At 46.2% G+C, this 144,179-nt stretch overlaps 1 protein-coding gene across 1 annotated transcript; it reads left to right on the top strand.

The window, feature by feature from the left end:
- The first annotated feature begins 100,086 nt into the window (after positions 1–100,086).
- LOC123170191 (protein FD) lies at positions 100,087–103,185 on the top strand. Its single transcript, XM_044588022.1, has 3 exons — positions 100,087–100,678; positions 102,193–102,270; positions 102,518–103,185. Exons 1-3 carry the CDS (start codon positions 100,337–100,339, stop codon positions 102,590–102,592), a joined length of 495 nt encoding a protein of 164 aa, XP_044443957.1. The 5' UTR covers positions 100,087–100,336; the 3' UTR covers positions 102,593–103,185.
- The last annotated feature ends 40,994 nt before the right edge of the window (positions 103,186–144,179 follow it).

Below are 144,179 nucleotides of genomic sequence, written 5' to 3'. Positions count from 1 at the left end.
ACCGTTGATGATGGTACCAATCATAACGCATGATTATGGAAACCAATTGTGTGCATGTATCACACACGATGGGACAACTGAAATGTGTGCTGACATGCCTCATCATCGCACTAGATTGGATTACCAGAATTGTGCGCTAAAAATCACACATGAGTTGTTGCTACGAATCATGTGTAATGATTCCTGTCATCGCATACGCTTTATTCAGGGAAACTGTGTGTAAGGTATCAGATACTATTCAGCTAAGCCAATCATGCACCATGTGTTAGGGATCGCACATAATATTTTCTTTTGCACACGGCTCAATATTTATATCGTGTGTGATGCAATTCATCCCACACAGTTCGACGCTTGGGTGTGTGATAGATGGGGCTTAATAGCACCAATCTGCGCTAGTGTTCACACATTGTCCTTGCATAGCTTTTTAAATCTAATTTAATGTCAGTTTGCAAGTCAAATTAAGCTCCAGCCATTTCCAAGAGGCCGGTGAACTCTGACAGCGACTAAGTCCGGCCAAGTACATGCATGCATGAATGGAACTTTCACATCGTTTCCTAGTGGACAAGTTGCTCTAAGAGCAGCTAGTTGACTAGTTTTTCCAGCGAGTAAAGCAACTAAGATTTTGAACTATACAACTAAGCTATAGCCATCAGCACCTAACAACACATGAACTTTCTTCCTTTCCTTTAAAAAACCTTTCTAGAAAGATAAAAATAACCAAAATTACATCTTGATCGAATCTAAAGCTGTGCTCAGATTCACCACCCCTGATTATTTCCTGCAGGGATCGTATCCAACTGTGACCTGTCCTCAGTTTACAACTGATGATGATGTGGGCTACGACTACCCTTTAGTTAACTAGCTAATTGTGTGGCAACCTGATTAAGGTCGGCACATACAAACATATCTTCCCGGTCAAGAAAAACGCAGTGCCATGCATGTCGACAGACTCAGAGCAGAAAGTTTCTTAACCCAGGTGACGACATTTTCGCATCCAATTGCTCTGAAAAATAATGACGTGGATCGATCTTGCATCTAGCCAGAGAGGATACACGCAGTGTTCTCACTTTGGTTAATTTCTTTTGCTTATGATATTTAGCAGTGGCACCAATTGCCATGCATGGGTGACTTTATGCAAACTACTAGCTAGAACAGGATAAAGAACAAGCTAAATGTTAATTAGGTTTATCTCAAGAGAAAAGCAGCAATTGCCATGCATCTTCTAGCAAGGAAATTCTTGTCAAATTGGTGACCCAGGCAATCCCTACTTAAGTTATGAGTGTTTCTAAGCTGCCATATTATGTTTGTGAGATCGAACCAGGATGATACAATATCGTTGGTGGGGTGTTGAGAAAGGAAGAAGGAAAATGCCTTGGGTTGCTTGGGATAAAATAGTGCTGCCAAAAAAAAAGAAGTGGTCTGGGTTTTAGGGACATGAGTGCTTTCTACCAAACCTTGTTGGCCAAATAAACTTGGCAACTGTTGGATCAACCTAGAAGTCTATCTTTACGTCTGTTTTAAAAGCAAGGTACTACCCAAATGGCAGTCTCATGGACATGGTATTTACCGGCAATGCCTTGGCGGTTTGGCGAGGTGTGGAACACGGTCTCAAGTTAGTGAAGAAGGGATTAATCTCGCATGTTGGTAATGGTACATCAATACAGACTTGGTGTGACCCATGGATTCCTAGGGGACCGTCGTTCCATCCCATTACACCAAATGTCAGTGCAGGCTGAACAAAGTGGTATTTTTTTTGGATAATGACGGAGTGCGGAAAAAATTGCTACAACAATATTTCCTTTCTACTGGTGTGCTGGCTATTCGGAAAATTCTCACCTAACCAAGGAAACAAAAGGACTTCCTCTGTGGGCAGCCAGACCCGAGAGGACAATTTAGTGTTCGGAGTGCGTACAAGCTAGCAATGGAAGCGCACGAGGCAGTGTTTTAGCCGGGAGTTTGATGCTCCAGTCCGGATGGGAACATGACACTTTGGAACCTGGTCTGGCACGTGGACGTCCTTAATAGGATGCGGGTCAATGGTTGGAAGGTGGCCTCCGGAGCCTTAGCTACCATGCAAAATAAATGTCACCACCACCTATCTCGGTGAGCAACTTGCCCGGTATGTGGAAAGGCTGATGAGGATAGTTTCCATGCCCTTGTGACATGTGATAAGGCAGCAATACTTTGGAATGCAATGAACGAGGTTTGGCTGATACCCCCGAAGGAACTTATGAACTCGGGAGGCGAATGGTTCTTGCATCTATTGCACTTGCATTCAAGTAAAGTACGTGATATGATCGTTATGCTAATTTGGAGATTTGGAATCTCCGTAGTGACTTAGTACACGGGGAAGAGATTCCTCCTATGCTAGTATTGATGAACTTCTTATGCATCTATTTGAGTTCTGTCCAAAACATGACACATCATTGTGTTGATGAAATTATCAAAGGCAAATTTCCATTTGATGAAATGCCAGAGGTGGAGGTCGTGACATCACCGGTGAGTCGACTGGCCTTTTCAGTGGATGCTTCCTTCTCCCCCGAGAATGGATCTGCAGGTGCGGGCATGATCCTCAGGAACATCAATGGAGAGGTGATTTTTGCCTCATGTCAACGGTTGTTCTTTTGCAGTGATGCACTTGAGGCGGATATTCATGCAATAATGGGATGGATATCACTAGCTCTCCAATGGTCTACCCTCCATACACTGGTGCAATCGGACTCAAAGGGCGCATTACCCACTATGTCTAACGTTTCACTCGTCAAGTGGTCATGTCATTTGGTTAACTAAATCAATAGTTTGCCGGCCAGTGTTGTGGATACCACTGACGGGGCTGTGTGTAACCCCTCACTGATATGTGACTATGGACGACCTACCGTTACTGCAGCAGTGATCCTATGGCCTGATTGCAAGGACATTGCTTTTTTCTGTCATGGCATGGCATGGCATCAATTTACTCAATTTGTTGTCTATCAGTCCGAGGTTAACGGCAAGATTGCACATATATCTCATACCCTCATGTCCATCCGTCGCTCTGCGTCTCATGTGCATTGGGGACAGGTAAATTTGTGTGGCATATAACCAAGGGCCGTGGTGTGTGGAATTAACTCCACATATATTTCACAAAAATAAAAAAACTCTACATGCATATGCTCCCCCCGTCCGGAATTACTGTCGCAAAAATTGATGTATCTAGATTTATTGCCCAACGTCTTATATTTAGCAATGGCGGTAGTAGATTCAAGCGGATGCATGCAGCCGCGCGGCCGTTGCCCTGCAACTTTCATGATCTATCGACCGGTCACATGTTTCCCGCAAGACTCCACTGCTGCATGTGTCTGGCGCGCTCGCGTACGTGCAAAGCTGCGTGCCGCCGGTCCACCTGTCCACCGGTCGCCATCACAGAGATCATCGGATCTCCGAGCGCGACGTCTCGCGCGCTGCATCCGTCCATCCATCCATCCATTGTCCGGATCGTACACCACTATCATGCTCTCATATGGCTAAGACAGATGACATGCACTAGTGTTCACACATTGTCCTTGCATAGTTTTGTTTATTGTAATTTAGGCTCAGTTTGCAAGTTAAATTAAGCTCCAGCCATTTCCAAGAGGCTGGTGAACTCTGACAGCGACCAAGTCCGGCCAAGTACATGCATGCATGAATGGAACTTTCACCGATCGTTTCCTAGTGGACAAGTTGCACTAAGAGCAGCTAGTTAACTAGTTTTTCCAGCGGGTAAAGCAACTAAAGATTTTAAACTATACTACTAAGCTATAGCCATCAGCACCTAACAATACATGAACTTTCTTCCTTTCCTTTAAAAATCCTTTCTAGAAAGATAAAAAATTATCAAAACTACATCTTGATCGAATCTAAAGCTGTGCTCACATTCACCACCCCTGATTATTTCCTGCAGGGATCGTAGCCAACTGATTATTTCCTGCAGGGATCGTAGCCAACTGTGAACTGTCTTCAGTTTACAACTGATGATGATGATGTAACTTGTTTTGTCATTTTCCATGGTGTGAGCTACGACTACCCAATAATTAACTAACTAATTGTGTGGCAACCTGATTAACGTCGGCAAATACAAACATATCTTGCCGGTTCAGAAAAACGCAGTGCCATGCATGTCGACAGACTCAGAGCAGAAAGTTTTTTAATCCAGGTGACGACATTTTCGCATCCAATTGCTCTGAAAAATAATGACCTTGATCGATCTTGCCTCTAGCTATAGAGGATGCACGTAGTGTTCTCACTTTGGTTAATTTCTTTTGCTTATGATATTTGGCAGTGGCACCGATTGCCATGCATGGGTGACTTCATCCAAGCTACTAGCAAAAACAAGCTAAATGTAATTAGGTGACAACAATACTTTGAATTGCAATGAACCAGGTTTGGCCGATACCTCCAAAGGAACTTATGAATTCGTGAGGCGAATGGTTCTTGCATCTATTGCACTTGCATTCAAAGAACTTGGAGATTTGGAGATTTGGAATCTCCGTAATGACTTGGTACATGGGGAAGAGATTATCCTATGGTAGCATCGAAGAACTTCTTATGCAGCTATTTGAGTTCTGTACAAAACATAACACATCATTGTGTCGATGAAATTATCAGAGGTGCATTTCCATCTGAGGAAATGACAGAGGTGGAGGTCGTGACAACACGGGTGCGTCGGCTGGCCCTTTCAGTGGACGGTTCCTTCTCCCCCGAGAATGCATATGCAGGTGCGGGCATGATCCTCAGGAACATCAATGATGAGGTGATTTTTGCCTCATGTCAACTGTTGTTCTTTTGCAGTGATGCACTTGAGGGGGAGATTCATGCAATAATGGGATGGATATCACTAGCTCTCCAATGGTCTACCCTCCATATACTGGTGCAATCGGACTCAAAGCGCGCATTATCCACTATGTCGAACATTTCACTCGTCAAGTGGCCGTGTCATTTTGTTAATGAAATCAATAGTGTTGCCGTCCGATATTGTTGATACCACTGACGGGTTGTGTGTAGCCCGTCACTGATATGTGACCGTGGACGTCCTACCGCAATAGCAGTGATCCTATGGCCTGATTGCAAGGATATTGCTTTTTTCTGTCATGACATGGCATCAATTTACTCAATGCACATAAATCTCATACTCTCATGTCCATCCGTCGCTCTGCATCTCATGTGCATTTGGGGCAGGTGAATTTAAGTGGCATGCATATAACCAAGGACCATGGTGTGTGGAATTAACTCTACATATATTTCGCAAAAATAAAAAATTCTACATGCATGGCAATTGGTAGTATAAAAAATTGTACACATCATTGGCAATTCTAGTATGTCACAGTAGATCTAGCTAGCTACTACTACCTCCATTCCTAGATATAAGACGTTGGGTAGTAGATTCCAGCAGATGCATGCAGCCGTGCTGCCGTTACCCGGCATCTTTCATGATCTATCGATCGGTCACATGTTAGGCGCAAGACTCCACTGCTGCATGTGTCCGCGCGCGCTCGCGTACGTGCAAAGCTGTATGCCGCCGGTCCACTCCTGTCCGCCAGTCGCCGTCACAGAGATCATCGGATCTCCGAGCGCGCGCGCTGCATCCGTCCATCCATCCATCCATTGTCCTGATCGTACACCACTGTCATGCTCTCATATGGCTAAGACAGATGACATGGTACCCACTCATCGAGGGGGAGTAACATGTCGGGGCTTTTCTTCTTGTCATGGCATGGTATCAAATCTATCTTGAATTCTATCAATGTGAGGTTACTGACAAGATGGGGGGAGACATCAGACATGCATGTATGGCCGTCCGTTGCATGCCCTGCATCTAATTCCACATGTTATTCCCTCACGTACGCTAGCTATCCAAATTAATCTCGCCCGATGGTTCGCCGTCTTGAAAGCCAAAGCAAAATATGACATGGACGCCGCTCTCGCCCTCGATCGACGATCCGATCCGTTTGTGAGCCCCACACGTTTCGAACATGCCACTGACTCTGTCTGTCCGCACATATCGACGCGCGTATCTATCAGCAGATGGATTCTCGGTCGGTCGCCGTCGCCGGGTGCGCCGGCGGCATCGTTCGTACACCGGCAATAATTGGAGCATGGGTGGCCCGTAATGCATCAAGCAGATGGTACACCGACATGCCGCCCGTAATAGGCATTATGGCAGATTTGGGAAGATTAATTACTCTTCTGATTTATTTTGATCCCTCGGTAAGTTGATCTCTCCCAACGAATACACAAATCAAATCTCCAAACATCCAGCCGCTCACGCAGGGGCGGAGACATGCACGTGGAACAATAGCCTTTGCATTTTCTTCTTACAAAGTATACAAATTTTATGCGAACCAACATGTGGTTGGATGGTTAGAGGGACTGTGGTATACCCAGCCCACCAGGGTTTAAATCCTGGTGCTCGCACTTATTCCTGGATTTATTTCAGGATTTCCGGAGATGCGCATTCAGTGAGAGGAGACGTTCGGTGATGTCATAAATTTCAAGATGATATGCCGGCTCGGTCTTTCGGAGGTGCTCATAGGGGTAGGGTGTGCGTGTGTGCGTTCATAGCTGTGACTGTATGCGCGTGCATATGAGCGCTTGTGTCTGTACTGTGTTAAAAAAAGTATACAAATTTAATAGTGCCGAAATTCGTAGGAGCATCAAGGTGCGGGGGCATGCACGTGTCTAGTCGTGTTCGGCCACCGATTGCTTTAAAATCCGTAAACTTGTTAGTCTTAGACAGATTGGGGTCCATCCATGCATGATTTTGGCAGTTTTTGCCAGAGCTGCATGCGTCATCCACCCCACCTTCCATGTTTTTTCCATTTCATTTTTTAATTTCAATCTACTACATCTTTTAAAATGAAAGTCCAAATTAAGTTTACTTTGCATATTTGTTTTCGTTGTGGCAAGAACTTTTGAACAAGACCAATCTTGTGTATATTTTGACAACTTAAAAAAAAAGATCCTTGTTTCAATATTCAAACTTGATAGTCGTAACATTAAATCTTCCCAACTTTCATCAAGTTCAAATGCTTTTAAGGTTTTAGGGTTTTGGTCTTAGGGCTTAGTGTTTATGGTTTAAGTTTTAGTTTTGAAACTTGCCAAATTTATCATAGTTACTATCAACTTTTAGTAGTTCAAACTTGCCCGGTCGCCTGTTTTGCCTCACGATTCGTAAATTCGTTGGATTCCGCACGAGGGCACACCAAGTTTTGTGTTTCTGTTTCTGAAACTTGCAATTTTGTCATTCACTCGTACCAAGTTTCAATGGTTGAAACTTAACGAAATTTTCAAAACTCACCAAAATGCATTCAAAATGGATCTTATTGAAAGCCCTCGCCACAAGTGCCAGAGCTAAATCCGGTAGATCTCGGATAGGGGGTCCTGATCTGGTAGTCTTGGCTACATGTAACAGGCGATGTTTACCCAGGTCCGGGCCCTGTCGAGGAGGTAAAACCCTATGTCTTGGTTTGATTGTAGTATTATCGATGGAGTACAAAGTACAGGTGATGTACCGAGAGATCATATGTCAATGAGTTCATCCCACTATGGACCTGACAACACGGTTTATATAGATAACAGAGCCTAGGGTTACATATAAGTTGGTTGCATCGAGGGACAAATGTGCCGGAGACTACCGCTAAACCTTGAAGTATGCGCCAAGTCTTCGGGTCATTCCTTCTTGGTGTTCTTGGGTTAAACGAATGCGGCCCACCAGTTGATGATCTTTGTTGAAGGGATGAGCCCAGGGAAGGCTCAAGGAGACGAGTCTGTTGGGAAACGTAGTAGAAAACAAAAAATTTGCCTACGATCACCTAGGAACAATATGAAGATGCATAACGGGTTGTGATCAACGATCGTTACCGACTCCGGGAGTGCAGCGAAGTAGACGAGTCGGTGTAGATCGTACTTGAAATCCCTCGAACGTTGATGACGATTTCGCGAACCACCTGAGGATGACATGTACCTAGGGTAGGGTCCTAGGCCTGACCTACACGAGCTACCCAAGGACAGTACATATGAGGATCCAAGATTTACATAGTTAGAAAGGAGGTGTCGACTGGAATGACCGCAGCATGCAAGTCACTCGACACAAGATCCACTCGGTTACTCCACCACCACTCGACCGTCCTGGTTCACTCGGAGTACCTCATTTCACTCGAAGAACAGAAGACCTAGAGCCACACCAGGATGGCAATGGTCAGGCGATCAGTTCGTCACTGTAATGATCATTAAATGTGGGTGTTATCAGTAACGCTCGCACCTTTACTGTCTCATTGAACCCTTGCGTTACGGAGGCCTGTGAGGGGTCAACAGACTCCATATAAGCCGCCCCTCCACTCCTGAACAAGGGTTCGCACCCCCTATAACTCAACACTCCAGATAACAAAGCTCCGCAGCACCGAGACGAAGGGTCTTTACCTCTTCCGAGAGGGGCCCGAACTCGTAATCCGAGTGTAGATCTTTGCCGTAGCTAGGCTCTGCCCTCTCATACGTACCCCTAATCTCTACTGTCAGATCTTCTCCCACGACAGAGGGTGCCCACCGTGGGGCAGGCGTTTAAGCGACTTCCCGCGAGGTTGCGTTCTTCGAACTCCTTCATCATGGTTTCCGGCACCGGACTGTTCTTGGGTCGCGAGATCCGTCTCGGCACTCTCATTTTTGTCGTCGACGATTCGGCATGGCTCCAAGAAGCCCCTCTGGATGTCGAGGCGCTCCCTATTCGCGGGGTGGCACACTTCCGTGCCAGTTCCTGCGGCGTCCTCCTTAGGCAGCCATCGACTCAGTATCAGTCCGTTCCCGCAGCGTTTTCCCTCCCCGCAGCTCGCCGTCGCAAGCGACCCGGTCGCTCTCGGCTCCGGCGGTGGGTGAAACACGCGGTGGCTCGTCTGTCATCCACCCTGCAGATTGTAGCAATCGAGACCGACGAGTCTCTCTATGGCTTGTTCGATCTGTCGTCTGGTCACTCGGATACGCTTTCTGAGTGCGAAAGCAACGACCCGGCGGCGGAAGTCCTTGCGATTGGCTCCCAGCATAGCCCACCAGGATTCCCCCACGGCGGGGGCGAAAGTGGTGGTCCGTCGCACGCCAACAACGAATACTACCCACATGCCCTCACCGCATAGCTAAGAGAAGAACTGCAGCGCAGGAACGAGCAGGTCCTTCAGACCCCCATCGCTGGGGAGACTGCCGAGGCCCGGGCTTTGGAAGCCGCACGTGTGGCCACTCTGGCCAAACCCGCGCGTTTGGGATCTCCAGAAGTCACTCAAAGATTGCACTCGCACACAACCTCCAAATCCTAATCGATGGCAGTGGCAACTATTCCTGAGTGGATCGCAAAATGGGTATCAGGTATTCCGCACTCCGATTCAGAATGTTGCAACTGCTGCGAGGATTGCAGATTCCATCCAGCCGTCCCGATCCGAAGCAGGAGAAGGTCTTCGGCAGATCCGAGCATTGCTCAGAGCGGCTAGGGAACAGAATTCAGCCGTCTCCCAGTCGCGCAAGCAGGTCTGTAAGGGCAGATACAATTAAGTCGGCACACAACCCAAGGTCGCCCCCGCGACACGTCAATCACGGTTATCGCCAGGATCAGTACCTGGATCAAGGCCGCGGTCCGTTTGTTCCTCGACATCACCATGATGACCGCTGTCGAGTGCCGACGCCCCCTCCGAGGGACGGGTCGTACGCGCCCCGGCGGTATGACGACAGACGCCCATTTGGTGACGAGCGGAGAGATCCAATCGACCCACGAGAGCCTTGATTCGACGCAAGGTCAGTCCTTGTGCAAGGCCTAGTTGACAGAGGCAGAGCTCACCAAGAGGGTCTGGATAGGGATCGTACGAGTGGGACCGTGATACGTCTCCAACGAATCTATAATTTATGAAGTATTCATGCTATTATATTATCCATCTTAGATGTTTTATATGCATTTATATGCTATTTCATATGATTTTTGGGACTAACCTATTAACCTAGAGCCCAGTGCCAGTTCCTGTTTTTTCCTTGTTTTGAGTTTTACAGAAAAGGAATATCAAACGGAGTCCAATTGACGTGCCAATTTTTGACGATTTTTTATGGACCAAAAGAAGACCCCGGCGTAAAAGAGTTGGGCCAGGAGAGTCCCGGGGTGCCCACGAGGGTGGGGGGCGTGCCCACCCCCCCAGGCGCATGGGCCTGCCTCATGGACGCCTCGGGCACCTCCTTGACGTGAGACCGAAACCAAAAATTCCTATAAATACAGAAACCTCAGAAAATTAACCTAGATTGGAAGTTCCGCCGCCCCAAGCCTCTGTAGCCACGAGAAATCAATCTAGGCCCTCTCTGGCACCCTGCTGGAGGGGGCCATCATCACCGGTGGCCACGGAGGAGTATCCCGGAGAGGCCATCATCGCCATGAAGGCCAAGGACCAGAGGGAGAACCTTTCCCCATCTAGGGGGGAGGCCATGGAGGAGGAAGCACAAGGGGTAGAACCTCTCCTCCTCTCTCTTGGTGGCGCCGGATTGCCATCGAGAGGGGAATCATCGCCGCGGTGATCGTCTTCATCAACATCACCACCATCATCACCATCCTCATCTCTTTTACGCGGTCCACTCTCCCGCACCCCGCTGTAATCCCTACTTGAACATGGTGCTTTATGCCACATATTATGATCCAGTGATGTGTTGCCATCCTATGATGTTTTAAGTAGATATCCTTTGTCTTTGGGTTGATTGATGATCTAGATTGGTACGAGTTGTATGTTTTATTTTGGTGCTGTCCTATGGTGCCCTCCGTGTCGCGCAAGCGTGAGGGATTCCCGCTGTAGGGTGTTACAATACGTTCATGATTCTCTTATAATGGGTTGGTGAGTGACTGAAACACAAACCCGAGTAAGGGGGTTGTTGCGTATGGGAATAAAGAGGACTTGATGCTTTAATGCTATGGTTGGGTTTTACCTTCATGATCTTTAGTAGTTGCGGATGCTTGCTAGAGTTCCAATCATAAGTGCATATGATCCAAGTAGAGAAAGTATGTTAGCTTATGCCTCTCCCTCATATGAAATTGCAATGACGACTACCGGTCTTGTTAATAATTGCCTAGGACAATTCCGCACACCGATCCATCATTATTCCATACTCGCTATTTATAATACTTAGTAATATATTCTAACTTTATGATAACAACACCTACTTTTATATTTTAGCTCTCCGATATCATGCGAAGTTATCCTCTTCATACCCACAACGTAGTTTTATTTCTCGTTGCTAGTTGGAAGCAAACGTTCGGTGTACGTAGAGCCGTATCAGTGGCAGATAGGGCTTGAGAGAATATTGATCTTACCTTTAGCTCCTTGTGGGTTCGACAATCCATACTTATCACTTCCACCTTTGGAAATTGCTACGATGATTCCCTGCGCTTGGGGATTATCAAGCTCTTTCTGGCGCCGTTGCCGGGGAGCAATAGCGCGGGGTTGATATTCTCGTGTATGCTTGTTTGCTTTCTTCAATAAGTAGATTTTGTTTTTCCTTTTTGTTTCTGTTTATTTGTGGGTGAAATAAAAAATAAAATTAAAGAATGAAAATACAAAAAATAATCACTTGTCTCTCATGCCTAAAAAGTTTTTCAAAAAAGAGAAGTGATTGGAAAGTTATGCATTGACGAAGTGAGGGTCGACCTTGAGCACTTGTATTCATGCTCACGGAAACAATGTGGAATTTTTCATGGAAGTTTCTCTGTAAATAATTATCCCCTTGTATATATCCATTGTATTATAAAAATAATGTGCCAAGCTTTGGTTTTAGGATGATTAGATTGCTTGTTTACTATGTGCAGAACAAAACCAGAAACTTTGTCTGTAGCGCGTGATTTTACATTTTTTACTGGAAAGTCAAATGGGTCTGAAACTTTTTGCACATTACTTCTGTACAAATTGTTCAAATTCTCAAATTTAGTTCATAATTTTTGGAGTTACATAAATATACTAAACTTCCAGATTACTACAGACTGTCCTGTTTTTGACAGATTCTGTTTTTCGCGTGTTGTTTGCTTATTTTGATGAATCTATGGCTATTATCCGGGGGTATGAACCATAGAGAAGTTGGAATACAGTAGGTTTAACACGAATTTAAATAAAGAATGAGTTCATTACAGTACCTTAAAGTGGTAGTTTGCTTTAGTACACTAACAGATCTCACAAAGTTTTTGTTAAAGTTTTGTGTGGATGAAGTGTTCGAAGATCGAGGAGCTATCAATATGAGAAGAATAAAGAGAGGAAAGAGTTCAAGCTTGGGGATGCCCAAGGCACCCCAAGTAAATATTTCAGAGGATACTCAAGCATCTAAGCTTGGGGATGCCCCGGTTGGCATCCCATCTTTCTTCTTCAACAAATATCGGTATACCTCAGTTTTTATTTTGTTCACATGATTTGTGTCCTTTGTGTTTTTATTTTTCCTTTAAGAACCATGCTAGTATGAGATGTCCCTTCATCAATTTATAGAATACTTCATGTGCTTCACTTATATCTTTTAAGTATGATCTTATAAAATTGCTCTTTGTGCTTCACTTAAATCTTTTGAGTATGGTTTTATAGAATGCTTCATGTGCTTCACTTATACATTTTGAGCTTGGATATTGGTTAGTATATATTAATCGTAGAATGCTCCATGAACTTCACTTATATCTTTTGGAGTATGAATAATACTATCATCTAAAGTGGGTTCGGAAGAGTGTCAACTTTAGGAATTTCCCACTATTCCGAATGAGAAGAATTTTGCTTATGTGGAGAGTAGAAAAATTTCTATGCTTGTAGATCATGAAAAGAATGCCTTATGTAATGGTTATATTGTTGAATTCATTCATGATGCTACTGAAAATTATTATGAGGGAGGAATATATGCTAATAGGAGTTGCAATAATATCAAGTTTCCTCTCTATGTGCTTAAAGTTTTGAAGTTATACTTGTTTTGCCTTCCTATGCTAGTTGATTCTTGTTCCTATAAATTATGTGCTCAAAAAATCCCTAGGCATAGGAAGTGGGTTAGATTTAAATATGCTAGTCATATTCTTCATGATGCTCTCTTTATGTTTCAATTCCTATCTTTTATGTGAGCATCATTGAAATCATCATGCCTAGCTAAAAGGCATTAAAGAAAAGCGCTTGTTGGGAGACAACCAAATAATTACCCTTACTGTTTTTGTGTGTCTACATGATTAAGCTACTGTAGTAATCATGTTTTATAGTTTTTTTTTCAATAAAGTGCCAAGTAAGACCTTTGGGAAGACTTGGGTGAAAGTTAATGTGATCTTGCTGTAAAAAACAGAAACTTTGCGCTCACGAGATTAGCTTTCATTTTTTATAGAAGAGTGATTTTGAGTTGATTCTTTTTGCAGAAGATTAATAGACAAATTACTCACGTCCACCAATTTATTTAATAATTTTTGGAGTAGCAGAAGTATGGTTGCTGTTCAGATCATTACAGACTGTTCTGTTTCTGACAGATTCTGTTTTCATCGCATAGTTTGCTTGTTTTCTAGTTTCTATGGCTTATATTTCTGAATATAAATTGTAGAAATGATATGGTACAGTAGGCATTGTGTGAGAAAAACTATGAACCTTGTCTTTGACAGTACCAAAGTGAATGGCTTGCTCTTTATCATACTAACCTATTTCATGAAGTTCCGTTAAGTTTTGTGTGATTGAAGTTTTCAAGCTTTTGAGTGAGATATCGATATGAGGAGAATAAGGAGTGGAAAGGCCCTAAGATTGGGGATGCCCAAGGCACCCCAAGGTAATATTCAAGGAAGACTCAAGCGCCTAAGCTTGGGGATGCCCCGGAAGGCATCCCCTCTTTCGTCTTCAAAACTATCGGTATACCTTACTCGGAGCTATATTTTTATTCGTCACATGATATGTGTTTTGCTTGGAGCGTATTTTCAATTTTACTTGCTGTTTGAATAAAATCATTGGATCTGAATTGTCAAATGAAAAAGAATCCTCCCATGGCTAGTTAATTGTTTGACTACACAGTGTCCTTCACTATTTTATTTTGGAGTAGTTTGTCATTTACTCACGTGCTTCACGTATATCCTATGAGTAAATGGTTGAATAATTGAAATATCATAAACCTGAATTTATATATGTTTCATATGCTTATACCATGGGGAGTAATGACTTCACATAGAATAAGTATAGGTAGTAAACTTATTGAAAGTAAGCAAACGTAGAATTGGTCACTTGAACAATTCATGAAAGAATATTGAAGGAAGAGAGATTTCACATATAAATATACTATCTTGGACATCTTTTGTAATTGTGAGCACTCATTAAAATATGACATGCTAAAAGGTTGATGTCGAACAAGGAATACAACGTAATGGGTTATGTTTTCTTGTATCCGAAATAAAGTATATTGTCTTGGATCATCCAACATGTTGAGCTTGCTTTTCCCCCTCATGCTAGCCAAATTATTTGCACCAAGTAGAGATACTACTTGTGCTTCCAAACATTCCTTAAACCAGTTTTGCCATGAGAGTCCACCATACCTACCTATGGATTGAGTAAGATCCTTCAAGTAAGTTGTCATCGGTGCATGCAATAAAAATTGCCCTCTAAATATGTATGATCTATTAATGTGGAGAAAATAAGCTTTATACGATCTTGTGATGTGGAAGAAAAAAAGCGACGGACTGCATAATAAAGGTCCATATCACAAGTGGCAATATAAAGTGACGTTCTTTTGCATTAAGATTTTGTGCATCCAACCATAAAAGCGCATGACAACCTCTGCTTCCCTCTGTGAAGGGCCTATCTTTTACTTTTATCTTCTACCTTATGCAAGAGTCATGGTGATCTTCACCTTTCCTTTTTTACATTTTATCCTTTCGCAAGCACATTGTGTTGGAAAGATCCTGATATATATATATATATATATATCCAATTGGATGTAAGTTTTCATGAACTATTATTGTTGACATTACCCTTGAGGTAGAAGGTTGGGAGGCGAATCTATAAGCCCCTATCTTTCTCTGTGTCCGATTAAAACTTTGAACCCATAAATATCACGTGAGTGTTAGCAATTGCGAAAGATTAAATGATAGTTGAGTATGTGAAGTTTGCTAAATCAAAGATCTGACATAGACCCTTCCTGAAAATACGATGAATTGCAATTGTTTGATGACTAAGAGCACTGTTTGTTAGTTTTCAAGAAAGTCTATGATCTATACTTTAACATGTGAATAGCTTGTTACTTGATCATGAAAAGTTTTATGAGATGAGCTACTGTTATGACATATAATGATGCTAGAAAAGGTGATTGAAATTATCATTGATCAAACTTGTGCACCTGCTAGCATTCACACTTCATAAATTATTTCTTTTATCATTTACCTACTCGAGGACGAGCAGGAATTAAGCTTGGGGATGCTGATACGTCTCCAACGTATCTATAATTTATGAAGTATTCATGCTATTATATTATCCATCTTAGATGTTTTATATGCATTTATATGCTATTTTATATGATTTTTGGGACTAACCTATTAACCGAGAGCCCAGTGCCAGTTCATGTTTTTTCCTTGTTTTTGAGTTTTACAGAAAAGGAATATCAAATGGAGTCCAATTGACGTGCCAATTTTTGACGATTTTTTATGGACCAAAAGAAGACCCCGGAGTAAAAGAGTTGGGCCAGGAGAGTCCCGGGGCACCCATGAGGGTCGGGGGCGCGCCCAGCCCCCCAGGCGCGTGTGCCTGCCTCGTGGACGCCTCGGGCACCTCCTTGACCTGAGACCGACGCCAAAAATTCCTATAAATACAGAAACCTCGGAAAATTAACCTAGATCGGAAGTTCCGCCACCGCAAGCCTCTGTAGCCACGAGAAATCAATCTAGGCCCTCTCTGGCACCCTGCCGGAGGGGGCCATCATCACCGGTGGCCACGGAGGAGTATCCCGGAGAGGCCATCATCGCCATGAAGGCCAAGGACCAGAGGGAGAACCTTTCCCCATCTAGGGGGAGGCCATGGAGGAGGAAGCACAAGGGGGAGAACCTCTCCTCCTCTCTCTTGGTGGCGCCGGAGTGCCATCGAGAGGGGAATCATCGCCGCGGTGATCGTCTTCATCAACATCACCATCATCATTACCATCCTCATCTCTTTTACGCGGTCCACTCTCCCGCACCCCGCTATAATCCCTACTTGAACATGGTGCTTTATGCCACATATTATGATCCAATGATGTGTTGCCATCCTATGATGTTTTAAGTAGATATCCTTTGTCTTTTGGTTGATTGATGATCTTGATTGGTATGAGTTGTATGTTTTATTTTGGTGTTGTCCCATGGTGCCCTCCGTGTCGCGCAAGCATGAGGGATTCCCGCTGTAGGGTGTTGCAATACATTCATGATTCGCTTATAATGGGTTGGTGAGTGACTGAAACACAAACCCGAGTAAGGGGGTTGTTGCGTATGGGAATAAAGAGGACTTGATGCTTTAATGCTATGGTTGGGTTTTACCTTAATGATCTTTTGTAGTTGCGGGTGCTTGCTAGAGTTCCAATCATAAGTGCATATGATCCAAGTAGAGAAAGTATGTTAGCTTATGCCTCTCCCTCATATGAAATTGCAATGACGACTACCGGTCTTGTTAATAATTGCCTAGGACAATTCCGCACACCGATCCATCATTATTCCACACTCGCTATTTATAATACTTAGTAATATATTCTAACTTTATGATAACATCACCTACTTTTATATTTTAGCTCTCCGATATCATGCAAAGTTATCCTCTTCATACCCACAACATAGTTTTATTTCTCGTTGCTAGTTGGAAGCAAATGTTCGGTGTACGTAGAGCCGTATCAGTGGCAGATAGGGCTTGAGAGAATATTGATCTTACCTTTAGCTCCTTGTGGGTTCGACACTCCATACTTATCACTTCCAACTTTGGAAATTGCTACGATGATTCCCTGCACTTGGGGATTATCAGAGCGGTGTGTTTGTCTCGGGGCCCGAATGTTTCAGCAGGGCCATACGAGCTGCTGAGATACTGACCAATTTCAGATTGGCCACTAGCGTGAACAAGTTCACTAGCGAGTCAAAGCCTGATACGTGGTTACAGGATTATCGAGTGGCTGTGCATATTGGTGGACGAAATGATTATGTCGCCATGAAACACCTATCGTTGATGCTTGAAGGATCAGCCCGGGCGTGGTTGAACCAGTTGGCTCCTGCCAGCATATACTGCTGGGAAGACTTGGCCCGAGTGTTCATTAAAACATTCGAAGGCACTTGCAAGCATCCTGTCGGGCTGACTGAATTGCAACATTGTGTCCAGAAGCCGAATGAAACTTTGAGAGATTACATCCAGCATTGGACCACACTTCACCATGTGGTGGAGAATGTTACAGAGCATCAAGTAGTTTGTGCCTTCAAAGAAGGCGTCAGGTACAGAGAACTCATCCTGAAATTTGGGCGATCTGGGACCCTGACCATGAACCGAATGATGGAGATTGCCACTCGGTACGTGAATGGCGAAGAAGAAGACCGCCTCCGCAGCGGCAAAGGAAAGGCTAATGAGCACGACACCAACAACACCAATCCCAGTCGGAAACAGAAGCGCAAAGCTAAGGCCGCTGGTCAAGCAGAGGCGGCAGCGGTTGTCGCCCAAGGAAAGTTCAAAGGGAAAGCCAAAGAGCAATGGGTTCCTAAGAAGAAGAGAGACCAGTCGGGCCAGGACGTCCTGGATCTACCGTGTGCCATTCACATGAAGAAAGACGAAGAGGGTAACCTGATTTTACCCAAGCATACCACTCGATAGTGCAGACTCTTGATTCAGCAGTTTCATGAAGGCCAGCCGAGTGAAAAGGGCTCTGACAAAGATGACGATGAAGAAAAGTCCGAGGATTTTCACTGATGTTGAGAGTAAGAGTCGGCTGAAAGTCATAAACCAAGAAGTGAATATGGCCGTTCCGGCGACCACAACATATCTCAAGTGGTCGAAGACCCCCATCACCTTTGATCAGTCGGATCACCCAGCTCACGTTGCCACCCTTGGGAGACAAGCGCTGGTCGTAGATCCAGTTGTGGGAGGCACTCAGTTGCGGAACGTCCTCATGGACGGTGGGAGTGGCTTGAACATCCTCTATGCTGAGACCCTCAATGGGATGGGCATCATGATGTCTCGACTCAGCGAGAGCAACATGCAGTTTCATGGAGTCATTCCGGGGAAGAAGGCAAAGTCACTCGGTCATATAGCTTTGGATGTCGTTTTCGGTGACTCGGAGAATTTTCAGAAGGAGAAGCTGATGTTTGAAGTGGTAGACTTTCACAGTGCTTATCATGATATCCTTGGCCGACCGGCTTATGCGCGTTTCATGGCCCGTCCATGCTACGTGTACCTCAAGCTGAAGATGCTTGGACCCAAGGGCGCAATCAAAGTTACGGGGAATAGGCAAAGAGCCGAGGAGTGTCTTCAGCAAGGGTCCAAGATCGCTGACGAACAGATGGCGATGGTGGAGTTGGAAGAGTACAAGAAAAATGTCGATCCGACTGATTTGCTCCATTCCAGGAAGCTAGCTTCTGAATCTGCTTTCCAATCGGCGGGGCAAACGAAGCAAGTTCACGTTCACCCAAAAGATCCCACAACTGCTCCAACCAATATCTCAACAACACTCGACAGAAAATAGGAAGCCGCACTCATCCAGTTCCTCCATGAGAACTAAAACATCTTTGCATGGAAACCTTCCGACATGCCGGGTGTACCCAGGGGACTGGCTGAGCACCGATTGAGAGTTGATTTGAAGGCCAAGCCTGTGAAGGAACATTTGCGTCGATCTATGTCAGAGAAGAGAAAAGCGATTGACGAGGAAGTGGCTCAGCTCCTGGCAACCGAGTTCATACGTGAGATTTACCACTCCGAGTGGCTCGCCAACGTTGTCATGGTCCCCAAGAAGGTTAAATCACTCCGTATGTGTATTAATTTCAAGCATATCAATCGGGCCTGCCCGAAAGATCAGTTTCCACTCCCTGCATCGACCAAATAGTTGACTCGACTGCGGGATGCGAGCGTCTGCCTTTCCTTGATGCGTACTCTGGGTACCATCAAATCCGATTGTATGGGCCCGATGAAATAAAAACCGCCTTCATCACCCCTTTTGGGTGTTTCTGCTATGACACCATGCCATTCGGTCTTAAAAATGCTGGCGCTACTTTCATGCGCATGATCCAGAAGTGCCTGCTCACTCAGATCAGTCAGAACGTCGAGGCCTACATGGATGACATCATGGTCAAGTCGCGCAAGGGTTCCGGCCTGCTGACTGACCTAGCTGAAACCTTCGCCAACTTACGAAGGTACGACATCAAGCTGAATCCATCCAAGTGCACTTTTGGAGTGCCTGTAGGCAAGTTACTCGGTTTTCTCGTTTCCGAACGAGGAATAGATGCCAATCCCGAGAAAATCAGTGCAATCCTCCGAATGAAGCGCCATGTGAGTGTGCATGATGTTCAGAAGCTCACAGGCTGTCTTGCAGCACTGAGCCGGTTCATTTCTCGTGTCAGAGAAAAGGCATTGCCTTTATACCAACTGATGAAGAAATCAGATACGTTCGAGTGGACCCCCGAAGCAGAAGCATCATTTGTTGAAGTCAAAACCCTGCTCTCCACCCAGCCGATGCTTGCTGCTCCGAACATCAAAGAGCCTTTACTCTTGTACATTGCGGCCACTGGCCAAGTTGTCAGCACAGTCCTCACAGTGGAACGAGAAGAAGAAGGCAAGGCCTACAAAGTTCAACAACCAGTCTATTATATCTCCGAAGTCCCGAATCTGTCCAAGCAGAGGAACCCTCATTACCAGAAGCTTGTCTACGACATTTACTTGATAGCAAGGAAAGTTGCGCATTATGTCCAAGATCACTCGGTCTCAGTGGTCAGTGACGCCCTATTATCTGAAATTATGAACAATCAGGATGCAACAGGCCGAGTGGCCAAGTGGGCAATCGAACTACTCCCTTTGGATATTTAGTTTGAAGCAAAGAAAGCAATCAAGTCTCAGGCACTTGCAGATTTCTTGGCCGAATGGATAGAACAGCAATAGCCGACTCAGATTCACCCGGAGCACTAGACTATGTTTCTGATGGCTCCAAGATGTTGAATGGTTCTGGCACCGCAGTGGTTCTGGTGTCCCCAAAAGGTGATCGCCGCAGTTATGTCCTTCAGATTCACTTCGATTCCTCCAAAAATGAGGCCGAATACGAAGCAGTCCTCTACGGGTTGCGTATGGCCATCTCACTCAGCGTCCGCCGCCTGATGGTCTACGGCGACCCAGATTTGGTGGTTAATCAGCTGATGAAGGAGTGGGACGTCAGAAACCCTGCTATGACAGGATACTACAACACACTGAGGAAGCTAGAAAAGAAATTCGAAGGTTTGGAACTCCATCACATTCCCCGACTCAAGTATCAAGCAGCTGATGATTTGGAAAAAATTGGTTCCACTCGGAAGCCTATCCCCAGCAACGTGTTTCTCGAACATCTCCATTCCCCATTAGTGCAGGAAGATCCTGATATGTCGCCAACGTATCTATAATTTTTGATTGTTCCATGCTGTTATATTATCATTCTTGGATGTTTTACAATCATTTTATATCATTTTTTGGTACTAACCTATTGACATAGTGCCTAGTGCCAGTTGCTGTTGTCTACATGTTTTTTATATCGCAGGAAATCAATATCAAACGGAGTCCAAACGCAGCAAAAAATTTTGTGGATTTTTTATGGACCAGAAGACATCCAGTGGGCCGGGGAAACACCTGAGGGGTGCCCCGAGGGGGCCACAACCCACCAGGGCATGCCTGGGCCCCCAGGCGCGCCCAGGTGGGTTGTGCCCAACTCAATGGCCTCCCGCACCGCCTATTTGCTCTATAAATACCCCAATATTCCAGAAACCCTAGTGGAGTCAACGGAAATCAATTCCAGCCGCCGCAAATTCCAGAAACACCAGATCCAATCTAGACACCATCACAGAGGGGTTCATCATGCCCATTCGTGCATCTCCGACGATGCGTGAGTAGTTCTTTGTAGACCTATGGGTCCGTAGTTAGTAGCTAGAAGGCTTCCTCTCTCTCTTTTGATTCTCAATACAATGTCTCTTAGAGATCCATACGATGTAACTCTTTTTGTGGTGTGTTTGTTGGGATGCGATGAACTTTGAGTTTATGATCAGATATATCTTTTTATCCATGAAAGTTAATTGAGTCTTCTTTGAATCTCTTATATGCATGATTGCTTATAGCCTCGTATTTCTTCTCGGATATTTGGGTCTTGTTTGGCCAACTTGATCTATTTATCTTGCAATGGGAAGATGTGCTTTGTGATGGGTTCGATCTTACGGTGCTTGATCCCAGTGACAGAAGGGGAACCGACACGTATGTATCGTTGCCATTAAGGATAACAAGATGGGGTCTATTTCTACATAAATATATCTTGTCTACATCATGTCATCATTCTTATTGCATGACTCTGTTTTTCCTTGAACTTAATACACTAGATGCATGCTGGATAGCGGTCGATGTGTGGAGTAATAGTAGTAGATGCAGGCAAGAGTCGGTCTACTAATCTTGGACATGATGCCTATATAATGATCATTGCCTGGATATCGTCATGATTATTTGAAGTTCTATCAATTGCCCAACAGTAATTTTTTCACCCACCGTTTGCTATTTTTCTCGAGAGAAGCCACTAGTGAAACCTACGGCCCCCGGATCTCTTCTTTATTATATTTGCCTTTGCGATCTATTTTTATTTGCTTTTATTTTCAAATCTATTAAACCAAAAATACAAAAATACTTTGCTGCACTTTATTTTATTTGGCGATCCATCTATCAATTTATTACAACTCTCTCATGTCCTTTTGCCAATTTCTGGCGCTGTTGCCCGAAAGGGATTGACAACCCCTTTAATACGTCGGGTTGTGAGTATTTGTTATTTTTGTGCAGGTGTTGTTCACGTAGTGTTGCGTGGTTATCCTACTGGTTCGATAACCTTGGTCTCATCACTGAGGGAAATACCTACCGTTGCTGTGCTGCATCATCCCTTCCTCTTTGGGGAAATACCGACATAGTTCTAGCAGACATCAGATCCTTTCACCGAGGAGCCTCCTCAGGCGATAAGTCCATCTGATCCAACTAAAATCGAGGTCCCTACAGTCATTGACTTGGTTATGGAAATTCAGGTAATCACGCTCGACTAGAGAGTTCCATATATTGCATATTTGTTCAAGCAACAACTCCCAGAGGATGAAGTCGAGGCACGCCAGATCGTCAAAGATCCAAAGCTTTCACCGTGATGAACGGACAATTATACAGGGAGAGTGTCACTGATCCTTGAAGAGATTCACTTGGGAACCCGTGGTCATCATGCGTCCTCATGGACGATTGTAGCCAAGGCATACCGAGCTGGTTTTTACTTTTCGCGCACCAACGAAGCCGCTAAAGAGATCGTCCAGCGTTGCGAAGGATGCCAGTTTTATGCGAACTTGTCTCACAAACCCGCGTCCGCTTTAAAGACCATTCCAATCATCTGGCCATTCGCCGTTTTTGGGTTGGATAAGGTTGGACTGCTCAGGACAGGCGCAAGTGGTTTCACTCATCTGCTCGTAGCGGTCGACAAATTTACTAAGTGGATTGAGGCCAAGCCTATCAAAAAGCTAGATTCACGCATGCCCATCAAGTTCATGAGAGAGTTAATATTCAGATATGGAGTCCCACATAGCATCATCACAGGCAATGGGTCAAACTTCAATTCAGAGGAATTCAGAAGGTTCTGTGCCACCCAAGGGACTCAAGTGGACTACGCATCTGTTACGCATCCGCAATCGAATGGTCAGGCTGAGAAGGCGAATGGCCTTATCCTTCAAGGGTTGAAGCCATGACTCATGCGTGATCTCGAGCATGCGGCAGGAGCCTGGGTGACAGAGCTACCATCTGTCCTTTGGGGTTTAAGGATGACTCCTAATAGGTCCACCGATCGCACCCCTTTCTTCATGGTGTATGGAGTTGAAGCCGTACTGCCGACTGATCTCCTCCACAACTCGCCTCGAGTGGAACTCTATTTAGAAATTCAGGCAGAAGAAGCATGACAAGACGCCGTAGATCTTTTGGAGGAAAAGCGAGAGATGGCCCTGATATGGTCGACTGTCTATCAGCAAGACCTTTGCCGTTTCCATGCCAAGACCGTCAGAGGTCGGGCGTTCCAAGAGGGAGATCTCGTCCTTCGAGTGGATCAGCAGCGACCGCACAAGCTCGCCCCTGCCTGGGAAGATCCCTTCACCATCACCAAAGTGCTGCACAACGGGGCCTACAACCTCTACAAACTCGCGAAGAAGATCGACGAACCGCGCGCCTGGAATGCGGATCTTCTTCGTCGATTCTGTACTTGATGATTGAATTTTCAGGATGTAATAAGAGTACTTTTAGATTGTTTATCAAAGACATGACTCCTGCAGTCTTAAGATGATTTCACTCACACAAGTGCATTTTCCAAACCGCCAGCGGGTAGCTTAGCTGCGAACCAGTTTTTCGCCTAAGTTAAAAACTTCTCTGAGTGAGAGCATCCCTCTCACTCAGGGGCTTAGCCGCGAACCAATTTTTTGCCTAAGTTAAAAACTTCTCCGAGTGAGGGCATCCCTCTCATTCGGGGGCTTAGCCGCGAGCCAGTCCTCGCCTAAGTTAAAAAACTTCTCCGAGTGAGAGCATCCCTCTCACTCGGGGGCTTAGCCGCGAGCCAGTCCTCGCCTAAGTTAAAAAACTTCTCCGAGTGTGAGCATCCCTCTCACTCGGGGGCTTAGCCGCGAGCCAGTCCTCGCCTAAGTTAAAAAACTTCTCCAAGTGAGAGCATTCCTCTCACTCGGGGGCTTAGCCACGAACCAGTCTTTACCAAAGTTAAAAAACTCCTCCGAGTGAGAGCATCCCTCTCACTCGGGGGCTTAGCCGCGAGCCAATCCTCGCCTAAGTTAAAAAACTTCTCCTAGTGAGAGCATCCCTCTCACTCAGGGGCTTAGCCACGAGCCAGTCCTCGCCTAAGTTAAAAAACCTCTCCGAGTGAGAGCATCCCTCTCAATCGGGGGCTTAGCCGCGAACCGGTCTTCGCCTAAGTTAAAAAACTTCTCCGAGTGAGAGCATCCCTCTCACTCGGGGGCTTAGCCGCGAGCCAGTCCTCGCCTAAGTTAAAAAAACTTCTCTGAGTGAGAGCATCCCTCTCACTCGGGGGCTTAGCCGCGAGCCAGTCCTCGCCTAAGTTAAAAACTTCTCTGAGTGGGAGCATCCCTCTCACCCGGGGGCTTAGCCGCGAGCCAGCCCTAGCCTAAGTTTAAGAAACCCGTTCACCCGGAATATGCAATAAACTGAAAAGCAACGTGCAGACAAATTCGTAACCTCAAGCTCTCAAACGCAGATAAAAGTACTTGGGCAGAAGGCCCGAACGAGTTTAACGATTACAAAATCACTCGGCATTCCGATGCAAATAAGTTCAAATCATAAAGTTTTTTCTTTTTTTGAATATTTACTGTGAGGCAAAGCCCCACAACCCTTTATTATATAAAGAACCACTGTACAAGAAAACAAACTATAGAAAGAAGGAAAACAAACGGGGAAAGAGTCTACCTATTTGCTAACTAACTGTACTTGCTTTACAACAAAGAAGCAATCCAAGCCAAAAGCTTTGGCTTGTTACAGTCCTTCACCCTGTGAGCAAGCAAAGAAATATCATGGATGAAATTACACTTCAAGCACTGAAAGTAGCTCTCTCAGCTCTGAAAATTCTGCCATTTCGCCTAATCCAAATATTCCAGGCTGCTGTTAGTATAACTTCAACGAAGAAAGGGTGTGTGAAGTTAGACCTGGCGTGCAGGAGACATTGCAGGATATCTGAACCTCCAGACCAATCAATACCCAAATAGTTCCAGATTCTACAGCTGAAGGTGCAGTTAAAAAATAGATGTATCCTATTCTCATACGCCAACTCACTGCAGATGAGGCAAAGATTGTCATCCTGATTCGAGCGCCAGTGTCTCCTAACCAGCATATCCTTGGTGTTAAGTCTGTCAAAGAACAAAAGCCAGCCAAACACCTTGATCTTCATGGTGCATTTACTCTGCCAAAGCCATTTACAGGGTTGTATTGTAGGCAAGTGGGAGTGCATGATCCTGTAAAAACTTTTTGCAGTATACCCTCCTGATTGACCAGGCCATATCCAAACATCAGGTATGGTGGGGTCTCTGTCTAACTGCATGATCCAATTTTCCAATATGTGCAACTCAGCAGCAGCTTCCTGAGAAAGAGGCAGATAAAACATGGAAAAGAGATCCTGGGATTGGAGAAATTCCCTCACAGAGATCCTGTCATTATTGACAAAAGAAAACAACCTTGGCAATCTCCAACAGAGGGGTCTAGCAGAGCCCCCAATGTGCCAGGAATTAGTCCAGAAAAGAGCAGAATCACCCATGTTGATGTGAACTGAAGCAATAGCAGTGTAAGCCTCATGCAGCTTCAGAATATCTCTCCACCAGAAAGATCCAGCAGTAGCTGTTGCCTGTGGGACCCCATGATCATAGTAACTATTCCATATCAGGGTCACCCAAGGAACATCAACCTTGTTATAGAATTTGTGTAGATGCTTGAGAAGCAGTCCTTTGTTCTGGATGTTCAGATTAATAATGCCCAAACCACCCTTATCTCTTGGCCTGCAAACGAGCTCCCAAGCAGCCAGGGACTGTTTTGGAACATCACTATTACCCCTCCAAAGGCATTGCCTGAAGATCCTGTCCAGTTGCTTAATGATCCCGGCTGGGATATTGAGGCTACACAGAAAGTATATTGGCAGAGAGGTCAGGACAGAGGTGAGAAGTTGTAATCGAGAACCTTGATTCAGCATAGAAGAGCTTGCAGTTAATCTCCTTTCGAGACTGTCAACTAAGGGCATGAGGTCAATGATCCTTGGCCTCGTAGTTCCCAAAGGCAATCCAAGATAAGTAAATGGAAGCTGGCCAATTTTACAACCGAGAATAGCAGCCAGTCTGTCAGCCTCCTCGGTAGTCATATTGAGTGGGATCATTGAGGATTTAGCAAAGTTAACCTTTAAACCAGTGGATTGTTGAAATGTAAGCAGCATATTCTTGAGGGCAACAAGCTCATCATCCTTAGCCGCAAGAAATAGGATCGTGTCATCTGCATATTGAATGATGGGAAAATCCCTGTCATGTGTCTGAAGAGGCAAAGAGAGTGTGCCAGACGCTAGCATTTGATTGACCACAGATTGCAACAGGTCGGCTGCGATGACGAACAACAGAGGAGAGAGTGGATCACCCTGCCTGACACCACACTTACACAAGAATTGCTTTCCAGGAATGCCATTTAACAGCACAGACGAAGAACCTGTAGACAACAGCTGTTTAACCCAAAGAACCCATTTGGCATCAAATCCTTTATGCTGCAACATCTGAAGAATAACCTCATGCTCAACTGTGTCAAAGGCCTTAGCAAAGTCCAACTTAAGGATTACAATTGGACGCTTGGATTGCTTACATTGATGAATATACTCAAAGCTCCAGGCCAGACAATCCTGAATCGACCGACCCTTGAGGAACCCATACTGATTTTTGTGGATGCACTTAAGGATCACCCGCTGCAATCTGTTGGCCAGTAATTTTGTGAGGAATTTAAGACATGTGTTGGTTAGGGAAATTGGCCGGAAATCATCCGGCCCTTCTGGTGACATGATTTTGGGTATGAGCGTAATGAGGGAGGAGTTGATATTTTCCAACGAAAGCTTCCCCTCATAAAAAGCCCGAATCATCCTCAAGAAATCCCCCTCAATTATAGGCCAACAGCGCTTGACGAACATCCCATTAAAGCCATCTGGGCCAGGTGTCCGATCCACCGGCAAATCCTTCAAAACTTTGTGAATTTCTTCATCAGAAAAAGGCAAGGATAACTCCTCCAGCCCCGGGATGGGTTGGATTAAATGATTCAAATCAAAGCCCATAGAGATCCCTTGGGCCCGGCCCATCCTAGATTTGAAAGAGGCCCAAAGGATTCCCGCCATCTGAGCATGATCAGTCACTGGATTAAGCATGGAGCTGGTTTTGAGACTGGAGATGGAGTTTCTCCTCATACGCTCGGAGGCCATGGCATGAATTTTTTTTGAATTCTCCTCACCAACCTTGATGTACCTAATAGTGCACCGCTGCTTCCAATATATATAGTGAAGTTTTAACAGATGTTCATAGTGAAACTTCACGAGTTTCCGGAAGTTGAATTCCGGCCGTGTTAAAGGTCGCACTTCCTCCAGCTGATCAAAGTGCAGAATTACCTTTGAACAATCAACAGTAAGCTTTTTGATGTACGATAATTTTTTGCTCCAAATTTTCAAATCGTACCGCAGTCGCTTAAATTTCCTTGTGATAACCGCGGAAGCAGAAAGATCAGAGAAAACAGGTGCATTCCAGGACTTGGAGACACAATCCATGAACCCCGGCATATCCAACCAGAAATTTTCAAACCGAAAAATCTTGGCCGCAGGAATGGTAGTGTCAATGGACACCACACAAGGCACGTGGTCGGAGGAAGTTCTGGCTAGTGGTGTAACCACGGTGTTTGGGTAGTGTGAAATCCAATCAGCAGTAGTGAAGAACCAATCGAGTTGCTCAAGCAGGGGGTTCTGCTGCATATTAGACCAGGTAAAGCTCCGGCCCTTCAAGGGCAGCTCCAAAAGACCCAGGTGACCAATTATTTCGTTGAATAGAAAGATATCATTGGTATCACCACCCGGAAGGTTTCGGTTCTCCAAAGATCTGATGAAATTGAAGTCCCCCAACAAGAGCCAATTTTCATCCGGGGGGATTTGTAGGTGATAAAGCCAACTAACAAAATCATCCCTAGGCTGGCCCTCACATGGCCCATAGACAGAGGTTAGGGTCCATTTTTCAGAATTCTGCAACGACTGGAAAGAGACGATAACACCAAACCTCTGAATATCCACAAGCTGACCATGAAAGATCGAGGAGTTCCAAACAACGAGGATCCCGCCAGAGGCTCCAACAGAAGGGGAGAACGCAAATTGATCAAACCGCCTAGGGAAAAAGGATCTAATCGTACGGATATCAAAGCTCTCACATTTAGTTTCTTGCAGACAAATAACAGAACATCTGCTCTCCTCAATCTTGGCACGTAGATCACGCTGTCGAGCCTCAGAATTGAGCCCTCGCACATTCCAACAGAGCACATTCCAGTTGCGAAAATAGCAATTATCCATAAAAAAACAACGCAGGGGTATAGTTGCAGGTCCAGCTGCTTAATAGCATGGACATAAACGGAACACAAGTGGCAATAACAGTAACCAAGTGTTGCAGACAGTCACTGAAAACAAAAAATGAGCACAAAAGCAAAAGCGCCCAACTCGCCAGGAATCTTCGTGGGCCGTCAAGCATCATGTGAACCATCACCTTCTTCAGCAGGATTGGGAGAAGCCATAAGCTTCTCCACTGATAACTCAGCTGGATCGATGCCCAAAGCCACTCCAATGGCCTGCAGCGTCTGAATAGGTGTCGGAGGTGGGAGAGGGAGCATGCTGGGCTCATCGTCAAGTCTAAGCTTCTTGGCCTTCGGGCGACGCTGGGGGGCAGACCTCGGAGGAATGGCAGAGACGGGCTTCATGCCTGTCCTCTTGGCAGCACTGCGCGTCATGCGTCTAGTGGAGAAGTCGAAAACTGGCTCCACAAGCGTGATAGAGCGCCTTGAGCGTGCAGACTGACGTGGTCGCTTGCCCAGCGGAGAAGGTGTAACCGAAGAAAACTGAAAGTCCTCTTGAGAGACCTGGTAAGTGGAGCACGAGTGATCTTCAGGTGCCAACTCCTCAATGACCACCGAGGAGCTGGGTCCAGGAACGGAGACATCAGGCGGAGCAGAAAAAAGCTGATACTTCGCTTGCAGATCGGCAGACCCAAATTTGATTTGTAGCAACAGCGCAGAAGAACTAGGGAGGCAAGCTGGTATATCCTTGATGAAGAATTCAGGTAACAAAGTCTTGAAAGATCTCTCCCAGATCATGGCCGGCGGCAGAACTGGCCCATAAAAAACCCGGACCAGGCCAAGATGAATCGGCTCCAGCTGCACAATTGGTGGGGCTTGTAGAGGCTGCTGGACCTCAGCCATATCCTCATCGTCAGAAGAATCCGCAGATGGGTTCAGAATCATAGAATCCTGGTCTTGGACAGGTTGGACCTCTTGATGCTGCTGCTGATGGTCAGGCTGAATCTGCTCCTCCCATGGGCCCCATCCTGCTCCTTGCGGCACATTGTCAGCCCAGCCCGCCCCCTCATTCTGCCCTTGAGGAGGGCCCGGAGGAACAGCGTTCCATCCCAAAGCAGGGTATGGAGGCATTGCCCAAAATGGCTGCGGCACTTGAACTCCAGGCAACGGGTGGGGATTCCCATTTAGAGGCATTGGGTCCTCATCCGCTGGGATCATGGCACCAGCGAATTCCCCTGACAGGATATAGCAACCAGCAGACCAAGAAACCATGACGTCGCCCCAATTGGCAAATTCCCGAAAGGTGACCGAACGAGGAACTAGCGCATTGTCGGGGAACGAGGCACGGACCAAAGCTCGAACCTTGCGCCGGTCAGTACTATTCCAGTAGTGGAACTGCCCAAAAGAGCCAACCATATCAGCAATGCACTGCGTATTCCTGTAGTCTAAAGGGATGCCGATGAACATCAACCACCCCGTCCGCTGACCATGAATAGCACGAAAACCTTCACCCTGATTATGCGGAATAAAACGGACAAAAAACTCGTTGCCATCATCATCAATCCCTAAGGGAAACGGTGGATGCAGAGTAAAAGAGCCCCGGACAACTGGATCTTCCATCTCGAACAGACCAACTCCTTGATACCAAGTCTGAGCAGAAAGAACTGGAACATGCATCACTTGAACTAGAAAATCAAACCTGACGACGGACCCAACTAGCTCTGGAGGCGGGATCGGCTCCACAATGGCCACCATGTACTGCTCATGCGCTCGGGGCGGCGGGACGGCCGGCGTGTAGAAGGTGCGAGGTAGACGATCTGCTCCGCCATCTTCAATGTCGAAGCCCGCAGGGATAAAGCGATGCGGGTCAATCTCAAACACCGCCATTGAAGGCTGCAGAGCAGGAGCCGGACCAGAGCTGGGGGAAGCGTGGGCGTGCTCGTGAGGGCGGTCCGGCGGCGATGGTGGCGGCGGAGAAGCAGATGGGGTTTTCTCCGGAGGCGTTTGGTCTCGGGAAACTGGAGAGGCAGGGGGAGAATCCTCTGTTCGGTCCCGCTTCCCAAAACCCGGCGATGGGACTTTAGGCACCCAGACGGATAAGTCAGGCGGCTTGCCGGTGCAATTTTTTTAACGTGTCCCGAACGAAAACAATTACGACACCGGACCGGATTCGTGCATGTCTCTGATGTGTGGCGCATAGCCAAGCAATTCTGACAGTCCCAATAGCTCGCAGCCATATCTTCAATCATAACATCAAAACTTTGCAGGTCTCGGATAATATCCTCAGGGGACGAAGCCCTAGAGGCCATAGGTGATGGGCTGCCACTCTCGTCATCTGACAGGCATATGGGCTGCACCCTGGAGCCCAACTGAGGAACATGGCCTGGTAGAGGCGGTTGAGCGGGTACAGTGGAATCCAAACCTTCCAATGTGAAAACTAAACGGCCACCCGAGGTTCCAGGGTTTAAACGGGCAGGAGATAAACCCTCCGGGGAAGGCGGGATTGTTCCAAACTGAATCGCTAGCCTTGCCGGCGGTGGGGTGGTCGCCGGAGAAAGATCATCCGCATCCTCATGAGACGAGACACGGTAGCCCGCTGCTCGGACCGTGGCCACCTCATCGGTAGACGGGCCATAGCTATAGCCCTTACGCGCTGGGTACTGCATGAACGTTGCAAACGTAGCATGTTTCTTAGGAAGAGATCTGGCCGCGCGAAGCACGGAGAGAAGATTTGGCCGGAGGAAATTTCATGGCCTCTAAACCAATGCGAGCTCTCCTCTTAGAGGGGCTGACTAAAACCCATTCCTCTTGGCATTCAGATTGCCAAAGACGAAATTCCTTCTGCCAATCCGGGCCACCATGACCCCAGAGGTGGAAAAAACACTTGAACTGATCGCAGACAAAACTCCGCTGGTGCAGAATGAAAAAACCCACCTCCTTGCAAGAAACGTTGAAAGAGTAGACGCCATGGTGAAGAAAAGATACCTTGAGGTGGGAGCAATAACCTCCGATGGCCGCCTCAAGAGCGAACCCCACAGTGTCCTCATCAAGCCGGAAGGTGTGTCGTGCAAAAGAGACGACCATAATGAAATGGCCCGTGTCTTCTATTGGGTGCACCGATCTGTTGAAGGTGCGTTGGATCTCGGACGCCAACTTCATCCCCGGGGAGAAATCCAATCCCAAGGAGAGCGCAGCGTGAACCGCCATGAAGAAGAAGACAACCAGAGGCGAGAGGAAGAGACGCCGGGAAAGATGAGCCGATCAGATGCAAAAACCCACGGAGGGATGTGGGGATCGCCGACGATGTGGGGTGGCTAGGGTTAGGGTGGCGGTGGAGAGGTGGGAGTCGCGCACCGGGAGGACTCGCTGGTTCGATGAAGGTGTCCAAGTCGATGCTGTCAGCTATCCGAGTGTCTGCCTCAATGAAAGTCTCCATGAAGTCTTCAAACCAGAGCTTTTTCATATTTCCCACCTGAAGAGCCTTCCGCTTGTCTTCCTTGGTATCCTTACAGTGGACACGGACAAGTGAGAGTGCCATGTCGGCTCCGCAGCGAGTAGCGGATTTCTTCCATGCTTGCACTCGACCAGGGATTTCATTGAGCCGAGTCATCAATGACTCAAGATCATTCTGGAACGTATCCTCCGGCCACAACTCTTTGTCTATTTTCTCTAGCGCAACCTTTAGCCGAGTGTGTACCCCAAGACGATGTCGAGGCGAGCTTCAAGTCACAGCATGTTCATTGCAGCAACATCCTTGACGAGTGATTTAGTGGGGTCCAGACCTGTCTCGATTTGGTCAGTTTCCTGCTCGAAATTCTGATAGAACTCTGCACAGAGAGGAAGAAATGAGTTAGCCATGACATTGTTTTTGAAGCTCTTAGGAATTCACTCGGGCGACGAATAATACCTTCAAGCATGATGTACATTTTCTTCGCAAGGCTTCCCAGATATTCTTCTAGCTCATCCCCCTTTTGGGTGAGCTGGTCCACCTTGTTGGTCAGGGCAGTCTTCTCCAACTCAAAAGCACTCGCCTGGTCTTCAATCTTCTTAGTCTACTCAGCCTTTTCCGTCTTAAGTTTGGCAGCTTCCTTCTTCGCTTCCTCGGGGGCAGTCTTCAGAGTGGCATTCTCCTCTTCTAGCTTGCCGACTGAGGCTAGCTTTGCCTCAGCGGCTTCAGTCTTCTCCTTAGCCACCTTCTGTGTGGCACCCCGGCTTAGAGAAACGGGAACGCCCCGTATTCCGGCCCAGAGATCGAGAAGTCTTCTAGAATACGGCACTGCTTAGCATAGAACAAATCAGCTCTTTATTGCAATCTATTGGGGTACAAGGGGATTACATCGGCACGGCGACGCTACGCCTGCCATGGTTGCTCTATGCAAGCAGCAGAACAACACGACGCAGCGGAATGACTACTGGTAGCACAAAAGTGACGACGGTGGTGAACTGCACTCCGCAGGGACTCTGGCTGGAACGCTTATCCTATCGCGCAAACAAAGGATCAACGACAAACAAGCAATCATATCCGGCATGACCTGCAAACTGGCATGACACGCCAGGTCAGTACATTGAATGTACTTGCAAGCTCACAAACAATAGCATGGCAATTACAGATTATCAAGGATTAACATGATACTATCAGATCAATCATAGCATGAACAAGATGATACAGCTAGAACAATACGAGCATGGCATAAACATATGAACATGATGATACTAGCATGCAACATGATGAAACTATCATGCACCAACTTACTCTGTTCGGGTTACCTCGTAACCATCACCTGTATCACTTACCATCACGGACATCACACGATCATCTCAGGATCCAATCAAGCTTGGTATTAACAATACCGTAGTAATCATACATGACCACAAGGAGCTTGACCTTTACCCTTGACTCTCGCATAACACCACAAATATCCAACAAGTGGGTATTCCTGACACCACAGTGATCCTCTCACGATCACATAAGTATCAACCAATGTAAGTGCATCTAGTGCCTTTTGGTGTATTGAAGGCTTATAGGTTAAGGGACTAATGTGTTTATGAGTGTACACAGGTCTATAAGTCTATGAGGAGTTTGATATTTACATAGAAAGTCGACCCCTAAAAATGAAGTTCTTCGACTGAAGACTTTGGAATTCTGAAGACTTTCTGAAGACTTTGAAAGTGAAGAAATTGGTGTGACCTTGAAGACTTGGTATTCATTCGAGGAACATGAAGCGTGAAGACTTTTGTTTTCGTAGTTTCATTTTCTCTTTCTTGAGTCATAGGTGATACGTCTCCAACGTATCTATAATTTTTGATTGCTTCATGCTATATTATATTCTGTTTTGGACATTATTGGGCTTTATTATACACTTTTATATTACTTTAGGGACTAACCTACTAACCGAAGGCCCAACCCAGAATTGCTGTTTTTGCCTACTTCAGAGTTTCGCAGAAAAAGAATATCAAACGGAGTCCAAACGGAATGAAACCTTCGGGAACGTGATTTTCGGAACGAATGTGATCCAGAGGACTTGGACCCTACGTAAAGCTATCAACGAGGAAGGCACGAGGTAGGGGGCGCCCCTACCCCCCAGGCGCGCCCTCCACCCTTGTGGGCCCCTCATTGCTCCACCGACGTACTTCTTCCTCCTATATATACCTACGTACCCCCAAACTACCAGATACGGAGCCAAAAACCTAATTCCACCGCCGCAACTTTCTGTACCTGCGAGATCCCATCTTGGGGCCTTTTCCGGAGCTCCGCCGGAGGGGGCATTGATCACGGAGGTCCTCTACATCATCTCCAAGGCCTCTCCAATGAAGTGTGAGTAGTTTACCTCAGACCTTCGGGTCCATAGTTATTAGCTAGATGGCTTCTTCTCACTTTTCGGATCTCAATACAATGTTCTCCCCCTCTCTTGTGGAGATCTATTCGATGTAATCTTCTTTTGCGGTGTGTTTGTCGAGATCCGATGAATTGTGGGTTTATGATCAAGATTATCTATGAACAATATTTGAATCAATCTGAATTCTTTATGTATGATTGGTTATCTTTGCAAGTCTCTTCGAATTATCAGTTTGGTTTGGCCTACTAGATTGATCTTTCTTGCAATGGGAGAAGTGCTTAGCTTTGGGTTCAATCTTGCAGTGTCCTTTCCCAGTGACAGTAGGGGCAGCAAGGCACGTATTGTATTGTTGCCATCGAGGATAAAAAGATGGGGTTTATATCATATTGCATGAGTTTATCCCTCTACATCATGTCATCTTTCTTAATGCGTTACTCTGTTCTTCATGAACTTAATACTCTAGATGCATGCTGGATAGCGGTCGATGTGTGGAGTAATAGTAGTAGATGCAGAATCGTTCGGTCTACTTGTCTCGGACGTGATGCCTATATACATGATCATACCTAGATATTCTCATAACTATGCTCACTTCTATCAATTGCTCGACAGTAATTTGTTTACCCATCGCAAATACTTATGCTATCTTGAGAGAAGCCACTAGTGAAACCTATGGCCCCCAGGTCTATTTCCCATCATATTAATCTTCCAATACTTTGCTATTTCTGTTGCCGTTTATTTTGCTTTATTACTTTGCATCTTTATCCCAAAAATACCAAAAATATTATCTTATCATCTCTATCAGATCTCACTCTCGTAAGTTACCGTGAAGGTATTGACAACCCCTTTATCGCGTTGGTTGCGAGGTTCTTGTTTGTTTGTGTAGGTGCGAGGGACTCGTGCGTGGCCTCCTACTGGATTGATACCTTGGTTCTCAAAAACTGAGGGAAATACTTACGCTGCTTTACTGCATCACCCTTTCCTCTTCAAGGGAAAACCAACGCAGTGCTCAAGAGGTAGCAAGAAGGATTTCTGGTGCCGTTGCCGGGGAGTCTACGCAAAAGTCAAGCCATACCAAGTACCCATCACAAACTCATCTCCCTCGCATTACATTATTTGCCATTTGCCTCTCGTTTTCCTCTCCCCCACTTCACCCTTGCCGTTTTATTCGCCCTCTCTTTTCCGTTTGCCTCTTTTCGCTCTTTGCTTGTTTGCTTGCGTGTTGGATTGATCACTTGTCACGATGGCTCAAGATAATACCAAATTGTGTGACTTTAGCAATACCAACAATAATGATTTTCTTAGCACTCCGATTGCTCCTCTTAATGATGCTGAATCTTGTGAGATTAATGCTGCTTTGTTAAATCTTGTTATGAAAGATCAATTCGCCGGCCTTCCTAGTGAAGATGCCGCTACCCATCTAAATAGCTTTGTTGATTTTTGTGATATGCAAAAGAAGAGGGATGTTGATAATGATATTGTTAAACTGAAGCTATTTCCTTTTTCGCTTAGAGATTGTGCTAAAGTGTGGTTTTCATCTTTGCCTAAAAATAGTATCGATTCATGGAATAAGTGCAAAGATGCTTTTATCTCTAAGTATTTTCCTCCTGCTAAAATCATCTCTCTTAGAAACGATATTATGAATTTTAAGCAACTTGATCATGAACACGTTGCACAAGATTGGGAGAGGATGAAATTAATGATACGTAATTGCCCCACTCATGGTTTGAATTTGTGGATGATCATACAAATTTTCTATTCCGGATTGAATTTTGCTTCTAGAAATCTTTTAGATTCCGCCGCGGGAGGCACTTTTATGGAAATCACTTTAGGAGAAGCTACTAAACTCCTAGATAATATTATGGTTAATTATTCTCAATGGCACACCGAAAGATCTACTAATAAAAAAGTGCATGCGATAGAAGAAATTAATGTTTTGAGTGGAAAGATGGATGAACTTATGAAATTATTTGCTGCTAAAAGTGTTTCTTCGGATCCTAATGATATGACTTTGTCTACTTTGATTGAGAATAACAATAAATCTATGGATGTGAATTTTGTTGGTAGGAATAATTTTGGTAGCAATGCTTATAGAAGAAATTTTAATCCTAGGTCGTTTCCTAGTAATTCTTCTAATAATTATGGTAATTCCTACAACAATTCTTATGGAATTTTTAATAAGATGCCCTCTGAATTTGAGAATAGTGTTAAAGAGTTTATGAATTCACAAAAGAATTTCAATGCTTTGCTTGAAGAAAAATTGCTTAAAGTTGATGAATTGGCTAGGAACGTTGATAGAATTTCTCTTGATGTTGATTCTTTGAAACTTAGATCTATTCCACCTAAGCATGATATCAATGAGTCTCTCAAAGCCATGAGAATTTCCATTGATGAGTGCAAAGAAAGAACCGCTAGGATGCGTGCTAAGAAAGATTGCTTTATGAAAGCGTGTTCTTCTAATTTCTATGAAAATAAAGATGAAGATCTAAAATTTATTGATGTGTCCCCTATTAAATCTTTGTTTTGCAATATGAATCTTGATAATGATGGGACTGAAGATGATTTACCTTTACCTAGAAGACGTTCCAAAAAATCGGAGTTTTTAGATCTTGATGCAAAAATTGGTAGAAGTGGGATTGAAGAAGTTAAAACTTTAGATATCAATGAACCCACTATTTTGGATTTCAAGAAATTTAATTATGATAATTACTCTTTAATAGATTGTATTTCCTTGTTGCAATCCGTGCTAAATTCTCTGCATGCTTTTAGTCAAAATAAGGCTTTTACTAAACATATCGTTGATGCTTTGATGCAATCTTATGAAGAAAAACTTGAGTTGGAAGTTTCTATCCCTAGAAAACTTTATGATGAATGGGAACCTACTATTAAAATTAAAATTAAAGATCATGAGTGTTATGCTTTGTGTGATTTGGGAGCTAGTGTTTCCACGATTCCAAAAACCTTGTGCGGTTTGTTAGGCTTCCATGAACTTGATGATTGCTCTTTAAATTTGCACCTTGCGGACTCCACTATTAAAAAACCTATGGGAAGAATTAATGATGTTCTTATTGTTGCAAATAGGAACTATGTGCCCGTAGATTTTATCGTTCTTGATATAGATTGCAATCCTTCATGTCCTATTATTCTTGGTAGACCTTTTCTTAGAACGATTGGTGCAATTATTGATATGAAAGAAGGAAATATTAGATTCCAATTTCCGTTAAGGAAAGGCATGGAACACTTTCCTAGAAAGAAAATAAAATTACCATATGAATCTATCATGAGAGCCACTTATGGTTTGCCCACCAAAGATGGCAATACCTAGACCTATCCTTGCTATTATGCCTAGCTAGGGGCGTTAAACGATAGCGCTTGTTGGGAGGCAACCCAATTTTATTTTAGTAGTTTTTGCTTTTTGCTTCTGTTTAGGAATAAATAATTTGTCTAGCCTCTGGTTAGATTCGTTTTTGTGTTTTAATTAGTGTTTCTGCCAAGTAAGACCGTTAGGATAACCTACGGTAATAGTTATTTTGATTCTGCTGCAGAAACAGAAACTTTGCATGCATGAGATTAGTTTTCATAAATCACAGGAACGTAATTTTTAGTTGATTATTTTTGCTGTAGATCAATAAACAAATTATCTATAACTTCCTAATTTGGTTGAATTTTTCACGTTACAGAAGTTTGCGTTAGTTACAGATTACTACAGACTGTTCTGTTTTTGACAGATTCTGTTTTTCGTGTGTTGTTTGCTTATTTTGATGATTCTATGGCTAGTAAAATAGTTTATGAACCATAGGGAAGTTGGAATACAGTAAGTTTAACACCAATATAAACAAAGAATGAGTTCATTACAGTATGTTGAAGTGGTGTTTTGTTTTCTTTCGCTAACGGAGCTTATGAGATTTTCTGTTGAGTTTTGTGTTGTGAAGTTTTCAAGTTTTGGGTGAAAGATTTGATGGGTTATGGAACAAGGAGTGGCAAGAGACAAAGCTTGGGGATTCCCATGGCACCCCAAGATAATATAAGGACACCTAAAAGCCAAATCTTGGGGATGCCCAGGAAGGCATCCCCTCTTTCGTCTACTTCCATCGGTAACTTTACTTGGAGCTATATTTTTATTCACCACATGATATGTGTCTTGCTTGGAGCGTCTTGTATTATTTTAGTCTTTGATTTTAAGTTTACCATAATCATCCTTGCTGTACACACCTGTTGAGAGAGCCACACATAATTCGGAATTTATTAGAATACTCTATGTGCTTCACTTATATCTTTTGAGTTATATAGTTTTTGCTCTAGTACTTCACTTAAATCTTTTAGAGCACGGTGGTGGATTTGTTTTATAGAAACTATTGTTCTCTCATGCTTCACTTATATCATTTTGAAAGCCTCATAAAACAGCATGGTAATTTTTCCTAATCACGAAATTAAAATTCTCTTATGAGTGCGTTGAATACTAAGAAAAGTTGGACGCTTGATGATTGTTTTGAGACATGGATGTATTAATATTAGAGTCATGCTAGTTGAGTAGTTGTGAAATTGAGAAATACTTGTGTTGAAGTTTGCAAATCCCGTAGCATGCACGTATGGTAAACGTTGTGTAACAAATTTGAAACATGAGATGTTCTTTGAGTGTCTTCCCTTGTGTGGAGGCCGGGGGCGCGCGATGCTTAACTCGTACCAACCTCCCCCCAGGAGCATGCGCGTAGTGCTTGGTTTTGATGACTTTTAGATTTTTGCAATAAGTATGTGAGTTCTTTATGACTAATGTTGAGTCCATGGATTATACGCACTCTCATCCTCCCACCATTGCTAGCCTCTCTAGTACCGCGCAACTTTCGCCGGTGCATTACACCCACGATATACCTTCCTCAAAACGGCCACCATACATACCTATTATGGCATTTCCATAGCCATTCCGAGATATATTGCCATGCAACTTTCCACCGTTCCGTTTATCATGACACATTCATCATTGTCATAGTGTCTTGCATGATCAAGTAGTTGACATAGTATTTGTGGCAAAGCCACCGTTCATAATCCTTTCATACATGTCGCTCATGAATCATTGCCCATCCCGGTACACCGCCGGAGGCATGCATATAGAGTCATACTTTGTTCTAGTATTGAGTTGTAACAATTGAGTTGTAAATAAATAGAAGTGTGATGATCATCATTTTTTAGAGCATTGTCCCAAGTGAGGAAAAAAAAGAGAAAGGCCAAAAAAAGAAGAAGGCCCAAAAAAATGAGAGAAAAAGAGAGAAGGGACAATGTTACTATCCTTTTACCACACTTGTGCTTCAAAGTAGCACCATGTTCTTCATGATAGAGAGTCTCTTATTTTATCACTTTCATATACTAGTGGGAATTTTTCATTATAGAACTTGGCTTGTATATTCCTACAATGGGCTTCCTCAAATGCCCTAGGTCTTCATGAGCAAGCAAGTTGGATGCACACCCACTTAGTTGCATTTTGTTGAGATTTCATACATTTATAGCTCTAGTGCATCTGTTGCATGGCAATCCCTACTCCTCACATTGATATCTATTAATGGGCATCTCCATAGCCCGTTGATACGCCTAGTTGATGTGATACTATCTTCTCCCTTTTTTCCTTCTCCACAACCAACATATTCTATTCCACATATAGTGCTATGTCCATGGCTCACGCTCATGTATTGCGTGAAAGTTGAAAGAGTTTGAAAATTCTAAAGTATGAAACAATTGCTTGGCTGAAACCGGGGTTGTGCATGATTTGAGTATTTTGTGTGATGAAGATGGAGCATAACCAAACCATATGATTTTGTAGGGATGAATTTCTTTGGCCATGTTATTTTGAAAAGACATAATTGCTTAGTTAGTATGCTTGAAGTATTATTATTTTCATGTCAATATTAAACTTTTATCTTGAATCTATCGGATCTGAATATTCATACCACAATTAAGAGGGTTACATAAAAAACCATGCCAAGTAGCATTCCGCATCAAAAATTCTGTTTTTATCATTTACCTACTCGAGGACGAGCAGGAATTAAGCTTGGGGATAATTGATACGTCTGCAACGTATCTATAATTTTTGATTGCTTCATGCTATATTATATTCTGTTTTGGACATTATTGGGCTTTATTATACACTTTTATATTACTTTTGGGACTAACCTACTAACCGAAGGCCCAACCCAGAATTGCTGTTTTTGCCTATTTCAGAGTTTCGCAGAAAAAGAATATCAAACGGAGTCCAAACGGAATGAAACCTTCGGAAACGTGATTTTCGGAACGAACGTGATCCAGAGGACTTGGACCCTACGTAAAGCAATCAACGAGGAAGGCACGAGGTAGGGGGGCGCGCCTACCCCCCCAGGGGCGCCCTCCACCCTCGTGGGCCCCTCGTTGCTCCACCGACGTACTTCTTCCTCCTATATATACCTACGTACCCCCAAACTACCAGATACGGAGCCAAAAACCTAATTCCACCGCCGCAACTTTCTGTACCTACGAGATCCCATCTTGGGGCCTTTTCCGGAGCTCCCACGGAGGGGGCATTGATCACGGAGGGCCTCTACATCATCTCCAAGGCCTCTCCGATGAAGTGTGAGTAGTTTACCTCAGACCTTCGGGTCCATAGTTATTAGCTAGATGGCTTCTTCTCTCTTTTTGGATCTCAATACAATGTTCTCCCCCTCTCTTGTGGAGATCTATTCGATGTAATCTTGTTTTGCGGTGTGTTTGTCGAGATGCGATGAATTGTGGGTTTATGATCAAGATTATCTATGAACAATATTTGAATCAAATCTGAATTCTTTTATGTATGATTGGTTATCTTTGCAAGTCTCTTCAAATTATCAGTTTGGTTTGGCCTACTAGATTGATCTTTCTTGCAATGGGAGAAGTGCTTAGCTTTGGGTTCAATCTTGCGGTGTCCTTTCCTAGTGACAGTAGGGGCAGCAAGGCACGTAGTGTATTGTTTCCATTGAGGATAAAAAGATGGGGTTTATATCATATTGCATGAGTTTATCCCTCTACATCATGTCATCTTTCTTAATGCGTTACTCTGTTCTTCATGAACTTAATACTCTAGATGCATGCTGGATAGCGGTCGATGTGTGGAGTAATAGTAGTAGATGCAGAATCGTTTCGGTCTACTTGTCTCGGACGTGATGCATATATACATGATCATACCTAGATATTCTCATAACTATGCTCAGTTCTATCAATTGCTCGACAGTAATTTGTTTACCCATCGCAAATACTTATGCTATATTGAGAGAAGCCACTAGTGAAACCTATGGCCCCCGGGTCTATTTTCCATCATATTAATCTTCCAATACTTTGCTATTTCTGTTGCCGTTTATTTTGCTTTATTTACTTTGCATCTTTATCCCAAAAATACAAAAAATATTATCTTATCATCTCGATCAGATCTCACTCTCGTAAGTGACCGTGAAGGGATTGACAACCCCTTTATCACGTTGGTTGCGAGGTTCTTGTTTGTTTGTGTAGGTGCGAGGGACTCGTGCGTGGCCTCCTACTTGATTGATACCTTGGTTCTAAAAAACTGAGGGAAATACTTACGCTGCTTTACTGCATCACCCTTTCCTCTTCAAGGGAAAACCAACGCAGTGCTCAAGAGGTAGCAATAGGAAACACCGTACTGTTAAAGGGGGTCGAGGAAATACTAAGGAAAAATTTCCATGTGATGCTGAACTCAAAATCCTACACCTACCAATCCCTTCGAGTGAAGCCATTGGAAATCTCATACAGTTCAGTCATATTCTTCAGTGACAGAGAAGAAGTTCTTCTGGTCTCTGAAGAATTTGTTCTGACTGAGGAGTTAGGAATTCGCCAGTGCGGATTGCCTACACAGTGAGGAACATGATAGCCCTGAGGAATTTGAGCCTCAAATTTCCGACCGTTGCTGTGCTACGCGCCAGCTGCCCCAAAATATCTACCCACCTAACGGTCATATCATTGAAGGGCATTTATGTCTTATCATGTCGGGCTGCTCCCTAGGCTATAAATAGCCGCCCCCTACAACCACTAGCTGGTTGGCTGCTCCGAGAGAAACTGACACTTGTCATTTGAGAGCATCCCATCCTCCGAGGACTTTGAGCGAAAATCATCGAGTGAGGAAAACCCAAACCCAAACACCTACAAACCCAAAGTGATTGAGCATCACTGAAGAGATTGATCCTGCGTGGATCCGACGCTTGTTACCTTTGAAGACTGTGCTTCTTCCAGACGGTTAGGCGTCATGGTCTAGAGCATCCAAGAGGAATTGTGGATCGCCGAGTGACCGAGTTTGTGAAGGTTCGGAAGTCACCTGAAGACTTACCACGAGTGATTGGGCGAGGTCTGTGTGACCTTAGCTCAAGGAGAATACGGTGAGGACTGTGTGTCCGGGACTATGTGTCCTCAGGTTTAAATACCTAGCCGCTCCAACCAGATGTACAACTGAGACAACAGTTGGAACTGGTCTACCAAATCATTGTCTTCACCAAGCTTACTGGTTCTATTTCCTCAACTCTTTCATTTCCTCATATAGTTGTTGGTGCTTGTTCATATCTGTTTGAAGACTTTGACTGAAGACTTTCTCAATTTCCTCAGTTCAATTTCTTCAGTCTGTTTGTCTTCATCCTGTGTTATCCTGTGTTTACGCTTTCTGTACTCTGTGCTTGTCTTCATTTCATCATGATGACCATGCTTGTGTTCTGCTATGTTTACTTTTGAGTACTTATTCCGCTGCAAGTAGTTCTTCGCTAAGGAATTTCCTCACCCGCAAATTCCTTAGTGAAGAATTCATAAAAATCGCCTATTCACCCCCTCTAGTCGATATAGCGCACTTTCAATTGGTATCAGAGCAAGGTACTCCCTTGTTCTGTGTGATTTTGGTTTAACCGCCTGGAGTTTTAGTTATGTCGACCACAGGAATGAAGACTGTGTCATGCCCCATCTTTGACGGTCACGAGTATCCCAAGTGGAAGGCCATGATGAAGAAGCGCCTCATGGCGATGAACAGCGAGCTGTGGACCGTCATTGAAATTGGTCTGACCGATCTGTGCAAGATGGCGGAAGCTGATGACATTCGCAAGTACACTCTTCTCAACCTCACGGTGAAGGACGTCATCTGCTCTTGTCTGTCTCAAAATCAGTTCAGGAATATCATGCATCTCGATCATGCGAAGCTTATCTGGGACCGTCTCTCTGAGGTCTATGAAGGTCATCGAACCCGTCATGATCCTTGGTTTGAGGACTTCAAGGAATCTCTCAAAGCGATGACATTCGAACCAGAATCATCATCTTCTGCACCATGCCTTGTGGCAAAAGATGCAAAGGTAACTGAATGCTATCTATCTGAATCCAGTGATGATGAATCTGGTGATGAATTTGGACCCAGCTATGTCAAACTTGCTTCCCTTGCCACTAAACAACAAAGAGCTTTGGAAAAAGTTCAGTACATGCTAAACAAGAGTGATGATATGTTGGGTGAAGAAATGGATCAGTCGAAAGCTTTGGCTGAGAGTCTTCAGAGACTTCAGTCTAAGTTTGACACCCTTCAAGGTCATCATAACACTCTCTTGTCTGATCATGAGAAACTTTCTTACGAATTTCTTCAGAGAAAGCAAGATCTTGAAAAGCTAAGAGTGAGTTATGAAGATCTTCAGAAGGAGCGCGATTCATTACTTGCTCAACAAATCAGCGCTTCTCAGGAAGAATTTGTTCCTCCATGTTTGAAATGCATTGAACGTGAATCTGCTAATTCTTCACCTGAATGTTCAAATGCTTCTAATGCTACAAATTCTTCAACTGTCTCTGCTATCACTAATTCCTCATCTGAGGACATTGCTAGTATCACTGATGATGCAGGGCTGAAGGAATTGTACATGACAGGCATGTACAAAAGCCTCAAAGGGCATCAGACTCTTTGTGATGTGCTTAAAAAGCAGATCCTCAACAGGAACCCTAGGAAAGAGGGTATTGCCTTTGAGAGGAAACTCAATGCTGATGGTACATATTGGAAGCCTGAGCAGTACCCCAAAACCTCATGGGTTGCTGCAAAGGGACCTCCAGTTGATCCATCCAATTTATCTGGCTTTACATGTGAATCTCCTCATTCTTCTGATGAGTCATTTGACTCCAACTATAAACTGTTCAAAAATCAGAATGGTGAAGTATTTGCTAGATATGTTGGCACTAACTGCAGGAACGGTTCCCCTATGAAGAAAATCTGGGTTCCCAAAAGGTGCCTTGAAAGTCTTCAGGTGAATGTCCTCATGACACCACCTGTGAAGAATAGGAACCCCAGATCAAATTCTTCATATGGACCAAATTCTTCATATGGATCCAAGTCCTCATACGGACCAAATTCCTCACGTGGATCAAATTCCTCAAAAGGATCAAAGTCCTCATATGAATATCATCGTGCTAACAACTCTGTTTCGCAGGGAAGAGCTAAGGGCTATGAATATGAGCATTATTCTTCTAACCATTATGTTCATAAGTCCTCGAAGAATTTCTCTGCTTATTCATATGCTTATCCTAACTCCTCTTATGTGAAACGAAATGGACTGGCTTCTATGCCACCTTTCTCATATGGAGCTCGCAGAGTGATGAACTCTTTGCCACCCCTTCAGATGTGGGTGGTGAAGAAAAAGAACTAATCTCTTCTGCAGGGTCAGGTCTCCAGACGTGCTCAAACGTCTGAAGAATTTGCTGGAGACCTGAAAAGTGCCTGAAAGGACGCAGGCTAATCATGAAGAAATGAACTTTCATTTCTCACGTCCTCATACTGCTTTATCTGTTCTATTGCTTGATGAAATTGATCTGATGAATTGATGTCATATTCTTCACTGATGAAGTATATGAGTTCGTAAGCTGCACTAATTCATCTGCAGGATGATCAACCCAAAGCCACTGAGTGGGTCCTCGATAGTGGATGTACAAATCACATGACTGGTGACAAGAATCTATTGATGGATGCTCCCTTATCTCCATCGCATCTGAAGCATATCATCTTCGCTGACAAAGGCAAAAGTCAGGTATTGGGTCTAGGTAAGGTTGCGATCTCAAAGGATCGACACATGGACAAAGTCATGCTTGTCGAGTCCTTAGGATACAACCTCATGTCTGTCTCAATGCTTTGTGATCTTGATATGGTTGTTGTCTTTGGCAAGTATCGTTGTGTTGTGGTCATGGAAGCTGACAATTCCAAAGTCTTCGAAGGCTTTAGGAGAGGAGACTTGTATATTGTTGATTTCTCTACAGGACCACAACCAGCCGTGTGCCTACTTGCAAAAGCTTCAGAAGGCTGGCTATGGCATCGACGACTTGGTCATGCAGGCATGAGGAATTTGCACACGCTTGCGAAGAAGAAGCATGTCATTGGCATTGAGAATGTCAAATTCCTCAAGGATCACTTATGCGGAGCCTGTGAAGCTGGAAAGATGACCAAGGCTAAGCATCCAGCGAAGACTATCATGACTACTACTCGACCATTTGAATTGCTTCACATGGATCCCTTCGGTCATAACCATTATTCTGCAGTTTCAAATGATGCATCTCAATATGGCTTTGTTATTGTTGATGATTACTCTCGTTACACATGGGTACACATTGTTACTTACAAACATGAAGTGCAGGAAGTCTTCAAACGATTTTCCTCGAGGGCTTCAACCAACTTTGGTGTGAAGATCAAGCACATCAGAAGTGACAATGGAACTGAGTTCAAGAATTCTGGTCTTGATGACTATCTTGATGAACTTGGTATTACTCATGAGTTATCTGCTCCTTATACTCCTCAGCAGAATGGCGTCGTGGAGCGCAAGAACAGGACTCTTGCTGAGATGGCTCGCACTATGCTTGATGAATACAAAACGCCTCGTCGTTTCTGGATTGATGCAATTGATACTGCGTGCCACATCATCAACAGAGTATATCTTCACAAATTCTTCAAGAAGACTGCCTATGAACTCCTCACTGACAAGAAACCCAATGTGAGTTATTTCAAAGTCTTCGGTGCTAAATGTTGGATTAGAGATCCTCATCACAACTCAAAATTTGCACCGAAAGCACATGAAGGTTTTATGCTTGGTTACGGAAAGGACTCGCACACCTACAGAGTCTTCAACAACGTTCTTCACAAGGTTGTTGAAACTGTAGATGTGCGGTTCGATGAAACTAATGGCTCGCAAAGAGAGCACCTACCTTCTGTGATAGATGAACCAGCACCTGAGGAAACAATCAAGTTCAAGGCTACTGAGGATGTCATTCCGACCAAAGAATCTGCTGAAGAATTCATTCCAGAACGTGAAGAACGTCGAGCTGATGCACCTGAAGAAAATGCTGAAGAAAATGGTGCTGAAGAAAATGCTGATCAAATTCCTCGACGACAACCAGCTCATCCTCGCGTTGCAAAAGAAGTGCAAGTTGAAAAGATCATCGATGACATCAACATTCCAGGTCCTCTCACACGCTCAAGAGCTTCTCATTTGTCTAACTTTTTGGGCACTTTGCTTTTGCCTCTATCACAGAGCCCACTAAGGTAGATGAAGCATTTATGGAGCCTGAGTGGATTCAAGCTATGCAAGAAGAATTACATCAATTCGAGCTCAACAACGTCTGGGAACTGGTCAAACGTCCAGATCCTCGCAAGCACAATATCATTGGCACAAAGTGGATCTACTACAACAAGCAAGATGAAAATGGCCTTGTGGTGAGGAATAAGGCACGGCTTGTAGCTCAAGGCTACACACAGGTTGAAGGAATTGATTTCGATGAAACTTTTGGACCTGTTGCTAGACTTGAGGCTATTCGCATATTACTTGCTTATGCTAACCATCATGAAGAAAGTGCATTCCTCAATGGTAAGGTTGAGGAAGAAGTATATGTTGCTCAACCCCCAGGTTTTGAAGATCCAAAGAATCCTGACAAAGTCTTCAGACTCAATAAGGCCCTCTATGGCCTCAAGCAGGCCCCTCGGGCATGGTATGATACTTTGAAGGAATTTCTCATGAAGAAAGGCTTCAAACCCGGTTCACTCGACCCTACTCTTTTCACTAAATCTTATGATGGTGAACTGTTTGTGGGCCAAATATATGTTGATGATATTATCTTTGGCTGTACTGACCAACGTTATGGTGATGAATTTGCCTATATGATGAGTGAAGAATATCAAATGTCTATGATGGGAGAGTTGAAATTCTTCTCAGGTCTTCAAATTCGTCAACAACGCAATGGCATATTCATATCTCAGGAGAAATACCTCAAGGATGTACTGAGGAAATTCGGCATGCAAGATTGCAAAGGCGTCAAAATTCCTATGCCCACAAATGGCCATCTGTGCACCGATGAAAATGGTATTGACTTCGATCATAAGGTATACCTCTCCATGATTTGTTTTTTATTGTACTTATGTGCATCTAGGCCAGATATAATGCTTAGTGTTTGCATGTGTGCCCGATTTCAAGCTAAACCGAAAGAATCACACCATAAGGCTGTGAAGCATATTCTTCGATATCTAGCTCACACACCAACACTTGGATTATGGTACCCCAAGGGCTCGGCTTTTGATCTCATTGGATATTCTGACTCTGACTATGCTGGTGATCGTGTGGACCGCAAGTCAACATCTGGTACATGTCAGTTCCTCGGACGATCTTTGGTCTGGTGGTCCTCGAAGAAACAGAGCTGCGTTTCACTATCTACTGCTGAAGGTGAGTACATTGCTGCTGGTTCTTGCTGTGCTCAATTGTTGTGGATGAAGCAAACTCTCAAGGACTACGGCGTCAACGTGAAGAATGTGCCTCCCTACTGTGACAATGAGAGTGCCATCAATATTTCTCACAACCCAGTTCAGCACTCGAAGACAAAGCACATTAAGATTCGTCATCACTTTCTTCGTGATCATGTGTTGAAGGGCGACATTTCTATTGAGCATGTGAAGACTGAATAATAGCTATCCGATATCTTCACTAAGCCCTTGGATGAGAAGAGATTTAGCAAGTTGCGGTGTGAGCTAAATATCTTAGAATCTTCGAATGTTCTTTGAAAAGGACACTCATCCTAACACTTATGTAAAATTGATGACTTAGATGTGCAACACATGAAGAAACGTTTTTCTTCATGCAATGAAGAATAACACTCTAAGTGTGAAGAAATTAACGAAGAATTTGATTCTCAGAACCCTACGACAATTGTACGCGGTGTCTGAAATCATCATTCTTATACGGTGGGTCACGCCACCACCAAAGTTGAAAATCTTCAATTTTGAAATTCCTCAGTTGTTCGATTTTCTTCAACTTTGCATTGTCTTCACTGGTTCCGTCGTTTTTATTCATTGGCTATATATATATATATATATATATATATATATATATATATATATATATATATATATATATGAGTTTATGTCCTCTACAGCATTCACTTATTGCTATTTCTTCAAGTTGCTTTTTCTGCTAAGTGAATGCGATCGGACCCTTCCCCCTCTATGCTATACTCAACTCAATCTATTCACAAATTCTTCATGTGCGTTCTATTTGAAACTCGTTCAAAATCTTCACTGTGTCCTTGTCAGCTGAAGAAATTGCGAACAGAACTTTTAACTTATCTTATCCAAATTTTTCGGTTTTGCCGCTCAGTCTGTTCCGAATCCCACGAAAATACTTATCTATTCACCCACGATCTCACACGATCTCCACCTCTCAGTACATGGGTGACAGATGTTGCGTGAATGAGAAGGGTCAGGGGCACGTTCGTCCAATTTCATCGGGCGAACAGTTTTTCACCGTGGCTATAAATACCCCCTCGCCTTCCTCACTTCTCTTTTACTCCGCTCGATCTCACTCCCGCTTGAGCTTCTCAAACCCTAGCGCCACCGCTACTTCATCGTCGCCGGTGAGGAAGAGCTTCACTGCCTCGACCTCGTCGCCGTCGTACTCGCGCCGGCTGCGGATTTCTTCACTCCGCCGCCGCCGTAGCTGTCTTCCTCTGCCGAGTTAGGGCGTGGAAGATCTGCACTGATGAACTTCACATCTCCACTTCCCAGTTCATCGTGTTCTTCGCCAGGGTAATTAAAAGTTACTTTTACTGCCCTCATTGATTCAGATGTTTTCTACAAAATCTTCAAAGGTGTTTATTCTTCAAATCCTCACACACTAAAACACCTCACATGTCATCTATTCTTGATTCATCTCTCTAAGCAACAATTTTTCTTCAACATTCCTCAATTGTGTGGATTTTTGATCTATACAACTCTGGAACCTAAGACAAAGAACGCTTAGTGAAATTCTTCAAGACTCATCTGGTCAAATTCCTCAAACTTGTTCTTTTTGAAAAACCTTCTGAGAACGCATATGACCTCTCCAAATTCCTCGCAACTATACTCTGTTCATAGGTACTCATGTCCGCTGCTGAATCACTAGCTTCTCATCAACTTAACTCATTTGCAGCGTTCCTTGAAGAAAAGTTGCATACATCGTCAGAGAATTCCATTGTTCAAATTCCTCAGCTGAAGAAAATGGCTGATGGAAAGAAGCCATAGAAAGGAGGAAAGAGGCCTGAAATCAACACTGCTTTTGAGATCCCCGATGACATATACAAAGACTATTGCACTCCTGATGAGGCCAAGTTTGGTAAGGAGGACAAAAATCAGCGCAAGGTGCGCATACAGAGGATAGAAAGGAGATGGGCAAGAGAGTGGAGGGAGTACAGATATGTTACTCCCAAATACATGAAGAAATTCGCGCTAAATCCTCCATGCCCAAGACCTCCGTTGGCACCTGGCCAAGAAGCAGATCCCACTAGCCTCAAACACGGCGAGGATTACCCTGACGAACGGGCCAAGCGCCAGGCCAAGTTGGCTAGACAAGCCAGAGAAGCAGTGAGGAAATTCAACGAAGACTCTGCTGCTGCTGCCACTGCTGAGGCCTTTGCTAGCAAGCCAAAGACAGCCATGGCAAAGAAGCCTATGCATAAGCCAAGTGCTTCACCTTCAATGCCCTCAAGGCCAAGTTCCTCAGCAATGCCCTCACGGCCAGATTCCTCAAAGCCGTCACGGCAAACTCCTCAAACTTCTCCTGCTCCTCCGCCAAAGTCTTCGGCTGCTCCGTCCAAATCCTCAGCACCTGTGCATCTCACCATGTGCCAAAGGACGGCAGGCATATCTATTGCCTTAGGAGCCTCTGCAAGTTCCTTAGCTGCTCCAAGTTCCTCAGCTGGCCCCTCTCTGCTGAAGAAAAAGTCTACTGCTGGACGAGGTCCTCGACCAAGTCCTCACAAGAAACAGGTCGCTTTCCAAGTGCCCTCTGATGATGATGAGGCTGATGATGATGAACTAGCTGAAATCATCAGAGACAGACAAATCAAGGCCGCTAGAGCCAAAGGAAGCAATGTGCCACTGCTTTTGGATCCGAAGCTGATCCTAGACTTCATCGATCTCTGGCACAAGGATCCCAACACACCTTTGCCTGAGATGAACCTCACACCTGGTCAAAGTCATGTTCTGACTGCCTTCATTGAAGAAGAGAAATGGAAATTTGAGAAGGCAAGGCAGCTGAAGAAAGCTCAGTACAGGAAGGAGCACTTCCTGAAGAAAAACGTTGTCTCTATGACAACTGATGAACTTGTGAAGATCCAGGCTGAAATCAAAGGCCTCAGTGATGACTTCAACGCTTACTATGCTGATTGGCAAGGAGCCAAAGTCAGTTTGTAAAACTGACTGAGAAATTCACTTCAAAGGTTGCAGATCCATCGCAACCAGAAATTCCTCAAGCCGAAGCATCTGCTCAACCAACAGAAGAGCACGCTAGCACCGCTGATGAAAATCAGGCTGCTGAAGAAAATGTGAGTTCCAGGGCTGATGACTGCATTCCAGCCGCTGAAGAAATTGCCAGGGCATCCACTAGTGGTGCGCCTGAAGAAAATGAAGAAGTCAGGGCAACTGCATCAGTTGTGCTTGAAGAAACTCAACCAAATTCCTCTGCTCCTCCTGCACCTACCCCAACCCCGATCCTTCCATCTGCATCAGATGTGAAGAAGACCAAGGCTGCAGAGCGTGCAGCGGTGAAGAAAAGGAAAGCATCAGCTTCATCAGATTCTTCAGCTCTGAAGAAGATGAAGAAATTGACCAGCTCATTTCAAAACCCAATTGATGCTGTTCCTATCTCAACCATGCCATCAAAGGACCTTGTTCCTTTCGATGAAGAATATGTGATCCCCAGCGGATCTGATGAAGACATTCCCTTTGCTGCTTCCTCAAAGTAGATGGATGAAGAAATTGAAGTGGACGCAACCCCTTCAACTCCAATTGTCTCCTCGCCCATGCCTCAGTTCACTGCTGAAGAGGCCGGCGTTGAGGAATTGGATGAACAAAATTCTGACGTGGACATTGGGAGTACTACTCCATTGATGAATGATGATTTTTGGGAAAGTCAGCATCCCAACTCTCCTCTGTTCATGCCGTTGCAACAAATACCTCAGTCCCCAGCACATACTGTTCAATTGGGCTCTGAAGAAACTCACCCCACTCCGTCTGTACATGAAGAAATTCCAGCCACTAGTGCTGAAGAAACTGCTGTTGCTGAAGCATTGAAAACGCAGACTGCCACTGAAGAGGAACCAAAAATTCCTCAGCCTGAAGAACCTGAGATTGTGATTCCTGAGGTTGTGATGCAACTGACTGACACTCCTCAACCCAAGCCAAAGGATCCATTCTCAAGGAAGCAAAAATTCAAGACTGATGATTTCTTCGGCGAGCACGTATTCTTCACTGATTACAACCCCTATGAATCTGCTCGCATTAGGAAGAGGCATTTCTGGACTGCCAGCCAGGCAAATTTCTATTCCTCAGTGCTGTTCAACAAAGACAAAGTCTTCGATCATGAGCACATTCCTCATGTGGATATGGAATCTCGGCCATGCTTCACACCAATCCTCAGTGTTCTTCACGATGCTGGACTGTTAAATTTCTGCACTGACATCTGTGATTGGAATGAAGAACCCATTCTTCAATTCTATGCAACGCTGCACATCACCGGAGACTCTGAAGATGTGAATTCATGGGTGCTGGACTGGATGACTGAAAATACTCACTACAAGGCACCAACTACTGAATTGCTTCGTGCTTTACCTCTCAGTCCTCCCCTTGAAGCTGCTCGTTGCACGTACCAAGAGCCTGAGCTTACAGACCACTATATGCAAGTCCTGATGAAGCCATTGAAGCCAGGTCAGGCCCCAAGAACCAAATTCCTCATGAAGGAATTACTATATGTGCCTCGGACTGTCTATCGCATTCTGACGAAGACTATGAGTCCAATCAAAGGCCATGACTCGGATGAAGAAGAAGTCGTTGGCATCATGAAGAATCTGCTTTTCAACATCATACATGGCGTTCCCGTCAATTTCCATGATTTCTTCATGAGGACTCTGGCAAATGTCGCTATGTCACCATTTGAGTTGAAGCCTTATGCTCCGTGGATTATGAGACTCATCAGAACAAGGTCTTCACTCAACTACAAAGCTGATTTTCAGAATCACCTCAGCTACTTGCCCCCGATTGAAGTCCTCAAACGGACATATTCCTCAACTGATGACAAGGGCAAGGCTGCTGCTGTTATTGATGAAGGCATTCGTCCATTGGATGGTCAATTCCGCAAGGCTGCATCCTACTCCACCAATGATGACTCTGCCACCCATGACTCTGCCGCCAACGCACCCAAGCAAAATCCTCAAGGCACAGCTCCCAGGGTGATGACTGATCGTGAGCTTCTCCTCAGTCTTCACTAGAAGGTTGATCGCAATCACAAATGGGTCAAGCGTCAGTTTGGTTCAATTCTTCACAACATGACTGCTACCCACAATGCAGTGAAGAAAAACCATTACTACCTCCATGGAACCTTCAACCATACCTGGGCTGTTCTGTCCCACATTTGTAGCGAAGAAGATCTGAAGAAAATGGGTCTCAAGGAAGATTTTGACTGGTCTGCTCCTCCACCGAAGAAATACAAGAAGGTCAAGGGTCCTTCCTTGGTGGCCAGCTCTTATTCTTCATCACGCGACACCAACGAGCATGAAGACTTGGACGACACTGCGGCAGGCCCGACATCAACAAACGACCCCAACATCGCTGGCGCTCCTTCATCAACTTGATATTCTTCAGGGGCGTTAGTCCTCAGTTTCGATCCTTTTGGTCATTAGATGATAAAGGGGGAGAAATTTGAGTTAGTCTTCAAACGGGTCTATCTTATATGGGCATTTTTTTGCTAAGTTACAACTCTCGTTCTTCTGATGACTTTGCTGGATCGAGTTGTAAACTTAAACTCTATGGTAACCTGATACTTTTGCTGTGGTTTTTCTGCATGCTTATTCCTCATTAATGTTAATGCACGCATGCTGAATTACATCAGTCACCATATTTCATCATGCATTTCAAATTCTTCATATATTACGTCAAATGCGTGTATGAATTACAAGATATAGGGGGAGATCTCCATGATTTTACTCTTCAAGTGTGCATTGCTTCAAAAGTAATTCCTCACTATGCACATCTTCAGGGGGAGTTCTTCTATATCTTGCAATCAAATTCCTCAATATCAGTATTTACACTTCATATGCTTATCCCCGTTGAAAACTTAACCTATATTGTCATCAATCACCAAAAAGGGGGAAATTGTAAGTGCATCTAGTGCCCCTTAGTGATTTTGGTGTATTGAAGGCTTATAGGTTAAGGGACTAATGTGTTTATGAGTTTACACAGGTCTATAAGTCTATTAGGAATTTGATATTTACAGAGAAAGTCGACCCCTAAAAATGAAGTTCTTCGACTGAAGACTTTCTGAAGACTTTGAAAGTGAAGAAATTGGTGTGACCTTGAAGACTTGGTATTCATTCGAGGAACATGAAGCGTGAAGACATTGTTTTCGTAGTTTCATTTTCTCTTTCTTGAGTCATAGGAAATACCGTACTGTTAAAGGGGGTCGAAGAAATACTAAGGAAAAATTTCCATGTGATGCTCAACTCAAAATCCTACACCTACCAATCCCTTCGAGTGAAGCCATTGGAAATCTCATACAGTTCAGTCATATTATTCAGTGACAGAGACGAAGTTCTTCTGGTCTCTGAGGAATTTGTTCTGACTGAGGAGTTAGGAATTCGCTAGTGCGGATTGCCTACACAGTGAGGAACATGATAGCCCTGAGGAATTTGAGCCTCAAATTTCAGACTGTTGCTGTGCTACGCGCCAGCTGTCCCAAAATATCTACCCACCTAACGGTCATATCATTGAAGGGCATTTATGTCTTATCATGTCGGGCTGCTCCCTAGGCTATAAATAGCCACCCCCTACAACCACTAGCTGGTTGGCTACTCCGAGAGAAACTGACACTTGTCATTTGAGAGCATCCCATCCTTCGAGGACTTTGAGTGAAAATCATCCTGTGTTATCCTGTGTTTATGCTTTCTGTACTCTGTGCTTGTCTTCATTTCATCATGATGACCATGCTTGCGTTCTGCTATGTTTACTTTTGAGTACTTATTCCGCTGCAAGTAGTTCTTCGCTAAGGAATTTCCTCACCCGCAAATTCCTCAGTGAAGAATTTCCTCACACGGACTTTCAACCAACTTCTTTCATCATCGAGCCAGGGTTGTTATTAAGCAAATTATTATTATTACTGTTGACCCATAGTGTGACCGACTACGAACTAGGCCCATATCCGCGAGCGCGGCTATCAATAGATTGAACACACACACTCTTTAGAGGTTAGCACACTGTACCCACACCACGGAACCCATGGCTCGCACTCCCATACGTGCGGACACGACGTTCCGACAAAACCGATCTACTACCATCAGGGGCGGGCCCACCTCAATTCAAGGGTATTCAGTTGAATATCCATTGTTTTTGGCAAAAAAACTAGGTATATATTGTATACATACTGTATGTGTATAAGGAAAAACGAAACTGCTATACCAGAAACATGGCTAGTCTATCATTTAAGCCCAAAAACAAAGGCTCAACACGACGTGCCCCAATAGACCACCACGACTTGGCCCAAATGGCTGTAGCAGCACACGCACAAGCGCACACCTCTATCATCGCAAATTTCTCAAAAGAAAAACTGCTAGGCGTCGGCGCGCCGGCCGAAATTTTTGGCCGGTCAGCGCCCTAGCGTTGGATACTGACACATGTGACCGTCAGATCTAGAGAGAAAAAAAGTAAAATCCCCTCCTCGCTCGTGTACAACTCTGAGCACAACTCCATGAACCGCCCGCTCCTCGCCCTAGCCGCTCGCCGGAGCTGCTCGTCGGCACGCTCACCGGAGCCGTTCTTCGGGATTGCATAACGGCAGCCAATGGGTCCTCAGCGCGTGGTCACCGACAGATTGCAGCTCTAATCCCCTTCCTCGGCTGCTTCCAGCTTGCGATTCGCCATGGTTGCAGCATCCCCCAGATCGACGTCAACGGCTCTGGCTCGCCGCGGCCGTCGGCTTGCATCTGGTGTCCTACAAAAAAACTAAAAACAAAACAAAATCCTTGAAGCAAAAAGTTACTATGTTCCAGCAAGAAAAGGCTTCCGTTCCAGCATAACAAATTCAGTAGCAAAAAGTAGCTCCAATCGTCAGTTGTAGCAAAAACAATACCAGCTTCCAGCAAAAGAATAGATCAGTTCCCGCAAAAACAAATTCGGAGGTGAAGAGCTCCACGGTCGATTGTAGCAAAAAATAAGATAGTTCCAGCAAAATAATATGCCGGTTCCAGCAAAAAGAACACCTCGCAACCAACCGAGGGCTGACAATGTCACCAAAAATCATGCCTCGCCGCCGGTGGTCATGAAACAAAAACATCTCAGCGATCCAGCAAAAGAACTTACGGTTGTAGCAAAAAAAAGACGGTGGAAGCAAAAAACGACTGGTTCACCTCGCAGCTCCACCGGACCTGGTTGTAGCTCCGCCGGACAATGCTTCCAGCTTTTCTCGGCCATGGTTGTAGTCCCTCGCCAGCATGTAGGAGCCTTGCAGCTCCGCTAGACCGTGGTTCCAGCTTTCTCCGACCATGGTTGCAGCTCCGCGGAACTACGTTTGCAGCACCGCGCCGAGCCAATCCACGCCGGCGGCCACATAGCTAGCAGTTGCCGGCCGGTCTCTAGTGTAGAAGGTTATGCAACTCACGATATATTGATCGGGTGCAATATGCACGTATATATAAGTACAAAGGATAGCCACATCCTCAACTATACATGGAAGGAGGAGGGCTTGTTGTACAAGAAATACACATATGTATCTACATCTCAACACCCCCCCCCCCCGTAGTCGAAGCGGCACCATGGTCGACGCAAAGACTGGATCAGAACTCCTCGAAAGACGCGGTAGACAAGCCCTTTGTCATGATGTCAGCAAATTGTTGGGACGTAGGGACATGTAGCACACGTACATGACCAAGAGCTACCTGTTCCCGAACAAAATGGATATCAATCTCAATGTTCTTGGTGGGTCGATGATGAACCGGGTTGGCGGAGAGGTAGACCGCAGAAACATTGTCACAGTAGACAATCGTGGCCATGTCAACCGGAGACAAGAGCTCATGCAGAAGCTGACGAAGCGAGGAACACTCGGCGACGACGTTGGCAACGGCGCGGTACTCCGCTTCAGCACTGGAGCGGGAGACAACGGGCTGCCGCTTGGACGACCCAAGGTAGACACAATAACCAGAGGTCGAGCGGCGCGTGTCAGGGCAGCCGACCCAATCGGCGTCAGAATAAGCCGTCAGATCCAGAGAGGATGAAGCCTGAAGTGACAATCCAAGATCCAAGGTGCCACAGATATAGCGCAGAATGCACTTGACCGCGGTCCAGTGAGCATCACGAGGAGCATGCATATGGAGGCACACCTGCTGCACAGCGTACTGGAGCTCCGGACGAGTAAGAGTGAGGTACTGAAGAGCACCAACAATCGACCTGTAGAACGGAGCATCTGAAGCAGGAGAACCATCTGTGGCAGAAAGCTTGGCCTTCGTATCGACAGGTGTGGCAGCCGGTTTGCAGTTAAGCATCCCGGCACGGTCCAGAAGCTCATGAGCATACTTTCGCTGATGAAGAAAGAAGCCATCTGCTCGACGAATAACCTCGATCCCGAGGAAATAGTGCAGAGGACCTAAGTACTTAATGGCAAACTCAGCACGAAGACGATCAGTGAGCTGTCGAAGAAGGGCAGTCGAGCATGCTGTCAAGATGATGTCATCAACATAGAGCAGCAGGAAAGCAGTAGCATCACCCTGGTGGTAGACAAACAATGAAGCATCGGAGCTAGTGGAGCGGATGCCAAGCTGAGTAAGAAACGCTGCGATGCGCTGGTACCACGCGCGAGGAGCTTGCTTGAGCCCGTACAAGGACCGAGAGAGCAAGCACACATGATCCGGAGAAGACTCATCGACGAACCCAGTCGGCTGCTGACAGAACACCTGTTCCTCAAGATGACCATGAAGAAAGGCATTGGAAACATCCATCTGGTGCACAGGCCAGGAGCGAGAAACCGCCAGCTGAAGAACAATCCGAATCGTGCCGAGTTTGACAACGGGGGCGAAAGTGTCGGTGAAGTCAACACCTGCTCGTTGACGAAAACCCCGAACGACTCAACGAGCGTTGTGTCGGTCAAGAGTACCATCCGGATGAAACTTGTGCTTGAACACCCACTTCCCGGTAATGATGTTGGCCCGAGGAGGACGGGGAACAAGCTGCCAAGTGTGATTGCATTGCAATGCGTCAAATTCCTCCTTCATCGCGGCGAACCACATGGGTCGCGAAGCGCGGAACGGGCGGAGGTCGGCAGGGGTAATGGTGACGAGGAAGACGTCGAAGCCACACAGGTGTACTCATCCGGAGGGTAGCGAGTGCTCGGCCGATGGACACCCAGGCGTGATCGAGTAACCGGGCCAACGGGTGGTGGCACCACAGCAACCACCAGGGCTGGCGCCAAGCCCGGCTGCAAAGAAGCCAGTGACACACCCGTCTGTGAAGAGGCCGGCGTCACTCCTGACGAAGAAGTCGGGATAGAGGCAGGCGATCCCAGCAAGACCGGGGCGGAACCCGGTGAAGAAAGAACCGGGGAGGCTGGCTCGGAGGCCGGTGCCAAGCTCGGTGTCGAAGCACCCAAAGAAGCCGGCTCGATGGCTGGCTCGGAGGCCGGCTCGAAGGCCGGTGAGGCCGGCGCAGTGGCCGGCATGGAGGAACTGGAGCGCCGCGTGTCTGGGGGCGCCACACGTCCAGGGGCGCCGCTCGTCTAGGGGGCGCCCTACGTCGTGGGTCGAAGCCGGGGCGGACAGGGTCGGCCAAAGAGGGGCCGGGCGCCGATGAAGAAGCCTCCTGCTATTCCTGTTTAAATGGAAAACACAGCTCGTCGAAATAAACATGTCGAGATGTGATGACACGGTGGGAAACCGGATCATAACATCTATAGCCCTTAGTGTTAGCCGGGTAACCAAGGAAGACACACGGAAGGGAACGAGGGGCAAGTTTATGAGGAGAAGTGGCGGCGGTACTAGGATAACACAGACAACCAAAGATATGAAGACCGTCGTATGAGGGAGGAGACCCAAAGAGGAGGTGGTGAGGTGTAAAGTTCCACCGGGTGTGACATGGACGAAGATTGATGAGGAGGGTGGCGGTAGCAAGAGCGTCGGGCCAGAAGCGAGGGGGCATGTATGCATGGAAGAGGAGGGTACGGACGCAATCGTTAAGAGTGCGGAGAATGCGTTCAGCCCGACCATTCTGCTATGAAGTGTATGGACATGTAAGACGAAAAATAGTGCCATGTGTGGAGAGAAGATTGCGGATGGTGGTGTTGTCGAATTCTTTCCCGTTGCGGATGATGGTGATGTAACACCAAATTGCGTAGACACGTAAGAGTAGAAGACCGTAAGGGTGGCAGCAACTTCGGACTTGTTACGCAATGGGAAGGTCCACACAAAGTGAGAATAGTCATCCAAAATAACAAGATAATACGAAAAAACCAGTGTTACTAGCAACATGAGAGGTCCAGACATCACTATGGATTAACTCAAAAGGTAACGATGCAACTGTGGATGAAGCACTAAAGGGAAGGAGAACATGTTTGCCCAGACGGCATGCGTGACAAGAGTGCGCATCCATTTTATTACATGTAAAAGAAAAATCCCTAATAATTTGACGAAGAGCGGTGGAGCTAGGATGACCAAGACGGGCGTGCTAAAGATCAACGCCGGCGGAGAGAGCAACTGGTCCAGCATGTGAGGATGATGGAGGCTGGATGGAGTATGTATCGCCGGGACTGTCACAGCGGTGAAGAACCATCCGGGTGAGGGCGTCCTTAACAGAAAAACCAACTTCGTCAAATTCCACAGTTACAGAGTTATCTCGAGAAAGTTTACGAACACAGACTAAATTCTGAATAAGTTCAGGAGACACAAGAACATTATTGAGATAAAGTGGTCTAGAGTTCGAGGGAAAACTGGTAGAACCAATATGAGTGATAGGGAGAGTTGGGGAACGTAGTAATTTCAAAAAAATTCCTACGCACACGCAAGTTCATGGTGATGCATAGCAACGAGAGGGGAGAGTGTTGTCCACGTACCCTCGTAGACCGAAAGCGGAAGCGTTAGCACAACGTGGTTGATGTAGTCGTACGTCTTCACGATCCGACCGATCAAGTACCGAACGCACGGCACCTCCGAGTTCAGCACACGTTCAGCCCGATGACGTCCCTCGAACTCTAATCAAGCCGAGTGTCGAGGGAGAGTTTCGTCAGCACGACGGCGTGGTGACGATGATGATGTTCTACCGACGCATAGCTTCGCCTAAGCACCGCTACAGTATTATCGAGGTGGACTATGGTGGAGGGGGGCACCGCACACGGCTAAAAGATCAAACGATCAATTGTTGTGTCTCTAGGGTGCCCCCCTGCCCCCCGTATATAAAGGAGCAAGGGGGGAGGTGCGTCCGGACAGGAGGAGGCGTGCCAGTAGGAGTCCTACTCCCACCGGGAGTAGGACTCCCTCCCTTGTTGGATTAGGAGAAGGGGGGAAGGAGGAAGAGGGGAAGAAGGAAAGGGGGGCGCCGCCCCCCTCCTTGTCCAATTCAGACTAGAGGGGGAGGGGACGCGCGGCCTGCCCTGGCCGCCCCTCCCCTTCTCCACTAAGGCCCACTATGGCCCATTAAACCCCCGGGGGGTTCCGGTAACCCCTCCGGTACTCCGGTAAAATCCCGATTTCACCCGGAACACTTCCGATATCCAAATATAGGCTTCCAATATATCAATCTTCATGTCTCGACCATTTTGAGACTCCTCGGCTTGTCTGTGATCACATCTGGGACTCCGAGCAACCTTCGGTACATCAAAACTCATAAACTCATAATATAACCGTCATCGAAACTTTAAGCGTGCGGACCCTACGGGTTCGAGAACTATGTAGACATGACCGAGACACGTCTCCGGTCAATAACCAATAGCGGAACCTAGATGCTCATATTGGCTCCCACATATTCTACGAAGATCTTTATCGGTCAAACCGCATAACAACATAAGTTGTTCCCTTTGTCATCGGTATCTTACGTGCCCGAGATTTGATCGTCGGTATCTCAATTACTAGTTCAATCTCGTTACTGGCAAGTCTCTTTACTCGTTCCGTAATACATCATCCCACAACTAACTCATTAGTTGCAATGCTTGCAAGGCTTAAGTGATGTGCATTACCGAGTGGGCCCAGAGATACCTCTCCGACAATCGGAGTTACAAATCCTAATCTCGAAATATGCCAACCCAACAAGTACCTTCGGAGACACCTGTAGAGCACCTTTATAATCACCCAGTTACGTTGTGACGTTTGGTAGCACACAAAGTGTTCCTCCGGTAAACGGGAGTTGCATAATCTCATAGTCATAGGAACATGTATAAGTCATGAAGAAAGCAATAGCAACATACTAAACGATCGAGTGCTAAGCTAACGGAATGGGTCAAGTCAATCACATCATTCTCCTAATGATGTGATATCGTTAATCAAATGACAACTCATGTCAATGGCTATGAAACATAACCATCTTTGATCAACGAGCTAGTCATGTAGAGGCATACTAGTGACACTCTGTTGGTCTATGTATTCACACAAGTATTATGTTTCCGGTTAATACAATTCTAGCATGAATAATAAACATTTATCATGATATAAGGAAATAAATTATAACTTTATTATTGCCTATAGGGCATATTTCCTTCAGTCTCCCACTTGCACTAGAGTCAATAATCTAGATTACACAGTAATGATTCTAACACCGATGGAGTCTTGGTGCTGATCATGTTTTGCCCGTGGAAGAGGCTTAGTCAACGGGTCTGCAACATTCAGATCCGTATGTATCTTGCAAATTTCTATGTCTCCCACCTGGACTAGATCCCGGATGGAATGGAAGTGTCTCTTGATGTGCTTGGTTCTCTTGTGAAATCTGGATTCCTTCGCCAAGGCAATTTCACCAGTATTATCACAAAAGATTTTCATTGGACCCGATGCACTAGGTATGACACCTAGATCGGATATGAACTCCTTCATCCAGACTCCTTCATTTGCTGCTTCCGAAGCAGCTATGTACTCCGCATCACACGTAGATCCCGCCACGACGCTTTGTTTAGAACTACACCAACTGACAGCTCCACCGTTCAATGTAAACACGTATCCGTTTTGCGATTTAGAATTGTCCGGATCAGTGTCAAAGCTTGCATCAACGTAACCATTTACGATGAGCGCTTTGTCACCTACATAAACGAGAAACATATCCTTAGTCCTTTTCAGGTATTTCAGGATGTTCTTGACCGCTGTCCACTGATCCACTCCTGGATTACTTTGGTACCTCCCTGTCAAACTTATAGCAAGGCACACATCAGGTCTGGTACACATCATTGCATACATGATAGAGCCTATGGCTGAAGCATAGGGAACATCTTTCATCTTCTCTCTATCGTCTGCAGTGGTCGGGCATTGAGTCTTACTCAGCTTCACACCTTGTAACACAGGCAAGAACCCTTTCTTTGCTTGATCCATTTTGAACTTCTTCAAAACTTTGTCAAGGTATGTGCTTTGTGAAAGTCCAATTAAGCGTCTTGATCTATCTCTATAGATCTTAATGCCCAATATATAAGCAGCTTCACCGAGGTCTTTCATTGAAAAACTCTTATTCAAGTATCCCTTTATGCTATCCAGAAATTCTATATCATTTCCAATCAACAATATGTCATCCACATATAATATCAGAAATGCTACAGAGCTCCCACTCACTTTCTTGTAAATACAGGCTTCTCCAAAAGTCTGCATAAAACCAAATGCTTTGATCACACTATCAAAGCGTTTATTCCAACTCCGAGAGGCTTGCACCAGTCCATAAATGGATCGCTAGAGCTTGCACACTTTGTTAGCTCCCTTTGGATCGACAAAACCTTCTGGTTGCATCATATACAACTCTTCTTCCAGAAATGCATTCAGGAATGCAATTTTTACATCCATTTGCCAAATTTCATAATCATAAAATGCGGCAATTGCTAACATGATTCGGACAGACTTAAGCATCGCTATGGCTGAGAAGGTCTCATCGTAGTCAATCCCTTGAACTTGTCGAAAACCTTTTGCAACAAGTCGAGCTTTATAGACAGTAACATTACCGTCAGCGTCAGTCTTCTTCTTGGAGATCCATTTATTCTCTATGGCTTGCCGATCAACAGGCAAGTCAACCAAAGTCCATACTTTGTTCTCATACATGGATCCCATCTCAGATTTCATGGCCTCAAGCCATTTTGCGGAATCTGGGCTCACCATCGCTTCTTCATAGTTCGTAGGTTCGTCATGGTCTAGTAACATAACCTCCAGAATAGGATTACTGTACCACTCTGGTGCGGATCTTACTCTGGTTGACCTACGAGGTTCAGTAACAACTTGATCTGAAGTTTCATGATCATCATCATTAACTTCCTCACTAATTGGTATAGACGTCACAGGAACCGGTTTCTGTGATGAACTACTTTCCAATAAGGGAGCAGGTACAGTTACCTCATCAAGTTCTACTTTCCTCCCACTGACTTCTTTCGAGAGAAACTCCTTCTCTAGAAAGGATCCATTCTTAGCAACGAATGTCTTGCCTTCGGATCTGTGATAGAAGGTGTACCCAACAGTCTCCTTTGGGTATCCTATGAAGACACATTTCTCCGATTTGGGTTCGAGCTTATCAGGTTGAAGCTTTTTCACATAAGCATCGCAGCCCCAAACTTTAAGAAACAACAACTCTGGTTTCTTGCCAAACCACAGTTCATAAGGCGTCGTCTCAACGGATTTTGATGGTGTCCTATTTAACGTGAATGCGGTCGTCTCTAAAGCATATCCCCAAAACGATAGCGGTAAATCAGTAAGAGACATCATAGATCGCACCATATCTAGTAAAGTACGATTATGACGTTCGGACACACCATTACGCTGTGGTGTTCCGGGTGGCGTGAGTTGCGAAACTATTCCGCATTGTTTCAAATGTAGACAAACTCGTAACTCAAATATTCTCCTCCACGATTAGATCGTAGAAACTTTATTTTCTTGTTACGATGATTTTCAACTTCACTCTGAAATTCTTTGAACTTTTCAAATGTTTCAGACTTATGTTTCATTAAGTAGATATACCCATATCTGCTTAAATCATCTGTGAAGGTGAGAAAATAACGATACCCGCCGCGAGCCTCAACATTAATTGGACCACATACATCAGTATGTATGATCTCCAACAAACCAGTTGCTCGCTCCATAGTTCCGGAGAACGGCATTTTAGTCATCTTGCCCATGAGGCCTGGTTCGCAAGTACCAAGTGATTCATAATCAAGTGATTCCAAAAGTCCATCAGTATGGAGTTTCTTCATGCGCTTTACACCAATATGACCCAAACGGCAGTGCCACAAATAAGTTGCACTATCATTATCAACTCTGCATCTTTTGGCTTCAACATTATGAATATGTGTATCACTACTATTGAGATTCATCAAAAATAGACCACTCTTCAAGGGTGCATGACCATAAAAGATATTACTCATATAAATAGAACAACCATTATTCTCCGATTTAAATGAATAACCGTCTCATATCAAACAAGATCCAGATATAATGTTCATGCTCAACGCTGGCACCAAATAACAATTATTTAGGTCTAATACTAATCCCGAAGGTAGATGTAGAGGTAGCGTGCCGACGGCGATCACATCAACTTTGGAACCATTTCCCACGCGCATCGTCACCTCGTCCTTAGCCAGTGTCCGCTTAATCTGTAGTCCCTGTTTCGAGTTGCAAATATTAGCAACAGAACCAGTATCAAATACCCAGGTGCTACTGCGAGCTCTGGTAAGGTACACATCAATAACATGTATATCACATATACCTTTGTTCACCTTGCCATCCTTCTTATCCGCCAAATACTTGGGGCAGTTCCGCTTCCAGTGACTAGTCTGCTTGCAGTAGAAGCACTCAGTCTCAGGCTTATGTCCAGACTTGGGTTTCTTCTCTTGAGCAGCAACTTGTTTGCTGTTCTTCTTGAAGTTTCCCTTCTTCTTCCCTTTGCCCTTTTTCTTGAAACTGGTGGTGTTATTAACCATCAACACTTGATGCTCCTTCTTGATTTCTACCTCCGCAGCCTTTAGCATTGCGAAGAGCTCGGGAATCGTCTTATCCATCCCTTGCATGTTATAGTTCATCATGAAGCTCTTGTAGCCTGGTGGCAGTGATTGAAGAATTCTGTGAATGACGCTATCATCCGGAAGATTAACTCCCAGTTGGATCAAGTGATTGTTATACACAGACATTCTGAGTATATGCTCACTGACAGAACTATTCTCCTCCATCTTGCAGCTGTAGAACTTATTGGAGACTTCATATCTCTCAATCCGTGCATTTGCTTGCAATATTAACTTCAACTCTTGGAACATCTCATATGCTCCATGACGTTCAAAACGTCGTTGAAGTCCCGGTTCTTAGCCGTAAAGCATGGCACACTGAACTATCAAGTAGTCATTAGCTTTGCTCTGCCAGACGTTCATAACATCTGGTGTTGCTCCTGCAGCAGGTTTGGCACCTAGCGGTGCTTCCAGGACATAATTCTTCTGTGCAGCAATGAGGATAATCCTCAAGTTACGGACCCAGTCCGCGTAATTGCTACCACCATCTTTCAACTTTGCTTTCTCAAGGAACGCATTAAAATTCAACGGAACAACAGCATGGGCCATCTATCTACAATCAACATAGACAAGCAAGATACTATCAGGTACTAAGTTCATGATAAATTTAAGTTCAATTAATCATATTACTTAAGAACTCCCACTTAGATAGACATCCCTCTAATCCTCTGAGTGATCACGTGATCCATATCAACTAAACCATAACCGATCATCACGTGAAATGGAGTAGCTTTCAATGGTGAACATCATTATGTTGATCATATCTACTATATGATTCACGCTCGACCTTTTGGTCTCAGTGTTCCGAGACCATATCTGCATATGCTAGGCTCGTCAAGTTTAACCTGAGTATTCTGCGTGTGCAAAACTGGCTTGCACCCGTTGTAGATGGACGTAGAGCTTGTCACACCCGATCATCACGTGGTGTCTGGGCACGACGAACTTTGGCAACGGTGCATACTTAGGGAGAACACTTTTATCTTGAAATTTAGTGAGAGATCATCTTATAATGCTACCGTCAATCAAATCAAGATAAGATGCATAAAAGATAAACATCACATGCAATCAATATAAGTGATATGATATGGCCATCATCATCTTGTGCTTGTGATCTCCATCTCCGAAGCACCTCCATGATCACCATCGTCACCGGCGCGACACCTTGATCTCGATCGTAGCATCGTTGTCGTCTCGCCAATCTTATGCTTCTACGACTATCGCTACCGCTTAGTGATAAAGTAAAGCATTACATGGCGATTGCATTGCATACAATAAAGCGACAACCATATGGCTCCTGCCAGTTGCCGATAACTCGGTTACAAACCATGATCATCTCATACAATAAAATTTAGCATCATGTCTTGACCATATCACATCACAACATGCCCTGCAAAAACAAGTTAGACGTCCTCTACTTTATTGTATGCAATGGCGATTGCATTGCATACAATAAAGCGACAACCATATGGCTCCTGCCAGTTGCCGATAACTCGGTTACAAACCATGATCATCTCATACAATAAAATTTAGCATCATGTCTTGACCATATCACATCACAACATGCCCTGCAAAAACAAGTTAGACGTCCTCTACTTTGTTGTTGCAAGTTTTACGTGGTTGCTACGGGCTTAGCAAGAAACGTTCTTACCTACGCATCAAAACCACAATGATAGTTTGTCAAGTTGGTGCTGTTTTAACCTTCGCAAGGACCGGGCGTAGCCACACTCGGTTCTACTAAAGTTGAAGAAACTGACACCCGCCAGCCACCTATGTGCAAAGCACGTCGGTAGAACCAGTCTCGCGTAAGCGTACGCGTAATGTCGGTCCGGGCTGCATCATCCAACAATACCGCCGAACCAAAGTATGACATGCTGGTAAGCAGCACTACAAAAAAAAGACACATCCATGACATTTTGGGCCGAACGATTTTTTTTCTGTCATACATATGACACTTCTATGACGATAATTGTGACAAAACCCGGTATCATCATAGATGTGGTGGGCTCCTACTTCTATGACAAAAAATCATGACAGAAAATGGGCTTTTCGTCCTGGGCGGGCCGGAGACGCAACTGCATGACATTCTTTGGGCCGTCCATGACGGAAAAAACCGTGGTAGAAGCGAGGGGGAGGAAAATTTCGGGGAGTTCCCGGTTACGGTGGAGGTCGGGGGCCGAGCGATGCGCGTTTCTCTCGTACACGTACGCGCGTGTGTGCGAGGCGTTGGCTCTAACTGAACCCGAGCGAGGCGTTGGGCTCTAACTGAACCCGAGCGATTGCACTGCAGGCTATGCGTTACTGAACCCGAGCGATCGATCGATGGCTGTTAACTGAACCCAATCGAGCGATTCCTTCGCTACTACTGCTAACTGAAGCCGATCGATTGGATGAACAGTGAGCGTTGCGGGGGGGTGGGGGATGGATGAACAGTGAGCGGTGGCGTTGCCTCTGGATGAACAGGACCCCGTGGTGTGGAGGGCTGGATGAACAGTAGACGGTGGAGGGGTGCCCGTGGAGGGGTGGTTGAACAGGACCCCGTGGTGTGGAGGGCTAGATGAACAGTAGACGGTGGAGGGGCGCCCGTGGAGGGGTGGTTGAACAGTAGCCGGTGGAGTAGCGCGCGGTGGAGGCTGGATGAACAGGAGCCCGTGGAGGCTGGAGGAGGTCGACGGTAGCCCGTGGAGGCTGGAGGAGGTCGACGGTGGAGATGAACAGTATCCCGTGGAGTCCCGTTTTGCGGTATGCCACACCCCTCCCGATGAACAAGACCCCCGTTTCGACCGTAGGAGGTCCATTTCGTCCGTTTTGTGGTACGCCACACCCCTCCCGATCAACAGGACCCCCGTTTCGACCGTAGGAGGTCCGTTTCGTCCGTTTTGCGGTACGCCACACCCCTCCCGATCAACAGGACCCCCGTTTCGACCGTAGGAGGTCCGTTTCCTCCGTTTTGCGGTACGCCACACCCCTCCCGATCAACAGGACCCCGTTCCGAACGTAGGAGGTCCGTTTCCTCCGTTTTGCGGTACGCCAGGCCTCGTTTCCATCGCCTGTTCCGTCCAAGCCCTCCCGATGAACACGAGCACGCATTCCGTTCCGACCCAGCCGGTTGGCTCCCACGCGTTCCGTTGCCTCCCGATGAACACGACGCATTCCGTTGCCTCCCCATGAACACGACGCATTTCGTTGCCTCCCCATGAACATAACGCATTCTGTTGCCTCCCCATGAACACGACGACGACGCTGTTTCTCCGTTTCGACCCAGCCATGTATACGAGCCCTGGCCGTACGTATGCGCGAGTAGGCGTTCGAGACCCCGCCCATATGTACACATACGTGGCCGTATTTTCTTTCTTGCACCCTGGCCGCTGTACGTACGTGTACATGCTACGTGCGCGCCTCTACTACGACACGTGCGCGCCTCTACATCCACCAGTATATATGTACGTACACGTTCGCGACCAGAATGACAACGCTACGTACGCTTCGACCAGGTGGGTCCCGACTGTCAGGCACTTCCTTGCGTGCGAAGATGTAGCTGGTGGGTCCCAGCAGTCAGGGGGGAAACGTTTTTTTCGTGAAATACGGTGGCCCGTCCGGTGGGTCCCCGCTGTCAGGTGGAGGAATAATTATTTTGCACGTAATAAGGAGGCACTTCCTTGCTGCGGCCGTGGACCCAGCTGTCAGCCTCTCCACGTACAGTCCACGTCCGATGGAAGCCGTTCCTTGACCATGTTGACCACGCCGCGCCGAGAGCACCAGGGCGGTGGACGACGGCGAGGCCTAGGAAGGGGACGACGCGGAGCCGGGGAAGACGCGGCAGTGGATGCCCACGCGTAGAGGAGTACGAGGGTTCACTGGTTCGCTGCGGTGTGAGGCTGCCGTCGCCGCAGAATAACAGGGGGTGTGGGTGAGTAGAGGGATGGCCTGGCCAGCGGTGGGAGTAGTAGGGGGCGGTGAGGCCTCCGCCGCATCGCAGCCGGCCACGGGAGGCAGGAGCACGAGGCACGACCGGCGCTGGTTTGGGCGGCTGGAGCAAGAAGACCAGAGGTTGAAGAAGCACTACGGCCGTTGGATGGACATCGTACGGTCACTGGAGCTAGAATCGTGCATATTGACTAAGTTGACAAAGCCCTCCGTCCCCGTCAACTTAGTAGGCCCACAAGTCAGCCTGCCACTATACTGGGTCCCAGCTAACAGGGGGAGTATTCATTTTTTTGTGCGTAATAAGGAGGCACTTCCTTGCGTGCGAAGATATAGCTGGTGGGTCCGAGCTGTCAGCGGCGGTAACGTTTTTTTCGCGAAATACAGAGGCCCTTTCGGTGGGTCCCTGATGTCAGGTGGAGGAATCATTATTTTGCGCGTAATAAGGAGGCATTTCCTTGCGTGCGGCCGTGGACCCAGCTGTCGGCCTCTCCACGTACAGTCCACTTCAGATGCATGTCGGTCGTTGACCACGTTGACCAGGCCGCGCCGAGAGCACCAGGGCGGTGGACGACGGCGAGGCCTAGGAAGGGAACGACACGGAGGCAGGGAAGACTCGGCAGTTGTTTCCCACGCGGAGGGGAGTACGACTGTACGAGGGTTTACTGGTTCGTCTGCCGTCGCCGGAGAATAACAGCAGGTGTGGGTGAGTAGAGGGATGGCTAGGCCAGCGATGGGAGTACGGTGGGGCGGTGAGGCCTGCGCGGCAGCAGAGCCGGCCGCGGGGAGGAGGGAGCAGGCAGTCCCGCCGGCGCTTGTTTGAGCGGCTGGAGCAGGAAGAGCAGAGATTGAAGAAGCACGACGGCCGTTGGATGGCCATCCAACAGTCACTGCTTGTGCGTCAACCTTTTTTTAGGAAAGCCTCAAATCTGTGGAAAACAGCATACAACCCATCTGCCATTATTTCTAATAATTTACAGCCCATTTGCTAATTATTAAGGTTTTTTTGGAGCCCATATTCTTTTTGTTAGCATTACAGCCCATATTGTGGCCACGGTTAAAAAATTATACGAAATTTTGCATATTTCGGTGCGGTCCGAACTGTTTTTAATCCCGAAATTTCGACTCACATTCAAACTGATTTTAAAAATAAATGTATATCAATATAAAATCCAACAAATTCTCCACGCATAAAAATTAATGTAATTTAAAATCTCGAAATGAAAAAAAAGATATTTGAAACTAATTGCCGGTTTGATGTGTTTTAAAAATGTACAACCCATTTCTCATTACTGATGGGCCATTTTCTCGGCCAGCCGAATGAAAGCTCTCCTCGTCTTGAAAGATTTGCAGCCCAACAGGCCTGACAAAGCGACTTACTTGGCAAATCACAAAAAAACTGGGCTGTGGCCGTGGACCCAGCTGTCAGCCTCTCCACGTACAGTACTCTTCCGATGGAATGTCGTTGACCACGTTGACCACGCCGCGCCGAGAGCACCAAGGCGGTGGACGACGGCGAGGCCTAGGAAGGGGACGACGCGGAGCCGGGGAAGACGCGGCAGTGGATGCCCACGCGGAGAGGAGTACGAGGGTTCACTGGTTCGGCTGCGGTGTGAGGCTGCCGTCGCCGCAGGGCCTGGCTAGCGGTGGGAGTAGTAGGGGGCGATGAGGCCTCAACGGCAGCACAGCCGGCCACTGGAGGCAGGAGCAGGCGGTCTCCCCGGCGCTGGTTTGGGCGGCTGGTGCAAGAAGAGCAGCGATTGAAGAAGCAGCAGGACCGTTCGATTCAAATCCAACGGTTACTGCTGCTAGAATCGTTTGTTGACTAAGTTGACAAGCCCTGCGTACGCGTCAACTTAGTAGGCCCACAGGTCAGCCTCCCAACCGGTGCGCCCCAGATGTCAGTGGGAGGAATCATTTTTTTCGCGTAATAAGGAGGCAGTTGATTGCGTGCGGCCAGGCCAGCGGAGGGAGTAGGGTGGGCCGGGGAAGCCTGCGCGGCATCACAGCGGGCCACAAGAGGAGGGAGCAGGCAGTCCCGCCGGCGCTAGTTTAGGCGGCTGGAGCAGGAAGATCAGAGATTGAAGAAGCACGTCGGCCGTTGGATGGACATCCAACAGTCACTGCTGCTAGAATCGTGTGTTCACTGACAAAGCCTTGCGTAAACAAGTCAGCCTCGAAATCTGTGGCGTGTACAGCCCATTTGCTATTATTTTTATAATTTTTACTCATTTTCTAATTCATATGGAATTTATTGCAGCCCGTTTTCCATTTTTAGAATTGCTGGCCATTTTCTGGTCAGTACCAGGGTCAAAAAATTAACTAAATATGTGGGAAATTTTGAAAATTCGCAAATTTTTGCTGGGGAACGAAATATTCTTAATCCAAAAATTAATAGCCATACTAAAACAAATTTAAAAATAAATTAGTACTATGTCATGTTAAATCCAATGAAATACGTATAAGATATCAGTGAAGAACAAAAACAAAAAAAGAAACTTATATCCCATTTGCTATAATTTTTTGGAATTTTCAACCCCTTTTGATATTACTTTTAACAGACATTGACCATACTCTTAAGCCAGGCCGGAATGCATCCCTCCTCGTCTTGAAAGATTTGCAGCCCAGTAATTCGGAGAAAACAAATAGGCCTAGCTTGGGTATTCTTCAAAAAGAAATACTGGGCTACCTATTTTCCCAAAGAACTGGTGCATGAGCATTTAGCTTTATTTATTTATTTACTTATTTATGTTTAGGGGACCATGAGCATGTACCTGGGCCGGATTCATGTGAGAGCCTCCCTTCCAGTTAATTATGGGCTTCTCTATTGGGCCTTCATCAGTGGGCTGCATGTTATCAACAAGTGGAAAATGTGTTCCGTACGAAAAATAGTATGCGCTACGTACGGTACGGGGCACTAAAGGATCGAACCGTGCAACGACTTCCAAAACATTGTGTTTGTCGTTCTAACAACACATTTATTCAACCAACAGACGAAATATACTACTGATTGTACATTGAAAACAGCAGCAGCAGCAACCAGGGCTGGGGGTGCAACAGAAGCAGTAAGCAGGCCAGAAGAGTGAAGACGCAGCTCTCTCTTCCAAACCAAACATCAGCCATCATTACAAAAGGGCTACCAAAAAAGAACAAGTGTATGCATCAAACTAAATAAAGATCCTACTACACCAAGTGTACGCATCTAACTAACTGGCTCAGTTAGACGTTACTATTTATTAAGCTGTGGAGATTGGCTGACGGCTTGAACCAGATGGGTGCCTGACGGGGGAAACTCCAGCCAGCAGGTCGAAGTCTGATACTTGCGACCCTCTCTCCTACTTTGGGCTGCAGAGCGTGGCGGCACATATCAGGGTATGGTGCATGCAGAGACGCATGGTACGCTGTGTACACACAGTTTTGCCTGATGAACGAAACCGCGCTGCCATCATGATCCTTGCCGTCGGTTATCTCCTGGTTAATCGGATAATTCAGTCCGACAAACAGAGAGCGTGTACCAAGGCTACTTACCAGCCTCCAGTCAAAAATTCCTGAAGGCCCAGAGAAGCTGGGATCCTGCTCAAAGACCTTGCAGTGACTGTGATTGTATTCCGCGAAACAACACGTCCGGTACGTGCGAACGATCATCAATCTTTCGCCGTCGTCTGATCGAGCCAGGAACCACCTGCAACTGCCATGCCGCTTTTCTTTGAAAGGTTCTGGGATTAGGAAGGGTAGGGACACCAGGCGGCCTACAACATCATATCAAGTTGGAGTCAAATAAAAAAGGGCTCTTGATTTAGTCAATCTTAAGAACAGCATGTTATGAGCATGAATATTTTTTCAGCAAATGTTGACAGTAATATAAGCAAGCCATCATGATATCATAGGAAAGTAACATACTGCTGTAACAGCCGTTTGTAGCGATGACTGGAGTAGGCCAGCAATACGTCCAGCCATAGAAGGAGTCGACAGCGTAAATGAAGCCCTTGTGTTCAATGGCATCAGAGAACCATGGAGGATGTATGATCCTGCGATGGACGTGCAGATTTATCCACTTACCGCAGTGACCTGTCAGATAGGCGAGACCGCGGTTGAAGAACGCAATTAGCCTGAAGTCTTTATAATTCGCAGATCTTGTGGGCACTTGGCAGATTACAACCTTGAGCAAATCAAACTTGGTATCATGTTGGCTACTGTAAGATTCCGAGTATTCTGGGCCGCGGTGCCAAAGCAGTGCAGTGTTAATCGAAGGAAGGGGGATCAATCGCCGGGTGTAGACCTCCACGAGCATCCAGCTGCCGCGACCGTCGACGAGCACCATCCAAGACGTGTTCATGCCGACCCAGTACATACCGTTAATGTAGTTGAGGCTGACGGGGATCGGATCGCAGTCAAGGGGGTTGATGCTCGCCACCCTACGATCGTTATGCTGCGTGACACGCCGTTTCTGAAGATCAGGCGGCATCAGCAAGCAAGGAGCTGGCTTAAAAAGCTCCGGCCTGAAGGGCTTTGAGTAAACGGTACAGCCCCGACGAGCACGCGGCGAGCGGCATGGTACTGAGATTGTCCACACGCGAAACAATGAGCTTGATTACCTCTGTGGGGAGCGAATTCCAGCCACTCTTTCGGCGGACGCTGCTCGGTTCTGCCATTGTTAGTGCTTGGGTTTCGGACGAGGGGGGAGGCGCCTTAGCGGGGATGGAAGATTGGACGAGATTATGTGCGGACAAAGATGGAGAAGCGAATATGTGCTGCGGGAAGTGGACAGGTGATGATGACTACAGCACGCCGCTTGACTTACGAGACACATACCAGCAGCGTAGGGTCATGTCGATGCCAGACAACTTGCTTGAGTGATCACAGTACTGGTACTCCCTACAGTGCTATGCCCTAACTTGCTTGAGTAGAGTAGTAGAGTAGGACTCTGCTCTACTACTAGCACCGGAGGAGTAGTATATTCTAATCTAAAATAGTTACAAACTTCAATGCCCGAGCGTGGAACGACTACGAACCGTGCTCAAAGACCGTGTCTACGTGGTGTTTGGACATGGGCGACAACCTCAACGCCAACGGTGCTGCTCCCGTTGCACCGTATGTGTTTCTGTCCTTCCTGTTCGAAATCGTGGTAGAATTCATGTTTCTACTCTGTATCCTACTACTATGCTAGTCCACATGATTAGTTTCATCTCTGTTATAGCCGTCATGATTTATTTTGTGCTTATTCGGATTAAATCTCGTAGTAACTTGCTCATATATTCAACTGGCGCAACGTCCCCTACAGCCACTCCCGTTTCATGGACGGCCTGCAGTTAAGTAACAGCTACGTGGGCATATTTGTTGGAGTAAATTACGGGGTTGCGAAGGGGTGGAAATATTGCTGGTCACAACGGATTGGACGAGCGTGGGGGGAGGAGAGTCATGCATGCAGATTTTTTCACACGGGGTGGAGTGGTGGGACCGCCGGAGGGAGAAGGAGAGTTTGGCAGGCATATTGTTTCCACACATGGAGAGGAAAAGATTTGGAGACGAACGGGCTTCCTGCAGGTATGGGGAACGGTGCATAATAAGTCATCTTGCATGTCGGGCTAGGTATAGTCTCAAGTCATTAAAAACATACACGCCCCACACATGTTCATATTTCAAGGTGCACTAAATTATTGCATGCGATGATTAAGGCTGTCCATAATGGTGGTATCTTAGCTGGTATCATGCACACCGGAATAGCAAACATGCTGATGTGGCAAATAATTAAAGAAGAGAGGGGGGTTAGAGTAACTAGTGTTCATGCATGCATTGGTAAACACATTTTTTTGTGAAGAACGACACACTAGTTGAGTACTTTTGCAGACTTCAAAAACTATTCCACCGCCTCTACTATCTTGCTAAGAGTAGGTGAAATTTTTGAATTGAGCCCTTTAAACTAGAAGGGAGGTAGTGGTACTCTAAGGCTGGTCATAGTGGGGAGTAACTCAGACTAGTAACATGCATATGTTACTAGTCTATGTTACTACCTCTATAGTGCATAGTATCATAGGTGGTCTCATTTATTGCCATGGATGACACATAGTAGCATCACATTTATTATGTTACGGTATCTACCTATGTTACTATAACCATCTCTCTCTTCTTTAATTGCCTACCACATTAGCATGTTTGCGAGTCCCAAGTGCATGATACTACTTATGTTACCCCCACTATGGCCAGCCTAATAGCTAACCTTGTTGTGAACTAGTCTGCATTGTGCATTTAAGTTTTGTCTGAAGTCAATGTACCTCTACTTTCACCAGACTTATAGAAAAATGTGTCAACATTCACAATGTCAAATCAATATTTTTACACTCATTATAAAACGTAGTTCTTATACTCATTATAATCAGTATTGTAGATATTGATATTTTTAGTATAAATTTGGTCGTGGGATTTCATTGATGCCTGTCAAAGCATGGAGGAAGCGGAGCTTAGGGCTTGCATTGCCGGTCTCTACATAGGTATTTCTCTTCATAATCCTGTAATTTTAGAGACTGATTGCGCTTTTGTGGTAGCGTCTCTTGCATCGGGGGACTATGACAGGTCTGCTATGCGTGACCTGAAGATGAAAGCGTTGAGCATCTCGAAGTTGATCAACAATCTTCAATTGTCAAAGATTAGCCGTTCGGCCAATAAGGTGGCACACTTAATCGCTAAGTATAGCTTTGACAATAGATTAGATGGTATTCTTGTAAATAACGTACCGCCCTGTGTGGTGAATATTGTATCGAATGAGTGTACTGGTGTGGCTGGTTAATTAATATAAGGTGGTGTTCAAAAAAAGTATAAATTTGGTCAAACACTTTGCAAACGGTTGACGGGAGTAAAAAGGACCAGAGGGAGTATCATGCATGCGGAGTAGGCAAAAAAATTGCTTGTCTAAAAAAAGGCAAAAAAATTGCTCATTTATAGCCGGTCGAAGTCTCAAAGGGCGCGACCGCGCGAGGGAGGCGAAGGTCGTGGGAGGCGCGACGTTTGACGGAATTAAGTGAAGTTACATCCACGCGCCGGCATGGCGTGCGAACAGGCAGAAGCTATACCGTCAGGCCTACGATATGGGTCTAGTAGACATGACATCTAGTGGGTCCCGCATAGTTCTCGAGAACTCTTTGGGGGCTTGCAGCCGTTTATCCACCGGGCAAGCCAGCAACCCCACGCCGTTCGCACGCCCTACTCGTCCCCGTCTTCTACCTTACAACAGTTCGCTCCCAGTCGTCCCGTCCTTTCACATTAGTTCGCTCCCAGTTTTTTTTGCGGGGTACAACAGTTCAACTTCTCCTAACCCTCCTCCAAAATCCATGGCCTCCCAAATCTCCATGGTCGCCGCTGAGTACCAGGTTAGAGCCATCACCGGCGATCAGTTCATCGTCATCTACACACGTGGATCCGAGACGGTGAAAGCATGGCTTGCTCGCTTCCTACGCATGTTCAACAGTTCAACGGATGAGTGGGTCGCTGGGCTAGATGTTGAGTACACCACAGTCCTGGGACGAGAGAAGGATCTAAAGGACGAAGAGAGGAAGAAGCCCGCCGTGATCCAGGTTTGCGTACATAACGTTTGCTTGGTCTACCACATATGCCATGCCGACGTTGAGTGCCAGGATTTTAAGAACTTCCTCAAGGACAAAAGAGTGAAATTCGTTACTGTAGGCTTTAAGAACGACAGGGATGTCCTGCGTCGGATAGGTCTCGTTGTAGGCCAGCCCTTCGATCTCCAGAAGGCAAGCCTGGTGTCCTCCTCTCAACCTTCAATGCTGACCCTGGCAGCAGCCATGATTGATCCTTCGTACGCTAAACTGAAGAAACCTCATCACGAGTTTCATCATGCATGGGAGTCGAAGACATTAGATGAAGATCACATCCTGTACGCAGCAATGGATGCCTACCTTTGTTTAAATATCTACAAGGGTTGGATGAAGAAGCAGAGCCCAGTGTCCGGTTCAAGCAAAGAAGCGTCGGCGAAGAGGAAGAGGAAGAGGGACGAGGACGAAGTCGAGGACGTGGACTCGGACTCCGAGTAGGTGGCAGTGCCGTCGCTCATGCTGGTTCTACTGCAGTGTCAAGCGGACTAGTTGCTTAGTTTATTTTCAAGGGTGTGTTGTGCTGAGGCCCCAGCAGAACTATGTTTATGTTCTTTCTCGTTATTTGAACTCTTTAGTACGTATAGTAGTACTAGTACTATGTCTTACTACTGTTCTTCTTGCAGTTGGTACTACTGCTCGTATCTTCGTGTTCCTACTGTACTTAATACGTTCGTACTAGTAGTATAATTTGGGTCAGTCGATTTGTGAAAGAAGTTCAATGGAGCGAAGGAAGAAGACGGCAGAAGAGGTGGAAGAAGCCCTTCTAGCCATCCATGTTGCATCAAACGGCTCACATGAGTCGACTGACCCAAATTGCTCCTTCAGATTGCAGGATCCACGTGGAATTCAAGGTCTCAAAGGTAGATTCCGCGTCCGCACCCGGTTTGCGGGCTCGACGCGCGCGCGACCGGCTTCCGCCGCGACAGCCACCATGCGCGCCTCCTCCGCGCGGGCGGAGACGACAATGACACGCTAGTTCCTCCTCGCCGGCTTGCTAGAGCACGCGCTCATCCTCCTCTTCATACGCTGCGTGCATAGACGCGGCTCCACCAGCTGCTCGCGTGCTTGGCAGGGCGGCGGCATCGCGAGGAGGGACTGCAGACGACATGAGCGGGCGAGCCTTCGGCTTCATGGCACAGAAATTGTTGGCCGGAGCAGGCGGGCGCCGGCATGCGCAACGGCGGCGGCGGCATATAGATGAGTGCGCGTGTGGGAGCTTACTTTAGTTTTATATATAAGGCTGGTCAAACTTAAAAGAAAACCGTACTAGTACACGTAAACATTAGACTTAGGCAGCGCTTTTATTAGTTAGTACCACAGCCACGATACGGAATCCTGTGCAAGCGCGTGAACCGCGGCCGCGCGGTTGATCGAACGGTGCGTCACCGTGTCGCGCTCGAAGGACATCCAGCGAACCTTTTTGTGTGTGTGAAAACAATCCTCGAATATTACTCAACTTTTTTTTTCCTGTGAAAGTTCTTGACGCTGCAATATTTCCATATATTTGAATTTAGCTCCAGTTCGTGTTTATTTGGATTTGGACGTTTTAGGTGCGCCCTAGTTTTTTTAATAATGATTTTGTGTGTGTGACTGAGAGAGAACGTGTGTATGTGTCCATATGTGTGTTGTGGCGGAAGGGTAATGTGGAGACGATGTGCGTGTGATACAGACATAGAGAGGTGTGAATGTGCAAATGATCATGCATGAGTGAGACATAGACAGATGCCGATACGTTGTGTATACATGAGAGAACGGTCTTCTAGTTTACTTGTGTGTGTGTGAGAGAGAGAGAGAGGGGAGAGAGACAGAGAGAGGAGCATCCGTAACACAACAACCATCTCTCTCGATTCGTCCGTCCCTCGCACGGTCGCATGCAACACATGCATCAACGCGCACATTTTGACACCCTCGCCCGGCCCCTGCCCACCTCAAGGCCCGCACAATCTCTTCGTGAATACCCATTTCTCTCCTTAGGTTTGTTTTCTCTCAATATTTGACACACACACACACAGAGACACACGCAGCACAACACACACACACACACTCCCCCGAGCACACAATTCATCCCCATCCAAGGTTATACGGCGACCACTCTCGCTTGTGCTTCTTTGCACCCCAACATGCACAACACCTCAATCTTCAAAGAGGGCATCGAACAGATCGAATACGGCGACCACAACAAGTCAAGACCATGCGTAAATTAATTATATTTTAGTCATTTTTTGTGTTCTAAAATGCCTGCCGGCTCGCGGAAGGACGTGTTGCCAGCACACGCGCGGATTCAATGAAGGCAGGCGGGGCAGTCTTAAGCTGGTTGCACGCGGCGAGGAGGCGTGCTCAGCCGGGCCTGCAGCGAGTGCGGCCCTCTTGGCCGACACGCCGGTTCAATGCCTGCACTATGAGAGGCCGCGTCCGTGTCAGAGCAATCACTCCCTCTAGTCGTTTTTTGTTTGGGTATAACAAAATCTCGTTCTCCATTCACATTTTACAAGTAAAATTCGTGGACAAACTTTGACCCAAAGTACGATGGGGACTAGTAAACCAGAATGGAGGTAGTAATTTTTTTAATCAAAGAAGGGTTTCCCCTTCCGATTTTCATTACTGAAAACTAGCATCTAAATCTAAACCATAGTATTTGCCCTAGAACTACCAGGTTCAACATCTCGCAACATAAACCCATACAACCTCCATTGCAAAAAAAACCATACAACCATATGCCAAGGAGGTACGTAGTACTATGAATTCCATTTTCGCTCCATACCAATCGTTCTAAAAACTACTTACTACTTATAACGCGCCATTGAAAATCGGAACTCTTAACCCCGCTAAGAAACGATATTTTAAACGTGGCTACTCGATCTGTGGCAACTGCGAGCCACCGCGCTCCAAGTCGTTCACTTGTGGTCCCGACCATCAACTCCTACGGATCAAATTATCACGCGAGCTGACTATTCCTACAAAGGTGCACCACCACGTACCCGGTACCCGCGAATGCAGCAATCGTGCACCTAGGGTTTTAGGGTTTATTTGTTAACGTCGCCTTTACGTAACACTCATGTGTGCGAGACAACGAGAGGCCGACTGCGTGAGTGCGCCTCTTCTCTTCGTATATGTACTCCACCGTTTGTCTGGTGTCCAAAAAATTATAATAACTACTAGCAATGTGCCAATGCGTTGCCACACGATCAAAGTAGATTAATACATATTCACCGATTTGATAGAAAAAAAGTCTAGTTTTGAAATACGTATATCACTAAAAATATGTTATGTTTCACTCAAAATATATTCCTTTGGCGGTTTTGATGAGATAAGGGAGGAATGTTGTTGGTTTCAAGATTCGAGAAGTGGTATATGTCTAATTTCTACTCTTACTAGCAAGATGTCTGTGCGTTGCACGGAACATCAAGATCGTGTGGGAGAAAAGGATGAACGAGGGAAGGCCTTATCTGCAAATGTGGTGAAGAGTGCGGGTAAATTGCCATATTTTCCTTCCTATCCGTCAGATATAAATCGGACGACCTACTTTGCAGGATGGCAGGCCCACCATCATCACCAACTCTATTTTTTATCCCTACTCTTATAAAAAGCATTGTCGGTGATGATCGTGTGCCTGCCATCCTGCAATATAGGCCGTCCGATCTATATCTGACGGATATGATGGAAACTATGGCAATTTTGCAAAAAGATACCCACACCCCTCTCCACATTTGCAAATAAGGCCTTCCCTCGTTCATCCTTTTCCCCCACAAGATAAACCACTCATACAAATGCATCTTGATGTTCCGTGCGACGCATGGGCATCTTGCTAGTTGTTGCAAAAAGCCCATGTGTGTGTGAGAGAGAGGGAGAGTGGAGGAGGACGAAGTGCATGTGTGACAAAGACACAAGGAGTGTGTGTGTGATAGGTATCAGCTTAAAATGAGGCGATAGTGTGTGTGTGTGCACGATCGAGAGGGCGTGTCTCAAGAAGGGAAGAAAAATATACATAGATACAAGGACGGGAGACAGACATGTATGCGATGGTGGAAGCATGAGTGTGCGGGTGTATAAACCTATCTAGAGGCTAGCTAGTCGATAAATGTTTGTGAGAGAAATACGAGTCGGGGTGCGAAAGCGAGAGTTTTGTGTGTGAGAGAGAGAGACGGTAGTCGGGAAGGAGAGTGGAAGCAGGAGTTGTGTGTGTGTGTCTGTGAGAGAGAGAGAGAGGAGGCGGTAGTCGGGGTTGTCTGATCGGTAAACAAATGAATAATGTCAGTCTGGGATGGAGACGAAAAGGAGACCGCAACAAATGTTGTGTCTACAGGAGAGAGAGAGTAATTTTAGTGGTATGAGTCATATGTAAAGACATATAGGGTGTGTGAGAGAATCCCATAGAGAGAAAGACAAAGTGAAAGATGAGTGGAGACTGTGTGTGGCGGTGAAAAAGAAAGCTTAGGTACCGAGTGATACCAGAGAACAGTAGAGACGTGAGAGATAATGAAAACTGTGTAATCTATAATGATAGGGAGAGTGTGACACTTCTCAAGGGAGACGTCGAGAGACCATGTTTGCGAGGATAGGAGAAACCAGAAGTGAGCGTGCGGGTGAGCTGGAGAAAATTGAGTGACAGCTACCTGAAGGAGCATGCATGCGAGAGAGATGGGCGTGAAAGGAGTGAACAAAAAAGGGATTCAAATATTTGAATTCGAGATGATGATACATGAAATCCATACTCGAACCAAAATTGATCTATCAAAAATGCATACTCATATGAATTCTTGCACATCTATGTTATTTAATATGTAGATATTACTGAGCCATACATTTTAGTAGAACATAATTTGGTTAAATTTTTTTGAATTCAACCTTAAGATTTCGAGATCGTTGTATTTGTAAATCATATTATACATATAAAGGAGCAGAATTCTTTGTTGTGCTTTTGAAAGTATATATAAAAAATGATGTATATAGAATGTAATTCCAATTGAAAATGGATCCCGCCCGAAAAAAATAGAATACAAACGGGATTCGAATTGAGTTGGCACGGTAAACGTGCACTCTGCAAAATTTGAACAAAGTGGGGAAAGTCGTAGTAACCGCCCGAAACCAAAATCTGCGAGATGGAAATCACTACTGCCTATCCCTGCCACGCAAAGCCTATCTGCTGGATATCTATAGGTTTCGATAGGGGTAGGTTTGTAATTTCACCCAAACATGACGTAACCGCCTCTCACCCGGATTCATACACGGTGGGCGCCAAAAAACAGTGTGTCCTCGGCCGAAATCGACTCCCTCCCCGATTCATATTCATACACGGTGGGCGCCAAAAACAAACTCTCGTCGGCAAATATTCGGTGTATGCGAGATTACCGTCCTATCCCCAACCGACTAATGTTGCTGTGATGTAGTAGAAATTTGAAACGGGGGCTAAGTTTGTAAATTTCCTCGCATTTGAGACAAGCGCGCCCTGAATACATGGTTCCCCCTTCCTCTCTACCTTCCTTTTCCCCATTCGTACTCCGTGGGCGCCAAAACACCCTCTCCACCCCACCCTCCTCCGTCCGCCGCTGTCCGCCACCCCATCCACCGCCGTCCTCCTCCACCATGCCAGAGCTGATACCCCGACGCCGCCGTCCATTACAAGAGATCGACCTCTCTCATCCACGGCTTCGGACCGGGATCCTTGCATCCCGTCCTCTCGCTTCATCCCCGCCGTCGTCCACCTTGCCGGCGCCGCTCCTACGACCGTCTCGTCCACCGCGCCCCACCGCCACCGTCTACCCTCCTAGATCTTCTTCCACGCCGCCGACAGCCATCGCTACCGCAGCACCGTCAAATTCTCAGCAGATGCGCACACGGCGCCGCACCATAGGCGGTACTCTTTCGTATCTGCTCAACTTATTTATCTGAGCAAGAAAATAGATCGCCACTGCTTTACTCTGATTTCTTGTCTTGGTTGCGAAGTTGCCTTTGTCCGGTTTGCACCTTCAGATCCGCCATGGCACGCTCAACACTATACTCCCAATGCTTATGGTTTTCCACTTTTATATTCCACACTAGTTAAATCACAGTAAAATGAGTGAATACAAGTGTGGAATATAAAAGTAATTGGGTCAGTCGATTTTTCAGAGCTCGCCGGAGTTCGCCGGTGCGATCGAAGGGGCTCGGGTGGTTGTGGGGCCTCGCCGAACGAAGAAAACTCGACGCGGGTGGTGGTTGGGGCGGGGGTGGGGGGCGGGGGTGGGGGGCGGGGGTGCTGGAGGAACACAGGCGGTGGGGGCCGGTGGTCCGGCCGGCGGCCCATGCGGTGTTCTGTATGGGAAGAATCAGAGACGAGGAAGAAGAAGGGTTAGGAAACGTAGGATCTTCATCCAACCGCCTGAAATGGTCGAGAGACAGCTGGGAGTTGCATTCTTAATGCGCTCTGGTTCATCATGTGTGGGCACTGCGCAACCAACATTTTATTATCCAAAATCTGCTTGCTCTTCTTTACCATGTTCCTCTTCCGTTCTTCTTTAATATGTACTCTCTCCGTTCCTAAATACAAGTCTTTGTATAGATTCCACCATGGACTACATATGGAGCAAAATGAGTGAATCTACACTCTAAAATGTATCTGGATACATCTGTATGTGATCCATAGTGGAAATCTCTACCAAGACTTATATTTTGGAACGGAGGGAGTATGATAGTAGTACAGTATGTTCCTTGTACTGAAGATGAGCAGGGACATTTGCAGTGTAGAGGTCTATACGGTCGGTTGTGATGGACACTTTGAGCCTCTTTGATTCGTAGGATCTTGTAAACATAGGAATAGGATTTGTAGTGGCCTGCCCACTTGAATCCTATAAGAATAGCAAGGAAATGCGGGGAGCTGTGTCGCCTTTGAGAGTTACACTGATATTAACAGTACCGCACCTTCACTTGAAGAGAGCTGGTATCCGAAGCCTTTCTAGCCGTACCGGCAATACTAGCACATATATTTCAGCAGGTTCCACTTTGCTGATTTTACTCTGATGCTTAAGGTTTTCCCGTTATATCTACAGTATGATCTGTGTAGCTGCTTTGTGTCGCACTAGCAGCAGTCCACTCTTGAAGCTAAACACTGCAATGACTTACAAAATTGGCACCAAGGCATTGAGTGCCATTCTGGATGCAATGAAACTCATACGCTCCCCACCTGTTGATAATGGGCTAGGGATAACTTATTTTAGCGTTGATATTTTGAAAGACATGGTTGCTTGTTGATATGCTTGAGTATTTAAGTCTCATGTCAAAACTAGACTATTGCTTTGAACCATATAAAAGTCCAAAAGTCTATGCTATAAAGAAAAGAATATGTGATGAATATGTTAGGCAGCATTCCACATCAAAAATTCTGTTTTTATCATTTACCTACTCGAGGACGAGCAGGAATTAAGCTTGGGGATGCTGATACGTCTCCAACATATCTATAATTTTCGATTGTTCCATGCTGTTATATTATCATTCTTGGTACTAACCTATTGACATAGTGCCCAGTGCCAGTTGCTATTTTCTGCATGTTTTTTACATCGCAGGAAATCAATATCAACGGAGTCCAAATGCAGCGAAACTTTTTATGGATTTTTTATGGACCAGAAGACATCCAATGGGCCAGAGAACCACCTGGGGGTGCCGAGGGGGCACAACCCACAAGGGCGCGCCCAGGTGGGTTGTGCCCACCTCAGCAGCCTCCCGCACCGCCTCTTTGCTCTATAAATACCCCAATATTCCAAAAACCCTAGGGGAGTCAACGAAAATCAATTCCAGCCACCGCAAGTTCCAGAAACCACAGATCCAATCTAGACACCATCACGGAGGGATTCATCATGCCCATTGGTGCCTCTCCGATGATGCATGAGTAGTTCTTTGTAGACCTACGAATCCCGTAGTAAGTAGCTAGATGGCTTGCTCTCTCTCTCTTTTGATTCTCAATACAATGGTCTCTTGGAGATCCATATGATGTAACTCTTTTTGCGGTGTGTTTGTTGGGATCCGATGGACTTTGAGTTTATGATCAGATCTATCTTTTTATCCATGAAAGTTATTTGAGTCTTCTTTGATCTCTTATATGCATGATTGCTTATAGCCTTGTATTTCTTCTCCAATATTTGGGTTTTGTTTGGCCAACTTGATCTATTTATCTTGCAATGGGTAGAGGTGCTTTGTGATGGGTTCGATCTTACGGTGCTTGATCCCAGTGATAGAAGGGGAACCGACACGTATGTATCGTTGCTATTAAGGACAACAAGATGGGGTCTATTTCTACATAAGTAGATCTTATCTACATCATGTCATCATTCTTATTGCATTACTCCATTTTTGCATGAACTTAATACACTACATGCATGCTGGATAGCGGTCGACGTGTGGAGTAATAGTAGTAGATGCAGGCAAGAGTCGGTCTACTAATCTTGGACGTGGCCTATATAATGATCATTGCCTAGATATCGTCATGATTATTTGAAGTTCTATCAATTCCCCAACAGTAATTCGTTTACCCACCGTTTGCTATTTTTCTCGAGAGAAACCACTAGTGAAATCTACGGCCCCCGGGTCTCTTCTTTATTATATTTTCCTTTGCAATCTATTTCTATTTGCTTTAATTTTCTGATCTATTAAACCAAAAATACAAAAATACCTTGCTGCAATTTATTTTATTTGGCGATCCATCTATCAATTTATTACAACTTTCTCACGTCCATTTGCCAATTTCTGGCGCCGTTGCCCGAAAGGGATTGACAACCCCTTTAATACGCCGGGTTGCGAGTATTTTTTATTTGTGTGCATGTACCGTTCACGTAGTGTTGCATGGTTCTCCTACTGGTTCGATAACCTTGGTCTCATCACTGAGGGAAATACCTACCGTTGCTGTGCTGCATCATCCCTTCCTCTTTGGGGAAATACCGACATAGTTCTAGCAGTCATCATGCTCCCCTCTTATGGCCCATATGGCCCATATCTTCCCCCCGGGGGTTTCGGTAACCCCCCTGGTACTCCGATAATTACCTGATACACTCCGAAACACTTCCGGTGTCCGAATACCATAGTCCTATATATCAATATTTACCGCTCGACCATTTAGAGACTCTTAATCATGTCTTTGATCTCATCCGGGACTCCGAACAACATTCAGTTACCAAATCACATAACTTATATAATAGTAAATCGTCATCGAACGTTAAGCGTGCGGACCCTACGGGTTCGAGAACTATGTAGACATGACCGAGACACCTTTTCGGTCAATAACCAATAGCGGAACCTGGATGCTCACATTGGCTCCTACATATTCTACAAAGATCTTTATCGGTTGAACTGTTATGACAACATACGTTATTCCCATTGTCCATCAGTATGTTACTTGCCCGAGATTCAATCGTCGGTATCTTCATACCTAGTTCAATCTCGTTACCGGTAAGTCTCTTTACTCGTTCTGTAATACATCATCCTGCAACTAACTCATTAGTCACTTTGCTTGCAAGGCTTCTTATTATGTGTATTACCGAGAGGGCCCAGAGATACCTGTCCGATACTCGGAGTGACAAATCCTAATCTTGATCTATGCCAACTCAACAAACACCTTCGGATATACCTGTACAGCATCTTTATAATCACCCAGTGAAGTTGTGACGTTTGATAGCACACAAGGCATTCCTCCTATATCCGGGAGTTGCATAACCTCATAGTCAAAGGAATATGTATTTGACATGAAGAAAGCAATAGCAATAAAACTGAACGATCATAATGCTAAGCTAATGAATGGGTCTTGTCCATCACATCATTCTCCTAATGATGTGACCCCGTTATCAAATGACAAGTCATGTCCATGGTTAGGAAACCTTAACCATCTTTGATCAACGAGCTAGTCAAGTAGAGGCTCACTAGGGACAAAGTATTTGTCTATGTATTCACACATGTATTTAGGTTTTCGATCAATACAATTATAGCATGAATAATAAACATTTATGATGAATAAGCAAATATAAAATAACAACTTTATTATTGCCTCTAGGGCATAGTTCCTTTAGTCTCCCACTTGCACTAGAGTCAATAATCTAGATTACATTGTAAAGATTCTAACACCCATGCAGTCTTGGTGCTGATCATGTTTTGCTCGTGGAAGAGGCTTAGTCAACGGGTCTGCTACATTCAGATCCGTATGTATTTTGCAAATCTCTATGTCTCCCTCCTTGAATTGATCACGGATGGAGTTGAATCGTCTCTTGATGTGTTTGGTTCTTTTGTGAAATCTGGATTCCTTCGCCAAGGCAATTGCTCCAGTATTGTCACAAAAGATTTTCATTGGAACCGATGCACTAGGTATTACACCTAGATCAGATATGAATTCCTTCATCCAGACTCCTTCATTTGCTGCTTACGAAGCAGCTATATACTTCGCTTCACACGTAGATCCCGCCACGACGCTCTGCTTGGAACTGCACCAACTGACAGCTCCACCATTCATAATAAATACATATCCGGTTTGTGACTTAGAGTCATCCGGATCAGTGTCAAAGCTAGCATCGACCTAACCATTTACGACGAGCTCTTTGTCACCTCCATAAACGAGAAACATATCCTTGGTCCTTTTCAGGTACTTCAGGATGTTCTTGACCGCTGTCCAGTGATCCACTCTTGGATTACTTTGGTACCTCCGTGCTAGACTTATGGCAAGGCACACATCAGGTCTGGTACACAACATATCATACATGATAGAACCTATGGCTGAGGCATAGGGAATGACTTTCATTTTCTCTCTATCTTCTGCAGTGGTCGGGCATTGAGTCTGACTCAATTTCACCTTATAACACAGGCAAGAACCCTTTCTTTGACTGATCCATTTTGAACTTCTTCAAAACTTTATCCAGGTATGTGCTTTGTGAAAGACCTATTAAGCCGCTTGGTCTATCTCTATATATCTTGATGCCCAATATATAAGCAGCTTCACCGAGGTCTTTCATTGAAAAACTCTTATTCAAGTATCCTTTTATCCTATCCAGAAATTCTACATCATTTCCAATCAACAATATGTCATCCACATATAATATTAGAAATGCTATAGAGCTCCCACTCACTTTCTTATAAATACGGGCTTCTCCGAAAGTTTGTATAAAACCATATGCTTTGATCACCTCATCAAAGCGTATATTCCAACTCCAAGATGCTTGCACCAGTCCATAGATGGATCGCTGGAGCTTGCACACTTTGTTAGCACCTTTAGGATCGACAAAACCTTCTGGTTGCATCATATACAACTCTTCTTTAAGAAATCCATTAAGGAATGCAATTTTGACGTCCATTTGCCAGATTTTATAATCATAAAATGCGGCAATTGTAACATGATTCGGACAGACTTAAGCATCGCTACGGGTGAGAAAGTCTCATCGTAGTCAACTCCTTGAACTTGTCGAAAACCTTTCGCTACAAGTCGAGCTTTGTAGACAGTAACATTACCATTAGCATCAGTCTTGTTCTTGACGATCCATTTATTCTCTATGGATCGCCGATCATCGGGCAAGTCCACCAAAGTCCACACTTTGTTCTCATACATGTATCCTATCTCAGATTTCATGGCCTCAAGCCATTTATCGGAATCTGGGCTCATCATAGCTTGCTCCTAGTTTGTAGGTTCGCCATTGTCTAGTAACATGACTTCCAGAACAGGATTACCGTACCACTCTAGCGCGGATCATGCTCTGGTTAACCTACGAGGTTCGGTAGTAACTTGATCTGAAGTTTCATGGTCATCACCATTAGATTCCTCTCTAGTTGGTGTAGGCATCACGGGAACGGATTTCTCTAATGAGCTACTTTCCAAATTGAGAGAAGGTACAATTACGTCATGAAGTTCCACTTTCCTCCCACTCACTTCTTTCGAGAGAAACTCCTTCTCTAGAAACGTTCCATTCTTGGCAACAAAGATCTTGCCTTCGGATCTGTGGTAGAAGGTGTACCGAATTTTTTCCTTAGGGTATCCTATGAAGACGCACTTCTCCGATTTGGGTTCGAGCTTATCAGGCTGAAGCCTTTTGACATAAGTGTCGCAACCCCGAACTTTAAGAAACGACAGCTTAGGTTTCTTGCCAAACCATAGTTCATACGACATCGTCTCAACGGATTTAGACGGTGCCCTATTTAACGTGAATGCAGCTATCTCTAATGCATAACCCTGAGACGATAGTGGTAAATCGGTAAGAGATATCATAGATCGCACCATATCTAATAAAGTGCGGTTATGATGTTCGGACACGCCATTACACGGTGGTGTTCCAGGTGGCGTGAGTTGTGAAACTATTCCACATTATTTTAAATGAAGGCCAAACTCGTAACTCAAATATTCGCCTCCGCGATCAGATTGTAGAAACTTTATTTTCTTGTTATGATGATTCTCCACTTCACTCTGAAATTCTTTGAACTTTTCAAATGTTCCACACTTGTGTTTCATTAAGTAGATATACCCATATCTGTTCAAATCATCTGTGAAGGTCAGAAAATAACGATACCCGCTGTGAGCCTCAACACTCATCGGACCGCATACATCGGCATGTATTATTTCCAATAAGTCATTGGCTCACTCCATTGTTCCGAAGAACAGAGTTTTAGTCATCTTGCCCATGAGGCATGGTTCGCAAGTATCAAATGATTCAGAATCAAGTGATTCCAAAAGTCCATCTGCATGGAGTTTCTTCATGCGCTTTACACCAATATGACCTAAACGGCAGTGCCACAAATATGTTGCTCTATCATTATCAACTTTTCATCTTTTGGCATCATTATTATGAATATGTGTATCACCACAATCGAGATTCAACAAAAATAGACCACTCTTCAAGGGTGCATGACCATAAAAGATATTACTCATACAAATAGAACAACCATTATTCTCTTATTTAAATGAATAACCGTCTCGCACTAAACAAGATCCAGATATAATGTGCATGCTCAACGCTGGCACCAAATAACAATTATCCAAGTCTAAAACTAATCCCGAAGGTAGATGTAGAGGTAGCGTGCTGACTGCGATCACATCGACCTTTGAACCATTCGCGACGCGCATCGTCACCTCGTCCTTAGCCAATCTTCGTTTAATCTGTAGCTCCTGTTTCGAGTTACAAATATGAGCAACCGAACCAGTATCAAATACCCAGGTGCTACAACGAGCATTAGTAAGGTACACATCAATAACATGTATATCAAATATACCTTTGTTCACTTTGCCATCCTTCTTATCTGCCACATACTTGGGGCAGTCCCGCTTCAAGTGACCAGTCCCTTTGCAGTAGACGCACTCAGTTTCAGGCTTGGGTCCAGCTTTGGGCTTCTTCTCCAGAGTGGCAACTTGCTTGCCATTCTTCTTGAAGTTCCCCTTCTTTCCCTTGCACTTTTTCTTGAAACCAGTGGTATTGTTAACCATCGACACTTGATGCTCCTTCTTGATTTCTACCTCCGTAGCTTTGAGCATTGCGAAGAGCCCGGGAATTGTCTTCTCCATCCCTTGCATATTATAGTTCATCGCGAAGCCTTTGTAGCTTGGTGGCAGTGATTGGAGAACTCTGTCAATAACAGTATCATCTGGAAGATTAACTCCCAGCTGAGTCAAGTGATTATGATATCCAGACATTCTGAGTATGTGTTCACTAACAGAATTGTTCTCCTCCATCTTGCAGCTATAGAACTTGTTGGAGACTTCATATCTCTCAACTCGGGCATTTGCTTGAAATATTAACTTCAACTCTTGGAACATCTCATATGCTCCATGACGTTCAAAACATCTTTGAAGTCCCGATTCTATGCCGTAAAGCATGGCACACTAAACTATCGAGTAGTCATCAACACATGACTGCCAGGCGTTCATAACGTCCACAGTTGCTGGAGGGGGTGCATACCTAGCGGTGCACCAAGGACATAATTTTTCTGTGCAACAATGAGGATAATCCTGAAGTTACGGAACCAGTCCGTGTAGTTGCTACCATCATCTTTCAACTTAGCTTTCTCTAGGAACGCATTAAAATTCAAGGGAACGGTAGCACGGGCCATTGATCTACAACATAGATATGCAGATACTATCAGGACTAAGTTCATGATAAATTAAGTTCAATTAATCAAAATCCTTAAGAACTCCCACTTATATAGACATCCCTCAAGTCATCTGAATGATACGTGATCCAAATCACCTAAACCATGTCCGATCATCACGTGAGATGGAGCAGTCATCAATGGTGAACATCTCTATGTTGATCATATCTACTATATGATTCACGTTCGACCTTTCGATCTCCAGTGTTCCGATGCCATGTCTGTACATGCTAGGCTCATCAAGTTTAACCTGAGTATTGCGCATGTGCAAGACTGTCTTGCACCAATTGTATTGGAACGTAGAGTCTATCACACCCGATCATCACGTGGTGTCTCAACATGACGAACTGTCGCAACGGTGCATGCTCAGGAACACTTATACCTTGAAATTTAGTTAAGGGATCATCTTATAATGCTACCGCCGTACTAAGCAAAATAAGATGTATAAAAGATAAACATCATATGCAATCAAAATATGTGACATGATATGGCCATCATCATCTCGTGCTTTTGATCTCCATCTCGAAAGCATCCTCATGATCTCCATCGTCACCGGCTTGACACCTTGATCTCCATCGTTGCGTCGTGGTCGTCTCGCCAACTACTGCTTCTACAACTATCGCTAACGTACAGTGATAAAGTAAAGCAATTACATGGCATGTGCATTTCATACAATAAAGAGACAACCATAAGGCTCCTGTCGGTTGCCGATAACTTTTACAAAACATGATCATCTCATACAATAATGTATATCACATCATGTCTTGACCATATCACATCACAACATGCCCTGCAAAAACAAGTTAGACGTCCTCTACTTTGTTGTTGCAAGTTTTACGTGGCTGCTACGGGCTTCTAGCAAGAACCGTTCTTACCTACGCATCAAAACCACAACGGTGATTTATCAAGTTTGTTGTTTTAACCTTCAACAAGGACCGGCCGCAGTCAAATTCGATTCAACTAAAGTAGGAGAAACAGACACCCGCCAGCCACCTTTATGCAAAACTAGTTGCATGTCTGTCGGTGGAACCGGTCTCATGAACGTGGTCATGTAAGGTTGGTCCGAGCCGCTTCATCCAACAATACCGCCGAATCAAAATAAGACATTGGTGGTAAGCCGTATGACGATCACCGCCCACAACTCATTCTGTTCTACTCGTGCATATCATCTACGCATAGACCTGGCTCTGATACCATTGTTGGGAAACGTAGCATGCAATTTCAAAAAAAAAACATATGCTCACGCAAGATCTATCTAGGAGATGCATATCGACGAGAGGGGGAGATTGTGTCTACGTACCCTCGTAGACCGTAAGCGGAAGAGTTTGACAACGCGGTTGATGTAGTGGAACTTCCTCTAGCTCCGACTGATCAAGTACTGAACGTACGACACCTCTGAGTTCTGCACACGTTCAGCTCGATGACGTCCCTCGTCCTCTTGATCCAGCAAGGTGTCGAAGAAGTAGACGAGTTCCATCCGCATGACGGCGTGGTGACGGTGATGGTGAAGTGATCCGCGCAGGACTTCTCCTAAGCATTACGAAGATATGACCGGAGGCGTAAACTGTGGAGGGGGGCGCCGCACACGGCTAACAATTGATGTTGTGTGTTGTAGGGACCCCCTCCCCACATGTATATATAGGTAGGAGGGGAGGAGAGGCAGCCAGGAGCGCCCCAAGTAGGATCCGAATCCTACTTGGGGTTTCCCCAAGTGGCGCCCCCCCCCCTTTCCTTTTATCATCGGAGAAGAAAGGGAAGGGGGAAGAGAGAAAGGAAGGGGGGCCGAACCCCCATTGTTCCTTCTCCAATTCGGCCACATGCCTAGGGGGGCGCCACCCCTTGTGGGCTGGGGTGCTCCCCTCTTACGGCCCATATGGCCCATATCTTCCCCCCGGGGATTCCGGTAACCCCCCCCCCCCCCGGTACTCCGATAATTACCCGATACACTCTAGAACACTTCCGGTGTCCGAATACCATCGTCCTATATATCAATCTTTACCTCTCGACCATTTCGAGACTCCTCGTCATGTCCATGATCTCATCCAGTACTCCGAACAACATTCGGTTACCAAATCACATAATTCATATAATACTAAATCGTCATCGAACGTTAAGCATGCGGACCCTACGGGTTTGAGAACTATGTAAACATGACCGAGACACCTCTCTGGTCAATAACCAATAGTGGAACCTGGATGCTTATATGGCTCCTACATATTCTACAAATGTCTTTATCGGACGAACCGTTATGACAACATACGTTATTCCCTTTGTCCATCGGTATGTTACTTGCCCGAGATTCGATCGTCGGTATCTTCATAGTTAGTTCAATCTCGTTACCGGCAAGTCTCTTTACTCGTTCCGTAATACATCATCCTGCAACTAACTCATTAGTTACTTTGCTTGCGAGGCTTCTTATGATGTGTATTACCGAGAGGGCCCAGAGATACCTCTCCGATACTCAGAGTGACAAATCCTAATCATGATCGATGCCAACTCAACAAACATTTTCGGAGATACCCGTAGAGCATCTTTATAATCACCCAGTTATGTTGTGACGTTTGATAGCACACAAGGCATTCCTCCGGTACCCGAGAGTTGCATAATCTCATAGTCGAAGGAATATGTATTTGACATGAAGAAAGCAATAGCAATAAAACTAAACGGTCATAATGCTAAGCTAACGAATGGGTCTTGTCCATCACATAATTCTCCTAATGATGTGATCCCGTTATCAAATGACAACTCATGTCCATGGTTAGGAAACCTTAGCCATCTTTGATCAATGAGCTAGTCAAGTAGAGGCTCACCAGGGACACAGTATTTGTCTATGTATTCACACATGTATTTAGGTTTCCGATCAATACAATTCTAGCGTGAATAATAAACATTTATCATGAATAAGGAAATATAAAATAACAACTTTATTATTGCCTCTAGGGCATATTTCCTTCAGTCTGCACCTGAATACAGCCACATGGGGTGGTCGTGTGCTTGCAGTGGCTGGATGCATCGACTGAGGAACACCTCCAACAGATCCAAGCTTGTCACGCTGCCCCGGATCAACTCAACAACACCTTCTACCAAGATCACCACCTCAGCTTTCTCCTCCTCGTCCACAGTGAGCGAGCGAGGAGCTTTGAGTCTCGCCAACAAAAAAGGAGGAAGGCCAGTCTATGAGCCAGGGGTCGGAATGTCGTTGCAGTAAAACCAGGTTGACTGCCAACCCCTAACTGACTCGGGAAAGGTCATGGAAGGGAAAGCACTTCTACCTCTCATCTGGACACCCAAGCCCCCACACAGCTGGATCACGTGGGTCCTCGCGTCACTCGGATTCGCTTTCTTAACCGACTGAGAGCGGCATGTGAAGATGTGTTTTAACAACCCCTAGTGGGGGTGACAACCCAAGAATTTTTCACACATTCAGACAAAAGCAGCGAGGTATAATATGGCATTCGAAGGGAGATGGTGGATTTGCGCACCGAAGAAATTCAAGAAACCACGAAAAAAACGGATGAGGGGGAAAGGAAAAACCTCTCTCCACGTGAGTGAGGAGGAGGACCCGTTCCTCAGGGCGCGGTGCAGGCTCGGTCTCCCCCTTCCGGCAGCATCCAAGAATTGGGGACCAGCAGGCCGTCGGCGGTGATCCCCTCGAGGTCCCCCGCCATGACCATCGAGGGCAGCCAGTCGCCCTGGATCCAGCCCGGCGGCAAAGTGGGCCGGGAGCTCGATGCTTTCTTCCCCTTGGCCATCTTCTTGGCACGCTCCAGCTTCGCTGTCTTATCCTTCGCCATCTCTGCGGTGGTCATCGGAGTCGAGCGGGGCGGTGCGGTGCAGGGGCGGAAGAGGCAGAGAGTCAAGGTGGAGAGGGGATACAGAGGAGAGCACTGTTGCACGCCTCGGCCGTGCCGACCTTTATACCCGCACGCCCGAGTCACTGACCTGTGGGCCAGCAGGATCCTAGCGCACCCCACAACCGGTGCCTGCTTGATACGTGGCGATAAAGGGGGAGCGAAAATCGAGGAGCCCCTCCCCACTTAAGCCACTTACCACGCTGCAGCCGCCCGCACGCTTCTCCAAATTTTCGAATCCCACAAAATCCGGGATATGGCAGAGCAATCAATCACTTCAGAGATATCCACATTCATTTGGGTCGGATCCAGTGCTCAACGACTCGCAGCTTGTCTCACTCAAACACTTCACAAGCCGGAATTGATCGAGGCGATTGACAAAGGACCTAGCAGCACTGTACCTACGACCTATAAGAAATGTCTCTGAGGCATCAAGCCTGGTCAGAATCAGCTTCAATCCTTTCTCACTCGAACCCCGATTGATTCGGGGGCTAATGACGATGACATGTACCTAGGGTAGGGTCCTAGGCCTGACCTACACGACCTACCCAAGGAAACTACATATGAGCATCCATTACATAGTTAGAAAGGAGGTGTCGACTGGAATGACCGCAACATGCAAGTCACTCGAAACAAGATCCACTCGGTTACTCCACCACCACTCGACTGTCCTGGTTCACTCGGAGTACCTGGATTCACTCGAAGAACAGAAGACCTAGAGCCACACCAGGATGGCAACGGTCAGGCGATCAGTTCTTCATTGTAATGATCATTAAATGTAGGTGTTATCAGTAACGCCTGCACCTTTACTGTCTCATTGAACCCTTGCGTTACGGAGTCCTGTGAGGGGCCAGCGGACTCTATATAAGCCACCCCTCCACTCCCGCAGAAGGTTTCGCACCCACTTGCGTTTTGTATGTTGTATGTAGTATCTGTCGAAACCGAGAGTATGTACGTGTAGTATGTAGTATATAACAATGATTAGCTAGTATATATACTAAGTTTTTGGTAGTATGTACCCTTTTTTGAGTATGCTCTTTTTTATGTACAAATATGTACGTATTTCACAAATATAACAAAAACTATGGGCTCATATGCAATTTTTTCATGTAACTTGCTTTGAAATATCTTAGATATAGTATATGAGCATATTTAAAATAATAGAATAGTATATATAGTATCACATGGTAGTATATGAGACATGTGTGGTAACTACCAGCGGGTGGTAGGATGGATATATATATATATATATATATATATATATATATATATATATATATATAATTTAACATCCCCAGAAATATTTTCCACCTATATATATTAATCGGTAATACCCGGTATTACTCGATATTCACCGAAACCCTTCCGGTGACCCCGAAACGCTTCCGAACCTCTCGGAACCATTCCGGATATTAATAAAACTATTCCACAAATATATTCTCATTACCCCCGTGCCACTAACACTCAGCAGATCATAATTACCTTAAGCTTGTAACCCTGTAGGTTCGGTAAATCATAGACATGAACGAAACCCCTTCGTTCAATGACTGATAGCGGAACCGTGGACATCCATATCGGTACCTATGATTACACGAATGATATTCGAGTGAACCTTTAATTATCATGTGATGTTCCCTTTGCTTCGCAATACTTTACAAAACCTGGTGTGCATCGGTGTCCTCCTGAGTCATCACCATGCTCACTATACCGTTGCTCCCCTTACCATTGTTCTTCTTTCTCGTTGACGTGTTCCAGCATCCCCGTGACGTAGTCACCTGTGTCTGGACAGACGATGATGGATGCCGTCACACCGAGAGGGCCCTAAGAATATCTCTCCATCGTCGGAGGAGCAAATCCCACTCTCGAGCTATCCGGTCACTTGTCAAACTTTTCAGTGTGCCAGAAAGTTGTCATTATGATTAGCTTGTTACAGAGGATGTTTGAGCAACCCCAAAGCCCACCGTCCGGTAGGAAGTGATCGAGACACTCTCATGGTCTGTGGAACTAAAACACATGCTAACACTCCATATTATAATAAATGATTTCAGACGATATAATCACATAGTATAACAGACAAGCATTGGGTCGATTCAATATGGTCATTCTTCCAACGTCATAATCTCAAAGTTGTTTTAGGACTATCATTTAACACTTTAAACAACATCCGAAGATCCAGAACACATGATCACCAACAACACTTGAGCAAGTCTTAGAGGCGAGACCGGGAACCTGTTGTTACTGTTTATCATTCCACGTGTGCATATGAGTTTTCCACTGAATCGCATATTCCAGGAACATAGCAGTTATATCATGGAATATAAACTCTTAACTATGAATATGGAAATATAATAATACATTATTATTGCCTCTAGGGCATATTTCCAACAAAGTCAACATTTAAAATCATCGGGACGGCTCAAATCTCTCATGCCGGCTGGCCCTTCGGCCGGCTCCCTTCGCTGGAGGCCGTTTGGGCACAACACCTCGCCCGGGCCGGCTCGCAGCATCTGGCAGTCGGCGGGGTCAGCGCCCGTCACATCCAGCTGTACCAAGCACAGGAACAAGACACCCTCTACGACGTGAGGGCATGGCTACGGTGCTGCTGGTACTGCTAACCAAGGTAACCAATGCCCGGACGACCTGGCACTGTAGAAGCCTTGTGCCAACCACCCCATGACACCATGGCTTACATGCTACAGTGACAAACAGCCGGCAGGACCCAGCAGCCAACGGGCCCCATGGCTAATAGGACCCCGCAGCCGGCAAGCCCCACTAGAGGCCAGAGACGCTGGCAGAGGGGTCCCACCCTTACTTGTCGGATATTTTGTAACCCGGGAGGCCCAAGTATAAGACCTCCCAGGAGCCCCCCTAGGAGGGGGTCGGCTCATTCACTCCACCACACACACACACACACGTACTCGAGGGAGATAGCAGAGCAAGAGATCTCTTCTTCCTCCACTGATAAAGCTCCAGGAGCAACCATGTGCACCTTGTGTTCATCTTAGTGATCCTTGCAGGAGTAGGGGTGTTACCTCCATACGAGGGCCCTGAACCTGGGTACGTCTCTATGTCCAGCAGTGCTCGTGCCTAATCCCACATCGCCGTCGACGCACATAGCCCCCTAACCAGGCGAGATAAGCGACCCCATGGCATCTGTCGTGCAAATACCACAGCAATCTTAGAGGGGTCCTCAGCCCAGCCCAAAGGGTCGGTAACCGACATGCCGAACACCCCCTAATCTAGGACTCTGTCAACAAGCAACACGAATATGCAAATGAAAAATGAAATTGTACTTATCGTTCAAAAGATATAGAAGATTCAAATATGAAAGTCAAAAGAGAAAGCATGGAAGGAGGGATGGGGGAACTGCCAAAAGTTGCGCGCATGAACCCCATCTAAAGTAATTAAGAGTTAAAGCACATGAAAAGAGCAAAGCAGTCTTTGAGTCATGAGGCAATCGGGCGGCCGCAAATATGCGTGCCCCCACACCTTGGTGCTAAAATCCCCTCCCAATGCTAGCTTAACCCTACAATAGAGTGCATCACTCAAACTAGCTTAGCCTACAAAAGACTACGTCACTTAAACTAGCTTAACCCTAGCCGCAACCCAATGTTAGCACTGCTCCTGCACTCACGCCTCACGCCGCTGCTGGTCGGCCTCGCCTCCCGTGCTCTATGGACCTTGAAGGTGCGATGGATCCTCGTTACTAGACGGTGGGGGCTCCCATTCTCTTTTTGTTAGGTTTAGTGTCGTTTCTGCTATGTCTCCGCTCGGGTGGTGCGTTTAATTGGCGCTGGTGGACGACGCATGAAAGTTAAGTTTCATTATATCTCGGCATGCGGTGTCCTACTGTTGAGGAGTTCTGGTTGAGGAGTTCGCCGGACTGGTAGGTACCCCATACCCGCCAGGCGTCTTGGTTGGGACCTCATGTCTTAGATGTTTAGGTTTGGCTGCGATGTCTGTTTGGTATTAGGCCCAGGCTATCTGCGCCCCTTCATCAACTGGATAGATGTAGCGATAGTTTGTTGCTTAGACGGAGGCTTTAGTCTTACTGTTGTATGACTTTGTAAGGTCTTATGAGAATAATTAATAAAGTGGCCGTATGCATCGCCCAGATGTAGAGGCCGGGGTCATCCTCCTTTTCTTAAAAAAATATCTCGGCATGCGGTGCGTACTGATGCAACCGGCGCTGGTGTGTCAAGGTTCATGAAGTTGTGCTGACAAGAGATGGTTGTTTCTTCATCGTTGTCGAGGTTGTTTGTGCTCCTCCTCCTAGCTCTTTCGTAGTGTGCATGGGTAGATTCCTGGTTTATGTTCTTTCTCTTTGATCCAGATCATGCCATCCAGGACGGTTCAAATCCAATGGTGGCCTGGGCACGCTTGATGCAAGTTGATGAGTTTATGTCTTCCTTCTGCGGGTGTTGCTATGGAGATGGAGGAGGGAGCGCACTAAAAGGAGAAGACGGCGAGGTCGACGAGGGTGCTTTGTGTGTAATTTTGTATAATTTCTTGTTTATGTAGGGGTTTGTTTATAATGTACAAAATAGTTGTCCATCCTAGCCCCAACCCGCTGCTTTTGTATTCCTTAATTTTTCTTAGATATATACAATAAAATGATTGCCAGTTGTTTGGTCTCACAGTGATGAACAATTTCATCGCTAATTAATTTATTGGGGTTAGTCAACATACTACTTGCCTGCCACCAGATGAAACATACACTCTCAAAATCACGCGCACAGTCATCATCAAACAATAGAAACAACAGAGAAAATACTTTCTCACAAACTTGCTTTATTCTAGGATAACAAAAAATACAATCAATTATCATTAACTACATACGCGGACCTGGCTAAGCACGTAGCCACTCGACAGCACAGCTAGCCGCCCAATCGTCGGTGTTGTTGATACCACTGACCGACTGACGGGTTGTGTGGAACCCGTCACTGATATGTTACCATGGACAACCTACCGTTTCCCCGTAGCAGTGACCCTACGGCCATATTGCAACTTGCAAAGATATTTCTCTTTGTTCTGTCATGGCGTGGCATGGCATCAATTTACTCGACTTGCTGTCAGTCCGAGGTTAAGGACAAGATTGCCCATAGATCTCATGGCCATCCGTCGTGGCTCTGCATCTGATTTCATTTCCATTTCACACGTGCTCTCAAAAAATCTCTTCAGCTTCCCATGTTTCAGACGTGCCAACTTACTATCACCATCGCGCCGGGGCGTCATCATACGCCGGTCGCATCTAGCCTCCAAGATGAAACCTAGAACTGCAAGCAATATATAATTACATAGATAATCGTCCATTATTAACTGGCACTGTCGGGAGAAATCTACACACGCAACTCGCTGTCGATCTCACAAAGCTCTTTCTTTAAGGATAATAGAGTAAAAAATGTAGGATCAACTGTTAACTACACAGGGAGACCCGGCTGAGCAGGTAGCCGTTCGACAGCACAGCTACGCAGCCGCATCACCGAGTGGGTTTAGTCAACTGCCTGCCTTCAAAAAATCAGGACAGCGTCCCTTTCTTATCATCACATTTTTTTCGAGATAATACACAAAAAATGAAAAATGAAAACAACTACTCCCTCTGTAAAAAACAATATAAGAGTGTTGAGATCACTACAGTAGGAGTAATGATTAACAATTAATTAATCATAAGGAGTCCTAGTCCTAGAGAGTAGAGAGACCTAGCTAGCTAGCTAATTAATCAGGTAGGCATTCGACAGCTCAGCCAGGCAGCTGCATCATCCAGCGAGTATATATTTGTAGTTGTACCCATCACTCTTCTCACAATCTTACAGCCCAGCTAGCTAAGCTAGTGGAGCATTGGTCCCTGAGAGCCAGCACAGCTAGCACACCACCAGCAGCATGATATATATGGGAGCAAAAGCTGGATAGATATGTAGATACGTGGATCAAGCAAAGCATCTTAGTTTAGCTTAACCCAGCACCCACGCAGCACAAAAAAGCAGCACCACTGGTAGATCGATTGCTCGATCAGCTCGATCAATCGAGGTGTCTTGAGTTCCGGCTCCCATGGCGAACTACCGGCTCGGCGGCGGTGGCAACGGGCACTACGAGATGGCGGCAGCAGCGGCTGCGGCATGGAGGGAGCCGGAGAGCCCGCAGCTGAGCCTCATGAGTGGGTGCAGCTCCCTCTTCTCCATCTCCGGCCTGCGGGACGACGACACCGACCTCCACCTCCTCGCCGGCGCGCGCTCGCTGCCGTCCACGCCGGTCTCGTTTGGCGGGTTTCCTGGCGGCTATGAGGTCGACATGGAGCTGCGGCAGGGCGGTGGCAGCAGCGGCGAGGACCCGAGGACCATCCGGATGATGCGGAACAGGGAGTCCGCGCTGCGCTCAAGGGCCAGGAAGAGGGTACGTACACGAATACCCACATTCCTTCGTATATACCTATGGAATTGCATAAGGAATTCTATCCTTAGCTCAAAATTTGATTTATTTTGGTTTCAAAATTCGGATTCTTATTTACAAGTTCAATGCTTGGATCTTCTATGCTAGTTCAAAATACCTTGTAACTCAAGGTAAACCCAGGTAAAACTTTGAGCATATTACATGAAGAGATTCACTAGTCCCCTTTTTCCAAGAAAAAGGAGATTCACCAGCTAGAAAAACAAACACTACTTTAATCAGATTCGTAGCAAAAGAAAAGTGTCCGGAGAAACTATCAACTAGTGACTAAGTTTGGTCAATGTGTTAAAAGCCAAGCCGAAAGACAAATGGAATGTGGCATCTCTTTCTGACTCTCATCATGTTGCATTCATGTCAATAATTTTTGGTCAACATGGGCTAAAAATATATTTCTCCTCTGTGATTAGTGCTCTGCTTCACCTAATACACAATCTTAAGAAAACAAGTGATTCGTCGACCTAATCCAACTCTAGCAAAAGAACAACAGAAGAAACAATATACATCTCTTGGACGGCATATATATCCTTGCATCTTGGAAGTTTGTGATCAGCTCGATTCAGACATCAATACAGAAATATCCAGGTTGTTACAAGTGAAAAAGTAACTAAATTCTTAAGTAATACTAGTCATTTGTAGTTTGTGACCAGCACACAACAAATCAGCAATACACGAATATCCGTATTGTTACAAGATAATTGTAACTAAGATTTGAGGGAGTGAGTGACTATGGCCCAGTCGACTTACAGATAGTTGTTTCTCTGTCAAGTGCTAATAGTAGTTGGATAAAAAATTCTCATCTTTTACACTAGCGTGAATCAGTAAGTCTGATGGGACGATTGCCAATGGTGACATAAGAAAATGTTTTTCCTCGGTCGACCGAGAAATAGCAAAACCGAACATGTAAGCATTGCTGGTTCCCTGTTAAGAAAAAAGTATCGCTGGTTATTTGGAGCTTATGACCAGCAGGATGGACACAGCTAAGCTATAGGCCCTGTTTGCCATCCTGGTGGACTTTCAAACCCACTTGTTTCTTAATATCATTGTTAGTTGAAAAGCATCTTCTTTGGTTAAGATGTATTAACAACATATATCTTCACTAAGTTTATATTAGAAAAATCCATAACCCACTATATTCCAAAGCTAGCACAGAACAGTTCAGCGGCACATCACCGTAGACATTGATAGACCGGTGTCAGTTCAGCTGCTGACATCCATCCAACTAACTGCTCCAAATTAACTTTGTCTTCATGTGCTCATGATTACGTTGACAAAAATTTGCAGAGGAGATAACTACTTCAAATGAACCAATAATGCTCTATGGATTTCTCACATTGCAACTTTGCAAGCATGTTCTTATCTGAAGTGCTAGCTAGTGCGGCACAAGTGTATGTGCAGTTGTGCACCTGAAATTGAGAACACGTTGATCTGCGTGCACTAGAAATTGATTCGTTTGTTTGCAGGCATATGTGGAGGAACTGGAGAAGGAGGTTCGGCGCCTGGTGGATGACAACCTCAAGCTGAAGAAGCAGTGCAAAGAGGTACCCGCACAGCAGTTAACCAATTATTACTTGATGTCTTGACACTGCTAAAATGTAATTTACACGAAACTGCAAAAAATTGCCTCACCAATGCAACTCAAAGTGCTTAGAGATACTTAATTAGTTTTCCATAACATCTGCAACATCTTACATGCAAATGCTTCTTCAATTAGCAACATATAATGTCCTTTGATTCTGTAATCTGACCACACTTAATTGTCCTTTGATTCGGTAACCTGATCGGCAGCTGAAGCGGGAAGTGGCCGCCCTCATCCTGCCTACCAAGAGCTCTCTCCGGCGAACCTCATCCACTCAGTTCTGAAAGGGGATCAGACGGCCCAAGACGCTGAGCACAGGCGTATTTTGGCAGTACAAATTTAGGAGAAAATTAATCAAACCTGTGCACATTTCGTCTACAGTTCATATGTATACCTATGTACAAGATCGATCTAAACCTATATATGCGTTGGATCTTTTCTGCATTTGTCTCTAGAAAGAAAAGAAACGGAGTTTCGTTGGTGGAGAATTAACCTTTTGTGTTCTTGTTCAGATTAACTTATCTTGCCACTTTTCCCTAGTGCTTTGCTGGGATAAAGTGTCTTCTGTCAGCAAGACAGCAACCACCATTTCAACCCGAGGCAATGCCCAGATGGTTAGGACATGATGATAAGTCTTGACCCATGGAGTTTGAGCCTACGTGGTCGCAACATTTGGTTGATGCACCACTCAACCGTAAGACCAGAGGAGTTCTCCCTCGTCACGTCTTCGAAGAATTTTATTGCTCTTTTGGCCTCTTAATTTTCTTACATTATTTATTACCATCATGGTTTGCTTTCTTTGTTATTTTCATAGTATTGTTTGTATTGTCACCGGACAACTGCATTACACTCGGATAACATTTTCTTTAATTGGACAGTTGTTAAATGGTACAATAAGCGTAGGTCTGTTCTATTTAAAATTGAGCAAGAAAAGGGTGGGTGCAAAGTGCTCATGCCATTTTGGAATGTAATGGAAGCACTCTCTGAATGGCTATCATGTTATCCCGGCGCCCGCCTTACCACATTTGTGCGCTCAGCACACTTTAATGATAGCGGAAGGAAGAACTTTTTTCACGTAACAATTAACAAATAGAGCATGTTGCAATTCGAAACACCTCATTCGGTATTGTTTTGCAGACAATTTTTTTACTGTTTATTGGCACAGAACAACGGGTACTTCAGGCCATGCTTCACACCTTGTACTGGTTTGCTATTATTATTTTTACTTTCTTGTTGAGAATCAGAAATGGCGACGACTGAGAGCATCTTCAGCCGCGCCCTCAAGAGGCCCCCCCAAGGCCATTTTTTTGCGCCGGCGCCGAAAAATCGGCCCAATCGCGCCCCCAGGATCTCGTTTATCGCCGGTTTGGGCCGAAATAACAGCCGGCGTACCCGAGTAGAACCCAAGCCCCCGGGGGGTGCCGGGGAGAGCCGGCCGAAGCGAAAAGACGCGTGGGTCCGCTATTTCGGCGAGACAAAGACCTTTTCCCGCCGATCACCCCGCTTTTCCCCCCTCCGTTTCGCTCCATCTCCCCATACTCCCGCCCTCTCCCGCCATTCTCCTCCCTCTCCCTCCATCCGGCCTCCATGCCGCCGAAGAAGTACGCCACCCCTCGCGCCTCCACCGATGCCAGCGCCGCCTAGCCGAAGCAGAGGAAGCCGAGGGCGCCGCCGTCCAAGCCCCCGAGCATGTCAAACGCCGACTGGAAGGCGGAGGTTCAGCGCCGGGACGCTGTCACCACTGACCGGCGGAATAGGCTCAACGCCAAGAAGGCCCGAGATAGGGCGGCTCCGGCGGCGGCGACTGCCTTGGCTGAGTAGGCGGATCGCGCGGCGGAGTAGGCCGAGGCGTCTCGCGCGGGGATGATGAACCAGCCCAGCGGCCACGGACCGCACGCCTGGAGCCAGCAGAGCGTCGGGTTGCCGGCTGGATTCTCGGCGTCCCACTGGGGCTGCGCGCCCTCGCCTGGCTACGCCGACGGCGACGCGCACGACGGGTTCAACCCTAACATCACCTTTCCACATGGCAACCCAGCCCAGCGCACGCCCTCGCCCGCGTTCGCCGGCGTCCAGTACCCCCCGTACTCCGGGCCGGCTACCAAGCCGAGCCGGCTACCGCACGTCTGCAAGAGTCCATCGAGCATTGCATCGCCGACGCCAAGACCCGAGCTGCCCTGAGGGAAGAGAAAATTAAGGCGCGATGGTCGGCGTTGATGACGAACAACGCCATCAAGCTCGACCTGCTTCGGACCAACGTCGCCGCGAAGAAGAGGAACACCGACCTGGCTTTCCTGATGGGTGGGGGGGTGGACATGCTCCGGAGGGACGACGAGCAGCTCAAGGCGTGGTACCTGGCGAAGCGCAGCCTCATCCTGAACCAGATGCCGTCGACGGTGGCACCAACTCCCACGCCGACCCCAGCGCCACCGCCAAGCCCGAGAGATGATGCCTCCATGACGCCCAGCACTGAAGCCGCCGACGCCGACCAGCCCGCGCACGCCGACTCCTCCGACGCCGGAGGCCGACGCCGCCGTTTGATGCATTACCTACGCGTCCTTTCTTTTGCACGCCGAACTTTTTATTGATCGCTGAACTGTGGCAAGGTGATCGCCGATCGCACGGGACTTTTGTGGCGCTGATCACCCGACTTGTGGCGTTTTTTGAGTAGCTGGAATGGACCAAGTTCGAATTTACGACACCTTGGGGGCGGCACTTGGGGGCGTGGCTGGGACCTAGATCGCCCCCAAGGCCTAAAAATCGCCGGGCGAGCGCCCGGAATAGCGTGCGCTGGGGGGGCCAAACGAGTGGAGATGCTCTGAATACTCGGTTTGTCAATCATGATTCAGCAAAATGTAAAAGGAAAGTGATAAGTGGTGCTATGCGTACAACAAACCTACGTAATACTCTTCGGGTGCATGAGTCTGAGTCCGCTTCTCCTCGCTTTCATCGTTGGGTACATGGGAGAATTTACCGTAACCGCACCTAGGGCACATGCCCGAGCTCTGAGCTGATACGTACAGGAGCTTCGGTGACCCCTACGTCGAACATGGTGGCTGGAACAATGAAATTTTCAAGAAGATGGTGACTTGTTGCTTGTTGGGCTGAATAATGTGTGCCTCCCATCGCTTAGTCCTTCACGAATGTTATATATCACTTATAGCGAGCAGTACCATACTGCTCCTTAGCAGCAATCACCGAGTGGGCTTGCCCACTAACAAATCGTGTTTGCCGAGTGGTTTCCAGAAGGTTCCCGGGAGCTTCTCACTTGGTTTTGTGAAGCTTCTGGGCCGGTTTGTTTTTGTTTTCGTATTATCTTTTCTTAAGTTCATTTGTTTCTCTTTCTTATTTTCCTTTTGAAAATTTCACGGGTTTTTCTAATTTGTTTACTTTTTTTCAAATTTATGAACATTTTTTGAATTCATGACACTTTTATGAATTTGCAAACATTTTTCTACATTCACAAACACAGTTTGAATTTGTATTTTTTTTAATTCATGAAAAATTTCAGCCAATTTGACGTGAGCCATCCATTGGAATCAAACAACCAACATGGAAAAAATTCCTAAGGATTATAATCCTTTAAAAAAAATTTGAAAATCATTTGAACCAAAGAAGCTCTAAGTTACTTACAAAATGTTTCAGTTTTCAGCCGATTTGGCGTGAGCCATCCATTGGATTCCAATCCAACGGCTGCTCTTTCGTCTTCTGCTCCCAACCGTCATTGTTCATCCTCTTCCTCTAGCACAACAAGCAATTTCTTCCCAGCTTCCTCCTGCCTTTCCTCTTCAGCAATGTTGCGGCAAGCCGCATAGTCAGCACCTGCTGCAAGGTTCCGGAAATGGTGATGTGGCAGTCGTTCCCATCTGTGGGGAAAATTAAATTTTCTCGAAACATATTCAAGTAAAAAAATTGTTTTGTATACCTCGCTGATAAGGATAAGGATCCAACTATGTAATTTGATTGTAAATCCGGCAGATGGTTTGAGATATTATTTTCCTCTCAAAATTAGTTTTAATTGCACCCATGTCGTCATGTTAACGTTCTCTTGTGTGTGTGTTTTTTTGAAATGGAGGTATACCCCCGGCCTCTGCATCATAATGATGCATGCAGCCCTTTTATTAAAAATTCAGAAAGTATCACCACAAAGGTCTTACAGCTCGCAAACGGAGCAAAGCACAGGATATAAAACTGAAAAGTACAATCGGACAAAGACAACCGGTACGGTGATAATGAGGACAATCTCTCTAGACTCCTATCCTGTTATGCGACCGCCATCCGAATCGGTTGAATATAGCCCGAGCCACCATCTCCCATTGGTTGCACCCAGTAACCAAAGGCTCCCTGGAGTCCATAGGAGTGAGTAAGGACCACGTACGGATCCAAGCTGTAGCTCTGAAGATAACCTGCAAAAAAGTTAAGTTGTGTTTGGTGAATATCATATCGTTTCTGCAGTTCCATATAGCCCATACTAACGCACATATTCCAATCCGAATACGAGCTGCCGTGAACTGTTCAACCCTAGCTAACCACGTCCCAAACAAAGACGCAATATCTACGGGGGGTTGATATTAAAAGCTATATGAATCGTCCTCCAAAGTAACTTGGCAAGTGGGCATTCAATAAATAAATGTTGTATTGTCTCGTCTTGAGCACAAAAACAACACCGCGAGTTACCTACCCATCGCCTCTTAAGTAAGTTGTCCTTTGTGAGTATTACTTGCTTGTGAACAAACCACATGAAAATTTTAATCCACAAAGGAACCTTAATCTTCCATATATTAAGTGACCTTAAGATGGGGCCAGAATTAATCAAATCCGTATAAAATGATTTCACCGTAAATATCCCATTTTTAATTAACGTCCAGTGTGTGGAGTCTGGCACGTTGGAGAGTCGAACTTCAATCAATCTCCGAATCAGGTGCATCCAGGCTGTCCATCTCTCACCCACTAACGTACGTCGGAACTGTAACGTTCTCTTGTGTGCAGCTTACAGTTTCTTATGTGTTCCGGATGGCGGATGTGCATGTTCACCTAGCATGTCGCTTTTTGCATGGCAAATCCGAAGAAAGCAAAAGCTCCACTTGCCAATCACACGCTCATACAACCGAGGAAGGCAATGTCAGCGGTGTCGAGCTCAATAGGTTCCCCAACAAGCAACGCCTGGTTCTCGGCAATAATTGTGAAATTTCAACCCACACTTGACACCGATACTGACACTGTGGTGGTGTTTGCCCTACTAACGTTAGATTATGTGTTTATTTCTCTGAGAAACTTCGTGAAGTTGATGGTCGATGCAACTTGCTTGCAAGATGCTCTCCGCATATATGCTTCTTTTTTTTCGCGAATACGCAAGCTGCATATCTTTATATTGATAGAAGGAGAAAGTAGCATGGGATTACAACGCATACAGGGCCATGTACGCAGGAGGCATGGTGTATGAGCGTCGGAGCAAACTAGGAACAAGGGGTCTGCTCAGCCCTAATGTCTAACCTAGTAGCTACTTGCCAGGGATGATGTTAAGTAGCCCTTTGGCGCCTGCCTTTGCCCATAGGCGCGCCTCATCTTTGATGGTGTCGGAGACGAGGGTGAGCGAGGGAGTGGCTCGGTCGAAGATGCACGTGTTGCGGTGTTTCCAGAGCCACCATGCCGTTAGTATGATGAGGGAGGAAAGGCCTTTTCGCACGGGGCGAGAGAGCGGTCGATGCAGGAGGACCACCAAGCTTGGAAGGGGGTGTCCTCAGATGGAAGATCGACGGCCATGCGAGCCCAGCTGAGGATTTCGTGCCAGATCTGACGCGAGAACGAACAGGCCGCGAGGAGGTGATGCATGGTCTCGAGCTCCTGATCACATAATGTGCACGTGTCCTCGTGTGGCAAGCCGTGGCGGGCGAGCCGCTCCGCGGTCCAGCAGCGGTCTTGCATGGCAAGCCAAAGGAAGAACCTGATGCAAAGAGGCGCCCATGGACGCCAAGTGAGCCGCCAATGCGGATCTTCGCAAGCACCAAAGAAAAGCACCTTGTAGCAGGAGCTCGCCGAGTAAGTGGCGGAAGCTGTCCAACGCCAAGAGAGCACGTCCGGCGTGGTGGAAAGCGGCGTGTGGCGCACCAGGCGCCAGAGGTCGACGTATTGCACCATGGCCGTCGGGCCAAGTGCACCTCGAATGTCGTGGACCCATGAGCGCAGGTGGAGGCCGTCGCGCACACTGCGGTCTCTGCGGAGGCGGCGCGGGACGAGAGTGTAGACGAGAGGGGCGATCTCAGCGACGGATTTGCTGTTGATCCAGTGGTCGGTCCAAAAGCGACAAGTGTCACTAGAGTCAAGTTGCCAGCTTGTAGAGGCGCGGAAGATAGCGTTTGCGTCGGCGTCGTGAGGGATGGGGAGGTGGCTCCACGGCCGCGAGGGGTCTGTGTGCTGGAGCCACAGCCAGCGAACACGCAGGGCCAGGCCCGTGCGGTAGATGTCACGGATGCCAAGGCCGCCGAGGGAGATGGGGTGGGACACGCGTTGCCAGTTGACGCGGCATTGACCTCCGTTGGCCTCCTTGTGGCCCGCCCAAAGGAATCTGCGGATGATCCGATTCACCTTCTTGATGGCCGTTTTATTGAAGGCGATGGCCGTGAGGAAATGCGTGGGGATGGCGCAGAGGACGTGCCGCACTAGGGCAAGGCGATCACCTTGAGAGAGCATGGAAGCACGCCAAGTGGATAGCTTGCGGCCGAGCTTGTCGATGATTGGCTCTAAGCTCGTCGAGCGGGTCTTGCGGACGGCGAGAGGCAGCCCAAGGTAGGTGATGGGGAAGTGCGCCACAGGGCACTGCATCTCGGAGGTGATCGTGGCGATGTGATCGTCAGTGCACTGGATCGGGGTTGCCGAGCATTTGTTGAAGTTCGTGTGCAACCCAGAAGCCCTTCCGAAGACTTGGAGGAGGGTGCGCACGGCAGCGATGTCATGGCTGTCCGGATGACAAAAAACGACGACGTCGTCCGCGTAGAGAGATATGCTGGATGCCGCATGCCGGGTGGTGAGGCGGTGCAGGAGGCCGGTGTCCACAGCGCGTAGCAGCATAGTATTGAGGACGTCGATCACGATCGTGAAAAGCATGGGAGATACCGGATCACCCTGTCGCAGGCCATGGGCATGGTCAATCGGGGGGCCTGGGTGACCGTTGATGAGCATCCTCGTCGAGGCCGTGGAAAGGTGGATAGATATCCATTCGCACCATCGTGGCCCAAAGCCAAGGTGCGTCAAGACCTGAAGGAGAAATGGCCAGGACACACTGTCAAAAGCCCGCGCGATATCAAGCTTGAGGAGCATTCACGGCGCCTTGAGGTTGTGAAGGAGACGTGCCATTTGCTGCACCAGCATGAAGTTGTCATGGATGCACCGCCCTCCGATGAAAGCATTTTGGTTGGTAGAGACCATGGATCGCAGGTGGGGTGCCAGCCGAAGGGAGAGCAGCTTGGCGACAAGTTTGGCAAAAAAGTGGACAAGACTAATCGGCCGGTAGTCATAGAGTGATCTCGCGTCCGCACGCTTCGGGAGCACAGTGAGCAAAGCCTCGTTGAGCCTTTGGAAGCTCCGGCCGTTCATGGAGTAGAGCTTGTCGAAAGCCTCGCGGAAGTCGTGCTTGATCGTGTCCCAACAAGCAACTAGGAACTCGGAAGTGAAGCCATCGGGGCCGGGCGCCTTGCCGGCCGGCAGGCTTTTGACGGCGTCCCAAATCTCGTCATCAGTGAAGGGCGCGTCGAGCACAAGAAGGTCGAACCGCGGGACTAGGAGAGCATGGAGATCGAGCGTGATATCACGCTCTGAAGCGGTACCGAGCACCTCGGAGAAGTGGTCGAAGGCGGCGTCAACCATGGCGTCATGATCGGTGACAGTGGTGGATCCCACCTGGAGGCTCGTCATGAGATTGTGTTGCTTGCGGTGGGCTGCATGGATTTTGTAGTAGGACAGCACAGCATCGTCGCTTCGTAGCCAGGAAAGGCGTACCCGCTGCCGCGCAATCGATCTCTCAAGGGAGGTGAGGCCCAGGTACGAAACCTTGAGTTTCCGTCGCAGCCAGGTCTCGAGGTGGGAGAGTGGTCTAGAATCTTGCGCCGCGTCGAGGCGCGCGATGAGCTCCCATGCAACCTTGAGTTGTAGGGAAATGTTACCAATCGTGTGCGTACTCCATCTCTGCAGCTGTCTCGCCGTAGCCTTGAGACGTGTCACGATCCTTCGGAAAGGATCGGCTTCAGGCACAGCGGGCGTCGACGCCTCAGAAACCACGTCGTGGAAGCCCTGGAGCCACTACAAAAAATACACTTCCGTGATGATACATGTTTGTCACAGTAGGTCGCGTTTTTTTGTCATGCATGTACATCCATGACGATTTTATGACAGAATCAAGATAGTCATACATGTGCTGTCGTAGAAGTGTTCCATGACATTACCAAAATTATCATCACGGAAGTGTCCACTTCCATGACGATAAATCGCGCGTCACAGAAGTGCTTTCGTCAAGGGTGACCGACACGTGGCATCCACCGTAACGGAACGCCGTTAAGCTATCGGGTCGGGTTTTGGATCCGATAACCCGTTAACAGCCCCGACCAATAGGATTTTCCACGTGTAAAATCATCATTGGCGGGAGGAAACACGTGTCGGCTCACAGTTGGGACAGATGTCATCCGCTCATTGGACCGAAGGCGCCTATGATACGGCGACACGTGGCACGGCCCAACAGAGGCCCATTCCTGTGAAAAGGCCGGCCCGTTTGACTTGGTCAAAAGGTGGCGGGCCGGCCCACGGAAAGCCTGTTAACGGCCTGTTCGCATATAGCCCAGTTATAGCCCGCTAACCCAGGGCCCGTTACGCCCTATCCGAATTAGGCCCAGTAGCATCATCTGGGCCGTCCAATATGATTCAGCCCGTTTTAACTTCCGGCCCATGTGTGGACCATGACTTCTTTCGGCCCATATGAGGACCTTTGTAACTCTTGGCCCATTAACGGTCCATGGTGAAACTGACCCGTAATGAACAGTCTATCACTTTATACCCATTAATGGCCCGTTATTCCATTGGGTCGTTTCCAGCGCAAGTTATCTTTCGGCCTTCTCAGGGCCCATTGATTCTTGGGCTCATTTGCAGAATTCCGTTACATACGACCCGTTACTGTCATTTTCTGCTTGTCGGCCAAATTCAGCCCGTCGTTACAGTCGGCCCATTTGCGGACTGTTAATACGTTGGGCCGTTTTCATGTCAAAAAAACCCGTTGGGCTGTTTTCATAGAGTTATCAAATACGGCCTATTAACGGCCCGTTATGGTCCATGAATAGTATGGCCCATGATTGGCGAAATGATGATACGCCCCGTAGAAGGCCCATGGATCCTACGGCCCGTATGAGGCCCATGGATAGTACGGCCTGTAGAAGGCCCATGGATCGTACGGCCCGTAGAAGGCCCATGGACCCTACGGCCCGTAGAAGGCCCATGGACCCTAAGGCCCGTATAGAAGGCCGATGGATCCTACGGCCGGACGAAGGCCCATGGATCATACGGCCTGTAGGAGGTCCATGGTTACAACAGTCCGTGTGTTGCCATGATTATTTTGGCCTAGTTACCAAAAATAGGCTATTGTGGCCACTAGAAAAAACAGAAAAAGAACTGCAGTGACTACAAGCAAACAACTAAACAAGACAATAAGGAAATAAATAAGCAAGCAATTAACGCTAGCCTATTACCGCTATTACACATATTACATCCACTGGGCATCAAAGTTCGCCACCAGTGCAAATATAGGGAACAAAGCAACACATTACATACATTGGCCGTCAAAATTGGCCACCAGTGCAAATAAACGCGGCAGCAAAACAAGAGCATAACTGAAACAACTTCAGAAGAGCTCAAGAAACGTTATCCTGGGTATCCACCATGCTGGCAATAAGCTTAGCAAGCTGATTAGCTTTGTCCTGTTTGCCGCTAAAATCCTCCAACGCTTGCTGTTGCACCAGAAAGTATGCATCTGAATGCTCCAGGGACTTCCGCAGTCCTTCCGCTTCTTGTCGCAGCACAGCTAATCACTGTCTTTCAGCTTGTAGTTGAGACTCAAGAAACCGAGCTGATTCAGACAGTGAGTTTGAATAGCTTGTGCAAGCGGTAGTGGCCAGTAACTCGAACACTAAACCAAGACAGGACTTTGGGGTTGTCTCGTTGTCTTCAAGATAGTCTTCCTTAGCTGTTTTATCAGCTTTGCTGGAGACCAACAAGGATGTGTCACTATCCTGAACCTTATCTGCATTACTTCCTTTATCATTGCTTAATAAGGCACTCTTCCCCAATATTCTGTCAGCATTCTAAAAGAAGAAACAAGCAGACACATAACAAGTTTAGCATGTACTAGTATATGAAACTCATTTCGGTGAACCAGTTCATTAGTAAGGTGGACAGGATTAAACTACCAAGTCTTCTATTGCCAAGTACTAGTACATAATAAAAGCATCAAACAAACATATATCTATGTCCTATGGTCACTGCATTGTCTTGCCGAATCAAAATAGAGACACGGTTCAAATCATATCAGTTCAAGACAAAGCAGCAGTGAAAGAATACAAAGCGTGGGAAACTACACGGCACAACAAGATTTCAGATGGGTACCACGGGTCTACATGTACAACAACATTATTGGCTCTATTGTGATGCTAGTAATGTGCATGATATGAAAGTCAACTGTATACACAATTGAAATTGAAATCAACAGAGCTATTGATAAGAGCAAACCTGTTAAAGAAACATGTGTGAACATACCTGCTGTGCCATTGGAGTTTCGATTGGATCCTTCAATTTAAAAATAAGTTTGTATGAGTAAATACAGTGATACAAGAGCAAAGCAATCATAGTTAAAAAAGGCGGGCCTAAGCGAGCGCTTAAGCGCGCCTAGGCTCTAGGCGTTGGCAAAACGCATTGCGCATAACTACGCACAATCTGTGCATAACTATGCATAAGCATGCGCTTTGGTCAGTAAAGCGCAAGGCGGTGACAAAACGCACAATTAACGCCTAGCGCTTTTTTGAACTATGATAGCAATGGAATCTTAAATTAGAACAGTTGTTCTTCAGGTTTAGGCACTTGTTCTACATGAACAGAGTACAGTAAGACGCAAGAATATAATACTTAAAAATAGAAAATGAGCTCATAGACCTTACCACATTCTTGGTTCGGGACCAGTACAGAACAAGGCGTTCCCAGTCATCGTCCAGTAAATGTGTCTCAGGAGAACGTAAGGGAATTTGATGAGTTTCTTTGCCAGTGAAGTACATTTTCTTCAGGTAATTCCGATACTGCCACCAAGCATTCTTGAAGATAGCAGAGGTATTAGCACAGGTTACCTCATCCTGAGTTTCCAAATCGATCCTTCTCTATAGAGAAAAATGGGAAAATTTGCTGTATTACAACCATCATGGAGGTAGGATGTATGGGACGAAGCAAAGTAATTGCCATGAATAACATTACTTACACATAACTCCGGGACAAACACCTGCAACTGGCATTTTCCTTCATCTTCAGTATAATATTTCCAAGATGGGAAGATACGCACATACGATTTAACAACATCAAATGTGATAGATGCTAAACTACGACTAGCTGGTTGTGCTTCCTCCACATGAATAGGCGTACTAACTGGTGGAGTTGGGGTTCGCTGTGATAGTACTGGCCCTTTGGGCACTGGAGCTGCCTTACTAACTGCTCTTGTTTGGGAGCTCTGTGTTGGAGATGGTGCTGTGTCAACAGGAACTGGGTTACTATCGGCATGTACAACCGGGGTGCTATCTCCACCAAGAGGTAGCACTGTTTTATTTGAAGACCGTATTTTTAGTCCGCTAGATACTGGCATCACCCGCTCCAATTCAAATGGCTGATAAACAGAAAACATAGTTGAATGTACAGACATTGTATGAGAGACAGATGCAATAGATAGTGTGGAAAAAAGAGGGCATGAAATAGTTGACATGTATATTGTTTAACTAAAACGGATAGCATGACATAATTTCAGATATATGATGTCTATCTAAACTAGATAGCATAGCATAACATAATTCAAAGATATGATGAATAACTAAACAGGATCGCATGACATAATTCACCTACATGTTATCTAAGTAATCAGGATTGCATCATTTAATTCACATATGTGATTTATATGCTAAACAGAGGGCATTCGATATGATGTCTGAACTAAGAACATGGTGTTGAATATTGTGTATATGATGTCTAAACTATGCAATGCAAGACACCGTATGCATGATATGAGCAGTATAACCATGCCAAGTTAGAGCATACACGTCAGTGGGGGAATAGGACTGGTCATCTGTCTCTGAATCCATCTCTGAGGAGCTATCGGGACCCAACAAGAGATCTGCTTCGACAGGTAGCACTGTCTGCTCTGAAGGCCTTGTTTTCACTCCAGATTTTTCCATCTCCCACCCAAATGGCTGATTCACAGGAAGAGTAGTTTAATGTACAAACATTGTCGACAAATGGAAATGTAATGAAGAAAAGGATGGGCAAGATATCATTCAAATATATGATGCCTGGTTAAACAGGATGGTATTGCACATTTCACATATATTATGGCTGGCTAAAAGACATGAGACTGCATAATTCCCATATTTGATATAGAAACTAAACAGGTGGCATTACAGAACATGTCTAAACTAAGAAGATGACATATATGATGTCAAAAGTAGGCACTGCAAGGCAACATATGCATGATATGACTAACATCATCATGCCAAGGTAGAGCAAACACCTTGGGGGGTAAATAGGAGTGGTCAGCAGCGTCTGAATCTACCTCAGAACAGATATCTTCCTCTGGATTACAATCTGGAGAGGGGTGGGGAGGGTTTGCCATTGAACCCACCATGGAGCGATGTCTGCATGACTTTGTATTGCTGCGGAAAACTCTTCTCTTTTTCTCTACATGTTCAGCATGACTGTGTACAATATCTGACATGCATACGAAAAAAATATGGTGTGATTATGTAAGGAGAGCATGCAGAAATTTAGAGTGATGGTAACAACCAGTGGATCGACGTTTTTCCGTTGAACCAAAATAGCCCTAATGGATCGACGTGAATGTATAGTAATAAGTGATGCAACAAGTGTACAACCTCTTTGCCGTAGCCGTGTCGACCTCAGCATCATTGGGTTGGTCGCTGAAGCAGTTGAGGCAGAGGTGGCTGTCGGAGGTGTGGAGGAAGATCTGAGGAATCTGTAGACGGCGTCCAGGGCACTGCTCTGTTGTGATGGATCGTTCTGTCGTTGGAGCAGCTCCGGTGAGCCGTAAGACGTCAAGGCTGAAGCAGCACAAGACAGACATCGTCAATCTCAAGTGGGATTCTAATAGCATCTCCAATAGATGATGTAAAATGGATGTAAAATTAACATCACCAAAAACCACCTGACTACAACAGATGAGGTAAAAACTGTTGACTCTGAACTTAACTGTCGAAACTGAAATTTACTGTGGAATCTGAATGCTACTGTCGAAACTAAACGCAATGGTAGCAGAGAGGCACTTGACATGTAGTTTAGGGAGGGCCTGCAGTTCATCTTCAACCTGCACCCCCCTGAGCCGCCAGCCACCACCGGCCGAACCGCCGGCCCCTGCGCTGCCTCGCCGCCCCGAAACAACTCGCCACCGCCGCCCCGGCCAGCCCTCTAGCCCCCCCCCCCGCCCCCCACCCTGAACCCTAAGATAGATAGTGGGGTACCTCTTCGGCGAGACCCCGTCCCCGCTGCGGGTGGTTCTTCCTTAACTCCAGCAAGCCCCCCAACCCCTGAAAATCGACTGACCCAAAAGTCGATTCAGTCGACTGAAGTATGGCTTAATCAGAGCAGAGCAACAGCACGAGCAAGGGGGAGAGCAGCAGCAGCAGCTGGGCGAGCGAGCGATCGAGCGAGAGCCGGAGCAGCAGCAGCGCGAGCGAGCGAGCGAGAGCCGGAGCAGCAGCAGCACATCCGGCTAGTATGGACGCCGCCGCCGAAGGGGCCTCACACTGGGGGAGAGCCGCCGTGGAGATGTCGCCCGCGGCGCCGGCTTCAAGGTAGCCGCTCCATGGGGGTGCAGGATGGAGCACCGTCAGCGCCGGGAGGTCGAGTTAAGGTGAAGGTGCGATGCGATGAGTGCACAACCTCTTTGGTGGCGCCAAGTAGGCCTCGGCTTCGTCTGAGGAGTCGGTGAGGATGCTACGGTTCCGGTGGAGCAGGTTAAGGCGGCGCTGTGGGGATGGAGCAGCCACGATAGACGAGGCGATCGTCGGAGCAGCTCCTTGGAGGTGGAGGACGGGGCGGCTGAACCGGCAGGACGGCGAGATGGACGACGGATCCTCATCCGGGGAGGTGGACGAGGGACGTCGAGCTGTTGTGGTGGACGACGTCGTCGGGGAAGAGGCTCCGGCTGGGCAGCGGTGATGTGGCGGACGGAGGAGGGTGGGTTTCGCGGCTGGAGCGGAGAGGTTATGGCGGCCTGGGATTTCGAATGGCGAAAAGGGGGCGATGGGAGGGGGTGAAGCATGACTTAGGGACGCGCTTGTCCAAAATGTAGGGTGTGTTACAAAAGTACCCCCCACCGTTTGAACTAGCGGCCCTTTCAGCTTAGGGTTAGAAGGGGGATTTCGCGTGTCGGGATTTGGCAGCTGGAGGGAGTTTTCGCGCGTTGTAATTTCGGGATAGCAAGGCGCGGGTTGTGAAGGCGCCAGTTTTGGGAGCACGATATCTGAATTTTCGGGATATAACAAGACGCGGGTTGAATTTTAGCTTCAAGCCTAACGTGTAGTAATATTGTACTTGTACATACCAAATCAATTCGCACTTCCCTCAACCAAAAAGAAAACGAAAAAAATAAAACTATTCACACCAGGCAAAGAGAGAGTCTTGCCCCGTTTTACTATACAAATGCTATCCAAAGCTACTCCCTCCTTCCATCTATATAGGGCCTAATGCGTTTTTCGATGCTAAATTTGACCAAATATTAGAGCAATGATATATGACATGCAACTTACACAAAGCACACCGTTAAATTCGTTTGTGAAAGGTTCTTTCAATGATATAATTTTCACATTGTGCATGTCATGTACTATTAATCTTGTCAATAGTCAAAGGCGGTCTTAAAAATCTCATTACGCCCTATATAGATGGAAGGAGGGAGTATGAATCCATGTTATGTCCGATTAAATTTTTTCGCTTGCTGTATAATGCATGTAACCTACTCATACCAACATTTTAGTGCATTCCAAATGTCTATACTACCGCTGCAATTCGAACTAAATTTGAATTCGTTTCTTTATTTCAATAAGAATCTACAATCATGATTGTTGCCAACTTCAACCATCATAGTTTCCTTGCTATCCGCCAGATATAAATCGGACGACCTATAATGCAGGATGGCAGGCACACCATCATCAACAACTCCGTTTTTTTATAAGAGTAGAGATAAAATATATTAAATGTAGTATAACATGTTCATAACCACACCATGTGTATCACCGTTATATATATTCACACATGCGTCGGTTTGAAACACTATGATAAATTCTTCAAATATCCGAATTCGCTTTTTATAATGAAGTATATATGATCTCTATTCGTCTTTTACACGCACACAACCCTCTTATCTTTGTAGCTAGTGCTAACTTTCTCTTGTGCATGCACACGCCCGCATCCCTCTCACCCTCCCTCAGCATTCTCTAGCTCCATCGCGCAAATTCGTCTTTTCACTTTAGGTCGTTCACCCACGGTGTGTGTAGGCCCCCCAGCTCCTTCTTTACGGCACACATCGATCGATATGCCTCTCTAGCCAGGTGTGCCTAGCACAAACACAAGCTTCCCCTCTTCTCTTGTCACCGTCCATGCCTCACTCCCACCACTCTTTTCATCGTTCTCGTACTCGCACACTCCTCCCCCCTCGATATAGTATGCCTCTCGTACCACCTCCTACATGCATCCCTCTCTCTCTATCCTTCTCCTCGTGCCTCATTTGCTTCTAACACACACATGCATGTATACCGATCGATCTCCCAACATATACCTAGATCGACTTTAACTACCCCCCCCCATCGATCGACGTACCTCACAAGTTATGTCTCTCCTTTCTCTAACAAAGGGCGATTGATCTTCCTATGTAGTTACGTCTGCTTACCACAGCCACATCGTCCCCCCTCATCATTCTTGCATGCCTCCTGACCCGTCTCTCACACGCACGTGCACAGACAACAAGCAGCCATCTCCTCTCTTATTGATATTGCGGGCGTGCCCTCCGTTCTTCTAGCAAGCCTATCCCACCATTTGTTAGAAGCAACTCCACTACCACCCCCTCCAACACTCTAGCTCTGTCTCTCTCCCAACATTATTCCTCTCCTGCACATATGCATGGATGCCGATCAATCTCCCTTAATACATGAGGTAGATCGATCTCCTTAATACATGAGGTAGGCCTCTCTCCTCCTCCACACATATACCAGCCATTGTACCTCTATAGTTAATTGGGCCTCCCTCTTCCCCCACCACACACCGATAGTCGAGCGCTGCAGGTAGGTATCCATGCCACAGAGACAAACTGCACATGTCCCATCTCACATTCCAGTAGGCCAGCCACTCTATATCTTTGACGTGGGCACACACAAATTCGATGGCACTCTTTATCGATCGCGCGCGCACACACACACACACATCATCCCTCTCTTCGATTCTATGGACACCTCAAGCCGATGATACCTCCACTCTCTTCTCGTGGATCGCCCCCCTATATATATGTTATATCCAGGACTCTATTTCACACACATTGCATATGTTACATTTTTTGATTGACCCCCCCCCCCCAAAAAAAACTCTCAAGAACCCACACACTATATCTCTCTAGGTTTGTATCTCTCTCACACAACCCCACGTAGGTGGTGTACGTATACAAGAAGAGAATAGGTGCACTGTGCACGTACTCACGCTTCGTGCCCAGCCACACCCGCGCGGGTACACGGTGGAGCTCATTTCTTTACGAAATGGCAGCCCACGTGCTAATTTGAACGCCTGTACGTAGCGGTTGTTTACCTAGGGAGGTCGTGTACCACGCGTGCACGAAACAAAGTTCGACTTGACGCGTTGCCGCGTTATTTTTAAATAAAGTTATCGCGCTCAATGGCACGTACACAGAATATAAAACGATTTTTATGGAGAAAAAGGTAGTCCGCTCACTATATACAATGGAGCCTGCCTGCCTGGTTTGTCGCTCTTCAGAGTATCTCACACAAGGCTGCGGTGGCCTCCCTCTCTCACCGTTGGTCACTGATCCGGCCGCATCCCGTCCGCCGGGGGAAAGGGAGTGCGGTGGCCTCTCTCTCTCTCACCGTTGGTCACTGATCCGGCCGCATCCCGTCCGCCGGGGGAAAGGGAGTAAGTGCATCGTTTCTCCGTTTGACGGCGCCGAGGCAGCACGTCCTGATTTGCGGTACACGCCGTTCTCTCTGACCAAGCTCCAGTGCGGCAGGGCCTACTCCACCTGCTCGCAGATTCCGCCCGCCGCCGCTCACCTAGTTACATCCCGACGACCTCCAGGTATCCCCTCCGGCCTTGCTCCACTGCCCGTCTTCCCACGTCGCTGCATGTGGATCTTCCACAGTTCTTTGCCCAAAACGTAGCTCGTCCAGCGTACTTTCCATATTGCATTCTCGTCCTCACACCATTTTAGACAAACACAACCATGTTGTTATCTTCCCTTAGGACAAGGAATATGCTTCTTTTTTGTCTTCACATGTGTCATCAACTGTTATTGGCCAGTAATTGTTTCCTTTCTACTCGTTGCTATTGCGACCTTTTGGTGAACTACACAAATCACTTTTTTCTTAAGAGTTTTTTGTGCAGTTGTACTAAAATGTCACACGGGCAACGTCTCTACATTTCAGTGCGACTGCACAAATGGAGATTGGTTTTGCTCTATCCTCCTCATCCAACTCCGAGCCTAATCTTCTCCAACTAGTTAGTCTTAAGAGAGACTGCAAAGGTGACCGACTTCTATTTGTGTGTTTATTGTTTCATCAGCAGTCCTCTATTATCGTAATCACACTTAATATCTTTGGAACAGGGACGCTCAGCTCTATTTTAGTGGAACTGCACAAAATGATCGGAATGTTGCATGCTCCAGACAGCTACTTTTTTCCCAACATGCCTTGTTGATTTAGACAGAGCTGGGGGGACGTTGCTGCCAATGAAAGCATGGATCAATTTTAATTTAGCACCTTCTCACAACTCTGTCTTCAGTTGTGATGTAATTATTAGCTCTGATCTGCTAATAATTGACATGCATTAGCAAGGAAGTTAGTTTTTTATTGTTTCCGAAAGAGTATCGGTGGCAAGACACGCGAAACAAAAGCTGAAAGCTCACACCATTGTACAATTTCATGTCGCTGGAAAATTATTTGTATAGTACGTCAATTATGTAAACAAATGATGGAAGCTTGGTAGCATTGCCAGAAGCCTCTTCATCATCCGGGTCCATGTGCCATGCACAAAATTATACTCCTTCGTTCCTAAATATTTGTCTTTTTACAAATTTCAAACGGGCATATTTTAGAGTGTAGATTCACTCATTTTGCTTCATATGTGTACTCCCTCCGTTCCTAAATATTATATTCGTCTTTCTAGAGATTGCAACAAGTGACTACATACGGAGCAAAACGAGTGAATCTACACTCTAAAATATGTCTATATACATCCGTATGTGCCAGTCCATTTGAAATCTCTAAAAAGACAAATATTTGAGTAGTCACTCGTTGAAATCTCTAGAAAGACAAATACTCCGGAGTATATTTAAGAACCGAGGGGGTAGTGCACAACCGCATGGGAGACTCAGCCCGGTCGTTGCGCCGCATTAATAGTGAGTAATGAGCAGTCAAATCATAAGCCCCACCTTTCCCACTGTAAGTTGCTCTGAAGAAGCAACCATCAATACGCTCTTCTTTGAATCCGCTCATACTACTCCATCTGTCACTGTTTATACAGCGCACTTCAGAAAAAAAAACTGTGGGACCAAGGCGACTAGCGATCGGCCTGAAAAATAGCATTGGTAGTTATAGCACGGCGTCTATTACTAGAGGGAATAATGCGTACACACATGCATGCAGTGCTTCCACCCCGGGTACACACATGCATGCACTTACTCCACTCTGTAGTAGTACAGTACATGGAGAGAAAATTGTGGACTTGATTGCGGTTACCACGCCCTAATTAATTGAGCATTAAACCAAACGTGTCTAAAGTCTCTCTGGTGGTGGAAATGCATTGAGAGAAATGCATCATAATGAAGCGTGCCCTGTAAACTGTGACGAAGGGAGGAGTAGTATGAAGGTGCAAAACCAAGTACGCGTATGGCCAGTCGGTCAACACACCTCCTCTTGGCATATCACTGACATGTGGGACAGGAGTGTGAGCAAACCGATCTCAATTGACGACAAAGAGCCAACCCGCCGTTCCTTGAGGGAGACGAGGAGCGAGAACACACAGACGAGCTCGCACGGAGGCCAAGATATATTCGAGCATGGTTGGTTGATCGATATCATTCATTACATGTTGGGCTGCCGTTTTCCGCCCTTCTCCGGAAGAAACGTGTACTTTATCAGAGATAAAAAAATAAGAGTACAGATGCTCCACCATGCGGTTCTAGTAGTAGTACTACTCGTACTACTGCGCTTGGCTCTTCGCCTCTTCGTGAAGTCGAACAATGATGGTACTCTGCATGTTGGGTACTACAGTGTATGCCTCTGACAATCTGACACCGAATGGACTGATGCATGTCCACCGATGGTAGGTTGCATTAGTCAAAAGGCGTAAGCGAGCTTCACCTTGTCCTGCAAGCTTCTCCTCGTTCTGCGAGTTGATGGGACACACCAAAAAGTACTGCTAGTCCATACTCCCTCGTTTCCGGTTAACATGGCTTAATCTTTTTTGCGGGTAAATGAGAGAGCTTTATTCATATATAAGCATTCTTAGGACGATCAGCCAAGACACTGGTCACTAGGAAGCGAGGTACCCCACACGGTCGCTCGGCATGCCACTCACCGCAAACCGAGTATACGATAACTTTCCCGCCTGCTTGTCGATGGATCGCGCCATGGAGTACTAGCACTACTGGAAGAGATTGAGGAGTTGGGGGAGGACAGCTAGCTGTAGCACGGACTCCCAAGAACTTTTTACATGCGTGTTGTAGCCGGCTATTGCGACCTTTGAACGCGGAGCAGCCGCATGCACCCGGAAGCGGCGCGGGCGATGCTTTCTCGGCCGGCGTGCCGCTTCAATGCCGGCGCTAGTGAGAGGTCGCGTCCGCTCTGGCCGGGCATGAATGCGGCACTGACCGTTTCGGGCGGGAAGCACGCGCGGGTGATGAAGAGGGTTCGGGTTGGTCGGGACCGGCCGTGGCAGCAGTCCGGACGTGCGCAAACAAGAGATGATGTACGTTAATATTGCTGCGTATATAATTAACAACATAAATAATGTGCCAGTTAGACAAATATGATTGGAGATGGAGATGGAAATGGAATTTTACGTAAACACGGATATGCATGTCTATGTGTGTGTGCGCGACGACTCTCGCGACCTGGAAGCGGGGGCGTGTTTTTGATCGAGTTTTCTTTCTTGGTACGTTAGAAAATCAGTTTGTCTAATTCACATCTAGATGTTATTTAAGGATATCACATCTAAGCTCCCACAAGTATATAATGTAGCAACAAGAAACAAAAAAATAGGAAAAAAATAGACCACAAACAGAGTGGACATCAACTTAGATGTGACATAACTATGTCATATCTAGATGTGTCCTAGACAGACCCTTAAAAAATTGTCCGCCAGTTTTCGTTTCTTTTTTCCGGGAACACGCGTATTCTATTTAAAACCACTACTATGGAGAGATTTTTTTACTCCATTATAGCCTCTTGTTTGATAGAGTTTCTCGCGTCTCGCTCTCTCACCCTCTCCATATATGTTACACGCTGGAGGCTCAGCGTTCATTTGCTAGGGTTTGCTATATTCACAGTCTCTCACCCTCTCTTCACCAGATCTAAACAAGACTGCATTGGCCTCTTGTCTCTCTCTCCCCCTTCACAGCTGGTGAAGGAGGCGTCCGTATCCCGTCGCACCGGGAAGGGGAGGAGGTGCAGCGTTCACTCTATCGCCTTCGGCGAGGGAGGCAATCCACTGCCGGCTGCGCTGTTCTCTTTCACCCAGCGCCTGTGCCTGATGGCCACCGACCCCTTCTTCCTCGCTGTCGTACGTAGTGTGGGCAGATCCGGCCTCCCGCCGCACGCCTTGCCACATCCCGACGACCCTAAGGTCTAAGTTTCTTTGAACCGTCGTTGCTCTAGCTGCATGTGGATCTTTTTCGATCTGTAGTCGAATCTAGGTCTTGGTTCAAAGAGGAAAGAAGGGTGCGGTGGGCTGGAGCAAGAATCTAGGACGTGGTTCAATGAGGAAAGGAGGGGCGGAAAGTAGTATAGACTGGCTATCCAGCCGCTTTGTAGGTCAAAAAGGGGAAAAGGGGGTAACCCAGTACACACATCTGTAAGGAACCGATCTCTTTGTTGAAAAGGGAAAGAAACTGGGGGGTCGGGTAGTTTGTGCAGGACTAGATTTGCTGCCCTCACATAGGAGAAGGTTCAAAGAGAACAAATATGGGACCAGCGCATATATGCTGCTTGGCGACATACTCTGCATCACCCATTTATACGTGTGGACGCACATGCTGCTGGCATGTCCCATACAGCTATTTTGCTGTTGTTAATCTAAGAATGCCGCCGGAAAATTGAAGCAATGCCACTGTTAAAAGTAAATTACATTTTTTAACGAATGTTGTTTCAAGAGAATGTCTCTGTTAATATGAATCAATGCAACCGTTTTAAAAATGCTACTGTCCTACTTTGTTTTCCATCCAAGATAAGTTAGATGCTTCTTTCTGTCACTGTTTGTTTCATCCTCCTTTATCGGCACGTAATTGTTTCCTTTTTTGCCTCTGTTAAAACAGGGCTATCGATTCAACTTGTTGCTATTGCGACATTTTGCTTCGCTACTCGAAACACTTATGTTTTAAGAGTGTTTTGTGCAGTTCAACTTGAATCTCACACCGGTGACTTTGCTTAATTTTGGTGGAACTGCACAAAAGGAGATCGAGATTTGTTTCCAGTCTTCGTGGCGACTTGTTTCAAATCTTGGTCTCAACCACATGATGTGCAGTTTGCTTTGAGATGTTGTGCTACTTGTTTTGGTACTGTTTTAAATAAATGTTGAATTGAAGCTATTGTATTGCTGTCTTTTCCCATTAAGTAGTGACAAAAATGGGACCAACCCAGACATGATGCTTGTTGCTTTGTTACAACAAATTCAGCATCACCCCCTTTATAAGCCAGTAATTGATGCCATTCTCAGAATTAACTACTGAATCTTATTTCAAAACTGCAACACTTGTTAGGGATTGGCGGGATTACCATTTTTGTGGCCGCATGTTTCATCCTCCTTTATTAGCCAGTAATTGATTCCTTTTTTCCTCTGTTTAAACAGGGATATCTATTCAACTTGTTGCTATTGCGACATTTTGCTTCGCTACGCAAAACACTTTGCTTGATTTCAGTACAACTGCACAAAACGAGATTGGATTTCCTATTCGTGTTGGCAGATTCGTATTTTATCTTGTCCGTCTCATGAAAGGTCAGTACAGGCCTTCATCCACATGATTGTGCAGTGTGCTTTGAGATGTTGTGCTACTTGTATAGGTACTGTTTTAAAAAAATGTTGAATTGAAGCTATTGTATTGCTGTCTTTTCCCATTAAGTAATGAAAAAAATGGGACCAACCCAGACATGATGCTTGTTGCTTTGTTACAACAAACTCTGCATCATCCCCTTTATAAGTAGATGGAAGCACATACTGTTGTTGCGCCCACTCTCCCCTGGAACTATTTATGCTTTTCGTTAATCTAATGCCACTGGTAAAATTAAGCAATGCCACTCTCAGAATTAATTAACTACTGAATCTTAGTTCAAAACTGCAACACTTGTTAGGAATGGTACTATCCTGCTTTGTAGTTCTTTCTACATGTTTAACCAAGGTATTGTTAAGATAATGTCTCTGTTAAAATGAATCAGTTGCATTGTTTTAGGAATGGTACTTTTCTGCTTTGTCGTTCTTTATACATGTTGAAACAAGGCATTGTTAAGATAATGTCTCAGTCAATATGAATGAATCACACTGATGGAAAATTGCTACTCTCCTGCTTTGTTTCCCATTAAGATAAAGTAGATCAGTAGATGCTTTTCTTCTGGGAGTACAAGTAATCAACCGTTATTTCTCAGTAATTGTTTCCCTTATACCTATTGTTGCTTACAGGGATATCAAAGTTAAAGCTCGGTTTTATTCCGACTTCGATTTTAGTTGAACTGCACAAAAGGAGCCAATGTGTCCAAGGCAAACTGCTGCATTACTGGGTCTAGTTGGTCGTTCCACTTTGCAGAAAGAAGCAGTCATTGTTTGCGCTACATTACAGAAGGAATGACCGAGAAGCTTTACAGAGTATTATTAGACACCGGTGACATGACTGGTCTGCAGAGACCATTGGAAATTTAACAACACGTGGAGTGCCCTGGGCAAAAAGTGCCCAAACAAGTACAAGAAGCTACAACAGGACTCCACGATCATAGGCATTACATATTTTGAATGGGAAAAGCTTGTCAAAGTTTAATCATTGATGTTAGCAAGAAGACGTTAGTTTAATATATTGGAATTGGAAAACCTTGTCAAAATTTGCTCATTGATGTTAGCCAGAAGACAGGCATTTGATATTTTTGAGTGGGACGCCCTTGCTGTGAGCAGCGTCGAGTGTTTTTTCCTATTCATGTGTTCAGTTTAGAAGTAAATAGTTACTCTGCTGAGATATTCCTGTGTTAAGAGTTTGTTCTGAATATTGTCTATGTAATGCCAGGCCTTGTGTTTGATTGCAAAGTTGAGCTTGGAATGTTGTGGCATGCGGCATCACAAGCTGTTCACCGTGCCTCCTGAGAATAATGCTTCGTATTGTTTTGCATGTCGATCTAATGCCAGTGATTTGCTTGTTAAGAAGATCATCCTCTTCTGTTGTTTCCGTGCTTAGGAAGTTCATCGTCTGATGTTTCATTCATAGCCTATACGACAAGTCGGGTAGGTTAGACGTGAAACCATATAATCTTCCGACCAACTCATGATATTAGGCCGTGATTGGATCGTCGTTTTCCAACCAAAACCGCTTGTAAAACTAACGCTTGTAAATTAAAGCAGATGGTCTCGGGCTCAGTTAGAGCCCAACGCCTCGCTCGGGTTCAGTTAGAGCCAACGTCTCTCACACATGCGCGTACTTGTACGAGAGAAACGCGCATCGCTCGGCCGCGACCTCCCATCGTAACCGGGAACTCCCCGAAATTTTCCTCCCCCTCGCTTCTACCATGGTTTTTTCCGTCATGGACGGCCCAAAGAATGTCATGCAGCTGCGTCTCCGGCCCGCCCAGGACGAAAAGCCCATTTTCTGTCATGATTTTTTGTCATAGAAGTAGGAGCCCACCACATCTATGATGATACCGGGTTTTGTCACAATTATCGTCATAGAAGTGTCATATGTATGACAGAAAAAAATTTCGTTCGGCCCAAAGTGTCACGGATGTGTCTTTTTTTCGTAGTGAGCCTCGGCCAGAATCTCTCGAACTGGAAGCGTCTAGCCCCGGGTGGCCGCGCCACACAGTCGACCAGGAGCGGACAGTGGTCCGATGCTGCCGAAGAGAGGCACTGCAGGAGGCAGTGAGGGTGAGCAGACTCCCATCCAGATGTGCAGAGGATGCGGTCGTTGCGGACTAGGGTCGGGTGGTCGCGCTCATTAGACCACGTATAACGGCGGCCGTGCATGTATAAGTCACGAAGCTCCTCATCGGCAATGAATCGTCGAAACCTGCTCATGATGCGGTGGTTGAGATTTGCAGTGCTCTTCTCGGCCGCCGAGAGGATCATGTTGAAGTCACTACCAAGGAGCCACGGGCCTATGCGGGGTTCACGCACATCGTGTAGCTCGGCCAGGAACTCAAGCTTGGCCTCGTCGTCCTGTGGTCCGTAGACCCCGGTGATCCACCAATGGACATCGCTAGCCACACTACTAGGAAAAGGGCTATAGATGGAATGGCCACTAATGGTGCACCAGACATGTGGTGTGCCATTGCTATGTAGCAGTGGCGCACCGTGTGCTGGTGCGCCATTAGTGTGAAATACACTAATGGCGCACCAGACACGCGGTGCGCCATTAGTAACAATTTTTTTTTATTTTGCCAGACATACTAATGGCGCACCAGGACATAGTGCGCCATTACTAGTTGCAACTAGTAATGGCGCACCAGCAACATAGTGCGCCACTAAAATATTTTTTTATTTTTTACTTTTTTGCAAAACTACTAATGGCGCACCTGGGGCAGTGCGCCATTACTAGTTTAAGCTAGTAATGGCGCACTGCTCCCCCGTGCGCCATTAGTGTTTTTTTGCAAAACTACTAATGGCGCACCGCCAGCAGGTGCGCCATTAGTAACCAGGGTTACTAATGGCGCATTATGTGGTGGTGCGCCATTAGTAACCTGGGACGAGCTAGATATTTTGGACAGCCACACCTACCCACTCACTTTCCCCACTTCATTCTCTCCTCCCTCCTCCAAGCTTGTCTCGGCTGCCTCCTCCTCCTCACCTCATTTGCACCATAAATTCATCCAAATTACGTGGTTAAAGCCCCTTTTTTTGATAGGTAAGTAAGGGGGAAGCTGTCTTTATGTTGTTCTCCCTCCAACAACGTGCACATGCACTTTTTATTTCCTAGCTAGATCTATGTATGTTTGTGGTGTTGCATATGTTTGTGGTGTTGCATATATGTTTGTGTTTGCAGGTACCGGTATTTGAAATGCGATAGTTGCCAATATTTTGCCGGAATGTTGATTCATTTCCGTTTCGGCGAGAATTTTGGCACTATGCATTCTTTTTGGTCCTATTTTTAGGGAAAGTCATGCCAAATTTTTTCTTGGTTCTAAAATATCGTTTTGCTCTACCCCGCAGGTGACCATGGTCCGCACGATGACCGAAGGCATCGTGAATAGGTTTTTGAGCTCCGCGAAGGCCGAGATGCTTGAAAAGAACGAGACGGAGATAAGATGTCCGTGTCGAAGATGCAAGCTGAAGAACTTTATTGCGGACCCGGATTCCGGGCAGGTGCGGGACCACCTGCTCTTGCGTGGTTTCATGGATGGCTATCGGTGGCAAGGTGATGAAGATGACTATGAAGTCGTCCATGGGGGTCGGGCAAGAAATGAGGATGGGCAGCAAGACAACCACCGCGGCTCGGGCGGGCGAGAAGACGAAGAATCTCCAGGACATGATCACGACGGTGATGCTGTACACAGTCATCATGTAGAAGATGCCGGACATGATGATGAGGAAGATGCGGGAGCAGACGAAGGGCATGATCATGAAGATGAAGATGCCGGTGGAGCAGACGACGATGGACCATCGATGGGCTGGGTGCAGGACCCTCATATTCAAGAGCTGCTTCTCAAGCAGACGGATAATGCAAGAGCTGCCGCCCGAGAGAAAGCCAAGCTGGATCAACTGGAGATAGACGCGGTTACTCCATTGTATGAAGGATGCAGGCCCGAGGATACCCGCCTGAAAGTAACGCTCATGGCTCTGGAGATGAAGGTAAAGCACAAAATGACCGACGCATGCTTCGACGAGAACATGTCATTCTGGCACGAACGTCTTCCCAAGGGGAACAAGTGCCCGACCAGTTTCGAGGAGGCGAAGAAAATCGTGTGTCCTCTGGATTTACTGCACGTGAAATACCATGTGTGCATGAACAATTGCATCATTTATCGGGACGAGCACACGGAGTCTACCATATGTCCGGTGTGCGGCGTCACTCGATACAAGAAGAGGAAGAAAGCTCCTCGAAAAGTGGTGTGGTACTTTCCGATCACTCCTCGTCTGCAGCGGTATTTTGCGGACCCTAAGGTAGCAAAGCTCCTGCGTTGGCACGCGGATAGGGAGGAGAAGAAGCGAGAAGATGACGCAAATGATCCGGAGATAAATAAAAAAGACAAGATGCTGAGTCACCCTAAGGATGGGAGCCAGTGGCAAGCGTTGAACTTCGAACACCCAGAATTTGGGAACGATCCAAGGAACATCGTGCTGGGCGCGAGCACCGATGGAGTCAATCCGTTTGGCAGCCAGAGAAGCACACATAGCACCTGGCCTGTGTTTGTGTGGATGTACAACCTTCCCCCCGGTTGTGCATGAAGAGGAAGTACATTCACATGAGTATGCTAATTGAAGGGCCGAAACAACCAGGGAACGACATCAATCTGTATCTGGGGCTGCTGGAAGAGGAGCTAGACACGCTATGGAAAACGCCAGCCAATACGTGGGACGCCGCAGAGAAAGAATATTTCCCTATGAGAGCCGCACTGCTCACGACGGTGCACGACTACCTCGGTTTCGGATATCTCGCGGGGCAGGTGGTCCACGGATTTTCTGGATGTGTCAGGTGCATGGATGACACAACGTATCGCCAGCTAGATAGAGATCCCGGGTCCTCGAAAACCGTGTTCGTGGGACATCGAAGGTGGCTTCGCGACGATGACCCGTGGAGGAAACGCAAGGATCTGTTCGATGGTGAAACCGAACCCCGAAGACGCCCGCGTACGAGGAGCGGCGAGGAAATAGACGAGTTGTTGAAAAATTGGAAAGATTGCCCACTGCCGGGAAAGAAGCAAAAGGCGCCAGAGCCGGGAAAGAAACGAAAGGCGCCAGAGCCACTGCTGAAGGTATGGAAAACGAGGTCTGTTTTCTGGGACTTGCCGTACTGGAAGATCCACCGTGTGCCTCACAGCCTTGATGTCATGCATATCACGAAGAACGTGTGCGAGAGTCTGCTTGGTACCCTGCTCAACATGCCAGGGAGGACCAAAGATGGGCCGAAAGCAAGGGCAGACTTGAAATCAATGGGCATCAGGGAGGAGCTTCACGCTAATGATGATGATGATGATGAGGCGAAGCTGGACACGGAAAGTCGTCGCAAAGGCAAAAAGGCCAAGAAGACCAGAAATGACTTCCCTCCCGCGTGCTTCACTCTAAGTCAGGAGGAGATCGATCAGTTTTTCACCTGTCTCGTAGGAGTAAAACTTCCTTACGGTTACGCGGGGAAGATAAGCAGATACCTAGACTCAGTGAAGCAGAAGTTCAGCGGGATGAAGTCTCACGACTGTCACGTGCTGATGACGCAGATACTTCCAGTTGCAATCCGTGGGATCATGGACGCGCACGTCCATGAAACGCTATTTGGCCTATGCAACTTTTTCGACGTCATCTCTCGGAAGTCGGTTGGCGTGAGGCAACTCAGAAGGCTACAGGAAGAGATCGTGGTGATACTATGCGAGCTTGAGATGTACTTCCCTCCCGCATTCTTCGACGTTATGGTGCATCTGCTGGTCCATATCGTGGAGGATATCATCCAACTCGGGCCGACGTTCCTGCACAACATGATGTCGTTCGAAAGGATGAATGGTGTCATCAAAGGATACGTTCGCAACATGTCACGTCCAGAGGGAAGCATAGCCAGGGGCTTTCTGACCGAAGAGTGCATCTCCTACTGCACGAATTATCTAGGCATCGAGAACCCCGTTGGTCTGCCCGTCAACAGGCACCTCGGCAGGCTCGCTGGATGGGGTCACCGTGAGGGTCGCCGCGAAATGCATGTCGACTTCGATGGTCGACTCGCCGACTTTGAAAGAGCAAACCTAGTCGCGCTACAACACATAGACGTGGTCGATCCTTGGGTGGTAGAGCACAAAACGTTTATTGAGAAGACGTACAATGACCAAGGCCAACAGAGGACAGACGGAGATATAATCAAAGAGCACAACTCATGTTTCACGCGTTGGTTCAAGCAGAAGCTTCTGTCGTACCCTTTACATGATATTCGCCTTGTCACAGGGCGCCGAGCACAACCTGATGACGTATGAGGCGTACGATATCAACGGCTACACATTCTACACCGAGGACAAGGACATGAAGAGCGATGGTTATCAGAACTCCGGGGTAACGATGGAATCCTACACCGGTAACGACAAGGATAGATACTACGGAAGGATCGAGGAGATCTGGGAGCTGAGCTACGCTGGAGAGAAGGTGCCGATGTTCCGTGTCAGATGGGCCAAGAGCGTCATAAAAGAAGACCGGTATTTCACCACCATGGTTATACCCGAAGCCAAATCCAAGACCGCAGGCGCGAACGTCACCGCGAAAAATGAGCCATGGGTACTGGCTTCCCAAGTGGACCAATGCTTCTTCATTACCGACCCATCAAAGCCCAGTCATGTTGTCGTGAGGAGAGGCAAAAGGAAGATCATCGGAATGGATGGAGTCGCCAATGAGCAAGACTTCGACAAGTACGGCGACCCGAAGATGGAACATGACGACGACGATGAAGTATTAGCATACACCACAAGAAGAAGCAGGACCACCCTACCTAAAGGACGTCCGTTCAAGAGAAGAACTCCATTTACAAAAAATAAGGGCAAGAAAATTGTGAACAGATAGCTAGCTAAGATCGATTGTATTTAAATTGTAGCCTTCATTTCTCGATTGTATTTCATGGGCACCATCTCCCCCGCTCCACCGGCCGCCGCCGCCGACCCCCCGCACCCTCCCCCACTCCACCGCCGCCGACGACCCACCGCACCCTCCCCCGCTCCACCGGCCGTCGCCGACGACCCCCCGCACCCTCTCCCCCGCACCCTCCCCGGCCCGCTCCACCGTCACAAATGAATGCAACTAAATTTGCAAAAAAAAGCAAATTTGATTATATTTTCAAATAACAAATTTGATGATATTTTTAAAAAATCATTACTGTTTTTATAAAAAAATATTACTGTTATGATTTAAACAAGTTTGAACATATTTAAACACAAATAAATATCAAACAGCATTTTAAATGCATAAAAAACAAAAATTGGGGAGCCTGGGAATCGAACCCAGGACCTCCTAGTGTGTGTGTTGCGTGCTGACCAGTCGGGCTAGTGGGCGTGTTCTGATGGAGATAGGGTTAGGTGGAATATAACCTGACCAGTCGGGCTAGTAAGTAAAACAAAATTCTAATGGCGCAACAGGGGGAGGTGCGCCATTAGAATTGACGTACTTATGGCGCACCAGGGGGAGGTGCGCCATTAGAATTGACGTACTTATGGCGCACCAGGGGGAGGTGCGCCATTAGAATCGACGTACTTGTTCCCCTCGCACTGTCGCCTCCCTCCCTCCCTTGCTCGCCAGATCCCCCACTCCTCGACCCCAACCGTACGCCGCCGCCCCCTTGCTCCGCCCCCTCCGTCCGCCGCGCTTGCACGTCGTCCGCCGCTGTGGTCTTGCGCTGCCTCGACGCCGCCGCCCCGACCCCCGCCGGACTCCACCCCCGCCCCAGCACGTACGGCCCCTCCCTCCCTTCCCCCATCCCCCTAGCTCCTCCTCCTCCTCCTCTCACCACCCGTGCCTTCTTCTGCTCGGAAGGTCAAGAAGGCGGCCAAGGACGCCGACGACATCACGGGCCCCTTCCTCCGGATCGCCGCCCGCAGCCTCCTCGACGCCGGCGTCCTCTAGGTGATTCCTCCTCTCTCCTCCCCTCCTTCCCCCTAGGTTTCTCTCCCCACCGGCGTCCTCTAGGTTTTTCACGATGTACACTTAAAACTAATGACTCTGAATCTCTGCTACTGAAAATCATACATTTCAGATATGACACTGTTTGGACATTTGTAAAATCCAGTGCTTGTGTATCTGCTGTTTGGATTAACAATTATGAATAGCACATCCTAGGACATGAACTAGAATTATGAACAGGACATCCTAGGAGTAGATGAACATTTTGTGGTTCTGCTAGGACTTGCTCCAGATTTTTTAACCGTAGGATTTCTTTTCTTTTAGTTCTTTTCTTACAGAAAATTTACTGAAAATTCAGAAACTTGGAGTAACGTGTGGACTGTACTTTTGTGATCTCCTACTCCTGAATCTTACTACTACAAGCACAAGCAGTACAAATAAGGCTAGAATTTACTCTGAATTTTGACAGTAAGAAGAAGAATGAAAATGCAAGGAGTAAATAAGAATAAGAATAAGAATTTTACTTATGATATGATGATGAGGCAAATCACTAGCAGACAACTGCCAAGAATGCAGGACTATTTTACTCTGCCTAAGAATATGCATGTCTTGTTTTCTGGTTATGGATATTGTGTAGTACTACATATCTTGTTTTTTGTAATATAATGCTTACCAAAGGTTTCAATATTTTGCTGTTACCATTGTTCTTTGAGCATAATTCTTTTTCATTTCCTACTATCCTTATTCTAATTCTCTTAAACTGCTATGTTGTGTGCCTTTTCATCCATCATTTACACTGTGAATCCAACACCAGTGGTGCTGCTTTGTTTCTGTGATCACATTGTGGTGCCCGGCACATTTTCCCCATCACTTCGTTACCCCTTTCTCCTGAAATTGTATTCGGAGACTAATCTTCTATTGTATTCGATGAATCTGTTGTTGTTGTGTCCTGCTGCTTATTTTCTGTCCAATAATATATTTTGTAATCTGTGCAAAAATCAGAAAAGAAAAAAAATCCCTAATATACATACTAATGGCGCATCACGCCAACGTGCGCCATTAGTATGCCAAAGGATACTAATGGCGCATCCGAGAGCAGTGCGCCATTAGTATGCCAGAGGGTACTAATGGCGCATCACCCAGTAGTGCGCCATTAGTATGCCGAAGGATACTAATGGCGCATCACACTGCAGTGCCCCATTGGTATGGCAAAGCACATGGGTATATATGGCCCCCTGTGAGGCATACTAATGGCGCACCGTGGCCTATACTAATGGCGCACTGCCCGGTGCGCCATTAGAGTACCAGATACTAATGGCGCACCAGCAGTGCACCATTAGTAAAAATTACTAATGGCGTGATGCTAGTGGCGCATCAGTAGTGCGCCATTAGTAGGCAAAACTGGTGCGCCACTAGTAAGCCTTTTTCTAGTAGTGCCAGGGGGTAACGAGGGCCGTGACATGATACGTGCCAACGAGTGGATTCAAGAGGGAGAGGTCCGATCGACGCCAGGCGAGCAAGATGCCCCCACGGGTGCTGGTGGCGGGGAGGAAGAAGTAGTCCTCGAATAATGGACCAAGCGTGTCAAGCACAATGGAATCGGTGACGATCGCTAGCTTAGTTTCTTGTAGACAAACAATGGACAGGGCGGCAGCGGTGATCACGCTGCGAACAGGCGTTCGCTTGGCGCCGGAGTTGAGGCCACGAACGTTCTAGAAGATGGCTTTAAAGTTGCAATCCATAAAAAGAAGATGCAGGCGTTTGGGTTACAAGATCAAGGGCGCTAAGCCTCGATGAGCTGTGCGCTTGCCGCACGGGTGGCCTCGGGCAGTGAAGACGGGAGCTGCCAACCAAAGAAGTCCGCGAAGGCCTGCAGGACGTCCACGGCCAGGGGCTGCTCGAAGAGGAGGGCATACTTGTTGAGAACGTCGTTGGGGATGGGTGAATCATCATCCGCAATGAGGCCAAGGCGCCGGAGGAGCACCCGTTTAGCTTTCATCTCCGAGCTGAGGCCAAGATCAGCCCGGGCGATCCGAAAACTGCGCCTTGGCGTAAAGTTAGCTGGCAGTTCTTTCCTTCTACGCCGTGGTTTGGGAGCAGGAAAAAGGGAGGAGGCCCTGACGGTAATCGTGTCAACAAAGGAGGCTAGGGGGCATCGTTCGCTGCCATCTTCATGGACTGCATGGCCAGGTCATCCCTCCCAGCCGTAGCCGGCTCCTGGTTGGGTGGATGAGCCTCAAAAGTAGCATCGGGCGGGGCAGAGCTGGGGCCGGGGTTGGTGGTAGCAGGAGAGAGGACGATCGCCATGCAAGGCCCCGGACATGGATTGGCGGGGGACGCGCCATGCAGCGACGGGATGGCCGCAGGCCCGGGGGAAGTGACGGGGTCATGCACGTCGCCCCCAGGGACCCGATCGGCGACAGCAGCGGCATCCAAGGCTGGGGCCTCGCCAGGCGGGGCATCCGAGGCCGAACCGGCCAACCAATCCGAGCCAAGCATGATCGGCGCGGGATCCAAGGGCGGGGAGGGGTGGCAGCTGGAGACAGGCGTGGTCGGGAGGGGCACGACAGCACGGTCCTCTGGGCTTGGCGGAGAAGGCATGGCAGTGATTGGCTTGTTCAAATCACGGTCGGGAGGGGTTGATGGTCCAGGCCGTGAGCTTGAAGACGGACATGTCGGACATGTCCCGGGTTTTCGGCGCGAGGTGTTCGATTTTGCAGAACTGGGAGAGCAGAGTCTCGGCGGCGGAACAATGCCAGACGTGGTCTGGGACACCGAACAGCTCGAGAGAGACGAGGAACCGCGCTTTCACCGACTCGGAGCCGGCGGTCCGGCCCCATGGGTGGAAGATGAGACGGAAGCGGGGCGTGCGCACCCGGCCGGTGGCGACGCGGGCGCGGAGCGAGGGGTCGGCGAAGCGGACGAGGAAGTCCCCCGGAGCGTGCCGGTGGACCGAGAAGTCGCCGTCGGCAAGGCCACACTGGGAGCGAAGGACCTCGGCAATCTCATCGCGAGAAACATCAGTGCGCCGACCCGCGACGGTGACCAGAAGCGCGCGCTCGGCGTCGATGACCTCCTGGGAGCGGGGCAGGTAGCACATAGTCGTGGCTGGGCGGGAAGCAGGGTGGCCGGAGAGCGGGGTGGCGGCGGAGGAGCCAACCGAGGCTGGCGAGGAGGGGCGCGAGGACGTCACATGCGCCGTGGTCGCTGGCGAGGGGTCGTCGAGCGGGCCCGATGCGGTCCACCCGGAGGACGCGGGGGAGGACGACGAGGGGCGCTGGCCGGCGGTGCAAGCCTGCCCGGAGGACGCGGGCGTGAGCAGCCCGAACGAGGAGCGGGTGGACGCCGCCGAGCCAACCGACACAGGGCGGACGTCGACCGCCGACGGGGAGGGGACGCGACGCCGGAGCGGGGGGGAGCGGCTGTCGGCGGAGGGAGGGCGGCACGGGGAGATGGCACTGCTTAGCAATGTGGCCGAAAAAACGACACCTTGTGCAGCGGATATCCTTCCGACACTCATAGCATGGGTGGGCTTCGAGGCAGTGCGGGCAGCCCCCCTCGCGTTGCCAGGAGGGGCGGGGGCGAGGCCGAACCTCAGCGCCCCGGCGCTGGCGGTGGGGTTCACGCAGGCGAGGGCGCTTGCGGCCCCGAGCGACGTGCCACGCGTCGTGCGAGCGCGCCGCGCCCGTCGGCATCCGGCAGATCTCGGAGCGGATTGGGGGGCGAGCGGCAGGGGACGAGGGACGCGCGGCAGGCGGGGAGGACGAGGGCCGCTCCGCCGACGGGGGAGATGAGCTGCGGGGCGCCGGCGCCGGAGAGCGGCACAAGGCCTGGCGGTAGGAGAGCGGGGATCCGTCGGCGGAGGGGCTGGACTTGAGCCAGCGATCCTCGCGGGAACGCCCGATGGCGGGGGGGAGGGGGAGGGGGAGGGAGCCATGGCGGCGAGCTGGGCGGCGTGGTCGGAGTGGCCGACGCCGGTGGTGGTGGACGCCGGGGTCGGAGTGGCCGCCGGCGTGGAAGCGAGTAGCGCGGTGGAGCGTGGGAGCGTGGGAGCGTGTCAATTTTCCCCCGGCCGTATATAAGCACTAGTAGAAAACAGGGCTTTTGTTCGGGCCTGGCCAGCCCATTAGTCCCGGTTATGCATGAACTGGGACCCATGGGTGCATTATTCCCGGTTCGTGAGCCCAGGGGGCCGGCCGGGGCCTCGTGGGCATTGGTCCCGGTTCGTTTCGACCCATTTGTCCCGGTTCTAGGCACGAACCGGGACCAATGAGCCTCGCTCCTGGCCCACCGCCATTGGTCCCGATTCGTGGCTCGAACCGGGACAGAAGGGGGAGCTTTAGTCCCGGTTCCTGCAACGAATCGGGATAAATGAGTTTCCTATATAAACCCCATCGCCACAGCAGAGCACTCCACAGTGCTCTGTTTTTTCTGGCCGGCGAGGGGAGGGCATTTGGGTGCTCTAGCTCACCTCCTATGCACATGAGGTGTTCGATGAAATGCCCGAGCCACACTAGTTAAGCTTTCTCCGCTCGAAGCTCGACCTCCGAGCTCCATTTTCCCCGAGATTTGTCTAGGTTTATATTAGCAGTCCGTCACGTCCCGTCCCCGTCTTCACCGCCGTCGATCGCCCGCGCCGATCTCGTCGTCGGCACCACCGTGGTGAGCCTCTTGTTCTTATCTTCTTTCTGAAAGAAAATAATTCTTACTTCAGATAGATACTTGTCTAATTTTCTTATTTTTATTATTCCTTGTTATTATATAGTGCGATGGTTTTGGTATCCGGCCCCGTCGGCCCTCATCCTGTCTATGATTCGGATGTGGTATAAATTATCTTTTTATAACTATTTGGTTCATTTATTGTTTATGACAATTATGCCGACCAACGTGACATATATTTTATTTATCTAGGAGGTGGTTGAACCGGAAATTCCAACCGACCCTATTGTCAAGAGGTTAAATTTAGTTGAAGAAGAAAACAATTACTTGAAGAAAAAATAAAAAAAATTGAGGAGGAGAAGATGATATTGGAGTTGCATGTTGCGGATGTCGTCGATAATCACAAGATCAAGATGGATGCAAGATTAGAAAGATTAGAAAATATGCCATTCATACCGAGGCTTGGTATCATTATGCAGTTGGATCAATTGTTACCTTGGTTGTATTATGATCGCATTTGTTGTTGCATTGAAATGTTTTACATAATTTCAATGTATGGTTTAATTAGATGCTCTGGAGAGCTATATGTTGTTCAATGAGAACTATGTATGTACTTTGGTTTTAATGTGATGATGAACTTCTATTAATTTGGTCACTTATCAATATCAGCGTCTTATAACTCAAAATAATCAGTAAATGCATGAAAAATAACAAATGAAGTCAGAAAGGGTTGAAAATTGATGATGTGGCTTTGAATGGTGCATTTTGAACACAGAAAAACTCTGGACTTCAAATAAGTTCAAAAAAATGAAATCCCTTTGTAACAGACGAGTTTCCGTATGAAACCCTGATACTTCGAAAGAGATTGTCCGTTTTGTACAAGAAGTGCATCGAGTTTTTGCCGTAACCCTCTCTACTTTCTTGCACATGCTATGTGGGTGAAATGATGATACCATGCCAACTTTCAACCTTTTCAGAGTTCATTTGAAATGCTTTTCAATTTCAGGGTCATTTAGCTCACAAAAATCAATAAATGCATGAAAAATAACTAATGAAGTCAGAAAAGGTTTGAAAATTGATGATGTGGCTTTGAATGGTGCATTTTGAACACAGAAAAACTCTAGAGTTCACATAAGTTCAAAAAAATGACATCCTTTTGTAACAAACGAGTTTCCGTATGAAACTCTGATACTTCAAAAGAGATTGTCCGTTTTGTACACGAAGTGCATCCAGTTTTTGCCGTAACCCTCCCTACTTTCTTACACATGCTATGTGGATGACATGATGATACCATGCCAACTTTCAACCTTTTCACAGTTCATTTGAAATGCTTTTCAATTTCAGGGTCATTTAGCTCACAAAAATCAGTAAATGCATGAAAAATAACAAATAAAGTCAGAAAGGGTTGAAAATTGATGGTGTGGCTTTGAATGGTGCATTTTGAACACAGGAAAACTCTGGAGTTCAAATAAATTCAAAAAATGAAATCCCTTTGTAACAGACGAGTTTCCGAATGAAATCCTGATACTTCGGAAGGGATTGTCCGTTTTGTACACGAAGTGCATCCAGTTTTTGCCGTAACCCTCCCTACTTTCTTGCACATGCTATGTGGATGAAATGATGATACCATGCCAACTTTCAACCTTTTCAGAGTTCATTTGAAATGCGTTTCCATTTCAGGGTCATTTAGCTCACAAAAATCACTAAATGCATGAAAAATAACTAATGAAGTCAGAAAGGGTTGAAAATTGATGATGTGGCTTTGAATGGTGCATTTTGAACACAGAAAAACTCTGGAGTTCACATAAGTTCAGAAAAATGACATCCCTTTGTAACAGACGAGTTTCCATATGAAACCCTGATACATCGAAAGAGATTGTCCGTTTTGTACACGAAGTGCATCCAGTTTTTGCCGTAACCCTCCCTACTTTCTTGCACATGCTATGTGGATGAAATGATGATACCATGCCAACTTTCAACCTTTTCACAATTCATTTGAAATGCTTTTCAATTTCAGGGTCATTTAGCTCACAAAAATCACTAAATGCATGAAAAATAACAAATGAAGTCAGAAAGGGTTGAAAATTGATGATGTGGCTTTGAATGGTGCATTTTGAACACAGAAAAACTCTGGAGTTCACATAAGTTCAAAAAAATGACATCCTTTTGTAACAGACGAGTTTCCGTATGAAACCCTGATACTTCGAAAGAGATTGTCTGTTTACTACACGAAGTGCGTCCAGTTTTTGCCGTAACCCTCCCTTCTTTCTTGCACATGCTTTGTGGGTGAAATGATAATACCATAACAACTTTCAACCCTTTCAGAGTTCATGTGAAATGCTTTTCAATTTCAGGGTCTTATAGCTCAAAATAATCAATAAATGCATGAAAAATAACAAATGAAGTCAGAAAGGGTTGAAAATTGATGATGTGGCTTTGAATGGTGCATTTTGAACACAGAAAAACTCTAGAGTTCACATAAGTTAAAAAAATGGCATCCCTTTGTAACAGACGAGTTTCCGTATGAAACCCTCATACATCGAAAGAGATTGTCCGTTTTGTACACGAAGTGCATCCAGTTTTTGCCGTAACCCTCCCTACTTTCTTGAACATGCTATGTGGATGAAATGATGATACCATGCCAACTTTCAACCTTTTCACAGTTCATTTGAAATGCTTTTCAATTTCAGGGTCATTTAGCTCACAAAAATCAGTAAATGCATGAAAAATAACAAATGAAGTCAAAAAGGGTTGAAAATTGATGGTGTGGCTTTGAATGGTGCATTTTGAACACAGAAAAACTCTGGAGTTCAAATAAGTTCAAAAAAATGAAATCCCTTTGTAACAGACGAGTTTCCGTATGAAACCTTGATACTTCGAAAGAGATTGTCCGTTTTGTACATGAAGTGCATCCAGTTTTTGCCGTAACCCTCCCTACTTTCTTGCACATGCTATGTGGATGAAATGATGATACCATGCCAACTTTCAACCTTTTCAGAGTTCACTTGAAATGCTTTTCAATTTCAGGGTCATTTAGCTCACAAAAATCACTAAATGCATGAAAAATAACTAATGAAGTCAGAAAGGGTTGAAAATTGGTGATGTGGATTTGAATAGTGCATTTTGAACAAAGAAAAACTCTGGAGTTCAAATAAGTTCAAAAAAATTAAATCGCTTTGTAACAGATGAGTTTCCGTATGAAACCGTGATACTTCGAAAGAGATTGTCCGTTTTGTACACGAAGTGCATCCAGTTTTTGCCGTAACCCTCCCTACTTTCTTGCACATGCTATGTGGATGAAATGATGATACCTTGCCAACTTTCAACCTTTTCAGAGTTCATTTGAAATGCTTTCCAATTTCAGGGTCATTTAGCTCACAAAAATCACTAAATGCATGAAAAATAACTAATGAAGTCAGAAAGGGTTGAAAATTGATGATGTGGCTTTGAATGGTGCATTTTGAACACAGAAAAACTCTGGAGTTCAAATAAGTTCAAAAAAATGAAATCCCTTTGTAACAGACGAGTTTCCGTATGAAACCCTGATACTTCGAAAGAGATTGTCTGTTTTGTACACGAAGTGCATCCAGTTTTTGCCGTAACCCACCCTACTTTCTTGCACATGCTATGTGGATGAAATGATGATAACATGCCAACTTTCAACCTTTTCACAGTTCATTTGAAATGCTTTTCATTTTCAGGGTCATTTAGCTCACAAAAATCAGTAAATGCATGAAAAATAACTAATGAAGTCAGAAAGGGTTGAAAATTGATGATGTGGCTTTGAATGGTGCGTTTTGAACACAGAAAAACTCTGGAGTTCAAATAAGTTCGAAAAAATGAAACCCCTCTGTAACAGACGAGTTTCCGTATGAAACCCTGATACTTCGAAAGAGATTGTCCGTTTCGTACACGAAGTGCATCCAGTTTTTGCCGTAACCCTCCCTACTTTCTTGCACATGCTATGTGGATGAAATTATGATACCATGCCAACTTTCAACCTTTTCAGAGTTCATTTGAAATGCTTTTCAATTTCAGGGTCATTTAGCTCACAAAAATCACTAAATGCATGAAAAATAACTAATGAAGTCAGAAAGGGTTGAAAATTGATGATGTGGCTTTGAATGGTGCATTTTGAACATAGAAAAACTCTGGAGCTGAAATAAGTTCAAAAAAATGACATCCCTTTGTAACAGACGAGTTTCCGTATGAAACCCTGATACTTCGAAAGAGATTGTCCGTTTTGTACACGAAGTGCATCCAGTTTTTGCCGTAACCCTCCCTACTTTCTTGCACATGCTATGTGGATGAAATGATGATACCATGCCAACTTTCAACCTTTTCAGAGTTCACTTGAAATGCTTTTCAATTTCAGGGTCATTTAGCTCACAAAAATCACTAAATGCATGAAAAATAACTAATGAAGTCAGAAAGGGTTGAAAATTGATGATGTGGATTTGAATAGTGCATTTTGAACAAAGAAAAACTCTGGAGTTCAAATAAGTTCAAAAAAATTAAATCGCTTTGTAGCAGACGAGTTTCCGTATGAAACCGTGATACTTCGAAAGAGATTGTCCGTTTTGTACACGAAGTGCATCCAGTTTTTGCCGTAACCCTCCCTACTTTCTTGCACATGCTATGTGGATGAAATGATGATACCTTGCCAACTTTCAACCTTTTCAGAGTTCATTTGAAATGCTTTCCAATTTCAGGGTCATTTAGCTCACAAAAATCACTAAATGCATGAAAAATAACTAATGAAGTCAGAAAGGGTTGAAAATTGATGATGTGGCTTTGAATGGTGCATTTTGAACACAGAAAAACTCTGGAGTTCAAATAAGTTCAAAAAAATGAAATCCCTTTGTAACAGACGAGTTTCCGTATGAAACCCTGATACTTCGAAAGAGATTGTCTATTTTGTACACGAAGTGCATCCAGTTTTTGCCGTAACCCACCCTACATTCTTGCACATGCTATGTGGATGAAATGATGATACCATGCCAACTTTCAACCTTTTCACAGTTCATTTGAAATGCTTTTCATTTTCAGGGTCATTTAGCTCACAAAAATTAGTAAATGCATGAAAAATAACTAATGAAGTCAGAAAGGGTTGAAAATTGATGATGTGGCTTTGAATGGTGCGTTTTGAACACAGAAAAACTCTGGAGTTCAAATAAGTTCGAAAAAATGAAACCCCACTGTAACAGACGAGTTTCCGTATGAAACCCTGATACTTCGAAAGAGATTGTCCGTTTCGTACACGAAGTGCATCCAGTTTTTGCCGTAACCCTCCCTACTTTCTTGCACATGCTATGTGGATGAAATTATGATACCATGCCAACTTTCAACCTTTTCAGAGTTCATTTGAAATGCTTTTCAATTTCAGGGTCATTTAGCTCACAAAAATCACTAAATGCATGAAAAATAACTAATGAAGTCAGAAAGGGTTGAAAATTGATGATGTGGCTTTGAATGGTGCATTTTGAACATAGAAAAACTCTGGAGCTCAAATAAGTTTAAAAAAATGACATCCCTTTGTAACAGACGAGTTTCCGTATGAAACCCTGATACTTCGAAAGAGATTGTCCGTTTTGTACACGAAGTGCATCCAGTTTTTGCCGTAACCCTCCCTACTTTCTTGCACATGCTATGTGGATGAAATGATGATACCTTGCCAACTTTCAACCTTTTCAGAGTTCATTTGAAATGCTTTTCAATTTCAGGGTCATTTAGCTCACAAAAATCACTAAATGCATGAAAAATAACTAATGAAGTCAGAAAGGGTTGAAAATTGATGATGTGGCTTTGAATGGTGCATTTTGAACACAGAAAAACTCTGGAGTTCAAATAAGTTCAAAAAAATGAAATCCCTTTGTAACAGACGAGTTTCCGTATGAAACCCTGATACTTCGAAAGAGATTGTCTGTTTTGTACACGAAGTGCATCCAGTTTTTGCCGTAACCCACCCTACTTTCTTGCACATGCTATGTGGATGAAATGATGATACCATGCCAACTTTCAACCTTTTCACAGTTCATTTGAAATGCTTTTCATTTTCAGGGTCATTTAGCTCACAAAAATCAGTAAATGCATGAAAAATAACTAATGAAGTCAGAAAGGGTTGAAAATTGATGATGTGGCTTTGAATGGTGCGTTTTGAATACAGAAAAACTCTTGAGTTCAAATAAGTTCGAAAAAATGAAACCCCTTTGTAACAGACGAGTTTCCGTATGAAACCCTGATACTTCGAAAGAGGTTGTCCGTTTTGTACACGAAGTGCATCCAGTTTTTGCCGTAACCCTCCCTACTTTCTTGCACATGCTATGTGGATGAAATGATGATACCATGCCAACTTTCAACCTTTTCAGAGTTCATTTGAAATGCTTTTCAATTTCAGGGTCATTTAGCTCACAAAAATCACTAAATGCATGAAAAATAACTAATGAAGTCAGAAAGGGTTGAAAATTGATGCTGTGGCTTTCAATGGTGCATTTTGAACAT

This window comes from Triticum aestivum, chromosome 7D, assembly GCF_018294505.1.
Source record: "Triticum aestivum cultivar Chinese Spring chromosome 7D, IWGSC CS RefSeq v2.1, whole genome shotgun sequence".
In the NCBI taxonomy this organism is placed as follows: domain Eukaryota; kingdom Viridiplantae; phylum Streptophyta; class Magnoliopsida; order Poales; family Poaceae; genus Triticum; species Triticum aestivum.
This window is presented reverse-complemented; position numbering and strand designations above follow the sequence as displayed.

Excerpts from the sequence above, each read along its gene's own strand:
- LOC123170191 (XM_044588022.1), top strand. The coding sequence starts at position 100,337 with ATGGCGAACTACCGGCTCGGCGGCGGTGGCAACGGGCACTACGAGATG. Across the intron at positions 100,679-102,192 it reads GCTCAAGGGCCAGGAAGAGG|GCATATGTGGAGGAACTGGA; the intron begins GTACGTACACGA and ends GTTTGTTTGCAG. Across the intron at positions 102,271-102,517 it reads TGAAGAAGCAGTGCAAAGAG|CTGAAGCGGGAAGTGGCCGC; the intron begins GTACCCGCACAG and ends CCTGATCGGCAG.